The sequence below is a fragment of the Ascaphus truei genome, unplaced genomic scaffold (assembly GCF_040206685.1).
Source record: "Ascaphus truei isolate aAscTru1 unplaced genomic scaffold, aAscTru1.hap1 HAP1_SCAFFOLD_411, whole genome shotgun sequence".
Lineage (NCBI taxonomy): Eukaryota > Metazoa > Chordata > Amphibia > Anura > Ascaphidae > Ascaphus > Ascaphus truei.
In genome coordinates, this window is record NW_027456742.1 from 113,221 (window position 1) to 217,789 (window position 104,569).

At 47.6% G+C, this 104,569-nt stretch overlaps 5 protein-coding genes, 1 long non-coding RNA gene and 3 other non-coding genes across 22 annotated transcripts; 1 reads left to right on the forward strand and 8 right to left on the reverse strand.

Moving 5' to 3' along the window:
* Positions 1-3,708: 3,708 nt before the first annotated feature.
* On the reverse strand, positions 3,709-5,025 carry LOC142483979 (carbohydrate sulfotransferase 5-like). The gene has a single exon (XM_075583909.1). The coding sequence runs from the start codon at positions 4,965-4,967 to the stop codon at positions 3,876-3,878; it is 1,092 nt and encodes a 363-aa protein (XP_075440024.1). The 5' UTR covers positions 4,968-5,025; the 3' UTR covers positions 3,709-3,875.
* Positions 5,026-20,197: 15,172 nt separating this feature from the next.
* On the reverse strand, positions 20,198-37,400 carry TAT (tyrosine aminotransferase). Its single transcript, XM_075583914.1, has 12 exons — positions 37,244-37,400; positions 34,853-35,092; positions 33,109-33,213; positions 32,854-32,921; positions 31,175-31,333; positions 29,578-29,716; positions 28,904-28,956; positions 24,759-24,911; positions 23,977-24,105; positions 23,079-23,162; positions 21,588-21,686; positions 20,198-21,165 (listed from the first exon to the last, which is right to left on the reverse strand). The coding sequence occupies exons 1-12, from the start codon at positions 37,353-37,355 to the stop codon at positions 21,022-21,024; spliced, it is 1,485 nt and encodes a 494-aa protein (XP_075440029.1). The 5' UTR covers positions 37,356-37,400; the 3' UTR covers positions 20,198-21,021.
* Positions 37,401-40,276: 2,876 nt separating this feature from the next.
* On the reverse strand, positions 40,277-41,615 carry LOC142483986 (uncharacterized). 2 transcript variants are annotated; one of them, XR_012797522.1, is made up of 2 exons: positions 41,445-41,615; positions 40,277-40,500 (listed from the first exon to the last, which is right to left on the reverse strand). It is a non-coding gene; the product is annotated as an uncharacterized LOC142483986 (long non-coding RNA). The 2 variants fall into 2 exon arrangements; XR_012797523.1 differs by having other exon boundaries at positions 41,345-41,615.
* A 14,158-nt stretch (positions 41,616-55,773) lies between these two features.
* TINF2 (TERF1 interacting nuclear factor 2) lies at positions 55,774-62,194 on the reverse strand. Of its 2 annotated transcripts, none has more exons than XM_075583932.1 (6): positions 62,053-62,194; positions 61,309-61,502; positions 61,133-61,231; positions 59,752-59,853; positions 58,952-59,059; positions 55,774-56,165 (listed from the first exon to the last, which is right to left on the reverse strand). In XM_075583932.1, the coding sequence occupies exons 1-6, from the start codon at positions 62,057-62,059 to the stop codon at positions 56,121-56,123; spliced, it is 555 nt and encodes a 184-aa protein (XP_075440047.1). In that variant the 5' UTR covers positions 62,060-62,194; the 3' UTR covers positions 55,774-56,120. The 2 variants fall into 2 exon arrangements, with proteins under 2 accessions (XP_075440047.1, XP_075440048.1); XM_075583933.1 differs by having other exon boundaries at positions 58,900-59,059.
* A 45-nt stretch (positions 62,195-62,239) lies between these two features.
* Positions 62,240-71,587, forward strand: MARVELD3 (MARVEL domain containing 3). 5 transcript variants are annotated; one of them, XM_075583929.1, is made up of 4 exons: positions 62,240-62,364; positions 63,231-63,885; positions 64,258-64,367; positions 69,033-71,587. In XM_075583929.1, exons 2-4 carry the CDS (start codon positions 63,239-63,241, stop codon positions 69,668-69,670), a joined length of 1,395 nt encoding a protein of 464 aa, XP_075440044.1. In that variant the 5' UTR covers positions 62,240-62,364; positions 63,231-63,238; the 3' UTR covers positions 69,671-71,587. The 5 variants fall into 5 exon arrangements, with proteins under 5 accessions (XP_075440044.1, XP_075440045.1, XP_075440043.1 ...); XM_075583930.1 differs by having other exon boundaries at positions 62,247-62,333; XM_075583928.1 differs by having other exon boundaries at positions 62,307-62,395.
* Positions 71,588-76,372: 4,785 nt separating this feature from the next.
* AP1G1 (adaptor related protein complex 1 subunit gamma 1) lies at positions 76,373-93,806 on the reverse strand. Of its 8 annotated transcripts, none has more exons than XM_075583900.1 (22): positions 93,574-93,806; positions 92,268-92,392; positions 91,957-92,098; positions 88,505-88,601; positions 87,908-87,984; positions 86,842-86,937; positions 86,601-86,681; positions 86,235-86,333; positions 85,954-86,009; positions 85,636-85,749; positions 83,856-83,996; positions 82,959-83,013; positions 81,897-82,019; positions 80,733-80,822; positions 80,527-80,654; positions 80,279-80,383; positions 80,048-80,189; positions 79,740-79,866; positions 79,441-79,527; positions 79,157-79,317; positions 78,498-78,596; positions 76,373-78,086 (listed from the first exon to the last, which is right to left on the reverse strand). In XM_075583900.1, the coding sequence occupies exons 1-22, from the start codon at positions 93,772-93,774 to the stop codon at positions 77,985-77,987; spliced, it is 2,448 nt and encodes an 815-aa protein (XP_075440015.1). In that variant the 5' UTR covers positions 93,775-93,806; the 3' UTR covers positions 76,373-77,984. The 8 variants fall into 8 exon arrangements, with proteins under 8 accessions (XP_075440015.1, XP_075440014.1, XP_075440013.1 ...); XM_075583899.1 differs by having other exon boundaries at positions 81,897-82,040; XM_075583898.1 differs by having other exon boundaries at positions 91,957-92,161.
* On the reverse strand, positions 84,114-84,198 carry LOC142483996 (small nucleolar RNA SNORD71). The gene has a single exon (XR_012797524.1). It is a non-coding gene; the product is annotated as a small nucleolar RNA SNORD71 (small nucleolar RNA).
* On the reverse strand, positions 88,046-88,130 carry LOC142483998 (small nucleolar RNA SNORD71). Its single transcript, XR_012797526.1, has one exon. It is a non-coding gene; the product is annotated as a small nucleolar RNA SNORD71 (small nucleolar RNA).
* LOC142483997 (small nucleolar RNA SNORD71) lies at positions 90,702-90,786 on the reverse strand. The gene has a single exon (XR_012797525.1). It is a non-coding gene; the product is annotated as a small nucleolar RNA SNORD71 (small nucleolar RNA).
* Positions 93,807-104,569: the final 10,763 nt, after the last annotated feature.

Sequence of the window (104,569 nt, forward strand, 5' to 3'; positions counted from 1 at the left end):
TCTGGACCTGAGAGTATGTCTTCAGTGAGAAGTTTAGCTACCTCCTCTGCATGAAACTTTCTGCTTGCGATATATCCCTACAAATAGGAATATGTTTTGCTTTACTTTCTGTTCGGAATTACAGTGCACGTATGCATTCTTTATTTTTAAAGGAAAATGGTGTGCTACAAATACTATAAAATGTTTCTGAACTACAACTTCTCATATTTTTTTTTGTACAATTTCAATATAAGTCTAAATATAAGTGAAGTAAAAAGAATCCAGTGTGCTCCGCATGGCAGCCTGCATTCACAGTGGTATAAGAATGAAATCACCATTCAAATGCTGTAGAAAAAATCTGTACTATTTTTCCCGTCCTGTTTCAGTTATTTCCAAACCTAACAAGTTATTCCATACAAGAAGCACATCAGAAAAAACTAACCTGTATCAAATAGCATGCAATTTCAGAAGGAAACTTAAAAGCATGTGTTGGATTAAGCTTCCTGTTTGCCTTTTTATCTGACAGCACTTGATTTGGTCGGTTTCTGTTTGTGCCACCAGAGGGCACTTCCAAGGAATGTAAAATAAAATGGTTTGACTCGTACCCCACAATGATTTAAAGCAGAGTGCAAGATCTTTGCAACACTTTTCTGTTTGTGATCATTTGTTGCCAATATTCCCAGCAGTTTGCAAATTGTAACAATAGATAATTTTACCTTAGTAATATAAGGTTACATTTTAGCTGTTGAGTTACTCTGACTGAAGGATTGATTGAAACTGAAAGGCAGCCATTTAGTGAACCCTGGGAAGCAGGATCTTTGCTGATCGATCACGGGAGAACTAATCAGTCGCCAGCTTAGGTAATTAGTCTTCAATAAAGGTAATCAAAGGCTGTATATATTAAAACAAAAACATATAAAGTGCTGCTTGCATTCTCTTTCCGAAACCACTTTACTTGAAAGGGTTAAAGGGTAGAGCCAGGCAATGACTGAGCCACCTGAAGCAGGGATATCCTTAAAACTTGACCTGTTGGTGGCCCTAGAGCAGGAGGGCGCAAACTTTTTTCCCTGCGCCCCCTGCAGGCGGTCCCCTCGCTCCGCGCCCTCACCCCCGCTTACCTAGGCTATGATGGCACTTTGCCATAGCAACAGCACGTTTCCATGGCGACGCATGTAAGAAGCCGCCGGAGCCAAGGTAAGTAAAGGTTTACAGAGGCCCTGCAGCTCCCCGCGGCACAATTTAAGTGCCTTCGGGAAGCGCGCGGGGCCTCTGCAAACCGCGCCCCCCCCCCCCGCAGTCAGTCTCGCGCCCCAGTTTGCGCCCCGCTGCCCTATTGGACTGGAATGGGTCACTCCTACACTAGACTGACTATTGTCATTAATGGCGTATGTAATGTTCTGCTCCATGTGAAGTCTCTGTAAGACGATCTTGCGATGCTCAGCAAGAAAATATTACACAGTTACTACATTGAGAACGCTTAACAATGTATCTCCCCTGGTTGGGTAGAAAACAATATATAGTCTTTTACTTAACTAATTTGGTTAAAAAAATGTTACTGTGATTTACAACTGTAAAATGGATCAAGAATCACTGTGTTTCTCAGTTTACTATGATGTCATTCCTCATATGGACACAGGCAAAAATAGGTTGATGCATCATGCGCTTTACTTAGAACTGCCTTCATCGTATGGGAAAGCATTCATCTAGCTGGCCTGGGGGGGCAGCTCTGCACGGATAACACTCCTGCAGCTTGTATGCTTCAAACGTGCCTGAGGAAGGAACGAGAAAGTGAAGGGGATGAAGTCATTGACATATTTTTGGACATATCTGATGTCAAAAATAAATGTTTGTGATTTATAACACAGTACTGTGAGCTGCTATATGAATGTTGCGTGATATTCCATGCTCGGGAGGACTGTGCCTTACTTCTGAATATGTGTTTTTGTTGTGTATAATATGTATTTATGGTGTCCGTCACATTGCTTAGCAACAAACTCCCCCCACCTGGCCTGTTTGGCACCAACAGAGTATATGTAATGGTACCCCTGAAGAAGGTCTCTCTGGGGAGTGAAACATTGGGTTACCTTACAGTATGTGTCATGGGACAACAAACACTTAGTATCACTATTTTTGTGTCCTGTGCCAATACTATGATTACATTTCTAATCATTTATTGTTTTTCTAACAATTTTTTTCTGCCGAGCACGGAACCTACAGTATAGGCCTCTAACTAACTACTGGACGTTGCAACCATGTTGACTGTCTGCTATGTGTATATATATATATATATATAGCAAATTGTGACATCTTCGGTGTGCGAGTATTCACCTATGGACGCTAACATGTGTCTGTGAGAGCCTCTGGGCATTGACCATGAAACGCACAGGGCCAATTAAAGGAGAGCCAAGTAACATCTCTACCGCCAGCGAGGTGCCCCCACTGCAACAGAGACACCCCGAGAGCCATTTCCAGTGAGACTAGCGGAACAATCCTGGGAACTGTCTGATCATTGTTTGTGAGCCTTTATTTACTAAATGTTAGAGTGTTTCTAACACTTTTTCATTGATTTGATAGCAAGTACTGTTTAACACTATGTATGTCCACCCTTCATTTCCACGTGGAGGGAGAACAAGAAGAACATCTCTGGGAATGCCGAGCGTTGTTGAAGAACTTGCGTGTTCTACCTTCCATCGGGAGCGCACTAGCAACTGAACACCATTTTACTCATTACGAAAACACTGCACTAGATGCTTTTTATTTCTGTATTTTCACATTCTTCCAAGGAGTTGAGCTCCTGGTCATTTGGCATTTGGTTATTTATGTATAACTTGTGGTGGAGTAGTCACTTTTTTTTCCTGGACTGGTGAATGTTTGTGGTATTGTCCCAGCCCTGCCTATTGGTGCAATAAACTTTCTGGCGTACCTTTTTGTTGTGCAAAGGAGAAAATGTGCCTGGCCTGTTTAAAGCTTGTGCCCTCTGCTGCTGCATACAGAGCTGATCTGCTGCTTTTTGTACAGATTTTTGTTTCTGTTGGGCTTCTATTTCCCACCCTGTAAAGGAGACTACTTTGGTATATTCCCATTCTTTTCCAAAGGATGGTTGTAGAGAGAAAATTGAAATCATTCTTACAGGTTAACTATAATTACATTTCTTCTACTCCTTCCATGCCAGTACAACATTGCCTCTGGAGCAATTTGTTGTTTGTCCTACCCCCAACTGGTTGAGGCATTATTCCCATTCATTTCTACTGGCAAACTGGGTGAGGCATTATTCCCATTCATTTCTACTGGCAAACTGGTTGAGGCATTATTCCCATTCATTGCTACTGGCAAACTGGGTGAGGCATTATTCCCATTCATTTCTACTGGCAAACTGGGTGAGGCATTATTCCCATTAATTTCCACTGGCAAACTGGGTGAGGCATTATTCCCATTAATTTCTACTGGCAAACTGGGTGAGGCATTATTCCCATTCATTTCTACTGGCAAACTGGTTGAGGCATTATTCCCATTCATTTCTACTGTCATAGGACTAGAAGAATTTGAATTCTAATGAATTGGTGAGAATAATGTCACTTTTTAATTAGTTACGCAATGTTTTTGATCAACTACTGCCATTTATAATTTAGCATATGTTCAGCGATGTTTTACAATAGTTCGAGATCGTCTAGGTAGCTGAAAACATAATTTCAAAGGAAATGTTTTATTTGTAAGTTTTTAGCTGTCCACAAACATAAATGACCATCCTGCCACTTGTGGCAAGAATTCACTAATTGCTCATTTCAGGAGAACATTTATGGCTTAACTGGTCCACTGATTGTCAGTATATTCCACTGTGGATTCAGAATCCCCTTCACAAAATCAATGAAGTGATGACAGAAGTGCTGATTGGTTCCTCATTGCAAGCTGAATGGCTCCATGTTACCATTAGTCTCCTGAGGATTCGGTAGCAATAAATCTAAAGATATGTTTTTCTGTTCTTCCTCCGTCAGCACAAACCTGTAACCAAGCATATTCATGGCTGCACTGCAGATGTTTTGTACTCTTTGAGTTGTTTTGAATGGAAGATCATCCCTCCAGGCTTGGGAAACCTTCAGGGCATCTCTGGAGGTGATGACGAACGACCTTCCGCGTCCTTTCCCATGTGTCATATTGTATATCCAAGTCTTAAGCTGGGGGGTAAATCGCAGCTTTGCAAACTGGTACATCTGCCTTGCCTTTTCTACGGGCTGGTTGACAATGTCCTCATAGCGGACCATGATGTAACGGCTTTGCAAAATGCTGACGTTGGCATTTTGGGCTGTTTGGTAAATCTGGATGTGGCTCTTACAAATTTCTTCCATCACTTTGTACATCCCTTCCCTCCCCTTGTTATTGCTGGCCCCCACTATAATGTTGCTGTCTCTTATGAGCATGCTGTTACTCCTTTCCCGAGAATGAAACACGCCCCGGGGATCACGAACCAAGTGAAGGATTTTTAGGTTTAGGGAGGGATCACGGAGAAGAGGATAAAGCACGTTTAAGTCAAAAAATCTCACTTCTTTGAGCACAATGTGACTGTAGGTCTTGCACGCTTTTTCAATGGTCTCAAATGGATATTTGGCACATACAGATTTGCAGTCTTTTTGTGAAATGATATCACCTCGTTTAAAGAAGTTACACGCGGGAGGGGAGCACAGAGCTCGGCTGGTTTCCCATTGAAACAAGTTGGATATGAGCTCTGTTGATGGCATGTAGGCATCAAACACGGACATGTCACAGAGGAAAGTGGAGCGGACCAGGTCCCTCACTGCCATGTGCAAGACTTTAGCTCTGTCCTGATACATGGTAGACCACACATGCCAAGCTGGCTCCATCAGGTAGAAGACATCAGGGTGCTGGCTGAAGATTTGTCCAGCGAGGGAGGATCCTGACCGCCAGGACGATAGGATGAGGATATGCATCCGGTCTTGTTTCCTCATATGAGGGGGAGGATTGTGGTGCAACATGAAAATGATGCAGATAAAAGCTACAGTTTGGGTCGTTATCAGAACCAAGACGGAGACCTTGCCAATGCTGATCGTCAACATGTTCGACGTAAAACCTTGGGGGTAAAGAGAAAAGGGATTTGGTGTAAGTGAATAAATCGGCTATCACACAAAACATCTATAAAATTGTGATTCGGGCGCCTTTTAAAATATATGCTTTAATGCGTAGATACATTACACATTTTAATTCTTAGAATTTTACTTTAGAACAGGGGTGGGCAACTCCAGTCCTCAAGGGTCACCAACAGGTCAGGTTATCCTTTAGTATAAAGGATGTCTATTGCATTTCTTTTCTCAGTGGTTTCCATTCAGTGTAATATGTCGTGTTGTTGTTCATCTGAGGTTGCATTTACCTAATTTTTAGACCTGTTAAGGAACAGATGACTGTTATTATGTCCTGATATGTAAAACCATAGCATTCAAAGAGGGTGTACTTTCTTTTTCACATGACTGTATGTTGTTGTGATTTAGGATGTTTCAAAACTATGAGTTAGGAAAGAGTTACATGAGACCTACATTAAAATTAAATGTATTCAATATTGAGTCTCTCTGTCACTTTCCCCCTGTTTTCTTGGGTAAATAAACTCTGCTAAATCTGAGGTGGCATAACCCCTCTGGCACAGGATCTACATCAAATGTAACTTAAACGGGCAATTCAAGCCATTTAAAAAAAAATGTTATACATCGGATTGAAGCCGGGGGCCTATGGAGCAGAACCCCGTTAATGTCGGCTTCGGGAACCCCCCTTCTTCCCGAGATATTTACCTCTATATGGGTGCCAGTAGCCGCTCCGTTACCAGGGTTGAAGTTATGGCGGAATTTCAAAGCTCCCACATCCTGCGGGCCAATAGGAAGCCGTGATGTCACCCGGTTCGGTATCCTATTGGCCCATGTGATGCGGGAGCTTTAAACACCAGCTAGCTCAGACGGAGCGGCTACGGGCGCCCCCTATGGAGGTAAGTATCTCCGGACGCAGGGGGTCCCAGAGCTTAAATGAATGGGGTTTAACTCTGGAGGGTCCCCTGCTTCCAACCTGTGTTAAAAAAATTAAAAACCAAACAAATTGCTCCTTTAATTAACAAGTATGACGCAACTGCAATGCATCACTTGTGAGTTACAGGTTACTGGTCGTCCTTCCAACATTAATACCCAACTGCAGTGATCAAGGACCTCATTCCCAAGAGGAGAAAGTGTGAAGATAAATATGGCCAAGTAAAGTACTTACCTGCTCATCAACTGCTTTATCTTTTTGGAGCTATTTGCAGATTTTTATGAGCTCGTGTACACGCTGGAAGATGAATGTGCTCAATCTTTGCAATACAGCTTTTACTTAATGCTTAGTACGGCTGCTTTTCATCTTGCAGTTGTAACTCTTTTCAAGCAGCTGCAGTACAATGTTTTCTTTGTTAAAGGTAGCCAATAATTACCCTCGTTTACAATTAGCCTTATAAATAACGCGCAATGTTGCTCTCCGAATCTAAAGAGCTTTCTAATGGTTTAAATTAATATATTAGTTTACTTGCCTTTAAGCAATCAAATACTTTCTGGTGATGTCTGCTGTGCAAACATAGACACAATGGTGATCAGTGACCCAAACTTCATCCAGAAAGTAATCAGTGCAAAGAACAATCGATTGCAACTTTTATGAAAGTAAGGCAGTGTGTTCACAATGTCAAGCCATTTACATCATTCACTGAAGGGTTTGAATGTTACAGTTCATCACCTTTTAAAGTTTTTTCCTGTCACTTTGTCAGCCTATGTCGGCAATACGGGACAAAGATTACAATATGATGTGTTACAGTTACTTTCTCTGCCATCAATCGTCCTGGTTAATGACCTGTATTGAATGGGTGGCAGGTGGCTGTTGTGCTTCCTGCATTTAATTCGGGCACAAGCAGAACATAAAATAAATGGCTGACTGTTGCAAGTGTTCGCGGCCTGGACTCTATAAGAAGGACTCGAGAAAGCAACTCATCCACTGACCCAGGACTTCAGCTCGTGCAGAACCTCTTCGGTAGCAGAGCTGTCGATCGCTGCTCAGCGCGGCATAGTCAAACCGCACATAGGGCTGCCAGGTGTCCAGTATTGAATCGCACTGTCCTGTATTTGGACACTGTCCAGTAAATAATTAGAGGTAATACCAGACATGTATGTGTCACACTTTAGGCACTTCAAACTGAGATATTGGTGGAATATTTTTGTCTTACCAGGAGAAAATGTATATGTTTTCAGTGATCGCTAACAAATGATACAAGAGATGTCAATGTTAGAGTAATGTGTGCAAACTATCAGCAAACACAAGAGCAACTGCGCAGCCCAAACACCTTGTGTTACCCATCATGCAATGGTTCATATCGGCATGCCGAGAGCGGTTTCGCCACGTATCTGTGGAGGCTGCCTCCTTGCTGACACCCTCCTCCTCCTGAACCGCAGCGTGAAATGACGCCGCGGACGGCACCAACGTGACGTTGCACGGCGTCGTGTTGCCATGGTAACGCGGCGTCGCGACATCATTTGACGCTGCAGTTCAGAAGGACAAGGATGGCGGCAGCAAGGAGTGACAAATAACGATACGGCCGAGAGACAAAAACATATGCAACATAGTCAGGACCGCCGGGCCCCGGTAATTTGTACCGGCTTCTCACCCCTCGTCGGCCCTGGTTAATATTAACATTCTAGGGATGTGTCCAGGATTGAGGCTTCTTTGGAGAATATTATTGACTCAGATGCAGTTTCATGCATCCTATCTGTATGTGACTTGGGCAATGGCTATATTTTAACTCTGCCTTCCTGTGCCTCATTTAAAGGTGCCGAGGACATGAGTTAATAGCCTGTGATATAGCACTGCTGGGACCTGCTCTTTTATTTCCTACCTTTGCAGTAGAAGAGATACCTACATTTATAGAGGCCACAACTTGCACAAGCAATTTAGGTTTCTTCCTCTGAACGGAAGAATCTTAAAATATTGCAGCGATTCCCTATCATGCGATTTTTATTCAATGTTATCTTAATTGTTTCATCGACATGTTCTTTATGGGTTTGTCAATGCTCACAAGTTTGTCAGGGGAACAAGAAGTAACCCTTCCTCCATTAAAAAAAAATCTGATAGACCTGACCCAGACCATCAGATCCCCCGAGAGACACTGTTATAAAAATGCAAGACTTTACGGATAATGAGGTTATTATGCAAAAGGCCAGAGGCATTAATAATATAGAGTATGAGGGGGCCAAGATCCAGCTGTATAATGATCTCTCCATGCTAACCCTGCAGCACCGTAGAGAAATTAGGGAAATTACCAACGGGAGATACAAATGGGGATTTCCTACCACGCTGATTGTTATACAACAAGGGAAAGTTTCCGTCCTCAGATATGGAGAAAACGCCACTTATTTTTTTTAAGGACTTAATATTCCAGGGCCTAATACAAGTAAAGAACCGCAGGACTCCGTGACACCAGGAACCCCCCAGTTCCACCCGGAGCGGAGAGGACAACAATGGGTGGACATGGGCAGTAAGAAGAGCTGAAATACCAACGATAGCAGCGACCAACAGAACAGAGACGGGAGGATGCCACAGGATGAAACGGAGACCACCGAGTGAAGAAGTGTAATTATTATAAATATACACGAAATGATTGCAATAACTGAGGCTATTCACTATGCACTTTTATGTTCGACTGTCAGATTGGAGGTCTGAACTACGCAACGTAGTGGATATATGTCGACATGACTATAATCCACAAACTAGATACCTTCGGAAGAGGACAAGACAAACTGTAGTAATAATATTTGACAGTTCCAAGGTTTTGAAAGGATTTTTCTTGTTGATAGTCAGTTCTGGTTAAACTTAGAGATAATAAAGGGATAGTTATGTTTTCTAGATTGGTTTATAAAGATGTTTGTAGTAATGCTGTGACTTTATAACAGACGTATTATAGATAACAAATTAAGGGTAAAATGATGCCTCAACATTAAGTTTGAGTGATAAGGTAGGAAATGATGTATGTGTACGAGAAAGGGCTAAGAAAAATAATGTAATATAATCGCAATGGGGGGGAAAGAGATTTGGTAGAAGACTGATTTTGCTGGAGGTTAATTAGGATGGATTACTCCTTTAACCTGCTTATTTTAATATCTGATGTTTTTCGGTGACTCCAGGTATTCTGGCAATTTTGCCATTTTAGACGTTCACCTTGAATCAGTGTTTCTGCTTTTCACTTATATCAGGGGTAGCCAATTCCAGTCCTGCTTCAGCACAGGTGGCTTAACAAGTGGCCCAGTCTTCGAGTGAGGCACTGATTGAGCCACCTGTGCTGAAGCAGGGTTGTCCTGAAATCCTGACCGACCCTTGAGGACTGGAGTTACCCACCCCTGATCTAAAATGTATACAGGAGAGCAGACCTAAAGTATTGTTTTTGGCCATGTGCTAAAATGTCCACATTTTGTAATAAGGTTGTCCAATTCTTGAATACTATTTTTAAATATACATTTCAAAAATGATTTCTCCCTTTACGATTGGGTAATTTTGAAAATCCCAGAGGAACAATTGAACAGCCTGTTCCACAGTTGGCAATACTGACTATCGCAAAGAAGTTACAGTAATATGCAAATACTGGTTAAAAGCATTACGCTCCGCAAATCTCTGAACTTAGATCAGAATGAGTGACAATAATGGTTTATGACAGGAAAGGGGCAATAAAGGCCATAGAAAGAGGTGTCAAGACTTTTGATGACATGGGAAAAATATTTGGAAACACTTTCAAGGACACAGAGAAAATATAATAAAGGTTCATAGTGTTTGTTAATTAAACCGTGGGTAAGGTAATACAAATGTCTATACAATTAGTAGGAGATTGAATTTACCTATAGGTAAATGTAATACAGTTTGCAGGTATTAGTAATTAGGTGATAGTCATGAATTATGTATAGACCACCTCTTATGGTTTATGCGTAATGATGCAGGTAACACAGGTATTTGGGAAACCACAAGTTATTTGATTGTACTCGGTAAGGTTTTTATTTTTGGGTTTTTTGCTTCTTTACCTTCCTTTTTCTTCTTGTTTCTCACCTTTTTAATTCACTCTTTTGAATTGACTTTTTTTTATATATATATATATATATATATATATATATATATTTGTCCTGTTCTCTTGACTGAAAGGTTTACGCCGCACAATTCAGATTGAGATGTTGTTATCTACAATTATAAACATGACTAGAAGAATGATTTAAAAAAAAAAATATTCTGTTTTATTTGAACAAATCAAAAAGAAAATAGTACATTTTTTTCCCTTAAAGATTGGTTTATGTCGATTTGAATATCCCCCTCAGTCCACTAATTCAAACGAAGGTTGGTAAACCTTTGCAAATCCACGAGCTAGTTAAATAGTTTCCTTTGCCTCTTGCATTAGGAGTTTGCACTAGAAGTGAGAACATAATCTGCTCAATCACTACAATTGTTTAAAAAAAATCATTCTCTTACCTGTTGCACCTGTTCCGACTTCACTTCTGTTCAGGATACAATGGAGGCACGCCTTAAATATTCCCACTCCCCTTTCCCTCTTTCCATGCTGTCTCTCTGATTGATTGGGAAGAATTTCCCCTTTTTTATCCTTTCGTTCTTTCCCTTATTACTTTGAGAACTCCTTTCCCCTTTCCCTTGCCCCCCTGTTCTATAGCCTTTCTATTGATTCATGTCTCTCCCTTCTTTCTCAGTTCTCACATCTATTAGTGTCTGCACCCCTCTGCCCGTCTCCCACCCCTCTGCCCGTCTCCCACCCCTCTGCCCGTCTCCCAGGTCCTGCCTTCTTTTCTCCCTTTGCTTTTCCTAGCTCAGGTGGTATTGGCCTCGTGATCCTCCCTCTTTGGTCTGCAAGGGGTTAGTGTGGTGAATAACACAAGTCCAGTGGATGGTACTTGGAGCAGGAGAAGCCCATTGAGAAAACACATAAAAATTCTGCATAAGCCTACAGTTTTCTGGATTTAGACTGATCCCTTTGTGTCATTCGTGGTTAGGGATTGCACTTCATCAGTAAGGGCTAAATCTTGGGGTTTAGGCCATACTTGCTGAGTGGTGAATGGGTTGTAAGGTGTCTTCCCGCTTTGAAAGTGTCTGACTGAGTTGCACGGCACTGTAAACATGTCCCATAATCCCTCTTGTTTGTGAGCGTGCGACTGGCACAGTAATTTGTAATTTATTGCCTTATCTGTTACATTTACTGTCGCTGATAGTCAAATCCTCCATACAATGCAAAGCAGCGGTGTTAGAGAGCTGAGTGGTTCTTGTATCTCAGATATCAGATGCTGTATAGGAGAGTTATTTGTGTGTATTGTTCTTACCTGTACAAAGAAAAAGAAACAAGCGCAAAATAGCTGTGAGTGAGAAGGATACGTTATAGTTCCAAATATAGGTTTCCTTGATGGGTGCCGCACCGGGTAGCAAATGGGTTAGTTCTGGGCCACTTGAGTAGTTGAGGAAAAAGGGGTCCAAATGCGCACAATCTCATCAGAATATAAGGAGAAAAGGGGGGAAAAAACCCACACACAATAGTGTAATACTGTAAATACAGTCGAAGCAGGAAAGGTATTGCACTCACATTTGACGAAGTCAAGCGAGCATTTCGGTTACTAACCACACTGCCGTTGTAGATTCTCTGTTGCCAGGGCACCTCTAATGATGTATATCGTCTCCAGTCGCAGGACTCGCAGTATCAAGCAGGATCACCGGTGACAGGATATTCTCAATAGAACAAAAACCACAAATAGTGTCATACTGTATATGTGGATAATTATAGAATAGTAGAGCAAAATGTGCACTCACATTTCATGTGAAGATATTAAAACTTGTGGTTGTTAAAGTAACCAACTTATAAGGGTGGTTCTGGAATCGCTGGATAATACCAAACAAGGAGGGAAAAGGACGCAGGAAAAAAGGAATATAATCTTTATGGTATAAAAACAAAAAACAGTATTGCAACCAGATAACCAAAATGGGGTACACTAAAGCAACTGGATCCCAACTCCCAATAAACCCTGGCAATGGCCATACACCAGGGGATATAGCTAGGAGGAGGTAACAGTGTTCTAGATAGACCCCAAAGGATCTATTACAATCTGCATAATGAGTAGATAATGTCCCAACGTGTTTAGTCTAATCAGACCTCCCGTAGAAGAAGTCTGATTAGACGAAATGCGTTGGGGAACCCCCTGGAATAAGTCTGATTAGACAAAACGCGTTGGGACATTATCTACTCATTATACAGTTTGTAATAGATCCTTTGGGGTCTATCTAGAACACTGTTACCTCCTCCTAGCTATATCCCTTGGTGTATGGCCATTGCCAGGGTTTATTGGGAGTTGGGATCCAGTTGCTTTAGTGTACCCCATTTTGGTTATCTGGTTGCAATACTGTTTTTTGTTTTTATACCATAAAGATTATATTCCTTTTTTCCTGCGTCCTTTTCCCTCCTTGTTTGGTATTATCCAGCGATTCCAGAACCACCCTTATAAGTTGGTTACTTTAACAACCACAAGTTTTAATATCTTCACATGAAATGTGAGTGCACATTTTGCTCTACTATTCTATAATTATCCACATATACAGTATCACACTATTTGTGGTTTTTGTTCTATTGAGAATATCCTGTCACCGGTGATCCTGCTTGATACTGCGAGTCCTGCGACTGGAGACGATATACATCATTAGAGGTGCCCTGGCAACAGAGAATCTACAACGGCAGTGTGGTTAAACTTAGGAACCGAAATGCTCGCTTGACTTCGTCAAATGTGAGTGCAATACCTTTCCTGCTTCGACTGTATTTACAATATTACACTATTGTGTGTGTTTTTTCCCCTTTTCTCCTTATATTCTGATGAGATTGTGCTCATTTGGACCCCTTTTGTTCTTACCTGTTATATGTACATATGCTCCCTTCAAAATAAAAGAACAAGGGGGGCTCACGCTATGTTCTTCGCACAAAATGCCGCCTTGCTTGACCATGTGGTGCAGTTGAACATGATGGGAGTCCTTGACCCTCCCAGGACCAGTGCCTCACTACCTGCTGTATCTGTTGGCTCTTGTCTGTCCTTGCATTCATGTCATTCTGGTTGTGTAATTGATGTCACTCTGCACCCGCATTGTACCACGCTGCGGTATATGTTGGCGCTTTACAAATAAACGATAACTGGTTGCCGCCAGCAGTGACGGTGTATGAAGTAGACACGGACCACCCTATCCTGAACTCTACAAACCTTGGGTTGTCTGTAATGGTGCAATCTGTTGAAGTTGCTAAGTATGGCAATCAGGGGTGAATTGCTCTATGGGGTGATTAAGGTTGCCCTGGTGAGCCAGGGCTGCGGTTCCCCAACTCCCTGACCTGCAATACTCTCCCTCTTCCTGTCGGCGCCGGGACCCAACTTCTGCCTGACTGGCAGAGGGAGTTGTGTGTGTTGTGTGTTGTGTGTTGTGTGTTGGAGTGAGAGGGGGGTGTCCCACCTTCTCCAGAGCAGCATTTCCTCCTGCAGCATCGCGCTGGAATGGCGATCCAATGATGCAGCAACTTTACATGGCGACGCATTGCCATGATAACGGCGCGTTGCCATGACAACGCGACATCATGACGCCGCGACACTGCAGGGCGAGGGGTTCTCTTCAAGGAATCTCCCGGGCTGGTATGTACCTACAATCTGCACCTGACCGCTAGAGATGAAGAAAATCGTGATATTTTACACTAAAAAAACATTAAGAGGGACGTGTTCAGGGGGCAAGATACAATCATTATATGAGTAAAATTCATATAGGTGCCGGGAGGGGATGACTGCTTTAACAAGAGGTTTGTGTTTACTGAGAAGGGCTACTCCACAACACACCCTCCATGCTGGAACACACACTTCCGGGCCTGTTTTGTTCACTTTCTTTAGCAATTGCTACAAGAAATCTTTGGAAAGAACCAAGAAATGAGTCTCTCAGAGGGGGTGGCACAGTATGCAGGAGCCCGAGGCATTGATCAATGACTGAACTCCTTGGGAGGTGTGAGAAAAAGCTGCAGGCATGAAGAGTTTACCGTTTGCCAATAACCCAACAGGACAAAATGTGCAGTTGTCAAAACTGTTTGTGCTATAGAGGGAAATCAGCGTAAAAAAAAAAAACAAAGGTCAGAGGAAGAAAATATATAGCTGTTTTATTGGTGATAACGTGTATTGAAGAGTGTGTATTCTGACGTATTATACATGCTTAGTTTGTGGGAGACCGGATTTTGAACGGCTTTTTGGAGGACTCTGACTATTGGCCTCTCGCAGGGCGCATGAGGAGACTGAAATACCAATTGACCAAAACAGTGCACCTCTCCTGCCCTGCTGTTTTAAAGTGGCCAGTAGCTCACAAGAGGTGCAAGCCAGGGGAATGTCCGGCAAAGGTTCATCATAGCAGACATAGGGACTCTTCCACAAGGTATGTATGTCTAAAGTGTACTCAGCGCTTCACAAAGACAACACTGTACAGGGAATTATAATAATACAATAAGCGCAGCAAAGTCAGACAATAGGTGCAAGACTGGTTGTTGCTCCAGTGTAGAGAGAATTGTTTTTTGCGGATTTGGATCGGCTGGTTCCTTTGGTCCGCGGATCCGTCTCAAAGGGCGATTCGTCTTCCTGCGGATTTTAATCCACATGGCGGATCCCGCAATCCGAGCGCACATTTTTACAAATCCGCCGACCAATAGTGGAATCCGCGGATTGTAATCTTAAAACTCCGACGTTGGATTGTATCCAATGGCGGTTTGGGATTAATCCGCCCGGTTTGAAACTGGAACAATCCGTCGATGGATTTTACACCGCGGAACGGATTTTGAATGTAAAGCTCCGGGAAATTCCGGGTTACGAATTCTGACAGCTTCACCCGTCTCTGCGCCAGTGTGTGTGACGTTTTCATATCTATCTCCTTTGGGCATGTCTTCGCAGACCTCTTATAATCTTTGTTACTTTGTACGAGACACACTCGGATTATTCACCTCTGTCTTGCAGTTTGGTACCATGAGCTGGACATGAGGCTGCAAGGGGGGATTCTAAATGTATATATTTCCTACAGTTTGCCGCACGCATCTCTGCTTTAATGTGTACCAGTACGGCAGGAGTGGCCAACTCCAGTGCTCCAGTCATTGATGGAGCCATTGATTGAGCCACCTGTGCTGAAGCAGGGATATCCTTAAAACCTGAACTGTTGGTGGCCCTTGGGGCCTGGAGTTGGCCGCCCCTACAGTATGGCTTTGATTTATCATGGCAAAAGCAGTCCACCATCCTATCCCTAGCGTTGCGCTCATCTTTACCATGCTCATTTCCATCTGTCCGTCTGTTGATCACTTTATCCCCGTTTGCTTTTGGATGTCTTCAGTTTGGACCCTTTAAACCCTCTTGGGCTGGCATTTACTGCATGGGGGCAGGGTGTAAAAAAAAGAGAGGGAATGTGAGTCTGTGGAGAAATAATATAGCATAAGAGAAACAGTTGAGATCCTACGGTTAAATAAAACTGCAGGGAGAACGGTACAAGGGGTAATAAGAAACACAATAGATTTGTAGAACTAGTTGTAGATCTAGATTGTAAACTCTCAGGGGCAGGGCCCCTCATTTGCTCTGCTGTTTTAAAGTGGCCAGTAGTTCATGTAACCCCCCCTCCTAAAAAGTTACTAACTAGCAGGTTAGCATATGCTGGGTCCCAACCTGTATTGCCATGGGATCATGACGTCCTGGAGACTTTACTAAAGGAGGGGAAGGTTCGAGAATTTAGGTTCCAGGAGGACAAGCGGAGAGGAGCCTCGGGGAGTGTAGACACAGAAAGTAATGTTTATAAAGTAATGGCACAGGCCAGGCACTACTGTTTATTGTCTTGTAGATAGGGACACTTTATATTGTCAGAAGCTTGGCGTTCAGGGACACATCCTACTTGGTCCAGGTGAATATTGGAATTCAGACATTGGTTCCATCTGTTGGCCAGTATCGTAGCACAATTCTTGACATCAACATTTAGATGAACTTACAATCTATATTTCTGGTGTCTGAGGCACAGGGAGATAAAGTGATGCTCAAGGTCACAAGGAGCCGACACCAACATTTGAACCAGGTTCCACTGATTCACACACAGTTGTCAGAGCCGTTACCCACTGTGCCCCTCACTCCTCATAACACAATGAGTGCAATAGATGAAAGCATACAACAGGAATAAGAACAGCTACCCCGCAGAGCGTACGCTTTAAATAATGTCTCAGTAATATTACCCAGGATAAAAAGATACTTTATCTCAATGTATCGTTTCAGGTAAACTATTTGACAATTCACGGATGTGATGCGTGGGGCATTGCTGGTTATTCATTGAACCGTGATAGTGCCGATCTGGGCACACTGACCTTCTGGGAGTTTCTGTGCGATTGTTTGCTGATTCGTGCACTATTTAATATATAAACCCTCATAGTGGGCCATACTAAGTGGTAGCAATGAAAAGAGCAGGCGAGCACAGCAGGACCCCGTGTGTAGCACATTCATTGCAGGGTCATTGTGAGCGACCTCCAGTCTCTCTCAGGCACAGGGTGTTCTTCTAGCTCTGACTTCACACAAACGCCCAGAATTAGCTCCTGACAATTTTACCCACCAGCACTTATTTCATGTGTGTTTGAACCCTATCCCAGCTTCATATTGCAAAGCCAGTATAACTCGTCTCAGACTGGTGAGACCCGAAGGGTCAAAATTGCTGCCTGTGAGTAGGGTTACTAACCCAGGCTGTGGCTGAAAAGCTGTGTAATACGACAGACATAAGTTTATGGAGATCCATGTTAAAATGGATTAGAAGCTAAAGATGACACGTTGTACTAATTTGCATGTCATTTCCCAGAATCCCTAGCTGCAGTGTAAGCACTGTATTCTAAGTGATAATGGGGAGAGGCAGAGTTGCAGACCTGTCTGAGACATCTGATAGTGCTCACAGGTGATATTTGTATTTGCTGTGCAGCTGACACTTCAAATTCAGATGTGAAATAGGGGGCTAGAACTAGATGTTAAATTAAACAGTAAAAACTCTGCCCTGTGCAGGAAAATAATTGTCTCTGCACCATGTATATTTTAGAGAAGTCAGAGGGAGAACTGCCCTCCTACATCAGTTTCACACTGTGTGGGGGGCAGGTTCAGAAATGGTCTTTAGTTATCAAAATGTAACTACTCCCCTTGGTTACAGTGAGATAAGGAAGAGTGAGAGCGCCCACTCACACTCACCGATACCCTTTGTGCCAACAGCAGGAACCTCCTGGTGATGTGGGGTGAGGGGGGCTTTTCCTGTGGGGTTGTGGCGTGAGCCCTTATTGAATGTGCATTGATTCCACTCAGATGGAAGTAGATTAACCCTTCACAGTATATGCATGTTACACTGCAGCTGCCAGTTAGGGCATCAGCACTGCAAGAGCTAGGCACAAATAGTCTGAAGGAGTAGTTTATTATTATTATTATTATTATTATTATTACTGCTTTTACAATGGGTTGGAACCCCAGTCTGATCTCTCCCTTTGATCTTTTAGGGTCTCTAGGTGCAGCATTATATATAGCAAACTGTCTAAGCTCTGCGGGGCAAGGACTCATTGGGCACTCAAAAGAGACATGAGCAAAAATAGTTGGTTTTATTATCACCAAAGGGTGGGTGTGATGGGCAGGCCTGGGAGGCAGGAGGGTAGTTCCCCCAGGGCGGGTCTGGCTAATGATTTGGGAAGCATGCAGTTTCAGATTTGGCCACAGGGGGGGGGGGCATGTTGCTCCTCCGGTCCTACCTGCAGCCCCCCCTACCCCCCCCCCCTTTTAGAGCTGGTTCCTGTAGGACAGTGTGTTCAGGTCAGTGTGTGTATGTTACCTGTAAATAAGGTGTGTGTGTGTTGTGAAGGTGAGTGAGTGATGCAGGGCAGTCTCTGTGTTTGAATAGTGTGTGTAAATAAGTTGTGCAGGTGTGTGTGTGTGTGTTGTGCAGGTATACATGTGTGAATGTGTGGTGCGTCAGTGTGTGTGTGTGTGTGTGTGTGTGTGTGTGTGTGTGTGTGTGTGTGTGTGTGTGTGTGTGTGTGTGTGTGTGTGTGTGTGACTGTTGTGCAGGTCAGAGTGTGTGTGTGTGTGTATGTGCTGGTCAGGTCAGTCTGTTTGTTCAAGTGTTGTGTAGGTACAGGTAAGTGTGTAGGTCAGTCTGTGTGTTTGAGCGTTGAGTAGGTACAGGTAAGTGAGTGTGTGTAGGTGAAGGTAAGTGAGTGTGTTCGAGCATTGTGTAGGTACAGGTAAGTGTGTGACTGCTGTGCGTGTGTTTCTGGGAAATGCATTGTGTATGTGGAAAGTGTGCTGTTGTTTATTTGTATGTGGTGAATATATCAGGTGTGTGTGCTTGTGTTTATGGTGCCTACATACAGATATAGCCAAAGTTATTGCATCCCTTACTGTGTGATAAGGCACCAACTCCAAATTGTGCCACTTTTCAACTCGCGCTTCCATTGTTTTGAATTACAAATCGCACAATAACGCCATAAAACTGGCACCAGCAGAAACGCAGTACTGTGTGATAACGGGTGCAATAACATTGGCGACATCTGTTATAGTGGATATGTGTGGGGACCTGTGGCCCCCATTATCTGGGCTGGTAGGATGCACCCCCCCCCTTCACCCCCAAGTAAAAATCCGCCAGCCAGACCATGTGAATGGGTTATCTTAGAACACCTACTCTTCCTAATTGTGAGCAGCCCCCCAGGACTCCTACCAGCTACACCGATGCCCTGGAGACACTCTTCATGGCGCCCTGGAGACACTCTTCATGGCGCCCTGGAGACACTCTTCGTGGCGCCCTGGAGACACTCTTCGTGGCGCCCTGGAGACACTCTTCTTGCCGCCCTGGAGACACTCTTCATGGCGCCCTGGAGACACTCTTCATGGCGCCCTGGAGACACTCTTCATGGCGCCCTGGAGACACTCTTCATGGTGCCCTGGAGACACTCTTCATGGCGCCCTGGAGACACTCTTCATGGCGCCCTGGATACACTATTCATTGCCCGCTTTACAAAAGATAGGAGAAGATTGATACTGGCTGTCTTTGCCTTGGGATATCTTCAAACAGGTAACCCATCTCCCTATTTCCTGTTCTCCTGAGGGGATCATGTAGCCTGTTAAAGTTCTTTGTATACTTGAAACCCAAGTATTGAATGCTTATAACAGCAGGGTGCTCAGCTGGGGGTGTTCTAGGAGCAGTTTAATCCTTTCCGCCTCTTGCCAACTCTTTTTCTTTTCACACAGTTGTAGTGGCTTGTATCGCCCCTGAGTTATTAGGGCTGCAAATTGTGGGGATACAGATAACTGAATGATGTACAAACTGGTTTGTTTATTATAGGGTTAACTTAGTTATACTGCTGGGAGGATTGTGGTAGAGTTTGTTGTAATTCTGTGCAAAGTGGTTTAATTTTGTTGGACAATTCTCCTGGCTACCAATTAAAGTCTGTGCCACATAAAAAATTCTCCTCACTTTTAAGGCTTTACACTCCCCTGCCCCTCCTTACATCCCAGCCCTAATTTCTCGCTATACACCTGCCGGACTCGCGTTCTGCTCAAGGATGTCTTCTCTCTACCCGTTTTGTATCTGAAGCCCTCTCCCACGTAAAACCTTTCTCACTGACTGCCCCACACACCTGGAATGTTATATTATTAAGTGTATTACTGCTGTGACGCGCTGTGTACCTGGATGGCGCTATATAAAAATATCCATAATAAGGGATTTGTATTGTCTGTAAATATGTTTTGTATTGTGGTTTGGTGCCATTGGGTATAATATAGTTATAATATTGTATTCAGTTCTATGGTTTGCGAAACACATCATAAAGAGAGGCGGTGAAGCCAGCTCAAACCCATGTCAGGCTACGCTTATAGTGCCGCCGATGGTCGCTGGAAAATCAAATAGAGATGACTTCCAGCGTTCGCGACCAATCCGTCGCGCCATCGCGAAGCACTTACTATAAGCGCACACGACGGCGGCAATGCATTTGTTTTGACGCAACGTCGCTGTCGCCGGCACTATAAGCGCAGCCTTCGACTTAAGAGTGAGGAACGTGTTATCCTCACCTAGCGCAAAAGGGAACACGAAAAAAGAGAGGGCGTCCGATGCTGATGAATGAGGATCCAAAGGATATTGCAAGGTATCAACTTTACCAAACAAGAGTTGTTTAATATTTATTCATAAAAAAAACCACAATAACTTATTTAATTTACAGTGGATATCTAGACAATTTTGCATGCAATTAAAAAAAAAAAAGTACTATTAAATACAGATATAGGGGTGTATTCTATATATGCCGACCCAGCCGATGGCAAAAATAGAATAAACTCCTTAAAGTATTGCATCATATATAATATCACATGTAAATAACACATTTAGAGAGAGGTCCCGGGTTCTGGAATGTCTTGTCAAGATCGCGAGCAAGAAAAACTATTTCAGGAATTCTGTAGTGAACAGACTCTGAGAGAGGAATATGATTCCCACGGGCCTGGAGTATTAACAGTCTGCACTAGCCACGTCAGTATAATACCCTGACTATGGCAATAAACCAATGAAACATACACTACCATCGCATCACTACTGGTACTGCTATACAAGGATATCGGATGACAAGGAGGCATTGGCTGTCTAGTATTGTTGTAAAGTATATATATATATATAAACATGGATTATGCACATATAGCACATCCCCACTGGTACTGCAATCCCAAGGTATTATAACAGAAGAATGCATTAAATGACTGATACTGATGCTACATGACATTGCGTACATGGAGTAATAGCTGAGTTTAAGAAGAACGTTGGGTCCTCATGTCGTGGGACATGTTGGAACTGGAACTCGTATTTCAGCTGGGTGGAAATTAAATGGATTTAAACGAGAGCCTGGGATCTGGTTGTGGAGTCACTAAGGATAATGCTAGCACGCCTGCACTGAGTATGAGGACCCGAGAGACCCCTCCCGCACTGTCACTTGTCACATTCTAGATCCTGCGCGGCCTCGGCGCCCTGGTAGTGTTGCTCGCAGAATTCACGGATGCGACTGCAGGCCTCGTGCATCATGTTCTCTGGCACCGTAAGGACAATCCGAAAGTAGTTGGGATACTCAAAACACTGAGAGAGAGAGAGAGAAGAAGGAAAGATGAAAAGATGGAGACACACGGCTCAGAAGTAACAAGCTCGTTGCCCTCTTTCCTCGCCTTCTAGAGCAGGGCTGGTCAACGCCAGTCCTCAAGGGCCACCAATGGGTCAGATTTTAAGGATATCCCTGCTTCAGCACAGATGGCTCAGACATTGACTGAGCCACTGATTGAGCCACCTGTGCTGACGCAGGGATATCCTTCAAAACTGACCGGTTGGTGGCCCTTGAGGACTGGAGTTGGCCACCACTGGTTTAGAGTCTTCAAGAATACCCAGATGACACACAAGTCAGACCATGTAGGAAGGTGTGGAATAGCACAGACAGAAGGCATGGCATAAATAGAAGACCTTCGTGTTGGTGCTAACATGGAGACCTCTTCACACGGGGCACTTACCGTCGCTGGGAGGCAGAAGACTGATTGCTCAGAGATCATTCTTTCCGTGAAGTCAACATCATTCTCAAACTCTGGAAAATGTTCCATGTCAATGCCGACCTGCCGGGTAATAATAAGAGGTAGGAAGCCATTAGGGTCATTAGCAAATCTCTGCACTGAAGACAAAGCTTGTGTAAGTGTCGGTCATCCCTTTTTATTTATTTATTTTATTTATAAAAATGTGTTACCAGGAAGTAATACATTGAGAGTTACCTCTCGTTTTCACGTATGTCCTGGGCACAGAGTTATAAAACAATACAGGGTTACATTAAAAGAACAGGGTTATACAGTGAATTCACAGACATTTCATGCACAGATATCATTCTGATCCTCTACTTAATTGCAAATTCATACAATTTTCTAATTTGAAAGACAGCAGTAATATAATAGAGAAGAGGATAAACCTGCAGCAATGCAGTACCTGTATACTTCGGGATTATTAAAGCTTTGCGATCATTGTGATTTTCTAAAACCTGCTTTAAAGACGCAATCCAAGCGGCACTTAAAGAAAATGTAAAAATCTTTTTTTTTGTTTGAGTATACACATTTGATTACTTTTATTGAAAACGAATTGCCTACGCTGCCGATCGATTTGGTTCTACCATGATCAATCAGCAAACCCTGTATACCCTGTTCATTTATGTAACTGTACTTGTAACCATGTATTATTTGTTTTACTCTGTGCCCAGGACATACTTGAAAACGAGAGGTAACTCTCAATGTACTACTTCCTGGTAAAATATTTTATAAATAAAATAAATAAATAAATAAAGATCCTGCTTCCCAGGGTTCCCTAAATGGCCGCCTTTCCGTTTCAATCAATCCTTCAGTCAGTGTAACTCAGCAGCTACAAAGTATTCTTATATTACTACGGTAACATTATCTACTGTTACAGTTTGCAGCTCAAACTGCTGGGAATATTGGCAACAGATGATCACAAACAGGAAAGTGTTACAAAAATCTTGCACTGCCGGGGATGTGGGCTAAAACCTTCTGTAGAAATCAATGGAGGCTCAGTATATATCAAAACTCCATAAAAAATGGCATCAGAGTTAAATAATACAAACTAATATGCAGCCATTATTATCTAATACCACAGCGCAGATTTATAATTGATAGCATACTGCATGGATTGCCTCTTTAAATGTGTCCTTATCGCAGGAATCGTGGCAATGTTCAGAATTACAAGAGTGCCCCCAGTGGCAGGCGTGTAGGTGGCAGCTGCTCTGCCGCTTTTGCCCTTGGCATTAAGCAAATCCGAACAATTAAAACGGCAAATCTGTCCTAAATGCTTTCCCTTATTTATAAACCCCCAAAAGTTAGGGAGGTTTGGAAAATTACTAAGCAGAGACGTGTGTGTGTGTGCGTGCGTGCGTGCGTGCGTGTGTGTGTGTGTGTGTGTGTGTGTGTGGCAGATTACTGCAGCTCTTGCACGCCAATAAATTCTCTTACCATTAGATACATGGCTCCGGCTGGCCGCACCGGACAAAGTCCAGGGATGGCGCAGAGGGTATTGTAACACAGGTCAGCGTTACACTGCAATAGATACACAAAGGACAGGTTTGAAGGGACATTCCAGGAAACAGTTGACTCACATAAAATACAGCCAAATCAAAGAGAATAAGGAGGTCAGGGGGAGGGTATTAAATGGTATCTGTTCTCTGCACTAGTCTGCAAAGGATGCCTGTCTTACACACACTTCCCTGGGCTAACAGAAGAGACGGCGTCTTGATGCGGTCACTTAGCAATCTTTTACATTTAGATCTGTTTGAACATTTTTCCATTTGTTACAGAAAATACCTGTTAAAATAACGCGAGCAATTCACTAAAAGAAATGGGATTATGGAACCACATTCCTAAAAAAAAAAACAACCTCTTATCTAGACTCTTCTCTTTGTACCAAAGAGAAAGCTGTATGGCAGTCATACGCTTATAGGGGTCCATGTTAAAATGGACAAGACGCAAAAAGTAATGCACCGTGCGTGCTCACGTGCTCATTTGCATGTCACTACCCAGAATCCCTGGCTGCAGTGGATGCATTGTATGATAAGAGATTATGGGGGAAAGCAGGTATGCAGGCCTGTCTGAAACTTGCAAATGTGCTCACAAGGGGTATTTTTATTTGCTGAACCAAAGAGAAGAACGCAACATTAGTTTTTGGACGTCCAGGCGGACATGCAGCCCTTTGTCCTAGATCACTAAATGTCTAGTTTTGGGGATACTTAAGTGCAGGGGAGGATGGTAACATTGCGGGACTCGGGAACTGGTCCGGGCATATTGCTCCTGTGATTGGCCTAAGGACAGATTCCTGTCTCTGGTGTTGGTAAGATTAAGGGTTTTTTGGAAGTACCTTTATGAAGCTGATGGTATTGTCATAGAATTCCTGTGGGGTTCTGTTAATGATGTTGTCCAGTGCCCCCTGGACGACTGTGCAAGGTCCAAGGATCCTTTGACTTAGCCGCACGAGACCTTCTCTGATCTGCAAAGCAGCCAATTCCTCATTTGTAACAGAACTTCAGCAATGAGAAGACACAGAACACTGAAGGATCTATTCGTGTGTTTAACTCCATCACTGCAATGGAGCATCTCCCTCATATATTTGTCACGTTTTATACATGTGACAGCATTCTTTCCTTTTCAACTTCCACACAGAAGATGTATTGGTCCAATAACTTGGAGAGATAATAATTACCTTATGCCTGTTCTGCTTCCTCCCCTAATTATTATGTTTGTTCTGTGTGACTTCTCACACTTTTTTTCCAAATCAACAGAGCAAAAAACAACAACATATTGTTCTTGTTTAGGGGGTCAATGTCCCCTAATACACTAACCCCAGCGTCACACCCACATTATGAGATAGTGAGGTTTAGATTTACACTTTTTTTTTTTTTTTAAATCTTTCCAAATCAAACTTAATTGTCACTTTATTATCATGTTTAAGTTGCATCAGTGCAGAACCCACAGATATGATGGATAGATGTGACCCTTGCCCAGATTCACTAAATCAAGCTAAGCTTTAGCATGCCTTATTTGAATGGGTGTTAGTTAGTGTGTTAAGGCTTAGCACCCTTTAGTGAACCTGGGCCTACTGTATGTGCTCTCATCCAGTTCAGAAAAAAGTGTTTTATTCACCTCTTTTCCAAATATATCTTTCCGATCATGGATTAGGATCCACCCCATTCTCCACCCTGGAACCAGCCAACGCTTCGCGAGCCCACCGCACGACAGGATAGGGACGCTGCTGCTCAGAGGAGCGAGAGCTTGGAACTTCCGTTCCCCAAAAACCTAATAACAGGAAGAAATGGCTGTGAGTACCGAATCTAACAGACAACCTGGATTGTTCACAGTGGGTGTGATGATGTGAATTGATTTATGTGCATTTAATACATCAAAAATATTTAAGAAAATATAGAAACGGCGGCACGTGGTGAATCAATGGAAAGCTGTATGTTAAGCAAGAAGCGGAATGCAAAGGACTGGCAAGAAGCGGAATGCAAAGGACTGGCAAGAAGCGGAATGCAAAGGACTGGCAAGAAGCGGAGTGCAAAGGACTGGCAGGAAGCAGAATGCAAAGGACTGGCAGGAAGCGGAATGCAAAGGACTGGCAAGAAGCGGAATGCATAGTAATGGCAAGAAGCGGAATGCATAATACTGGCAAGAAGCGGAATGCAAAGGGCTGGCAAGAAGCGGGATGCAAAGGGCTGGCAAGAAGCGGGATGCAAAGGGCTGGCAAGAAGCGGAATGCAAAGGACTGGCAAGAAGCGGAATGCAAAGGACTGGCAAGAAGCGGAATGCATAGGACTGGCAAGAAGCGGAATGCATAGTAATGGCAAGAAGCGGAATGCATAATACTGGCAAGAAGCGGAATGCAAAGGGCTGGCAAGAAGCGGGATGCAAAGGGCTGGCAAGAAGCGGGATGCAAAGGGCTGGCAAGAAGCGGAATGCAAAGGACTGGCAAGAAGTGGGATGCAAAGGGCTGGCAAGAACCGGAATGCAAAGAACTGGCAAGAAGCGGAATGCATAGTACTGGCAAGAAGCGGGATGCAAAGGGCTGGCAAGAAGCGGGATGCAAAGGGCTGGCAAGAAGCGGAATGCAAAGGACTGGCAAGAAGCGGAATGCATAGTACTGGCAAGAAGCGGGATGCAAAGGGCTGGCAAGAAGTGGGATGCAAAGGGCTGGCAAGAAGCAGAATGCAAAGGACTGGCAAGAAGCGGAATGCATAGTACTGGCAAGAAGCGGGATGCAAAGGGCTGGCAAGAAGCGGGATGCAAAGGGCTGGCAAGAAGCGGAATGTAAAGGGCTGGCAAGAAGCGGAATGCAAACGACTGGCAGGAAGCAGAATGCAAAGGACTGGCAGGGAGCGGAGTGCAAAGGAGTGGGAGGAAGCAGAATGCAAAGGACTGGCAGGAAGCGGAGTGCAAAGGACTGGCAGGAAGCAGAATGCAAAGGACTGGCAAGAAGCGGAATGCAGAGGACTGGCAGGAAGCAGAGTGCAAAGGACTGGCAGGAAGCAGAATGCAAAGGACTGGCAAGAAGCGGAATGCAAAGGACTGGCAAGAAGCGGAATGCAAAGGACTGGCAAGAAGCGGAATGCATAGGACTGGCAGGAAGCAGAATGCAAAGGACTGGCAGGAAGCAGAATGCAAAGGACTGGCAAGAAGCGGAATGCAAAGGACTGGCAAGAAGCGGAATGCAAAGGACTGGCAAGAAGCGGAATGCATAGGACTGGCAGGAAGCAGAATGCAAAGGACTGGCAAGAAGTGGAATGCAAAGGACTGGCAAGAAGCGGAAACCAAAGGACTGGCAAGAAGCGGAATGCATAGGACTGGCAGGAAGCAGAATGCAAAGGACTGGCAGGAAGCGGAGTGCAAAGGACTGGCAGGAAGCAGAATGCAAAGGACTGGCAAGAAGCTGAGTGCAAAGGACTGGCAAGAAGCGGAATGCAAAGGACTGGCAAGAAGCGGAATGCATAGGACTGGCAGGAAGCGGAATGCAAAGGACTGGCAAGAAGCGGAATGCATAGGACTGGCAGGAAGCAGAATACAAAGGACTGGCAGGAAGTGGAGTGCAAAGGACCGGCAGGAAGTAGAGTGCAAAGGACTGGCAGGAAGCGGAATGCAAAGGACTGGCAAGAAGCGGAGTGCAAAGGACTGGCAGGAAGTAGAGTGCAAAGGACTGGCAAGAAGCGGAATGCATAGGACTGGCAAGAAGCGGGATGCATAGGACTGGCAAGAAGCAGAATGCATAGGACTGGCAGGAAGCGGAATGCAAAGGACTGGCAGGAAGCGGAGTGCAAAGGACTGGCAGGAAGCAGAATGCAATGGACTGGCAGGAAGTTTTCAGTTTAAGAAAATAGCTAAAAGGAAAAACCTCTCTCACTCTAAAACAGGGGTCTCCAAACTACAGCCCAGGGGCCACATCAGGCCCCCCACAAGATTTTATCCGGCCCGCAGCAATTTGAAATATATATATTTTTGCTCATTATATATAATTTCCCAGTGTAAGCACGGCATCCTTTCTTTGTAATTGTAACATTTCTCTTTTTGTTCTGAGTCATATCACCCTGATTTACCCCAAAAAGATCCAAATAAAACATATTCGTTCATATATAAAAATTCTAAAAATATTTTTTTTTATTTTGGCCCGCGAAAATGTGTAGAATATACGATGTGTCCCTCGTACTGAAAAGTTTGGAGACCACTGCTCTGAAAGAAAGCCTGCAATATGCTTGGGAACGGTTCTAATTGGTGCTGATCTAATGTCACAATGAACAAGAAGCAAAAAGTGCCTCACTGTGATGCTCATTTGCATGTCATTGCCCAGAATCCCTTACTGCAGTGGAAGCCTTGTAAGCCAAGAGATCATGGGGAAGGGCAGGGATGCAGACTTGTCCGAGACATGGTATTTTTTATCTGCTGCAGATCTAAAGAATGCCTCTTCTATCTTACCCACCGGAGCATTCAGTGACAATTCTTGTGAGGTTAGTGCATGGAAGATAAATACCAGATTATACTTGGGACAAAGTTGTGTTACTTTATTAAAGAAGCGTTATTGTAATTTATTGCCCTGCTGTAACATTAGGAAACCTTTCCAAAAAGGAGCGGTGTAAAAACATCTGAAAACAGTTGGGAGCAGAGATCGGAATTCTGAGCCAAGAAGGAACATAACTTCAAAGCGAGGCACAAACTGCAGAGTCATTGTGACATCTGGAAGGACTGAGTGACAGTGGGAGATGTACTTCAGATGGGCCCTTTGAGGGTTGTTTAGGAGGCACGTAAATGAGAAAAGTGAGGGTCTCGGGTCTGGAGACTTCTGCAGTTAGAAGCAGCAATTACTACTATGTCCCGTACTAAATTACAAACCACAGATAAGGTTTATTCTTAAAGCCGCAAAACATGAAAAATCCTATGTTTTTTTTTTTTTAAACCCGTTCTGTATTATTGGATAATACTGTCTGCATTTATTTAACTCCTTATACCATTTTTCTTAATGTACTGATCATCCTTTGATTGCTGCAGCAACCATTTAGAAAGTCATATCCACTTCCTCTTTTGAAACAGGCTCTGACACACCTTTTTTAGCTTTGCCCTCTGGCAACAAAGTATCACAAACAGATCTGTTGTTGTGTTCCAAACAGCGGACAGTCTATTACTTTGAAAGCTGTAGCAATGTGTTACACTTAGTGATATAATGTTACATATCAGCGGGAGCATTTCACAGACTGCAGCACAAAGTTAAGAAGGCGGTTATTTTGTTAGGCACACAATCAGGAGTTTTACACATTTATAACAGGAACAGCAAATGATTGCCACCTTGGGTAAGAATTTTGAATGATACATTGTCACATGCTTTACATGTTAAAATAATAAGAAGGAAAAAGCAGTGGGGGATGTAGTTTTGCTGTTTTAAAGTTTCTTGATCCTGATCTCATGGCTAGAATTCACAAACTAAAGGAAAGAAAGTAACTGGAAAAGATGTATTTCTGTGATGAACATTGATACACGTGTGCAGTAAATCTTAAGGATACCTCCTCTCTTACTTGGGATAACTGTTGTGTGGTGTGTGGCATAAATGCCAAGATTCGGGTCTTCTGGTAAAGGTACGATTCTCCTAAATGTGCTGCTTATGAGTTCAATAGGAAATGGCTTTAAAACTTCCCCAGGGTTATTTATTTACCATTATTTAGCTTAGTGGTGCAGTTATTAGAAAGTATACTTGAAAAGCTTTTAATGCAATGTAAGACATACTGGTGCAGCTAAACCAGAGCGCTACTCACCATGTCGCCGTAAATTTCATCAGCCAGTATGGGCACACACTGCCTCATCGCCACTGTGAGGAGAGGAAATGGCTGAGTTACAAAAAGTATCTATAGATGCATCTTCATTTTCAGTAGTAGTCATTGTGCATGTAAGTCTGGGGTGGGCAACTCCAGTCTTCAAGGGCTACCAACGGGTCATGTTTGAAGGATATCTCTGCTTCAGCGCAGGTGGCTCAATCAGTCGGACAGAGTCACTGATTGAGCCACCTGTGCTGAAGCAGAGATGTCCTTCAAACCTGACCTGTTGGTGGCCCTTGAGGACCAGAGTCAACCACCCCTGTTGTAAACAATGTAGCCGCTGATTGAGCCACCTGTGCTGAAGCAGGATATCCTGCAAACCTAACATTGAGGACAGGAGTTGCCAGTCCCTGATATAAGCCGTGCAAATTGATGTACCATGTAACAATGCAGAGATTTGCGCACGACCAGATATTCTTGTCTTGGTAATACTATAAAATGGCAAAGTGGTTGTTACTAATGCATGTTGCACACACAACAGCACATATCCCCCTCCCCCCCCCCCCCCCGCGCTCCGACTCTTCTCTGCATGTGCATTGATCTATGTGGATTGGCTTCTGCGGCGGTTATCTCTCTGTTGTAGAATCACTACCTTCTTTGATCTCTGGACTCACCGGATATAAATTTCTGTAAGTGCTTTTTGCTGAAAACAGAGCCGCAGGGATTTGATGGATTATTGACGATGATACAGGCTGTTTTGTCATCCACCAGGGATTCCAGATGCTTCAGATCAATTTCCCAGGATTTCTCAGGCTGAAAAGGTGAAGTGAGGTATGTGCATCAAATAATGTGAGCTGTGGATCCCTGTTGGTTTGGTATAACATGTGCTATTCTCTGCTGGAAGCTGTACAGACTGCAGGCATACTGGCGCCCCATGTAATATTCGCAAAATAAAATGTTACTTGATTCTCGATGCCAGTGTTTGCTTAACAAACCCTATCATTATATTGTGAAATTCGGCGGAACCCCAACCCTCTCTAATAGCGCGTCTGAGATCAGATGCATTGTAAGGAACCCCAACCCTCTATAATAGCGCGTCTGAGATCAGATGCATTGTAAGGAACCCCAACCCTCTCTAATAGCGTGTCTGAGATCAGATGCATTGTAAGGAACCTCGACCCTCTCTAATAGCGCATCAGAGAACAAAGCCTTCCCCTACAGCAACCCAGCTAACAGATAAGACTTTTCTTTTAAGATTATTATCTATGTCTATCTAAGTATATGAATGTCTCTATTTATTTATTTATTTATAAAATATTTTACCAGGAAGTAATACATTGAGAGTTACCTCTCGTTTTCAAGTATGTCCTGGGCACAGAGTAAAACAAATAATACATGGTTACAAATACAGTTACATAAATGAACAAGGTATACATTTATATACAAGACATTGCATGCACAGTTAAAGAAAATATATATTATGAGCTTATGAAACAGTTACAGACCAGATTAAAGTGTGAGACAGCCTTAGATTTGAAAGAACTTAAGCTGGTGGTGGATATGAGAGTCTCTGGTAGGTTGTTCCAGTTTTGGGGTGCACGGAAGGAGAAGGAGGAACGTCCGGATACTTTGTTGAGTCTTGGGACCATGAATAGTCTTTTGGAGTCTGATCTCAGGTGATAGGTACTGCATGTGGTAGGGGTGAGGAGCTTGTTCAGGTAGCTGGGTAGCTTGCCCAGAAAGTATGATTTGGGCTGGTGAATCGCTGGGCTAACCATGCAGTTAGGGAGCTGGATCAAAAGTGTATATATACTCCAGAGTGGAGCGGATTTTGTTTGCTGATTTACATGTTTGCTGTGTTTAAAGCGACAGGCGTAATAAAGCCTTATTTTAATTTCACCTTAAAACAGTCTCCATTGCATACATCTCAACACGTCTCTTACAGTCTCCATAAGTCAAGGATTTCGGTCTTGAAATCAATCGTTGGATTTTGCATGAGAGATGTTTTGTATATGCTGCCCGGTCACAGCCACGCCTTATTCTTGGCTTTTTGTTTCACTATTTCATTACCAACTATTTAGGAATTCTCAAGGAGGACTTAGTAACAACATTACTTGGCTATTCTCTGAGTGCATTTCTCGCTAAATATGACGCAAGAAAAACTGACGGAGAAGAACCCACCATGAGAAGGTGGCACCGGGACCTGCCCATGGACACAGGACCGGTGTGGGGTTTACAAATGTAAATCTGTCACCAATTTCACCAACTCACCAGCAAGTTGTAGAACTTGACCTCAATCCCCATGGAAAGAGCCAGTGTTTTGTACAGAGAGAAGCCTGGTCGTGGCACCAGAATGTTCTGCCCGGGATTGGCCAGCACTCCCAGTGCAAGTTCAATGGCTTGGCTGCAGCCGCTGGTTAGAATGACGTCCTGAAGAGAGCGAGAGAGTCGTTAAACGTGTCACAGATCTCCTAAGGACATCCGTGAAGGAGTCATCTTCTGCAATTCTGTCTTACTACAGCAGGGGTGACCAATTCCATTCCTCATTGGCCACCAACAGGTCAGGTTGATTGAGCCACCTGATTGAGAACCTGACCTGTTGGTGGCCCTTGAGGACTGGTGTTTTGGCCTCCCCTGATATACAGTCTTAAATTGTTATGGGTTCGGAAAACAAGACTAATACCTCGATGAAGAAAGACAGATATAATGTTACTGGTGGTTATGGTCTGAGAGGAAACCCAAATCCTTTAATAACTGCAACAATATGACAGGACTAGAGAGTGGACATGCTTAGATGTTCCCTCCTTAGTAGAAACATACATCGTAGCTGCAGCAAACTGAAAGTACTCAGCCAGGTAGCATATTTGCTGCTATCCTTAATATTTCTCTCACGTGATTAGTTTATTTGCTTTTCCACTGGACATGTAACACTGAATCACACACGAAGAAATCTCATGGGATCTACCTACTATAACTATAGGGTGTGAGGCACACGGCTAAGTGAGGAAAGAAGCAATGATCACAGCTGAATTATAGTGTGATCACAGCTAATAATAATCCCACGTGTGAGCACATTCACATGTCTCAGCCAGGTCTGCCACGCTGCCCTTCCCCATTATCTCTCAGCATACAGTGCTTCCACTGCAGTCAGGGTAATGACATGCAAATGAGCACGCAGTGTCACCTGGGTGAAAAGCAAAAAGAGTTCATTTGCATGTCATTTCCCAGAATCCCTGGCTGCAGTGGAAGCACTGCATGCTGGGAGATAATGGGCGGGGCAGGGTGGCAGACCTGGCTGAGACGTGTGAATATGCTCACACGTGGGATTATTATTAGCTGTACACTGTACGGTGGAGGTTTTTTTTGTCACTCTGTTACCCACCTTAACTTAAATAATGTGTGGTCAAAACAATTATAATTGCTACTGCCAAATCTCATAAATTCATATCTTAAAAAGTCCCACCTGCTCTGGACATGTTTTTAGTTTTGACGGCTTTATTTTTAATTTTTAAAACCGACACTCAATTAGTTTTTCTCAGGAACTGGGGGTCCCTGAGATCCGGGGGGGGGGGGGAGGGGGACATGGAATAACTCCTTGCTATACATGTAGTGACAGAACATGATCAGGTGCATGAGTCTAAATGGAACTCTAGCATTAAGTTAAACTTTGTTTCTGTGTGCTACAGCAGAGGGGCTCAAATCCAGTCCCCAATCCCACCCAACAGGTCTGGTTTTCAGGATATCCCTGCTTCAGCAAAGGTGGCTCAATCAGTCCCTGCTTCAGCACAGGTGGCTCAATCAGAGTCGGTCTTCAACTGAGCCTCTGATTGAGCCACCTGTGCTGAAGCTGGGATATCCTGAAAGCCTGACCAGTGAGGGAGGGGGCCTGAGGACTGGGGTTGAGCCTCCCTGTGCTACATCATACACTGATCAGCCAGTGTCTCGCATACCTTGGCTTCCAGCGGAGTTTCTGGACACTTGTAATACTTGGCAATGACCTCCCGGCTTGACTGGTATCCTATCAACAAAGGAGCAGAAGAGGGTTTCATGAGGAGGGGATCGTGCGTCCATGGACAACCTTACCTTGGCTCTCCAGGAAACCTTGTGTAAGGGAGGGAGGGAGAGAGGGGCTTTCACCGGAGATGGGGAATTTGGGAGAAGCAGATGTGTGAACGAGAGACGGGGGAAGGTATAAATGGCGTTACCTATGCTCGGAGCGTAGCCGTTGTACTTCTGCGAGTCGATGGCTTCTTTCAGTGCTCTGGTGACTTGGTCATCGGTCGGAAGGTTTCCAAATACGGTGGGATCTCCTGGAAGAATAAGCGCACTCTCTTAGCTCCGGGGATAGCTGCTTTCATAGACAGCCACTCGTGCCAATCTGGTGTGACGGCACTGGGTATGCCAAGAGATGGGCCGGATAGGGATCCGCAGAGGATCAGCCGGTTCCTTTTGGTCCGTGGATCTCAGCGGATCAATCTCATAAAGGGCGATTCGCCTATTGCAAATTTTTTATTATGATCACCAATGCATGCCACGGATTCCGCAACCCGTGGACGGATTTGTAGAATTCAATCCACGGATTCTGCAGATTCTTAAGAATCCACCAGTGGATTGCTGAATCCATGGATCGGATTCTACAAATCCGTCCACGGGTTGTATCCAATGGCTTTCAGGACCACAGAGGTCCCTTCAGACACGTGTTTCTGCCTAAAGAATGGACCTTTTGTGGTCCTGGAAAGCTTGCCGTCTTTTTAACCAACACACACACCACCCCACCCCCCATGCAACCTCAGACCCAAACCCACCACACCATATATATTTGTGTGCAAAAGAAGTGGTATTAGAGCGTTTGCTGCTAGTGTTAGGACAGGGTGGGCCAACCAGTCCTCAAGGGCCACCAGCAGGTCCGGTGTTAAGGATATCACTGCTTCAGCACAGGTGGCTCAGTCTTTGACTGCACCACATGTGCTGAAGCAGGGATATCTTGAGAACCTGACCTGTTGGTTGCCCCTGAGGACTGGCGTTGGCCCCCCCTGGTATGGAGCTGTGGACACCTCCTGGGGTTTCTTCTTCATGCTGTATGTACTATGGCAGCACAGTAAGGAGGATCCTTTATCTAGTAATGAGAGGAAGTGGAGATATACTGTGTAGGGAGTGGGCTGTAAAGATGATTAGCATAAATGAGTAAGAACGAAGTGTGCTAGGTGTCAGGTGCGTAGATATCACAGGTGTGACGATGGGATGGCCAGTAACGCTCACTTTCTCTGAAATGTGGAGGGTTTGCGTTGTGAAACCCTTGGGAAGTCAGCACTTAAAAAAAAAAAAAACATTGTTTGAATTGTTGACATACAGTGACATGTATCTTGATTTGAGCCATTGTTTTTAGAGTCCAGAAGTTGAATATATTTTAATGTTCTCTCCTGTGCATTTAAAACATTTCATTTGAGAACGAATGCTGATAAGTCAGACAATGCTTTACCAAAGTGCTGTCCAGCTCTGATACTGTAATATATATACATAGAGAGAGAGAGAGAGAATAAAAATAAATATAAATGAGTTCTTCAGTATTCGGTGATACCTTTTTTATTTGGACTAACAATTTATGTCATAGGACAAGCTTTCGAGAGTTTTCCTCTCTTCCTCAGGTCAAGCAATACTGATATACAAAGGTTTCTGTGACTTAGACAGGGATTGGAAAAAAAAGGAAGAATAAAGAACAGAGAGGCACTGGAGGGGTGTTAAAACAGAGATAAGGAAGGTGAGAATTAGGGATGGGGGGGGGGAGGGGCTGTACATCCACAGCAGCACAGAGAGGGAAGAGGATGCTGGGGGGGAAGGTATAGGATGGCACAATAGCAGGGAGGACCCTTACAACAAATTATGATACATACATGCATACGTATATTATGTATTTATTAAGAGTGGTCCGAGATCTGAGTTTTTACTGACCTATAGACAGTGCAATCATGGGCTTGGTCGGATTTGGGGTAGCTGTCATAGTATCCACGATGGCTCTGATGGGATTGAAGGTTCTTTTTGACGTCTCCGATGCCCGCACTGCCCATCTCGGCTTTCGGAATTTCATTTTCTCAATGACATTGGGTCCCTGGATGTTGACTTGAACATCCATGACCTTTGTGTGGCCGACAGAGCCATTTACCTGGATTAGGTAGGAGTCTGTCTGCATTTCTATCAGAAAGACAAAACATGTGTCACCGTGTTATTAGGACCACAATGGCATCGCCATTCCCGTGCTACAAGATAGCTGCAAGCATTCAGCGTCCCACAGCGAGTGAGAGCGACACGTCATCTGATTGGGAGTTCAGGTCATTAAATGTGGTCTGCAGACAGCAGAACATTAAAAAAAAAAACATTCAGAACTGCCAGCACACATCAGGACACGGAACATTTCTGTGTGCGTGTTGCATGTATAAAGAGACTCTAACTGAGAACAGGAATCTCCCACTGGGTTGTTGGCAAAATGTGTCCCTTCCTTGGTCAAATTTCTTAACCAGCTCTCCGAGCATGTTATATTGCACCCGTTATGAACAACCCTTTGTGGGGTAGGAAAGAACCTGGACACCGGAGTAACCCCAATGGGTCGAAAGGTGACAAAAAGTTAAATTAGCAATAACAGACATTTCTGGGCAATCGTAAATCTGTTCCCATAATAATTATCACACACACATTCCCAGGTAGCTCAAACTCCTCCACCCACCACATCGTGAATATATATTTATGCCAAATGAGTGCTACTGAGCGTGGCTTTTGTTGTACCCATAATAATTATAGCGAGAAAATTACTGTAATAACAATAGTTATTCTGATAAATATTTGCGCCATAGGAAAAAATATTACCCGTTTTTAATTTCATTATTATTTCTGAACGTTTAACATAAAACTGAATATATTCTCAATTATTTTACAGTTGTGACAAATGAAATGTTTTTATTAATTAATTACATTTGAAAATAAACAAAACACCCCTAGTGCCCCTTTATTCATGAACAGAGGTAGGGTTGGAATTAGGTGGAAGGTACAGTGTTCGCTTTGGGGTGCAGCAGTGAAAGAGGGGGGCAGAGATCCTGTCAACATTGGTCATTCGTATTTTAAACCGCATTTCACAAGCTGATATTAAGATCCCAATAATCAAAATGTTCAATATTCGCGGTCGTTCTTTCTTAAAATCACAATGTTACTATTATTTTGGTCTATCTCCCAACTCAAGCCTGTAATATTAAGCACTGAAATGAATAAATAATGCAAATCTGAGCTAGAGCAGCGAAGACATAATATGAGTAAAATGTAGCGAAAACATGGAAATAATACAAGAATCAGCAATGAGTAGGATAGAGAGAGAGAGAGAGGAATACTGTACTATGAGATTACACAAATATTATTCATTGTAGATTAGCGATTAGATTTTTTTTGTATAGTATTTTCATTGAAAGCCGTGCATTACATATGTTTGCCAACATTTGTTAAATGGTCAACATTTCTCTCGTCATAACAGGTTATTTTCCATTTACAGGTTTGTGTGACTTTCGTCTTTTTATTATATATAAAGCTAAACTATGAAACTTTGGTGACAGCATTGTTTCAAAGTAACACTTCTTTATCTGCAATACAATTCCCTTCCTAGAACTCGTACAACAAATAAAAGGTAAGTTCAATGACTAATTAGTAATTAACTGCAACTCCTGAGACATCGTTACCACCGCCACACCATCGTCGACGTTCTCTGATCTCCTCCGTCCGCCCCAGTATCTGGTCTTTGTGTGTTTGTATTGTTTGTTATTTTCCCCTTTTCTTACTGTATATGGTTCTCCCCTCTCTGGGGCATGTTTACTAGTCTGGATCTCTTTGCCTCTAGTTTGTGTTCGTTGCCTTTGCATAAACTCTATTACTGCTCTTGCCTTTCGGGTGCTAGAAATTGGGTTTAAATTTAAAATAGATGGTGATGATGGTAATTGCATTGATTTTGTATTTATTTTTTAATTGTAGATCGGTGGTGCTCAACTCTAGTTCTCAATATACCCCCAACAAGTCCGCTTTTAAGGATATCCCAGCTTCAGCACAGGTGGGTCAATCTGAGCCACTGATTGACCCACCTGTGCTGAAGCTGGGATATTCTTAAAACTGACCTGTTGGGGATTCTTGACGACTGGAGCTGAGCACCCCTGTTGTAGGTAATATCCCACATGGCACGTTCCACTGGGGCAGCATGATAAGGTCTTGAGGAAAGAGAGTGAGGCTTTGCTTTTATATAAATGTGGCAGAACAATCCTATTTTATTACAATAGAAATGAAAGAAAGAAAGCTCTCATCAATGTACTTTACCTTTGCCTGTTAAAGGGTAATTCAGCCTGTCCCGAGAAGTTTCAGAGATGACCCTCTGGATACTTCCACACAGCTGACCAGATGAATCACAAATTAGGCAACCACTGTCCATAAAATAGTCCCCCAAAAATGGGAGTTGGACCTGAATTCCCCTAGCTATTGGTTGAAAAAGAAGGCAGTGTTCCATTTGTAGGACGTCGCTCCTATCAGTTTATGTACCATATTGAACTGATTTTGAGTGCATTCCAATTAACCCTTTTTAGGCATCTGTGTTTCAATGAAAACATGATATTTGTAACTTCTTCAGTGTGTGCAATATATGTACACAATGTAGATTATCTACCTACAATAATCACCTACCTTTAGGTATGCAGCACCATACATGGCTGTATATATCTGTGTATGAATCTAGTTAAGTGTATATATCTATGTATATGAATTAAGTACTGAAGTATTTGTGTTGATGAGTCTAACACTGTGTGTACCAGGGCGGATTAGGTTGGGACAGAAAGTGTGTGTGTCTGTGTGTGTGTGTGTGTGTCTATATGTATGTTGCAGAATGGTCTTTGCATAGTATTGTCTATATGTATATGGAACCATGTGTGTATATATCTGTGCTGAATAATGTTTGTGTGTGTTTGCGCAGCAATGTCTTTCTGTGTGTGCAGAACAGTTCCTACTGCAGCAGTGCGCAAACGGGGGGCGCTAGATTTTTTTTAGGGGGGGCGCGGGCGGTTGCAGAAGTGCCGCGCTCTTCCCAAGGCATTTAAATTAAATGTCGGGGGACCGCGCGAGGCCTCTGCAACCTATTACTTACCGTGGTTCAGAAGCTTGGTGTCAGTTATCGGCATGGCAACGCGGCGTCAAATGACGCCACGGGGTCATGTGACGTCATGGTTGCCACGGTCATATGACACCGCGTGAGGTAAGGTGGGGGGGCGCTCTAACTGAGGAGAGCAGGCAGGGGGGGCGCCACAAATAAAGTTTGCGTGCCCCTGACCTGCTGTATATGTTTATTTATAAAAATGTTTTTACCAGGAAGTAATACACTGAGAGTTACCTCTCGTTTTCACGTATGTCCCGGGCACAGAGGTATGATAACAAATAATACATGGTTACATTAAGTAAACAGGGTTATACAATACAAACAAGACGTGTGTATGGCAATGCCTGCATAGCATTTTGTGTGTGTGTATGTGTGTGTATGTGTATATATATATATATGACAAGAAGAGAAGAAAGCGCCCGATCCTAGTGTATTATATTAAGATACAACATTTAATGTTCCAATAAAACTGCAACAAATGCGCACTCACAAACATAAAAAGTATTAAAGCATGTAATGAGTAAGGCCACGTCCATAGAAGGACAGGCCGCGCTGAGCCGTGCGGACGCTCCGCGCTGAGCCCCGGCATCCTCAATGAGGATGTCTTTAGAGGGGGCTCACGCGAGCGTCCGCAGGCGTGCTGAAGAGTTGGATTTTTCAGCAGACAGCCAAGCTGTTTTTCAGCGCGCTGTTGGCTGAAAACATCCAATCAGCGCGAAGCAGCGTCAACGTCACGGCGCTGTGACGTTGACGTCGGTGCGTCGCGGGCGATTGGCCCAGCGACGTCCCTGCCCCGCCTCCCTCAGCCTCCCGATCGCACCCGCTGGCTCGCCTGCTGAAGCCTGTGCGATTTCATGACAATTTTTTAGGGTCAGGAGAAATTGTTCTCTTGACTTTGATTATTTGGCCCATGGGGATATTCTAGTCAAGAAATTTGTTGCCAAAGGCTATAATAAGGATATTATTCTGGATACATTCAAACAGGTAGGTTCAATGGATAGATGTGACATTTTGGAGAAATCAAAACAAAAGATCAAGAACTGTGATAGAGAGTTGAGCAATAATTTTAGTTCACCTTTTTTTGTTACACAATATAATAATCCATTTTACAAGATCAAATCGATACTGAACTCCCATTGGAACATCCTGTTGAACGACCCGATTATTGGTAAAAAAAAAACTACCGACTAGAGCACCAGTTGTATTTCAAAAGGCAAAGAACATCAAATCTGTCTTGGCACCAAGTAGATTAAAATATTCACAGGTCATGCACATGAAGGATATAAATGATGTTTATGGTAATTTTCTTTTGTAAGCGCCCAAGATGTATAACATGTAAACATCTAAAGACATCAAATAGTATCTCATCTCATTCCAACGGAACTACACATTTAGTTAAAGGACATATACATTGTTTATCCAGCTTTGTAGTCTATGCTATTATGTGCCCTTGTGGTATACAATATATTGGGAGGACGGCACGTCCTTTAAGTATACGATTTTTAGAACATCGTAGGAACGTAATACATGGACTACAAACACACAGTTTATCTCGCCACTATCAGTTGAAACATAACAAAGACCCAGCCACATTAGTAGTGATGGGCATAGAAAGTATTAAATCCACTCTATTAAGTGGGGATAGACATAAACGGTTAAATCTAAGAGAAACCTACTGGATCTATGTTCTTAACACACTCAGCCCATTTGGTTTAAACGACTGCATTGATATCAGTACTGTAGTTTGATAGGACAATTCTCCCTTGGTGACATGATATAGAGGTCAGGGTTGAACATGCTTGACTTGTTCCCTCTGTGTCTGTCTCATGGAGTCTCTTCCTCACATATCTGTTTATTAGATAGGTCACGAATTAGAACATATAATAATACTAATCACTTTATCACATAAATCAAGATTAAATTTAGTTTCACACACTTCAATATCACTTTATATAGAAATATAATATCATTGGGTAGTATACATTCGTATACTCTCTCATTTCATTGTATTCTTTTATTGTAGTATATATTAGAGATTTAAGTTATATAAGAATATAAATCATTCACTATAGAAAATAAATAAAAATTTAAATAAAAATAAAAAAATAAAAATGATAAAAATTTAAAAATAAAATAAAAATGTAACATATATATTTATATTAGTTTTACACATATTAGTATCACTTTATATAGAAATACACAATACACAGTATCTCATATACTCTGCATTTATAAATCGGAGTACATTTATTTATGTCATTAGAGATATATACACATATATATTTTCACAGTTTAGAACACATAAAATGATTTCCTCCGTAACTGACAGCGATATATTATTTCTTGCTGTATAGTGCATTCTTTTCAGTTTGCGATATTTGTGATCTCGGATACAAAGTCTCTGTTTGTTTGATGTTTCTTTTCTCCTTATCTGAAAGATATATCACTATTAGTATTTCAGATACATATTAAAACACAATATATGGTTCAACAACTATGGGTTAAATATGTACCCTGGGGTATTTATTATTTATTATAAATAGCAATATCACCATTTTGAATACACATGTAATACCATCTATCACTCCTATATTCTATTTCATGGTCATGGACATTCCTATAAATATCAATAGAATATTTAGAGCTATCTCTGAGTGGGTCCTTTCTGATTTGTTATCCTTTCAAATACACCTCATATATATCTCAATCATTTATCCTCCTCTAGTAGCCCATTTGGGAGGCTGCTGGTCACTGTGAAGTGGCTAGCGTCCATCTCAAATTTATGGGAGGATTGAATGATTGGATTAATCATTATAATACATTTTCATTGTTTTTCCTCTTCCATTTTCCTTATAAATTTTAGATTTATTATTATGTTTACATTGGTACGGTACTTGTGTATTTTAAAATACAATTAATACACATGTATATACAATCATGTTGTAGTGAGTTATAATGTAAATTGATTCATTTAATACAGGCTCATTTTCACAATTATTAAGAATGGTTATTTACTGCTCTAATAACATATAGCCTGTATAATACATATGTACTTACTATATGTGCAAACAAAATATACACACTTATACATGAATTTATATATATGTTTTATTTTGTGGTCATAAAATATGTATATTTCCAATGATTTAATTCTATTGTGTTATTGTTGTATGGGTCTATTGGGACATACAGCCATTAATTAATTGATTGCTTGTATTTATCTATGCAAATACTAGCCATGACCTCTGCTGATTGGTGGATTTAAATATAAATACCTATGACTTATATCCGTCATTTATCCCTTGATGAAATCACCCAAGTGTGAAGAAACGCGTAGGGATACTAGTTTTACTAGTGATGGTCACTGTACCAGACCTTTTCTGTATCTGGGACTTTCATTCAGACTCTGGGACTCTGTGACGCTGCCCCGCGCTGACGCGCTGTTTGCTGGGACTTTGGGACGCCACCTTATGGTGACACGATAGCGATTTGGTCCCCTTGGTCCTACCATCTCCCTTCCTCCTATGCGGAACCACTGTTCACCACAGCTCGTTTCCGGCTGAGAACAGGAGTAGCTGCACATCCCCTGAGTTCCTGCTGGACGGTAGCCCAGAGGGGCCATACAACTTGTGGGAGCAGGACGTGTGAGCGGAGCAGCAGATTCCAGCGTCTGGCGAATGAGTATTACTCATTACATGCTTTAATACTTTCTATGTTTGTGAGTGCGCATTTGTTGGAGTTTTATTGGAACATTAAATGTTGTATCTTAATATAATACACTAGGATCGGGCGCTTTCTTCTCTTCTTGTCTTCTAGATCCAGGGGGATGTCTTTGTTCCTTTCAGAAAGCTGCCTACATCCTATATAGAGGGCCACCACCCTTCCATCTCAATAGGATATTTTCATCACGTGGTTTTTGTTTATTTTTTTGGATATATTTTTGAAAATACAGTCTAGTTTGTATATTATTACAGATAGATACTAAAAGCGCAGTCTTTTTTTGTATATATATATATATATATATATATATATATATATATAGCAACTGTAAATATTACTGTATGTTCATTTGCATGTCTTAGACAGGTCTGCAACCCTGTCTAAGACATGCAAATGAACATACAGTAATATTTACAGTTGCTTTATGCTTTACTGTGGAGGGTTTTTGTCACTTTTTTTACCCACCATAACCTTAATGACAGTGGTGATTATATATATATACATATACACATATATACACACATATATACATACAGTATACACATATATACACACATATATACATATACACACACATATATATATATATATATATATATATATATATATATGTGTGTGTGTGTGTGTATATATATATAATGTGTGTAGAGCAATGTATATATGTGTGTGTACAGACGTGAGCACTGAGTGATATGTAGTTGCATATATGTGTATATGTGTGTATGTATATATATGTGTGTGTGTGTGTGTATATACATATGTGTATGTATGTATGTGCAGAGTATTTACACAAAATGTGAGTTAAGAAGTGGACAGATAAAGGACACTCCTGTGTGTAGTTGTGTAGTTTATTGTCTCTGAGAATGTGTCATATTTCTTAGAAATGAAGGGTCTCGCAAACCACGAATAACAGGCGGTCCTCATATCTGGAACACACTTTGTTGCAGAATAATCAGACACATCATTCACGTGACAGTCCTTCGTATGTCATTTTCTAGGCTATAGATCTTTTATTCTTGCCTCAGTAGTAGGAATATAGAATGTGGAAGGAGCAGAAAGGTCTGATTGGAGCGTTTCGTTCTTTATTTTGCCTGAGTCATTGACCCTGTGGACAGTGATTATCCTATTGAACACATGCTGTAATATCAGGAAGAGTTGGGCAATTTACCGGTACGATAGTAATATTGGGATAATACATTCGGGAAAGTCGATATTGAAATGTTCTTTATTATTGCAATACTACAGTTCATGGACTATTCAGGGACAGGTGGGGACAGGTGGGGACATGCAGATTACGACGCGTCAGGTCTCAAAGGCGGCAGATCTGGAAATGTAAGAGGGATCGCCCGTCTGACTTAGGCTGGCATTCGTCACACCGAGATTGGCGTGACTGCGAGGTCGTGGTTTCATCAGTCTGTCCCTTTGCCATGTAGAGATTTTTTGGGGGGGAGGGAGGGAGGGGGGTAAAAGACCAAAGATAAAATAAACAAATTGTGAACATTGTACTTGGATGTAACTCTGTTTATTTAATGATCTCTGTGCCCCCATCGTACCGCGCTGGAGAATATGGTGGCACTTTACAAATAAACGATAACAATAATTGTGAAAAACAGTCAATAAATTGCAAAATGTGTATCAGTTGTGCAGCTCTAAATAGCATGTTATTATGACTGAGCCACCTGTACTGAAGCAGGGATCTCCTGAAACCCTGACCTGCCGGTGGCCCTTGAGGGCTGGAGTTGCCCACCCCTGCGTTACACCATACTTTAAATGTGTATTTTAATGTAACTATTGCTTTTGCTTATTGTAATACTCGCCTCTATCGAAACCCAGAAAAAATTACAATTAGATGTAATGTTTCTGTTTATTTTTGTCTGATAAAATGTGTTTGAATTATTATTGGGCACTATGTGCGCAAAAAACTCCTTCGTATCAAACTTCATTATATCTTCACCTGCCGCTGATTTTATAAACAATAAAAGATTGTTTGCCACCTCAGAACTGGCGGATTTTTTGATGCACAGAAGCGGGACGTCATTATTTTAATCCGCATTTATGCTGGCGCTCCCCAAAATCGCAAGCGGGTGCGGCAAAGTCGGAGCAAAACCCTCCATCTCCTGCGAGGCAAGATGAAACTGACGTCAGTCTGACTACGTTGCTCCAAACTTGGGTAAGTACACAAACAACATCCACTGCGCGCAGCTAATGTAAAGAACAGGAAGCCTTTGGAATCTCGCACTCAGCGAATATCCAGCTCCCCCTCCTGTCCTGCCTCCGTTTTTCTATTTGTTGTTGTGATCACATAACATCGCAGGTTACTCTCCTGATACTGGAGAGACAGTTATCACCCTGCAATCCGGCCACAATGAGTCGGGTATGGCCGCAGCCTTAAAGCGGCGATCCAAGTGGGCTCCGGGGACCCCCTGCTTGCCTCCGTAGGGGATGCCGGTAGCCGCTCTGTCTCGGCTAGTTGGCATTGCGGGGATCAAGTAATGGCCACTTTCCAAAGCTCTCGCGCCCTGCTGGCCAATAGGAAGCCGTGATGTCATTGGGTTCAGCTTTCTATTGGCCCGCGGAACGCGGGAGCTTTAAACCTCAGCTAGTTCAGCTGGAGTGGCTACCCTACCCTACCTACTACCGAGGTAAGTATCTCCGGAAGCAGGGGGTCCCCAGAGCTGAAATAAATGGGGTGCAGCTCCGGAGACACCCTACTTACACTAAAAAAAATTAAAAAGCTCTTGGATTGCTCGTTTAAAGTTCACAGAGCTTTCATACAGCCAAGCCTCAAGGCCACCATGTGTGTGTGATGCAAAGCAGCCAGCAGTGTGAGTTGATGACACTAATGCAGGGTTCATAACAGGTCAGAGAGATAACTGCATGAAACAGACAGTTTCTTCTTCCAGCGTTCCGGGAGTGCGTGTGTGACACGTGTGTGTGTCCGTCAGAGGATACACACCCCAGCAAACAACCCATATGCAGCAATCTTGCATATGTTGTGCCACGGGCAGTACTACTTGTCCCTAATGTTCTACCTGTATCACACACACTCAGCTAATTACAGGTGTCGCACACATACTGTACAAAAGAACAGAGAATGCTCGCTCAACCTGTAGGGTGCTCACCCAGGATAACAAGCTTCCTAGAGAGCTTGATAAATGCACAACAACGGGAAGGGAAATAAAGAAATAGCCTTTTAGAAGGTGCACTCCCAAATATACACCGGTAGAGAGATAGATACTATACAAATGATCGTGCCTTTAGACCAAGGGTGGCCACTACAGTCCTAAAGGGCCACCAACAGGTCAGGTTTTCAGGATATCCCTGCTTCAGCACAGGTGGCTCAGTGGCTCAGAGCCACATCCTGAAAACCTGACCTGTTGGTGACCCTTGAGGACTTGTTGGCTGCCCCTGCTTTAGAAATTTCTAGAGGCCCTAAACATACCCAGTGCTAAGGTTACGGGGGAATTGTATTTTGTACTTTATTTCTTATCATCACCAGGGGGGTTTCAATTGACCACCTTCAGTGTGATACGGGCCAATGAGGGCGAACCTGCCGCGCGACGTCATGGCCGCGCCACCGCCCCCCCCCCCGCTCCCCACCGCGATCTCCTGCTTTTCTCTGGACGCGCATCCCAGACCACAGATGGCGACTGAAACTGGTGCACGTGCCGCCAGGCGCTCCGACGCATGCGTGCACACGCAGTGACTGGGGCTGTGGCGTAATTGCTATGACTGGCATTTTTCACACTCTTGCATTACAACATAAGTATTCCTGTCCTTACGCTCTTTATTACTACCAGCTGTCGCTATTTCCGTGCTGCATACCGCTGTTCCTGAATAACAAGTTGAATTCGTCACGTTGTGCGTTGGCTTTTTTTTCTCTTGCATGTTCTGGTTTAACTGTTGATAGCAACCAGACCGGCGCTAGGCACTCAGCATGCAAGGCGAGGAAAAGGGGTAGTTAAAATGCAGAGTGATAAAGGAGCAAATATTCCCCTCCCCCCCGGTCTTTGGAGCTGAACCCCATTAATTTCAGCTCTGCTTCCTGAGACACGTCTATAGGGGGTGCAAGGGATGAAGTCACTGCTTCCTATTGGGCTGCGTGACACGGGAGCTTTAAAGCCGCCATTTCAATAACCCATCTGGAGCTGCTACCACCACTCCCAATGGAGGTCTGTATCTCGGGAAGCAGGGGGTTGCTCTGGAGACCCCCTGCTTCAATCCTATAACCCCTCCCCCCCCCCATAAAAGGCACAGCCTTATTGTTTTTGCCTAAGGGCGGCACATAACCTAGGGATAGTAACAATAAGAGTAGATCCCTACATTCAAAGAAGTAATAGTCTAGAGATAAGCCACATACGGAAATACTGCAATTTAATGTGAACAATATATTCAAAAAATTACATAGAAAAACTGAGGCACAGTAATTGCAACAAGTGAAAGCAATTACTGAAGGTGTAAAAAGACACCCAAGGGTAAGTAACAAATGAACCGGAGGATAAGGCGTAGGGGAATAGCAGTGCTATTACTTGACTGTATACTCTTAGTCTGGACTGCGTGTTTGGTTGTCCATGGGGAGTCCTGTCCGTGTATTTACCCAGACCACAGCAATTGAGCCAGTGTATTTACATGTAATTTGTACCCATTGGGGTGTGTATTTGCTTGTGTCTGTACCCGTTCGGTTGTGCCAGGGCTTATTCCCATATCAACTTGTTGGTTCCATTAGTACACTATCTTTGAGTTTGGTTTGTTAGCTTTGATTTGTAGAGGTTATTATTTAGGGTGAGGGAAGTACCTTTGGTCCAACAGATCATAGGGAATGGGCCTGAAGAAGGCGTTCACCCCGAAACATTGCCCCCCTCATTTACCTAAATCCCCTCCCTCCCCATCTGTTTTCCCCTTCCTTCCCCTACCCTTTATCCTCCTGTTCATTTGTTACTTACCCTTGGGTGTCTTTTTACACCTTCAGTAATTGCTTTCACTTGTTGCAATTACCGTGCCTCAGTTTTTGTATGTAATTTTTAAATATATTTTTCACATTAAATTGCAGTATTTCAGTATTTGACTTATCTCTAGACTATTATTTCTTTGAGTTGTGGGAACTACTCTTATTGTTACTATTCATTTGAGGGGTTAGGGTCCCCTCTTGTTCTCGCTGCACCATATCTTATCTTATTACTCAATTTTGGTACATTGAGTGCTGTCTACTCCTCATTTTTATTTGATAACCTAGGGATGGGCCTGATCGCAATAATCCCGTATGTAGTCAGTTATGGCCACATTGAATTAAGCGTAAACCTGTAATAGTAACAGGAGTAACACGTTTTTCTTAGGATGTGTAATTTTTTACAGTACAAACGTAGTCATGTAAGTCAGAGCGTGTCTTCTGATGACCGGAATAATGGGCACGTGGTTTGTAACAGGGACTTAACCCCTGTTTAAATACGGCTTCAATATAAGCCTGTAGTGGTCTGAGGAATCCAGCAGGGAGCTGGTTACTTGCAGCAAGACAATTAACCAGTCTTCAACTGGCTAATCAGACCTGTCAAAAAGCCTCCTTCTTTAAAGTGCTTATAGAGACCCCTGAGAACAGTCACAATAGGCCCCAAAAGAGTTGAGGAAAAGGTGAAATTGCATATCAAAGTGATAGCCAAGGAGTGGGAACACTGGAGGATGTGAAAATCCACCGGCCCTGGGTACTTAACTGTGGTGGCCGCCTCCTTCTTACGAACTGCGGCGTCAGGAGGAGGAGGGCGGCAGCAAGGATGGCGGCCACCACCACTAAGTGCCTTCCCATCGGGTCCGAGAGCGCGGCGAATGTATAAGGGGGCGGACATTTTTTCCACCACCAAATTTTGAGGCCCGTGCCTAACGGGAAATCTGCCACTGAGTGGGGAAGTCTTGCTACGTCACTGTGAGCAAAAGGCCTCAACACCAAAGCCAATGGAGAGGCCAAGACAGCCAGTATTTACTGCTCGTTTATATCGAGAAACCTTTACTGGCTTTTAGGCAGCCCTTGTTATTTGTCGCGTCTTCTGCCGTTATTGACACAATAAACCAGCGCCAATGTTAAGGCTGAGTCCACGCTGCCGCTGAGCTCGCTCATGCTTGGAGAGCGCTAACCATCCCTCAAGCCACGCTAACCCACCCCTCTATCGTGAGAATCAGGCAGGGGGGCTCAACTCAAGTCCTCAAGCCCCCCTCCCCCCCTCACCCTCTCAACAGATCAGGTGCTCAGGATATCCCAGCTTCAGCACAGGTGACTCAGGGGCTCAGTCTTCCGCGCACTCCTGCAGCCCCAGCACTTGGCTGCAGGAGATTGGGGAGGCGATCGGGGGGGGGGGGGGGGGGCGTTCGCCCTCATTGGCTGAACAAGCTCACGTGACTGCTGCCCCAAATCACAAATGTTATTGTCTGGCCAAAATGTAGCAAAACAAAGAGTTTAGGTAATGCCACCGGTGACATCAACTATACTCTTTGTTTTGCTGTCTATTTACCATGACCCTAGGGCACCCAATTCTCCATAGGTCAGGAAGAGCGGGTGGGTTCTCTCTCTAGTAAATGGGCCAAAATGTAGCAGCGTCGACGCGCTGCAGCGCCGCTAGGGACAGCGGGCACTTGAGGAACTACAATAGGAACTCAGGTAAGAGTCCGGATGCGCACGCGCGCGCACGTAGCGACACGGCCTGAGTTATACATAGTAAGAAATGCATTGTCCAAACAGAAACACAGATTATAGCTCCAGAAGAAAACGCAGATACAAATGTAGAGATTTTGAACAAAAACAACAAAAATGGAAAACTTATCTTTAAAAAAAAAGCACAATATACCTGTATATATAAAAAAAAAAATTAAATAAACTTACGTTAATAAAAGCAATTACATATATAACGTTGGATAAACATTAACCTGTTGAGGGTCAGTGGGGCTACGTAAGCCCTCTCACTGGCACTCGATGGAAGCCTGTAATAACGAAATAAAAAGATGAAGGCCATCCTCATCTTCAGTGTCGGAAACCACCCCGGAACCGATGCCAAAAAACAGCCCAATGACCATTAAAGCAAATAGCAAAATATCAAACCAAAGGCCTAAAAAAAACAAAAAATAAAACATATTAACCCCTTTGGTGCCTGTGGGACCAGCAATCCACTGTTAAGGCGTTAAAAATAGTGGTACTTTGTACAAAGTCAAACAACAATCACAGCAGAGTCCCAAGCTTTGCCTCAGGGATCTGTGTACTTTGGTGTGTGTGGTCACATTGGGTTTTGACCCACGATATAATGAATATAATTCTTCCCTTATACACAGTGTTTTCATGCCAATATGGGAAATGTTTTGTGTTCTTTGTATGAGCCCAGTGCCTTTCCTGCAGCTGTCCGCTTCCTGTGGGGCTCTGGAGATGAATCGTGAGGTCAGTGTACACACAGAACAAGGACAAAGTGTACCTGCTGTACGAAAATAATTCATGTCCCAATAATCACATTCAGGTTGCAACATCATCCTGACAGTACTGTTTGTTACTAAAAGCAACTACAGTCTCCCGGGGAAGGGGGAGGAATTCCCTGGCAGGGCCTGCAGATGAAAGCAGTGTTCGTATGTAACCACAGGTGATGGGGGGAGTAGCAGACAGGGCAGTATTTTTACAGGATCCCTTTGCAGTTCCAGATGTTGAAAAGGAAGCCCCCCCGCAGAGCTGATGTCCAAATACTGTGCAACAACCTCTGTGGTGACGGGTAGAAAAGCAACATTGTGCTAAATAAATATCTAACTACGGTACACAAAGCCAAATACAGTAAAGGTTCTTCATTCTAAAACACCTCCTAAGAAACATAAACCTTCCTCGGTTTGGGAAACATTTATATCTTAGACCAGTGTTTTTTTTAAAGCTTTTATTGGTTAAGGAACCCTATAATTATATTGTGAAATTCTGAGGAACCCCAATCCTCTAATAGCGCGTCTGAGATCAGATGCATTGTAAGGAACCCCAACCCTCTCTAATAGCGCGTCTGTGATCATATGCATTGTAAGGAACCGCAACCCTCCCTAATAGCGCGTCTGAGATCAGATGCATTGTAAGGAATCCCAACTCTCTCTAATAGCGCGTCTGTGATCAGATGCATTGTAAGGAACCCCAACCCTCTATAATAGCGCGTCTGAGATCAGATGCATTGTAAGGAACCCCAACCTTTTCTAATAGCGTGCCTGAGATCAGAGGCATTGTAAGGAACCCCAACTCTCTCTAATAGCGCGTCTTTGATCAGATGCATTGTAAGGAACCCCAACCCTCTATAATAGCGCATCTGAGATCAGATGCATTGTAAGGAACCCCAACCCTCTCTAATAGCGCATCTGAGATCAGATGCATTGTAAGGAACCCCAACCCTCTCGAATAGCGCATCTGAGATCAGATGCATTGTAAGGAACCCCAACGTTCTCTAATAGCGCGTCTGAGATCAGATGCATTGTAAGGAACCCCAACCTTCTCTAATAGCGCATCTGAGATCAGATGCATTGTAAGGAACCCCAACGTTCTCTAATAGCGCAACTAAAATCTGATGCATTGTCAATTCTTCAATTATCAAATGACCTGAAAATTGCAGGGAACCCTTTAGGGATGCCGGGGAACCTAAGGGCTCCTCGGAAGCCCTGTTGAAACACTGTATTAGACATATGCCAGATTAATTTACAGATTGTAAAACATTTTTTTAGGACTCAATCTTTTATTGAAGTTTTTAGTAGAGGTGGGTTACAGAAAGATAAGGAAAAGGGGAGAGAGTTAGATAACAAAGGGAAAGATTAATAATGATCATAGATAATGTCAGCATAATACACGGAGCATTGTGATTACAATGTTCATACAGAAGAAATTATATGGTCATTGTAATAAAAAAGCGAAAAGACAACTGGAATTCAAGAGCGACACAGAACATCAGTAACGCCTAATATCACTAATGTAACGTCTGTCTTTTCTACAATTCTTTGCATTGTAGATCTGGCACACATGCGCAATAATTCAATGGAACGCATAGTGTGCATGCACAATAATTCAATGGAACGCATAGTGTGCATGCACAATAATTCAATGGAACGCATAGTGTGCATGCGCAATAATTCAATGGAATGCATAGTGTGCATGCGCAATAATTCAATGGAATGCATAGTGTGCATGCGCAATAATTCAATGGAACGCATAGAGTGTGCATGTGTAATAATGCAATGGAATGCATAGTGTGCATGTGTAATAATTCAATGGAACGCATAGTGGGCATGTGTAATAATGCAATGGAACGCATAGAGTGTGCATGTGTAATAATGCAATGGAATGCATAGTGTGCATGCGCAATAATTCAATGGAATGCATAGTGTGCATGCGCAATAATTCAATGGAACGCATAGTGGGCATGTGTAATAATGCAATGGAACGCATAGAGTGTGCATGTGTAATAATTCAATGGAACGCATAGTGTGCATGCGCAATAATTCAATGGAATGCATAGTGTGCATGCGCAATAATTCAATGGAACGCATAGAGTGTGCATGTGTAATAATGCAATGGAATGCATAGTGTGCATGTGTAATAATGCAATGGAACGCATAGTGGGCATGTGTAATAATGCAATGGAACGCGTAGAGTGTGCATGTGTAATAATTCAATGGAACGCATAGTGTGCATGCGCAATAATTCAATGGAACGCATAGAGTGTGCATGTGTAATAATGCAATGGAATGCATAGTGTGCATGTGTAATAATTCAATGGAACGCATAGTGGGCATGTGTAAGAATTCAGTGGAACGCATAGAGCGCGCATGCGCAATAATTCAATGGAACGCATAGAGTGTGCATGTGTAAGAATTCAGTGGAACGCATAGAGTGCGCATGCGCAATAATTCAATGGAACGCATAGAGTGCGCATGCGCAATAATTCAATGGAACGCATAGTGTGCATGTGTAAGAATTCAGTGGAACGCATAGAGTGCGCATGCGCAATAATTCAATGGAACGCATAGAGTGTGCATGCGCAATAATTCAATGGAACGCATAGAGTGTGCATGCGCAATAATTCAATGGAACGCATAGAGTGTGCATGCGCAATAATTCAATGGAACGCATAGAGTGTGCATATGTAAGAATTCAGTGGAACGCATAGAGTGTGCATGCGCAACATTGTAACTACAGAACAACACTGTCTTTAATTAACACATCTATTTGTTCATTATCTTACAGGTGGAACTTCAGGAGAGACGGCCAGGGCAAGTTGCTGCAAGATTGGATTTTTGAGGAAATCTTTGTTATTTATGTATGTGATCCAAAATAAAGAAACATTATTTATCAATCACACCACAGATCAAATGACACCATTAAATATGTATACTGATAAACAATACACATAAAATACTCCCATCAGTAGAGATTATAACAAAAATGACCCACCTATAATCAATGAAATAAAGCTGTAACTAGTGTTTCCACCTGTAAAATGAATCCAAAGTAAATATCCTGCCTGTGTATACAGTACCTATGAATATCATGACATGCATATCTAACCAAGATATGAATAGTATGCTTATTCCCACTAATGCAGTGCATATGATATATATAGAACACATGTTGTGCCTTCACATAGAAACCCGGGTTCCGATAGACATATACGTATACCATTATATTACAAATGCAAAAATAGTTTAACTTATTTTCATATTGTCACCCCTCCTTTATCTCTCCCCCTCCCTCCCTATCCCTCCCTCTCTCCCCCCCTATCACTCCCTCGCTCCCTATCCCTCCCTCTCTCTCTCCCTCCATAGATAGAGGTGGGAAGGGGAAGAGTTCTTTACTTAACCAAGTGCTTTAATGTGTCTTGTTTATCACTAGGGCTAAGCTTATGAGCACTTTGCTCATCAACCCTGCCCTCTGCAAAATAATGAGTTTTACCTTTTTCTTACCCCACCTAATTCCCCTCCCCCACTTTCTATCTTCCCCCACCTTCTCTCTCTCCTCCCTCCTTCTCTACCCCACTTTCTCTCTATCTTCCCCCACCTTCTCTCTCTCTCCTCCCTCCTTCTCTACCCCACTTTCTCTCTATCTTCCCCCACCTTCTCTCTCTCTCCTCCCTCCTTCTCTACCCCACTTTCTCTCTATCTTCCCAAAACTTCTCTCTCTCCATCGCATCTCTTTCATTTAATACCATCTGATGTGATCAGTTCTTTACGTCATTCTCTCCTCCAGCATTCTTGTTTTCTCCTCAGCTGACTCTCTCTTTCTTCCAACTAAACTTTAGCGCTATTTGACACTCCATATATGCCACCAGGCTATGTGCATTATGATGTCACCGATGAGCTATATCTGATGGAGGGGCAGACAAAATAATTGTATAATATAGAGATATTGTATTGCCGCTTTCAGAAAATGGGGACCAGAACACAAAAGGGGAAGGGGGAATAACAAAAATATAATATGGGCATGAAGCAAACGGTGACACTATGTGCTCATTTACATGATATTTCCCAGAATCCCTGGCTGCAGTGGAAGCTAAGAGATAATGGGGAAAGGCAGGGATGCCGACCTGTTTGAGATGTGAATGTGCTCACAAGTTATATTTTAATTTACTGAAAATGTAATACAAATTAAGGATATTTGTCCTCCTCGTATTGTCGGACGTTTGGAGAGCCTGGAACAAAACCAACCTGATCTGGATCAATTGGGGGAGGAATTTATTTAGCCTAGCCGCCAGGACTTTGGAAACATATTTTAGGTCAACATTGACAAAGAGAGATAGGCCTGTAGCTTTTACAGTTCATGGGGTCCTTACCCTCTTACCATATTAATATTATCTTTGTTTCTAGCATAGCTGGATGTGTCCCCTCCATACTCTTGTTGAATAGATTGGAGACATGTGGGACCAGAATATGAGATCATATTTTACGATAGGGTAGAGGCCACCTGAGCCAGGGGTGTAATAACACGGACAGCAGAGCACACAGGAGCAGATGGTTAGCTCCGGTGGTTAACCAGGAGCAACCGCCCCACCTCTTCCGATAACACACAAAGGGGTAACAAGCTGCACCAAGGGACCACGATGGCATTTTCAGAACGAGCTGTACTAGGAAATAGGGGTCCAGAAGAGCAGAGGGGTCCAGCAGTGAAGAGGCCCTGAGGCAGGAAAATGGGAGATGCAGGCACGGGTCAAACACTGGCGTTCCAGCAGTGATGGAAAGGGTCCAAACAGCAAGGAGGCAAGTCCAGATGAGAACAGCTGGCTAAGCAAGCAGGCAACAGGAAATATCCGGTGGCAACAGCAGGGAACATATAATTTCCTCAGCATGTATAGCCCCAAGCAAGGACATTATTCTGCAGAGGAACGGCAGCAAAACCAGGAAACCGGAACAGGTCCAAGGAATGACTCCTGAGGAACATGGGCACACAGGGAAACGCGGCGAGGACCGGGACGGAAGTGCCGTGGGGACATGACATGGGGCTTTGGGGTTTTTCTGTTCTTTTATAGTTCCTGATATATCCCCCTGGGAGAAGGGTTGAGATAACAGTTTTAATCTGGGATGGAGCTAGCTTTGGTTAATCTGAGTTTAGCAGAGACATCTTTGCCGCGAGACACTTTATACCCGTCAGAGTTCTTTTTAAAATAAAAATGTGAGGATTTGTTGGTTATTGACTATCGATCCCAAATTCCCTTTTCGGATATATTGTATTGTAGGGTTTGCCCGTCTCTTTTGTAGTCTAGCTGCCAACATTTAGTCTGTTTTATCCGTTTTTGCAAAAAGTTGTGTTTTTTCCAGGCCATAGACTTCTCTGCTGCATCAGACAGGTACCAAATTCACATGTAACTTCCATTAGTTACAGTTGTATGTAGTAATCGGTCCCAGCTTCAGCACAGGTGGCTCGGTCAGTCCCAGCTTCAGCACTCAGAGGTGGGCTTTGACTGAGCTACCTGTGCTGAAGCTGGGGATATATTTAAAACCTAACCTATTTGGGGTGGGGAGGGTCTTGAGGACGAGTTGAGTACCACTGGTCTACACAAAACTCATCAGGAAAGACTGACGGATCAGTACCGCTTGGAGGATAGAAGGGAGAGGCAACTCAGGAAAGTCTGATGGATCAGTACAGCTTGGAGGATAGAAGGGAGAGGCAACTCAGGAAAGTCTGATGGATCAGTACAGCTTGGAGGATAGAAGGGAGAGGCAACTCAGGAAAGAAACCGACGGATCAATACAGCTTGGAGGATAGAAGGGAGAGGCAACTCAGGAAAGTCTGACGGATCAGTACCGCTTGGAGGATAGAAGGGAGAGGCAACTCAGGAAAGAGACTGACGGATCAGTACAGCTTGGAGGATAGAAGGGAGAGGCAACTCAGGAAAGACTGACGGATCAATACAGCTTGGAGGATAGAAGGGAGAGGCAACTCAGGAAAGAGACTGACGGATCAGTACCGCTTGGAGGATAGAAGGGAGACGCAACTCAGGAAAGACTGACGGATCAGTACCGCTTGGAGGATAGAAGGGAGAGGCAACTTCAAGTTCCTTCTTAGAAAACACAGAATTCAAATGAGTCCCAGTTCCTCCCGCACTGATTGTGTGCACCACACCGGCACCGATTGTGTGCACCACACCAGCACGTGCACCCAGTCATTAGTGCCATTGCTTAAGAAAGTTTTTATCATTGTTCCCAGGAAAGTTAAAGAGCAGTCGTGTCGACTATTCAACGGTCATAATTTGTGCAGAGCTCCAGTAATGAAGAATCATCCCCATCCCCATCCCCGCTTTATCCTGGTGTTCACTTCTCAGGGAAACTCACAACTGTAACATCATTAAATGGACTTCATGTGGCGTCACTTCCAGAAGACGTGACAGGTGACCTCTTGTGGCAACTGCAGAAAGTGCATCTACTAAATAACACTTCGAATAACCACAGAATCTTACGTTTATGCGGCACAAATTTCAGTATAGTAATTAGGAACGGAAATAATAACACATAATAATAGCCCAGTTAATAATTTAATTATCCAAAAGTCAAAAAGCATGCATTTTATTTACATTGTTCCAAACAAGACCGATTTCATTAGTATCCTCCATTTATTTTTTTATATAAACCTGGAGAACGCAGACTTCTGTCTCTGGTGGATGCGTTTCACTGTAACATCTGTATCTGGAAACCGTTTACTGCTGTGGGAATTTCCATTTAGCTTTATTCCATAACAAGGGCTGGCGTTCGTTCGGTCGCTTCCATTGGGCGTTTTGCAGACTGCCGTCACTCACTTGAGCCTGATTCCTCCCGGGGATGAGGAGAGGAGCATTTCCAAGGCGAGTAATGCACAGAGATCTGTCACCAGCTGGAGAGATTCTGTCTGTCAGCGTCAGGGAGCTGCATCTATGTTAAGAGAATTTGATCCACATTCACTGAGAGCGAAAAGGCAAAATGATATTCTAAACTAAAGAGAAATCACCCTACAGTCAAAGAACCCGTACTAAAAACAATGCGAGGGCTTGCGTGTTTACAGGACACTCAGAGTTTACCCAGGAAAAGATTAGAGAGAGACTATAAACAAACTGACATCTCCCCACTCAGGCTACACCAGCGCTAATGACGCACAGGAGATAACAAAAACCAACAAACGTCATCATTTCGACTGGTTTTTGTTCCAGGGTTTCAAACAAGCAGGAGTGTTGGATCAGTTTGTGTATTTTGGGGGTTTGCGGTGGAGTTAACGTTTTTCTATCTTGTGAGATTGCCGAGGGGGTGGTAAGGTTAAGCATATCTGCGTGCCCTATGCAAGCGGATATTTCAGGCCCGCTTTGCCTGTAAGAAACGGTTCTTCCCAATTGCACCTTTTAAACAAGTAGGCGTTTGAACATGGGAGAAGTGTGCACAGCACGGTCAGTAGCATTTCCATCTGCTGCAATGCCTGGTGTTGTGCAATGGATGGAAGGCGGTTGTTTTCCAAGAGACTCTCTGGAGGTTCAGGTGCTGTCCCAGTATCTGGGCAGGAGATAGCTATTTCAGCATAGCAATGATACAGTATCTGTATCCTCTTTCCCCACACAGACCCCCACCGCTGTCTCAGGGGTTTCCCAGGAGGAAGGCAGTCTGGGCCACTGAGAGCTCTGGCAGGGGGAAGGTTGTAGATAGCAGGCACACCCCACACTGTGCTGCTGCTCAACTCCTATGCTGCATTAGACTTCACTCTCCAGTCCTCAAGCCACCCCCGCCCCTCCCCCAAGAGGTCAAGTTTTCAGGATATCCCTGCTTCAGCACAGGTGGCTCAATCAGTCCCTGCTTCACTTCAGCACAAGTGGCTTAGAGGCTATGTAACCGAGCCATCTCTACTGAAGCAGGGGTATCCAGAAAACCTGACCTCCTGAGAGGGGCTTGAGGAATGGAGTTGAGTGCCCCTGCACTAAAGGGACAGGTAACTACAGGCCGGTGAGCCGGACATCAGCAGCGGGGAAATTAATGGAAACCATTGCAGAAAGAAAGAATGGTTGAATATCTAAAGTCCAACAACTTACAAGATTCCAGGCAGCACGGGTTTAGTGAGGGGAGATCATGTCAAACCAACCTAATTGATCTTTGGACTGTGTGCCTAAGGAGGAGTCCATGCTCCCTGCTTGCTCGCTGAGGCGCGCTGAGGCTCAGGGAAAGCGGGTGCTTTCCCTGGCCTTGCGGTTGCTTACCGCACGCGCTCTCAGCAGGCCGTCCGGGGGCGGGCGCGTCACTGGCCGGGGGCGAGCCAATGACGTCACGGAGCTGGTTCGCCCTCATTGGGCGAACCGCTCACGTGACCGGCCTGTCTCGCCGGCAAGCGGGGAAATTTTACATTCCCCTAAGACCTGCGCTTCCGCAAGCGCGCGGAAGTGCAGGTGAGCCCCTACTAAAGCCGCTCTAATTGCGGCTGTAGGGGCTCAGTGCTGAGCGGGAGCGCGCGTCAGCACGCTTCCGCCAGCAAGCAGCAAACATGGCCGAGGCCTTAGAGAGTAGATCAGGTTGGAGCAGTATATGTAGCAAGCAGTATAGTGTCCTAAGCTCATGTGGGGAAAACACACGCTTAATAAGGTCTCAAACTTCAACTCCGTGTTGGGGGTTATAGCGGTCAATTACTGCGAGAGCTTCCACAGTCACGCCCTACAATGCCATGCCGCTGTGAATGCAAAGCATTGTGGGAAGCGACTGGAAGCTCCTGCTGTTATTGACAGCGATACAAACCCCCCCCCCCCCCACACGCTCAAGTGCCGTTCAGGGCTTTACGAAGTGCGCAGTCTCCACACTGGCGCAGGAACCCACTTTACTACCTGGGATCCACCAGTACAGGGTTTTTTTTTTTCTTCGGGTGAGCCCCTTGGAGGCCCCTCGCTAACCCCTAGGGGTTCCTAAATGCCCCGTTGGGAATCACTGGCTTCGAGGAGAGAAGGGGATATGATAGCAACTTTCAAATCTATAAAAGGGTTTCAACAAAGTACAGGAGGGAAGCGTATTGCAAAGAGAGGCGCGCTAGAACAGGAGGTCATTCTCTGACGCTGGAGGGTGGGGAGCTGCGGGGAAATGTGAGGAACAGCCCCCTAACAGAGCTGGAAGGAGCCAACACAGGAAGGGAGATCAAAAATGCTTGTGAAACGCAACACGAGAGAAAGAAAGTCAACAACTAAAGAGGGTTTTACAGCAGGTAGTAAAAGTGCAGCTTTGGTGGTTCCTAGCTGCCGGCAAATTCGACGTTTCTATGAAACTTAAAATACATTCAGTTGTCCCTGTATACCAAAGAATGGATATGAAATAATGTAACATATCCTTTATACATACACGTGTCTCCAATTGGTTGTATAGTTTAAAGGAGAACTGTGTGCTGCAACACAAAATGAATTCTCAGCACATGGAGGGAAACAAAACACTCTGATGTAATATTAACAGCTGCAGGCCAAACCCAACTACTTTAATTACAGCCAAACTCACAAAGAATACAGTCTAGAGAAAGCTCTGATGTGGTGTGGACGGCAGAATGATACAATCAGATTATGGCCCGCAAGTAAAAAATAGAGAAATACAGACATTATATATGACAGGGGGGTTCTAGGGCAGGGGGGGGGGCAACTCCAGTGCTCAAGGGCCACACCTGGTCAGGGTATCCCTGCTTTAGGAAAGGTGGCTCAGTCCAAGACTGTTACCTGGTCACTCAGCGGAGTGAGAACGGTCTGCAGCCGACACAAAAACTCCCAGAGAAGCTTCTCCAGAACAGCCATGAAGGTTTCTCCATATTCATTGGGCAGTTTCTTCTGCAATCAAACAATTAATTCAGTTTGGGTAATGCCAGACCTGTCTGGGCCAGCTCTCTGCTACATGCCACCAACAAGACTAAATCCAGAGACCTGACCCTAACGCCTGCCCGCCAACCAAGCAAGCTCCCAATGCACCCAACCCATAGCCTGGCCATAAATGTTCCCACCCCTACCCACCACAACGACATCTTAACAATTACTCTATAATCTAATTTATATGTAACCACACCATTCTTTTGCTAACTAATGTATAGGGCGCTATATAAATGTTATAAATTAACGCTTCAGGGTAAAGGTCAAAGACCATTATAAGACATGGAAAGAAAACGGGACAGAACCAAGCAAGCAGGGGTTAAATACAGATCACAATATACTCAGAACCAGAGGACACTAGATTTAGGGAGAATATTCTTCTCTCCGACAAGTAGCCGATGGAAAAACGTAAAAAGATTTGGAAACGGAATGTAATGTGGCTTCAAATGTTGGAGTAATTTGCGAGAAAAGGTCGCCTTGGGGGGCCTTTTTTCTGCAACGTATCTACGTAGGAAGTAACACAGAAAGCCCACCTTATATAAAACAGCAAAGCCTCCCCCAAGCACAAGGGGGGGGAACCTCTCGCTGTAATGTAAGAAGATGATAACAGCCTTAATTAGCTCAAATAAGAGAGCAGAGCCCTCCCCACAGCTCACCTCCACATAGCTTCTGCGGAATTTTTCATCGCGGATCATGCGAAGAACAAACTTCCGGAAGTGCAAGTGACACTGACGCACTCGGAAGAGATCCGGATTCACCTGGAGGGGTGGGGGAAGAAACATTGTGCGGACTACAGGAAGTGCCGTGAGAAAGCGAGAGAACGAGAGGAAAAAGGGAATAAAAACAGGCGCGACATTTTGCCTGAAAAGACACAAAGATCAATGCTCGGACTACAGGACACGTGATAAGCGTGTGCTCTTAAAGTGATCGGATGTGTTAATAAAACATGCTGTGGGGGAGTGTTCTTTTAATGACACCGCATGGACTGGAATAAAGGAACAAAGAACTTTGTAATTGTTAAATAGACTCAAACAAATCTATTTAGCTATCAAAATGTTAAACCAAAATAATAATGTTAAACCTGCTGTCCGGCCTTAATGCCTCTCACCTGTCTCCCCTACAATCTATCCTAAACGCTGCTGCCAGAATCACTCTACTCTTTCCTAAATCTGTCTTCCCGGCTGAAATCCCTCTCCTGGCTTCCTATCAAATCTCGCATCTCGCACTCAATTCTCCTCCTCACTTTTAAAGCTTTACACTCTTCTGCCCCTCCTTACATCTCAGCCCTAATTTCTCGCTATGCACCATCCCGACTCTTGCGTTCTGCTCAAGGATGTCTTCTCTCTACCCCTTTGTGTGTCTAAGGTCCTCTCCCGCCTTAAACCTTTCTCACTGACTGCCCCACACCTCTGGAATGCCCTTCCCCTCAATATCCGACTAGCACCCTCTATATCCACCTTTAAGACCCATCTTAAAACACACCTCTTTAACGAAGCATATGGGCGGCTCCATGGCTGATACTATACACCTCCTACATCGACCTTGGCCCCTTGCAGACACACTTACCATTACACGTTCCTACTGTCTCTGTACTTTCTGCCTACTTACCACTTAGATTGTAAGCTCTTTGGGGCAGGGACTCCTTTTCCTAATGTTACTTTTATGTCTGAAGCTCTTATTCCCATTATGTGTTATATAATGATTATGTCGCGTGTTGCACTGCTGTGAAGCGCTAAGTACATTAATGGCACTATATAAATAAAGATTATATATAAAAAAAAAAAATCTAATTTGTTATAATTACAGGTTAAAAAAAAAAAAAGGCTGTAGCATTTTGGAATTGACCCCAACAAACACTCGTGACCTTCAGGCCATATTAACACACATTATAGAAAACATGTTCTGTAGCATATCCTTCCCACCCGTACGGGCGGCAGCCCCCTAACCCCGTCCCTTTAGGGCACAGACGAAATTATAGCCAGTTTTCTTTCTATTAGAAGAGGCAAACAGATTTGATGCGAGAGAGATGTTCCTTACGGTATTCGGATCATCAGGACATGCCGGGGGAAAGTGACAGTTCAATGCTTTTAAAATATCCATCAGGGGACAGCGCTGCTCGACCATGTTCAACACCATCTGTGGGTAGCAGAAAATGACGGTGAGCGGAGCTGGACACCCCTCCAGCGCGAGACTTCCCCTAGAACTAGACTTACCTTTCCTCTCAGGCCTGCACTCAGCTTGGCATAATGTCTGTAGCACAGCAGCTCCGGCACCTGCTCATGGATACATTCCAGGAAGTCCAGCACTCTTCCAAACTGCGGGGTGTCCCTTCGCTGCATCACGTGCCAGACGGCTTTGGCCACAACCGGGACAGACGGTGTGCCGTCCAAGCGCAGACCAGCTGGGCCTGCGTAAATCGCAAGACAAACGAAAGGTCAACAAAGGCCGTTACGACAGAATCTTTCCCACTGAAGGTCGGTGGGATACACCTAATGCAGCAGTGCAGCCTTCCTAACACAGCACGTTTATATACAGTACCTACTCACCACCATCTATGTACACATATAGCCCAGCACCATATGAACACCATACAGCACTGCAGCCTTCCTAACACAGCACGTTTATATACAGTACCTACCCACCACCACCTATGTACACATATAGCCCAGCACCATATGAACACCTACCCACCACCTATATACACACACGTAACAGAGAGAGAAGAGAGAGCGCTCAGGTGGGGGAAGCCTGCACTATGTGTATATAGGTAGTGGTGGGTAGGTATACATGGGGCTATATATACCGGCATTAACTCTTTGACTGACAGAGGGGTCAGCACCATAATGCAGACCCATAGCCTCTCTTTCTATAGGCCCCTATCCTCTCTTTCTATAGGCCCCTATAGCCTCTCTTTCTATAGGCTCCTATACCCAACTATCCATCATTTGATCACTGACCGCGCATTTCCCAACTCGAGACAAGTCCAGACACTGCTCCAGGGACCGGCCAATCAGCGCCGCGGAGGTTCTGCTCCGGCCAATCAGCGCCGCGGAGGTTCTGCTCCGGCCAATCAGCGCCGCGGAGGTTCTGCTCCGGCCAATCACCTTACAGCGTTAGCCTAGTGTTAAATCATTTGGAACTATTGTGTAAATAAACGCGGGAGCGCGCCGTGAAGTGACTTCCTGGTACGCGGGAGCGCGCGCGGAAGTGAGTTCCGGTGGCGCGGGAGCGCGCACAGGTGAGTTCCTGGCACGCGGGAGCGCGCACAGGTGAGTTCCTGGTACGCGGGAGCGCGCACAGGTGATTATTTTGTGCGCGGGAGGAAAAGGGCGAGCGGAGAAACCTGCAGAAATATACCGGGTAATATGCAGCGCTATATACCCAGCTGTAACGTGTATACACCCTGCTGTGACGTGTATAGTGTTCTGTGTATATAGCGCTCTGCTTCATGTATACTTCCTGTGCTGTGATGTATATAGTGCTCTATATGATGTGTATATAGCATTTAATTAATAACAGCGTTGCGATATATATATATATTATATATATGCTATATATATATATATATATATATATATATACACACACGTCTAAATCACAACGCTGTTATTTTATATCCTGGTGGGAGAAGGAGCTTGCACTCTCGGCTCTAATAATTTCACTCTGAAACGAACTATAAAGCTGGTGGGATCACAATATATGGGACATTATACGCTGTAACTATTTTCTATTTGTTCTTAATCGTTTTTCTATTCTGGCTTTTTTTTTTTTCATTAGTTGAAGAAACGTATTACTATTTTATGTTGTGTTATTACATTGTCACTCTATAATGTGTTATATGGAGCTATAGGGAGAGGTTATAAGTAAGGGCTAATAGATGCAGTTATAGGGAGCAGCTATATGAAACAGTAGGCGTTATAGGGAGCTATTTGAAGCAATAGCAATTATAGGGAGGGGAGAAATAGGAGTTACAGAGTGAGTATATGGAGCAATAGGAGGAGTTATCAGGAGCGGTTATCTGTGGTAATAGGAGGAGTTATAGGGAGGGGTAATAATAGTTATAAGGTGTTTTCTCTAATGGCTTCAGACTGCTCTTGATTTTACACCATTGTGCATCTATATACTCTCTTTGTAGGTCTGACAATGGGAGATTCTGGTCCCCACCAAAGCAATGGGGAGAGTCGAGTACCCAGAAAGCATAGATCCCAGCATCAAAGTGATCAGAAGAGTCCACGTGACGACTCTAAAACCCAGAATGGAAGTTTGCAACCGAGAGATGAATACGAAAGCAGGCAGACTGACAGGGACAGAAAGTACGAGAAGGATCCGGGTCGTAACCAGTGCCACAAAGAGAGGACTCAAAGAAGAAACCAACAAGAGAGGAGTCAGAACCGGCACCAGGAAAGAGAACAGTACCACGAAGACAGGGCTCAAAGTAGGAACCAACAAGACAGGAGTCAGAACCGGCACCAGGAAAGAGAACAGTACCACGAAGACAGGGCTCAAAGTAGGAACCAACAAGACAGGAGTCAGAACCGGCACCAGGAAAGAGAACAGTACCACGAAGACAGGGCTCAAAGTAGGAACCAACAAGAGAGGAGTCAGAACCGGCACCAGGAAAGAGAACAGTACCACGAAGACAGGGCTCAAAGTAGGAACCAACAAGAGAGGAGTCAGAACCGGCACCAGGAAAGAGAACCATACCATGAAAAAGATTTGTACAGCATGGATCAACGCCAATATCACCCAGGGGACAGCCGGGAACAGGAGCATTATTACAAAGCGGAGAGGTGAGGAGCAGACTGACATGGCATTTTTATTTCCAGATCCAGACACCTGGTCAGTTCCCCGTAAACCAAATGAATCTGGTGTATTCTAACAATCACACGATCGGAATAAATATATCAACCGTTTTACCAGAGAAACAAACACCCTCCTGTGATCCAAGGCCAAAGTCCCATTTAATTCATTGTACTTGTGTTTTGGGACATGGTGTCTGCTGCATGATAAATGCACTGTGTTGTCTTTTCATGTGTCAGGACCATAGTCTCTGTGTGCCCTGGGCATCAAGCACTGGCTGTATGGGTGGAGGTTCTCTTCCATTCATACAGTGAGCTGAAGCTGTCCCTGTACCGTATCTCACTGCTTTGTGTTCCTTGCAGCACATTCTCTCCGCACGGCCCCCCGTTGAACGACGTGGAATATTACGAGCCGGAGTCAGATGGTGGGATCCTGGATTGTCATAGGTGCAGATATCTGTGCACTGGACGTGGTAAGGGGCCCGAGTGACCGCTGCCAGTATGATTTAGGTCAGATTAGGTAGCAGTGAGTTGAAAGGAACAGTCTCTGTAGTGCAGATGTCGAGATAAAGCGGGGAGTCGCCAGTGCCCATGCTCTGCTATTCCAGCCCAGACATCGCCTCACCTGCAGCTTCCTGCCAGGGTGCTATTCGTATTTACAACAGGGGCGGCCAACACCAGTCCTCAAGTGCTGCCAACAGGTGAGGTTTTCACGATATCCCTGCTTCAGCAAAGGTGGCTCAGTCTTTGAGCCACTGATTGAGCTACCTGTGCTGAAGCAGGGATATCCTTAAAACCTGACCTGTTGGTGGCCCTTGAGGACTGGAGTTGGCCGCTCCTGATTTAGAACAAACGGTGCTATTGTTCAGATACAAACATCGAAACTGGGAATGCAGTCAGTGCTTCCAGACCCTGCCCCATTGCTCCACAAGCAGAGTTTCTGGTTTTTCAAGGTAGGTCTTTGAATTGCCTGTGTTACCGTTCGGAGAGATTGCAAACACGCTTCCTGGGTTTTGTTTGTCACAGAACCCAGCGGTTTGATATATGTAAATGAAACATTTGATAGGTAAATTATTATTTAAATTGAGTTAGGCTAGGGGTGCTCAACTCCAGTTCTCAAGCCCCCCCCACACACCCCAACAGGTCAGGTCTTCAGGATATCCCTGCTTCAGCACAGGTGGCTCAATCAGAGGCTCAGTCGACTCAGCCTCTGAGCCACCTGCACTGAAGCTGGGATATCCTGAAGGCCTGTTGGGGGAGGGTGGGGGGGGGTGGCTTGAGGCCAGGAGTTGAGCACCCTTGGGTTAGGTGACACTGCTCATTTGCATGCCATTCCCCGGCTGCACTGGAAGCACTGTATGCTAAGAGATAAAGGGGAAAGGCAGGGCTGCAGGCCGTCCACTGTACGGTGGAGGTTTTTTGTCACATTATGCAAGTTATGGTGGGTAAAAAAAAGTGTCATTTAAATGGCAAGCTTCCAGGGCCACTGGGGTTAACTGCGTAACCGCTGCCGCATCAACGGCTTCAAGAACAAACGTGAAGGATATTTTGGATAGGTCAGAGGTGGTCCGATCCCTTCCAGGTTTAGACGGATGTCCCATGAATCAGTTGATTGACGTGTTTTCCTCCTACTTTCTAATTGTGCCCTGGGACAGAACAAACCTTTAGAAGAGGGAGAAAGCTGATCGTCTCACTCTGGGCCTTTTAAACACATCCTAATAAGATCGTTTGTTTTAATCATGCACGTTCAGAAAAAAAGACTCCCCCTCTCCCCCTACCCTCCTGATTTTAGTGACGGGTCTTGGGTTTCTGAAACTGGGATCTAGTTCTATATTTAACACCTATTTGAGGGAGATGTATCCACACATAGAATATTGTTTTGACACATCCCTCCGTTTTCTGCTTGTGTCTGCGTCCAATGTTACAGTGTTTCTTACATCTGACGCAAATATGTTGGCTAGAAAAGTTTACGCCGCCTTAGACATGGCAAATTCTGGCGCAAATACAAAATAGTGACACAGAGTTTGATGCATCTCATTATAATATGTGCGTCATGTAACTCCTCCCAAACTACTACTGAGACACCCTAAATTGCAAGCGGTCGCACAGTGTGCAAAACTCAGAGCAACAACCTTAATACATTGTGACACAAGATGAAAATGAAACAATTTGTATCCATTTTCCTCCAGATTTGCCTTGATATCACACCCACGCGTTTCGTGGCTTTAATCTTCACTGTTCCTGAACATAAAGTCATACATCATGTCACCATGAGCTTATATTGGTCGTATACTGGTGCCCATCTGGCACTCCGTCGCGCCTCTGCTATACCACATACACCTTACTAACAGAACTTTACATTCTTAACCAGCTTCCTCATTCTTAACACTCTCCTTCTCCTCCTGTGCAGTTTCTGTGCTCGGGCCCCTTTTTATGATGTTATTGCTGCATATTTGAACATTGACAGCTCTAGGACTTTGTTCCCTTAACCGGAAAACTAGGCAACATTGAAGGGACCCTGGCCTTTTAATTTGCATCATAAACGTGGCTACTTATTTCTCTGCTGCTTCGGTTCCTGCAATAACCTGACTTACGCCCTTTCACATTGGTTTGTCCGGCTCAATCTTTAGCCTCTTCCATTCATGGTTATGTTGTATACATGTAAACACACAAAGAAGACATACAACGTTGACGTCAGGTGACATTCTAAAGCTGGTACAAACTACATGTAGAAATGACCTCCGTAGCTTATTAGGAAACACAATCGTTGCTTTGTTTTGCTGCTACTTTTGACTCCTCCAAGGCAGGAGTGGCCAACTCGGTCCACAAGAACCACCAACATGCCAGGTTAGGGATATCCTTGCTTCAGCACAAGTGGCTCAGTCGAAAAACTGTTGGTGGCTCTTGAGGACTGCTAATCTTTAGTCAATATGTGTTGAAAATAGGTTCAATGTTTGATATATAATGATATATCCACTTGGTGGCCCTTGAAGAGTGGAGTTGGCTACCTCTGCTCCAAAGCCATAAAACGGTGGCACTGAACAGTGGTGACAGTTGAGGGGTCTTTAAACCTGCAGCATTAAGGAAGATGCATCGGATTAGTACAGGGCTCCGAGCCGAAGATTGCTACATAGTTTGGTAGTTCAGTCCATCAGTTTTTGGGTTCGATCTCTCGCACACACTTGCCCTAACTGTGCTGTCCACTTTTAATCTTTGCAGCTCTCTGCCAGGTCGTAGAAGTTCTGCTCAACATGTTGATCCTGATATGCTGCTCCGTCTCCTACAACTCCACTGGGGGGTTCACTGGCATTACTAACCTGGGAGGGATTTACTACTATCAGTTTGGGGGGGCTTATAATGGTTTTGACGGTGCAGATGGAGAGAAGGCCCAGAAATTGGACGTCCAGTTCTACCAGCTCAAGCTCCCAACAGTTACAACCTCCATGGCCTTTGGAGGGGCACTCATGGCCTTCTCTTGCCTTCTGATTCTCCTTGGGGTGCTTCGGGTTCCGTGGCGGTTTCCAATCTGGCTGCTTGTGGAATTCGTGTTGGATATTCTGATTGCAGTGGGTTATGTGCCGGCTCTGTATTTCTACTTCCGATACCTGCAGGAAGCCTATGATTCCCAGGTGTGCAAAGACAGGGAGAGTCTGTACAGCAGCAAAGGTTATAAAGGCTTCAGCTGTGCTTTGCACGGCGGTGACATTGCAGCCAGTCTGTTTGCGTGCATGGCCATTGTAGCGTTCTCCATGAGTGCCGTCCTCACCATCAAGGCCTTTCTTAGAGTCCGCAAATTGAAAAAGACGCCAGTTACCGTGCTTGAGTTTTAGCCTGAACAGAACATGTCCACTGATTCTTAGTGCCAGTAGATGTGAAGCTGGGACTCTGTCCTCACTGCGCTGGCACTGCACTGGGACTCTCTCTCTCTCTGTCCTCACTGCACTGGGACTCTCTCTGTCCTCACTGCACTGGGACTCTCTCTCTCTGTCCTCACTGCACTGGGACTCCTGGGACTCTCTCTGTCCTCACTGCACTGGGACTCTCTCTCCCTGTCCTCACTGCACAGGCACTGCACTGGGACTCTCTGTCCTCACTGCACGGGGACTCCTGGGACTATGTCCTCACTACGCTGGGACTCTCTCTGTCCTCACTACGCTGGGACTCTCTCTGTCCTCACTACGCAGGGACTCTCTCTTTGTCCTGCGACTCTCTCTCTGTCCTCACTACGCTGGGACTCTCTCTTTGTCCTGCGACTCTCTCTCTGTCCTCACTGCACGGGGAGTCGTGGGTCTATGTCCTCACTGCACTGGGACTCTCGTGCTATTTAAGCTGCTTTATAATTCTAAGGATGTAAATACTTTTGTACATTAATATGCAGGGGGTGTATTCGAATTGTCAAAATGTGTTTTAATAAAAGAAAAAATAAAGTATTTGGTTATGTAAGAGTTTCATTAACGTGTTCGGAAAATACATGGATGTGCAATTGGAGCGGTAACTGCAGTGTGTGACTATCACAACAGTGCGGTGCAAAGTGATCTGTGCGAACCACAACGCTCAGCAGCAGGAACAGAGTATTCTGGTATAATGACGAGGAAATAATGTAAAGACAAGGGAGGTTATTAACTGAACTGCGATAGTGGCCCCGATCGGGGCACTATCTCATGCAAACTCCCATTGACTTCAATCTGCTGCGCTATCGGCACTATTAGAGATTAGTAAAAAAAAACCTGGTCCCCCTTATTTTAAAATGAGGATATATAGTGATGGTTGCCGCATACAGGTAACCGAGTTGCCCCAAACTACCAATGACATTAGTTTCTAATTACACAAATAGGAACCTGGCTGTGCTCCCCCAAGTTTTGACCTTGATTCCCTCTGACTGTTACTGTCAAGCAGGGAAATATTGTAACGTGCTCCCTCGGACTTCTGCTAACTGGTGGACCGACACTGAATCATTTTCACCATCACTCTCTCTTCTCACTTTATTTTCACTGTTGCTTTGGGAAAAGTGAATGCTTTGCTTTGGGCTGGAAAGCCCTGTAATTAATTGATCCCAAACATATATTCTGGGAGTGGGTGTTTTGCTGAAACACATGCGGCAGTGGGTGCTTAAGCTCTCTCTCTCTCTCTCGTCCCAGGTGTGCTGCAGATTCTGGAGGTGCTTCTCAATGCTCTGGTTCTCATCTGTATAGTCACCTCCTATTTCGTTCTTTCTGGGTTGAGTGCTGGACTGGGAAGTGGTGGCTTTGGAGGCGGCTATTACCCCTTCGAGGGGCAGGAGCTGCAGGAGGTGCGGAAGCTGGACCAGCAATTTACAGTGCTGCGTGCTCCCCTGCTGTATGGGGGCCTGATTGTTTCAGTGCTGATGGGGGCCCTTACCCTGGGAGTCCTGGCTGCAGGATCCAAGCATCTTCTTAGATTGTCTAACGGGTGGCTTCTGGCAGAGGCCACCTTCAGCATATTGGCATCCTTGGGCTATGGAGCTGCAATAGGGGTTCTTCTGCACTTCGCCCTTCAGATTAATTCTACAGACGTGTGCAAGAAGCGGGAGAGGCTATATGCGAGGAACGGCTTGACCTGGATGAACTGCGACCTCTCGGGCACAGACGGAGCCGCCGCCACCTTTGGCATTTTGCTGGTTATATTGTATGGGGTCAGTGTGGTTCTAGTTGCTCGTGCATACAGACAGAGGAAATCTCTGCAGAGATCTCTGCCTCTAGACCTGACACACACTGGGATAGAAAACACATCTTTAGATAAATCCCTACAGCTGTAACCCTATTGTTATGCTCTTAATGTCATCGTGGCTTATTAGTCATATCTAAATTAATCGCGTTCTATGCAACTGACAATTAAATGACAATTTGTTTAAACTGCAGCAGATCCTACAGGAGACATGTTAAGACTATATGTGAAATGGATGTTTTCATCTGAAGGGTTTTGGTAAACTAGACAATGTGGCTTTGGGGTGGGGGGACACTTTCTCTGCTCAAGGATATATCACTGGGGCCTTCTTGAAATCATTGGACCTCCAGGGCTCTCCATCAGCTCCCATAACAACATCTACAGAGAAGAGATCTACTGAACCATCCTGGCCCAAGGTCTCCAATTCCAAGAAAAGCTCACGCACCTGGTTGGGAACTTCCAGATAGACCGCTACCCCTGGACCTTCTCCGGCAGATCCCTCAGCATCTGCATTGACGATACCTTTTGAGTCCGTGATGGTTTTTCCTCTGCTAGTTTCTAGATCAGAGTGGCTACATATTCTTTAATTTAGGGTTGGGACTCAGGAAAGTACATTACAAGTCTGTCATTTGGCGTGGGGCTCCATTCCAGGGGTCTCAAACGCAGTCCTCAAGGGCCACCAATAGACCAGCATTAATAGATATTCCTGCCGTGTGTTTAAGCAGGGATATACATAAAAGCTGGCCTGTTCATGGCCTTTGAGGACTGAGTTTGACACCCCTGGCTTAGACTATAACTTACACGTTATAATTACTCTTTTACAACCAGTTCCACCTCAGATTTATTTCACATACTCAAGGATAGGTTCTTGTTACTCTCTTATTCTGATGTATGCAGTATGAGAAGACCAGTGCTGCTGGTCACTGGTTGTTTTTTCTCACCTCCCTAACACTTCTTGTTATTCCCTGTCTCCCCTTTTTCTTGGTTTGCCTGTTTTGGCAACCAGGCACTCCCATCTTACAGCACGGGGTTTCAACCTTCTACCTTGTGCACCCCCTGCTAGAAAATCTGTTCAGCAAACCCCTAATTATGCCTCGGCCATGCTCCCTGCTTGCTCGCTGAGGCTCAGGGAAAGCGGGTGCTTTCCCTGGCCTTGCGGTTGCTTACCGCACGTGCTGTCAGGGGGCGGGCACGTCACTAGCCGGGGGCGGGCCAGTGACGTCACGGAGCTGGTTCGCCCTCATTGGGCGAACCGCTCAGGTGACCGGCCTGTCGCGCCGGCAAGCAGGGGAATTTTAAATTCCCCTAAGACCTGCGCTTCCGCAAGCGCGCGGAAGCGCAGGTGAGCCCCTACTAAAGCTGCTCTAATTGCGGCTGTAGGGGCTCAGTGCTGAGCGGGAGCGCGCGTTAGCGCGCTTTCGCCAGCAAGCAGGGAACATGGCCGAGGCCTAACTCAATCGTATGTCTTACTCATCAGACTATCGCTAACAAAACTGTTTGACCGATCCCGTGCACTTGAGTGTCCTGAGCTTGGAGATACACACACACACACCAAACTAAACCTCAGTGTATGCAGACAGCTTGGTGGTATAGCAGTCAATTACTGCGGCATCTTCCAAAGACATCCTACAATGGCTTGCCACTGTGTATGCAAAGCAGTGTAGGAAGCGACTCTGAAAGCCCCTGCTCTTCTTGACACCTACAGTACGCCACCCACACGACGGTCCCGTTTGGGGCCTTACAAAGTACGCAGTTCCCACACGGGCTCAGGAACCCAATAGACTGGTTGGGATCGGCTGTTACATTTTTGTTTTGCAAACACTTCAGACACCTCCAGGACCTCCTGTTGGGAATCACCGACTTGCAGCTTTACGACACACCATCAATTTTAAGTTAATTTCACTCAATGTTAAAGGATAAAACTCCCCCCCCCCAGAAAGAGATGCTTGCCCTAAATTAATGTGTATTTTTTACAACACCTATTTTAGTAAAAAATGTTTTTTTTCCACTCCTGGTAAGCATTTCCATTCTAATAGAAATGTCCCTGCTTTCCCCTGAAGAGATTTAAACGGACGGCATATTTAATTTTATTTAGGGGTCAAATCTCCAGAATTTATTACACACGGATAGTTAATACTAAGAACATAAATATTGAACACTTCCCCCCCCCCCCCCCCCAGGATCTCCTTTGATAGAGTATCTGAATTCAGCAAGTGGTATTTAGGAGGTGACTGACTATAAATTCTTCCATAGACAGATTTGGCCTTCTGATATCACTAGGTGTAGTCACTTGGTTCTTAAAGCTCTCAAGGTAGGAGTAAAAAATCGTTCCTTAATTGACACATGGAGATATTTATTTACATATTACACATTTTGCTCTACATCTCATTCTTCGTACTCGAGAATTCATTACTTTTATTGTGTACTAATCGATTAATATCTTCCTTTAAAGAAGCAAAAATAAGCCTTAATTCATGGTCAGACCACACCCAGATTTAAAATGTCAGCCAATCTTCCTGCTTCTCATAATCCATGCTGGAGACTTAAAGTATTTTGCAATCTCGTCCTTCTTTCTCAGAGATACGAGCAACACAGTTGATTATTTCATGAGGACATCTCAAGCATTTTATTAAGAGAGGGGCACAAAGCGGTTGAGAGGCAAAATAACTACCCTAACAAAAATACTCCAATAAACTGAGAATCTTAGAAAATCAAGATAAACCTAACCCCACGTTAAACATTGTAACAACAGTTATCACAAGTGAAAGGTACACTGAATCTCTGCTACTTATAATCCTTGAAATGGACTAAGAAGTTATATTATGGGGGGAAAAACAAAGCTGATAGCATGCTTGCTAACTGGCTGTCTTCAGTCCAGAAATAATATTACCTTGACCAAACACAAATCTGGAAGTCTTACCCATGCTGAAGCAGGGATATCCTTAAAATCTGCCCTATTGGTGGCCCTTGAGGACTAGAGTTGGCCACTCCTGCTCTAGATAAACCTATTTCTCGAAGAGATCATGGATGCAATGAAATCTCTGGGGGCCAGGTGGCTTTACCAATCAATATTATAAAAAGTGTAGTGCCATCGTCACTCCGCATTTACTTACATTTTCAATAATATCAACTGGGCCTCCTCCCCCTCCATGCGAATATTTTTAGTAGTTCAGGAGGCGGCAAAAGGCCCTAACTGATGTGAAATGTATCGCACATTCTCTTCTAAACACCAATGTTAAACTATTTAGCCAATCGTCTAAATAATTACCTCCCTGTAGTAATATACCCTGATCAGGTTGGGTGTATCCAAAACCACCAGTATTCTGACAATGGTAGAAAGTCTATACATTTTATACATCACAATGTTTCTGAGATGCTTCCATCACTTCACACGGAGAAGGCCTTTGATCATATCAATTGGTCCTTCATGTTTAAAGTACTAAACGATTTCTTTTTCACCCTGTCTAAAAGGAGCTGAATCTCTGTATAGTTCTCCTGCAGTCATAAAAACTAGTAACACTATCTCAAGACCAATTAATATATGTAACAGAACACGCCAGGGTTGCCCTCTATCTCCCCTTATATTTGCCCTCTCCATTGAACCGCTTGCAGCAACTATAAGGAGGCACCCAGATATCAAAGGTTTAACTGTTAATGATTCAGAATATAAACTTTTTCTGTACACAGATGACATTCTGTTATATATTCCCTGCCTAGTAATTTCTCTAGAAAACAAAAATAGAGCGCAAAAAAGGAGTAAATTTAAAACCAATAAAATGCATATAAAAAAATAAACAAATCATACACTTACATATAAAATAAGATCATATGGATCCTCGCATCCCTCACACCCGAGTAGGCACAACCATACCCGGCTCGGGTCCCGGAAACCCAGGTCCCGCAATCCCCAGTCCTTGATGGAAAACACAATGTGGATCCAACTGCTAAGCTGTTAATGCAGTTGGAGTCGGCGTCCTTGTGGAAGGAGAGGGATGTCCGCGTCAAGACGTCCATCGTCATGGAGTCCGACGTCGCTGCGTGATGACCGAGCCTCTATTTTTGTTTTCTATCTCTTGGTCTACCCCGCCGATCACAGGAGGAAATCGAGCAGCAGAAGGACCACTACCTACTATTGGGACATTACTAGACATTGTTGGGGCGGCGCACACTGTATCTTTTTGTTCTGGTAATTTCCCTGTCTAATCCATCAGTAGAACTGGCTCAATTTTAGCCAATTTACAAATGATAAAACAAATTCCTCCAAAACAGAGATTGAGTTTCAATGTACTATCCCACACAATTCATCTTCTCAAAATAAATGTCTAATTGCAGGAGTCCTTAATTAAATGCTTATGTATCAAACTCAATAAAACGTAGAATAAATACTCTATGAGGCTAATTATTCCCAACCGCTCAGAAAAGAAAAAAGTTTATGAATGGATTGGTAGGATTAGAAGTATTAAAATGAATGTCCAACACAGACTTTTATACTTTTTACACCCACGATTTCAATACCGCACAACATGATGGAGGCATTTTAGATTTCAGTTTCATTTTAATTAGGCCGGAAAGAAACCCAGAATTAGTAAATTCCTACTAAAGTATCCAACCCTAGAGGGAGGACTAACTCTGTTTATGGGATAGAGAGCTGTATATTTGGCCTACCCACTGATCGGCCTTCTTTGACCCCTTTTCTATAATGGTATGTCTAATTCTGCCTTTAGTCTTTGGATCCCGGGATCTCATCCAAGTATGCAATTCTTTTCATCTAAAATTAGTACTACCTTTTCAGCATTCCCAAGAGCCACCATGGATTCAGAGAGCACTTTTTGAGTATCTGTAAATAGGGCATTTCATCTCTCCCCAAAGTGGAGTCGGGCTCTCTCTAGAAATCACTCAGCTAACGAAAACATCTGCCTGGCTGGACCTAACTCAAAGGTATTGATTTTGTCGATACATTGACTCCTATTAATTGATAACGAACGTTAAGCCTAGATTCATATTGGGAGAATTAGGGGAGACTATAGAGGATTAGGATGGAGTGCGAGTACATATATACACAGTATACATATTAAGCATTTAAACTGACTTATTTTTAAAGAGAATATATTTAAGAACATCATTTAAAACATTTTTTTATATAGGATTTTTTTGTAATATTTATAAGAAAATAAATTACTCTATTTGGAAAATCCTACATTGGTGGGTTTTTGATATATGTCAAATATATATTGCAAATATCAATGGATGGGAACTTTTCAAATGAAATCACTAGGAGAAGGAAGATGGGATGGAGCGCATTTGGAAGAAATAAAACAATCTTACACGGGGACCTTCCTCTGTGCCTCAAACATTTTGGACCAGTATATTCTGCTATTACGTACGGATGTGAAACTTGGACCCTAAATGTGCAGACAATTCAGAAGCTTCATGGAAAACAAAAAACAACTCCTGCGCTCCTACCAATTGGGCTAAAATATACTAGTGACTTTTTTTACATTTAGAACCTAAGTCTGTGTGATAAAAAGGAGCTATTTGGTTGCATCTTTTGTTCAAAACCCACAACCAACCTCCCAGCACCTTGTCTCACCCTAACCCACAACCAACCAAACTTCCAGCACCCAGTCTCACCCTAACCCACAACCAACCAAACTTCCAGCACCCAGTCTCACCCTAACCCACAACCAGCCTCACCCTGACCCACAAACATCCTCCCAGCGCCTTGTCTCACCCTGTCCATGGTGACTTCAGTCGTGCGGAGGCGCGCTGAGGGAAAGCGGGTGCTTTCCCTGGCCTTAGTTCGCGCGCCGACCGGGGGCGGGCCAGTGACGTTACGGAGCTGGTTCGTCCTCATTGGGCGAACCGCTCACGTGACCGGCCCTGCGCTCCCGTGAGCGCTCAAACGAAAAAATTAATGTCGGCTACACTTCCAGAAGCGCGCGCGAGCCCCTGCTAAAGCCGCTCTCATTGCGGCTGCAGGGGCTCACTGACAAGCGTCAGCGCGGGTCAGCGGATAAGCGCTGACCATGGACCCAGCATCTTCCCTCACAATGATGCTAGCCTTTAATCTCACGCAGGCAGTGTGTTTGCCATTGCAGCATTTGAATTTTTACATTTGATAATTGACATTAATAAAAATCTGTAGTCCTGTTTTGGATAATTCAGGCTGTGATCACTCTGCCAGCAATAGAACGTGCTCCGTTTATCCCTCACTTCACGATCATGTTGTAAATGATAAGATAACTGACGTTAGACCAGTGGTTTTCAATTTTTGGGAGGTTTAGGAACCCTATAATTATATTGTGAAACCCCAACCCTCTCTAATAGCGCGTCTGAGATCAGATGCATTGTAAGGAACAAAAACTCTAATAGCGTGTCTTAGATCAGATGCATTGTAAGGAACCCCAACCCTCTCTAATAGCGCGTCTGAGATCAGATGCATTGTAAGGAACCCCAACCTTCTCTAATAGCGCGTCTTAGATCAGATACATTGTAAGGAACCCCAACCCTCTCTAATAGCGCGTCTGAGATCAGATACATTGTAAGGAACCCCAACCCTCTCTAATAGCGAGCCTGAGATCAGATGCATTGTAAGGAACCCCAACTCTCTTTAATAGCGCGTCTGAGATCAGATACATTGTAAATTCTTCTGTATTTGGTACAATTTTCAAATGACCTGAAAATTGCAGGTCACCCTTTAGGGACGCCTGGGGAACCAAAGGGTTCCTAGGAACCCCTGTTGAATAGCACAGCGTTAGACAATAGGAGATAACTATACTCAAGAGCCAAGAAATTAGATTTTTTTTCTTTTCTTTATTAGTCACTGTTCATAATTTGTTTCAACCAAAAGACGATAATACACAGCAGTCTAAGTATCCCATGAAAATGTTTACATCCTGAATGCTCCCAAGAGACTTATTTTTACATATCTGCCTTTACATTTCAAAAATAAGTCTGCAATAATTAGCAGTTCATTTTCTGCGCCACTCGGATGGAATTTTAATAATTCTTTCCAATGAGGCTACCGGGGAGGGGGAACGGGAGGGAGGGGTGTTAAGAAGATTGTAACTTACAGTAACAGGGGTGGGAAAGACTTTACAGAAACAGAGTGAGGCATGGCAGAAGAAAGCCCCAAGCAGGAAATAAAAACATTGTACCAACAGGTACTAAAGAAAAAGTCTGCCCAATGCCCACAGGCAGGGAGCGAGCCAGGGCCCTCACCCGAGGAGCAGATCTTCTGCAACCTGCTGCTGCTTCCCTGCACCCGGGGGCTCTGCCTCCTTTTGTTCTGAGTTTAGGATCTGGCTTCTCATCTCACCTCCCCAATAAAGAGAAATCACGACAATGTCCATCTGTACGCCGCCAGAAAGCCGCTTCAAATCCTTTCTGGGCACACAGCAGAGGGAGTGGGCAGCTCATTCTCCACCAGAACCTCTCCCAATCATCTAGGCTTGGAAGCTGCAGCCTCATGTCTCTCCTGCAGAGGAATCTCACGTGGGACATGACACTTTAACCCCATACTGTCGGGCATTGTGAAACTATAGTAGGGGGTCAAGGAATCATTAGAAGGTGCAATTCATTCAAAGGTGTAGATTTGGACAGTAGTTACTGAACCCGCCTCAGATCGTTGTGCAGTTCAGCGCTTTAATCTTATGGTGTTTATTTGGGTAGCATTAATGTCACATTACCACACAGTCCAGCAAGATAAGGAAATCCAGTAATGCGGAGGCCCAGTCTAGTCTCCAGGAATCACGCCTCCTCCTCAGTATTGCATGTGATCTCGCTCTATCAATCCTTTAGCATCTGATGGCTCGGTGTCAGGCAGAGTAACTGGCGCACAGCTCCTCACTGATGGCAGTAACTGATAGAAACACACACGCACCTGTGTAGTATTAGGTGGGAGACGCACTTCACCTGCACATTAGCACAGGATTAGCCGGCTGCAGAGCCGGAGAAGTGTGAGGCCAGAAGAGGCTTTGTACATGCAAACTGGGTGGGGAGGGGGATCGAGGGAGAAACAGCTGCCCAAGGCTGAGGAGTTAACCATCAAACCTCATTGTAACAAATAAGGTTCTTCTCCACATCCAGAGACAGCAGGAGAGGAGCCTGACGGGCAGGTGCCTGCGAGTGAAAACGTAGCTGCAGGAATGTACAGAGGGAAATGAGACGGTAAGAACACACAGTCCCACGGGATCCACACATGGAAAACCACCTCTGCTTTCCGACATGGGGGAGGAGCAGTAGTAATGTCCTCGTCACAATGTTCCTCAGTTTTGTCTGCTCCCCCCCCACCCCCCAAGGCCCAAAGTGCAATCATTGGCAATCCAGGGGCAGAGGCTCCAGCCCCGGGTTCCTTCAGATGGGGTGGGTGGGGGCAGGGGGGTGAGTATGGAAACGGCTCCATCCTATTGCCAGGACTGAGGGGGGAAGTTGCTGACTTCTGCAAGGTCCTGCATGACGGAGCCCTTGTGATTATACGTCAGCTTGATCCGCATGCGCAGCTGTTGCTGCAGGGAATAAAAACAAAAACACGCTGCTCTGATAAAAGCGCTTCACAATTCCAGTATCGCATGTGGTACAAAAGGGCTGTGATTACATTGTAAGCTTATTGGCGCAGGGACTGTGGCCTGCAAAATCCTGTGTTTGGTGCCTGTGGCACAAGTCCTTGCCTGTACTCTAGGAGCCTCGTCTGCTACAGTGAATTGTAAAGTACTTTGTGCCATTGGGAGAAAAGTATTATATGAAATAGTCCTCTCTCAGCACACGGTGAGAGAGCGAGCATATGCGCAAAAGGGGGGAGCTGGGCAACCGGCTAGAGAGCGCGCGCATGCACAGGAGTAGGGAGCTCAGCACACAGCGAGAGAGAGTGCATGCACAATAGAGAAGTGACGGCAGGAAACAGTGAGGGCCACACTTACTTTCTGGGGGTTCAGCACTTTAATGACCTGTGTGATGGTCCCAGAGTTGAAGGCTGGAAGGACGTTGCTACTGGGGGAGAGGAGCTGCAGCTGGAACGTCTGAGACAAGATGAAGGATCAGAGCCTGTTAATCTTGATTAGATTTTCCCATGATCTATATACACACACACACACACACACACACACACACACACACACACACACACACACACACACACAGCATCCTGCCGCCAGCTACACACACGCTGTGCGTCCTGCCGCCAGCTACACACACACGCTGTGCGACCTGCCGCCAGCTACACACCCTGTGCGTACTGCCGCCAGCTAAACACACATAGTTCGTCCTGCCGCTAGACACAGACACATAGACAGACACACACACACTACCGCCAGCTACACACACGCTGTGCGGCCTGCCGCCAGTTACACACACGCTGTGCGTACTGCCGCCAGCTACACACACGCTGTGCGTACTGCCGCCAGCTACACACACGCTGTGCGTACTGCCGCTAGACACAGACACATAGACAGACACACACACTACCGCCAGCTACACATGACGCTGTGCATCCTGTCAGCTATATACATCATCCCCTTCCGAGACACTTCCCCATTCCTCCCTCTCCAGCTTTGTGCTGCGCCTGAATTTGTTGGGTTACCTTTGGTACTGCAGCCTGGAACACGAAGTCTGTCATGTCACTGTCCGTGCTGTTGGATGCCTGAGTCGTAATCACAGTCACGCTGGCGTTTGTGCCGGACCTCTCAAAGGTAAAGTCTATTTTCAGGCCATTCTTATTGTATGCAATGATGGGCGGAATCCCTGCAGACACACACAAAGTCAACGCAGATTCCTGATTGGCTGATCAGGAGCCCCTCCCCTCAGCTAAAATTATCTTCCCGTCAGTATTCATCTAACCTCTGTGTAGGAGGGACCGGAACTGACCTGAAAGATCGTTGAAGAGAGGCTGTGTAGAGAGTCCGTCCAACAGGAGCTGAGGTGCTGGTATCTGAGACACAGGTGCTGGAGCCCCTGATGCACAACACGTCATAAGAGGGGATACATTAATCAGGACTAACTTCAACCTATCAAAAGCCTACAGCTCTGCTCCTGCTGTAATACCAACCTCCCGTACTGCAACAGCAGAGCTCCCCCCCACCCTAGAGAGCCCCCCCCGCCTCCAGACAGCAGAGAGACCCCACCCAGTAGAGACCCATACACCTTCCCTCCAGCACCAGACATACCACTGAGGTTCAGGTCTCCCAGCAGGTCCAGGAGCTCCCCTCCCACAGAGGACAGCTTCGGAGGCGGCGCAGTGGGTATAACCAGCTGGATATCATTTCCTCCCAACAGATCCAACAAATCATTGGCCTGTGAGTGAGGGGACAAAGAGTCATGTAAGAAGCACAAAGGATTGGCTGACTGTGCCCTGTGTAGAAAGGCTCTATGACCGTTTCCCAGCTGTAGAGTTCTCCACTTCGATTCGCCCAGTGCTGCCTTCTCCACGACCCAGGCGAGAGCCGCCTCCTGGAATGAGGCTCGGGGGTGTTACCTGGCTGGCAGGCTGCTGGCTGGACAGAACTGGTTTGGTTTCCATCACTGCAGGTTCTGTCTCTCCGTTGATCTGTGCCAAGTCTGTTGGTCCATTTGTCATAGACTTCTCCATGATGGGCATTCTCTCCAGTAGTGCAGACCTATAACAAAAAGGCAAAAGCATGTTAGTTCCAAGGAGCAAGGCGAGCCTGAGAAGCCAAGCTGTAGATGAGCTGAGATCCCATCTTACCTCATGTGGTCGTACTTCTTAAAGAGCGCGTTATATTCCACAGCCCTCTGCTGCAGCTCCACATCAATGCTGCTGCCATAGATAGAAACCACTTTCTTGATGCGGCTGCAGAGAAGGAACACAACAGCACAGCTCAGGTGTAAGCTGCACAGATTGCAAGGAATCTATACACACCCCCTTTCCCACAGCCGGGCTACGGCACGGGAAGGAACGACCCCTCTCTTCCCCACCGTGGCTCTGGTACCTACTTAACAGTGTTGTTGAACCTGGTGGAGTTCTTCATGATGGCGGTAAGGGCGAAGCCGCGCGTGACGGACGTGGACATGTTGGAGACCAGAATACTCTCTAAAAGATCCAGGACCTCGTCCTCCGTGACCTGAGCTCAGACACAAGAGGTCACTGTGAGTCCCAGCCAGCTCACCCACATGCTGCCCTCCCCAGGAACGAACGTTACCTGGATAGGCTCCTCCTCCTCACACTGGCCTGACACCAGCAGGTCTCCGTATTCTCCTATACACCAGGAGCATACCTGCACCAGGGGTTGCTGCAGGAGACAGGAAAGGCGCGCCTCACAAAACAGAACCTCGAGTCGCGCAATGAGCCACGAATACCACACATGCCATACCCCCATGTAACAGGCAGTTTGTGAGCAGCGCCACCAGGTGGCCATGGTGAGCACTGCAAGGTTTCACACAGTAGATCAGGGCTGCTCAAAAGCAGGTGTGCACAACACGTGGGTCGTAGGCAAATTTGTGGGGGTCGCCGTGTCTCCCTCCCTGTCATCCCGGATAACGTCGTAGATGCCCAAATATTGTCATATCTATATTTTGGCATCTACCACATCATCCAGGCTGATTAGGGGGGAGGAGGGGAACAACGAGTGGCGGGGGCCCACGCAGAGCAGGGGGGGTGGGGGGGAGGAGTCACGGAGCAGGCAGGGGTGGAGGGGAGTCATGGAGCAGGGGTGAGGGGGAGTCACGGAGCAGGCAGGGGTGGAGGGGAGTCACGGAGCAGGCAGGGGTGGAGGGGAGTCACGGAGCAGGGGTGAGGGGGAGTCACGGAGACACAGACGCTTTAGTGGGGTCCCATTCAGAACCAGATACCCACGCAGTGTTAATCCTTATGTTTTGGGGGCCGTGCATGGGGGGGCTGCAGGGGAGGGAGGTGGCCGGGTGGCTTAAAAAAAAAAAAAGTTGCGCACCACTGCTCTAAAGGGGCCAATTTGGAAAACATTTGGGAGTAGAAGGGCCACAAGACACAGGTGAAAACGAGAGGTAACTCTCAACGCATCACTTCCTGGTAACACATTTTATAAATAACAAGATTGTAATGTCATTTTATATTTCAACCAATTGCAAGTATTTGTAACACCTGCACCATACACATTTATATGGACAGTAACTCACAGGCGAGCGTCACTGGGAAACGCTGCGCTGAGCTGCCAAAGCGACCGCTATGAAATGAGCCGGCGCAGAGCGTCCAAGGGCCACATCAGGGCCCGTCACGGGCTGCACTTGGCCCACAGCTGGTGATCCCTGCAGTAGATTGTAACCCTCACAGGTAGAAAGAGCTGGGAAGGGAAACTCCTATCGCTTCACCTGCTCTACGTGCAGGTTACCTGCGAGATATCATCCGCAATGGCCTTGTACAGCTTCTGCACGGTGTATTCGTGCATCTCGGAGCTGTTGGTGATCAGCTGGATGAGGTTAGGAACGGCATCGTCTCGTACATAACTGCCAGCCTGGAAGAGGAGCATAGAAGACTGAACCATAGAGAGAGAAAGTGAGAGAGGGGAGCACGAGGACAGGAGCCAGGGATAGAGAGGGGAGAGGGGGGCATGAGTGAACCAGGGAGAGGGGGGACAGGAGACAGCCATGGAAAGACAGAGGGGAGGGGGGGGGGACTGGACACCGCTATGGAGAGACAGAGGGGACACGGGAGACAGATGGAGAGACAGCGAGAGAGAGCTCGGGGGAGGGGGGGCGGAGGAGCACAGGAGACAGCCATGGAGAGACAGAGAAAGCGCAAGAAAGGGGGGGGAGAGGCGCACAGGACAGGAGAGAGAGAGTGCTGTAAGAAACTGTGGCAGACTTTTGTAAAGTAGGCATTGTCCATTTCCAACAGCATGTATCAGATTCCTGCTACGTACTACATGCCTTTTGGTATAGCAAGTTCAAAGAAGGAAATAACCTACAGTATATGTATGATGTCATGACGGGAAGGGAGCTTACTACGCTGACATCTGACAACCAAATGAGGAATACGTGGGTTGGGTAGCCTGCCAAACTGGGGTATAAAAGTCCTAATCAAACACAAGAAAACAGTCTGCAGGTAATATATTATTCTGTAAGCTGTTGCTATGGTAATAATATTATTATGGATTACCATTCAGTGTTTATAGCAATACATGAACAGCGGATTATATCTAGAGGAGGTGTATTTTAATTCAGTTTGCTTTTGTTTAACCCACTTTGGAGCCTCCTGTAACCTGCGCATTTTACTTGGGGCTCTGGGCGTATTTCTAACAGCGCAAGAAGATGGGGGGGGAGGGCGGGGGGAAGAGACTGACCAGTAGAGCCAGTGCACAAAACAGGGAACGTGCCATAGAGAGAGATGGGGGGGGGGGGGGAAGAGAGGGGGAAGGGTTAGCTGCGGTGTGGGATCGTGTCCAGGCACTTACCGTGGTGAGGACTCTCATAATAGTGTCTATGTGCCATCGCTTTGAGGGGGCGTACCTAGCAGAAACCACACAGGTGAGAGGTCAGCCAGCGCAGAGTGCACCACATGTGAGCATGGGGGGAAGGGGAGAGACAGGCAGGTACCTGTGTGAGACGTCAGCCCTCGCAGAGCATACCACATGTGAGCATGGGGGGAGGGGGAGAGACAGGCAGGTACCTGTGTGAGATGTCAGCCCTCGCAGAGCATACCACATGTGAGCATGGGGGGAGGGGGAGAGACAGGCAGGTACCTGTGTGAGATGTCAGCCCTCGCAGAGCATACCACATGTGAGAATGGGGGGAGGGGGAGAGACAGGCAGGTACCTGTGTGAGATGTCAGCCCTCGCAGAGCATACCACATGTGAGCATGGGGGGAGGGGGAGAGACAGGCAGGTACCTGTGTGAGACGTCAGCCCTCGCAGAGCATACCACATGTGAGCATGGGGGGAGGGGGAGAGACAGGCAGGTACCTGTGCGAGATGTCAGCCCTCGCAGAGCATACCACATGTGAGCATGGGGGGAGGGGGAGAGACAGGCAGGTACCTGTGCGAGATGTCAGCCCTCGCAGAGCATACCACATGTGAGCATGGGGGGAGGGGGAGAGACAGGCAGGTACCTGTGCGAGATGTCAGCCCTCGCAGAGCATACCACATGTGAGCATGGGGAGGGGGGGGGGGGGGGAGGGGAGTAGGGGCTGGCCGGCAGGCACATGTGCGAGAGGTGAGGATGGATGCATTTTCCTCAAAAGGTTAATCTGTGGGTGCGTGGGAGTACAAGGGGGGTGCGCGGACAGTGGAATGGTGGGTGCACGGGTAGCACGAGCAAAGGGGAGCGCTATGCCGCAGTAAGCCATGTCTTACTTCTCTGCCGCTAGGAAGATGCCCGAGGCACAGTCCGATTTGAATTCCGGCTCGCAGGAGTCCAGGAAGTAGAGTAGCTCCTTCATCATGCCACGGATGTTGTTGCCATTCACCAAAGCAAAGCTCAGCTCCATAGCACGCCTAACAGAGCACCGGGTCAGACACTGCATGCACAGAGAGGCTACAGCATCTACATGTATGTGGCCCACCCTGGAACGTGCAGGCTCGCTGACAGGAGCTGCTCTCAGTACGACCGGTTGGGACGTTGTCAGTTGTCTGAGAATCAGCATCGTCTAAAGACTCTGCCGATGGATCACTCAATCATCATCATCCAACAGACCCAACATCTCCGTACCACCCCACAGCCTGCAGCCCTGACCTCCTGCATCCCATCTCTGTACCGCCCAAAACATTGCAGCCCTGACCTCCTGCATCCCATCTCTGTACCGCCCCAAACATTGCAGCCCTGACCTCCTGCATCCCATCTCTGTACCGCCCCACACCCGACCACCTGCATCCCATCTCCGTACCGCCCCAAACATTGCAGCCCTGACCTCCTGCATCCCATCTCCGTACCGCCCCACACCCTGCAGCCCTGACCTCCTGCATCCCATCTCCGTACCGCCCCACACGCTGCAGCCCTGACCTCCTGCATCCCATCTCCGTACCGCCCCACACCCTGCAGCCCTGACCTCCTGCATCCCATCTCCGTACCGCCCCACACCCTGCAGCCCTGACCTCCTGCATCCCATCTCCGAACCGCCCCACACCCTGCAGCCCTGACCTCCTGCATCCCATCTCCGTACCGCCCCACACGCTGCAGCCCTGACCTCCTGCATCCCATCTCCGAACCGCCCCACACCCTGCAGCCCTGACCTCCTGCATCTCTGTACCGCCCCACACTCTGCAGCCCTGACCTCCTGCATCCCATCTCTGTACCGCCCCACACCCTGCAGCCCTGACCTCCTGCATCCCATCTCTGTACCGCCCCACACCCTGCAGCCCTGACCTCCTGCATCCCATCTCCATACCGCCCCACACGCTGCAGCCCTGACCTCCTGCATCCCATCTCTGTACCGCCCCACACCCTGCAGCCGACCTCCTGCATCACATCTCCTTACCACCCCACACGCTGCAGCCCTGACCTCCTGCATCCCATCTCCGAACCGCCCCACACCCTGCAGCCCTGACCTCCTGCATCCCATCTCCGTACCGCCCCACACCCTGCAGCCCTGACCTCCTGCATCCCATCTCCGTACCGCCCCACACCCTGCAGCCCTGACCTCCTGCATCCCATCTCCGTACCGCCCCACACCCTGCAGCCCTGACCTCCTGCATCCCATCTCTGTACCGCCCCACATGCTGCAGCCCTGACCTCCTGCATCCCATCTCCGTACCGCCCCAAACACTGCAGCCCTGACCTCCTGCATCCCATCTCCGTACCGCCCCACACCCTGCAGCCCTGACCTCCTGCATCCCATCTCTGTACCGCCCCACACCCTGCAGCCCTGACCTCCTGCATCCCATCTCCGTACCGCCCCACACCCTGCAGCCCTGACCTCCTGCATCCCATCTCTGTACCGCCCCACACCCTGCAGCCCTGACCTCCTGCATCACATCTCCTAACTGCCCCACACCCTGCAGCCCTGACCTCCTGCATCACATCTCCTTACCACCCCACATGCTGCAGCCCTGTCCTCCTGCATTACATTCAATGGAGCCCACAGACAGGAAAGATAACTGTACTATGTGGCCTCCTGCGGGTGAGCCCTTCTCTTACCGTTTAATAGAGACGTCCAGGTCCTTCAGACAATCCACGATGGTGCTGCGGTGTCTCTGCACTGCGTTGTGGTCCGTCTGTACTGTCTTTAACAGGGAAGTCAGAGCCACATATCTGAGACAGAAGGTATCCCAATTGCATTATGGGGGCTATCACCTTTCCCACAGACACAGCTGCCCATTACAAAACACACCCACCCACACCTGCCCATTATAACACTACTGTACATCCCCAGCAGAAAGAACCATTTCAATTCACCCTATCCCCTCCATTCACCCACAAACACAACACAGGAGAAGATCCAGAGTGAGAACTCACCGGATATTCTTGTCATTATTCAATAAGAATCGTCCCAGGATATTAATGGCCAAAACCTAAAGAGAGAAAAAGAGAGGAGAGGGTGTGAATGAACAGTGGGGGAGGGAACGATGCAGCTTGAAGTTGGGGGACGGTGGGATAGGGATGGTGGGCGGGTAGGGAGGGACGCCACACCGGGTTGGGGGAAGATTGCACAGAGTGGGGGTAAGCAGGGACAGATGGGTGATGCTCTGGCAGGCATGTTGAGTGCACAGATTTAGGGCTCCTCCTGTGACACACACCCGCAGGCCGCTCTCCGACTTTATGTCCATGATCGTTAGAACGGTCTCGTACAGTATTGCGTTGCCCACATTTTTACTGGTCTCTGTGTTGGTTGCAACCTAAAAGTGACAGTAACAAAAAGGAGCATCATGTGACCATGCGGACTCACTCAGGACACCGCACGGGCCTCCCAACACCTACTATTCATCCACTGCAGATCCTGCCTTAAAGTGACCATACTCTTACAAACTAAAAGTCATGCAGACATCCACACACGTACAACACCAACACACCTACCGAACGCCACACGCACCCCCTCCTCTCTATGCCTCACACATACACCCTCGCTTGCTGTATCCATTGCTAACAAACTGCTGCTCACTCACCTGTGCCAAGATGTCATTCATGGCTTCACTTGAGTCGTCGTCATTTCTGCCAAGAATCCGGAGAAGCCGCAGTATCCGAACCTGCAGAAAGAGAACGGTGAGAAAGCAGCCGTCTGTGTGGGGGGTTTAAGCCAGGCCCCCCACAAACCCTGTCTCCCATCGCACTGCACCCAGAACCGCTCAAACCACAGCCAGCTCAAGCCTCACACCCCACATGGTCCCCAATGTCTCATTGCTTTACCTGCAGGAAGGGATCACTGATCCCAGACACGTCATGCTCCGGAGAATACCCAGACATGATGAGATTCTTAAGGATGCGAACTAACTGAGGGACAAGCTGTGAAAAGAGCAGAGAATGAAGAGCCGGCAGCGCGAGCCCAGGGAGAGATCAGTGCACAGATATACATACAGGGCACCAAGTACGGACATGTGGCTCACTCTTAAGCGCATACACCAAATACTGCCACCACAACACAAACCAGACCAACACACATGGCAGACAGAGGAGGGTTCGGAGACGGGATTGTAGTGTGTGCAGGCCAAGGCAGGGCCTCGAGCCAGCCCTCGCCAATCTTCACGGCTGAAAGAGGAAAGTGCTGAAACATACTGCACAATGCATATCTTTACACAGCACTGAGCTGCAAACCAGCAAGGAAGGGGTTAAATGAGAACAGAAGTGGTGTGTGTTAGGCTGAAAGTCGCACGGCTGTGACGAGGGTCAGAGGACAGCAGGGAGGAGGAAGTAACGCAGGAGAAGTAAGGAGGGTTCTTACCTTTTCATTCTAACATTCAGCAGGATCCCAAGCAGACAGAGGATGAAAAGACAGGAAGCAGGCGTTAGGGAGAGCGATCTGCAGAGCACACGCAGAGCTACTCTGACATGAACTGCTCTGCGGGCCTCATCGTATTACGGACCTCAGAGGCAGTTCTGCTACTTGCACACCCAGAGCTGCTGTAACATCCCCCACACATCAGCAGAGGGAGTATGATTACACATCAGTCACAACTATCACAATATGCTTTCTAAATCAATGACCATAAACTATCTGATCTCCCTCTCACCAGGTGCAAGCAGCCGCCCCCAGCGCCATGCTTAACTCTTCCTGTGCTGGAGAGGTCTACAAGACACGTGTCGAGTCCACTACAGTATTGAAGGAGTTTTGCAGTTATAGCACTACACACTACCCCAAAATCTCCTGGTACTCTGACTAAGACAAAGGTAGACAGTGAGGTTGGCTTAGGTAGAGGAGAGTGAGCACACAATTCCAGTCGCACACCAAGATCAGACGTAGAAATGGGTTTCCTACCTTCCTGAAGTGCAGCAGCATGTCCGGGCTCCTCTCACACATCTCTGTGAGGAGCACAACCGAGGTGTGAAGAACACCTGCGCAGCAAAGCAAACAAGAACACGTCACTGACAGGAGCTGCTCTCAGTGTGACCGGATCGGGACGTTGTCAGTTGTCTGAGAATCAGCATCGTCTAAAGACTCTGCCGATGGATCACTCAATCATCATCATCCAACAGACCCAACATCTCCGTACCACCCAACACCCTGCAGCCCTGACCTCCTGCATCCCATCTCTGTACCGCCCCACACCCTGCAGCCCTGACCTCCTGCATCCCATCTCTGTACCGCCCCACACCCTGCAGCCCTCACCTCCTGCATCCCATCTCTGTACCACCCCACACACTGCAGCCCTGACCTCCTGCATCCCATCTCCGTACCGCCCCACACCCTGCAGCCCTGACCTCCTGCATCCCATCTCTGTACCGCCCCACACCCTGCAGCCCTGACCTCCTGCATCCCAGCTCCGTACCGCCCCACACCCTGCAGCCCTGACCTCCTGCATCCCATCTCCGTACCGCCCCACACGCTGCAGCGCAACACGTCTTAATCACTTACCATGGTTTTTCTCATTCAGCAGGTTTTTTGTGGCCGGTAAGAACATTTCCATGAGCTCTGGGACCTTTCTGATAACGTGAACAGCGCACAGCGCAGCCTAAGTCACACACAGAGGGAGAATCGCCTAACATTAATGTAAAGGCAAACCCCATATCTACTACACCACCTACAGAGCCATCCCCATATAGAGGTATACATTTCTTAGCGTTATTTATCGTTCCCAGAGTCCCTTCATGGCAGTACACACGATGAGGTTTATCCCCCTCTTTCCTGCGCTGTAATATCGTCTTTGCCAAAGAGTTTAAAGGGCTCTTCTCCCACCAGAGATCCCAGTCATATGTTCAGCAAAGCTGCAAAGACTCTCCTCAAACTATCACATCATTAAGTACAACTAGCGTCCTCAAACAAAAAATAAACAAACTTAACTCTTCGGGCGGAAAAGACTGTGTACAGCCATGGAAGGACTCGGAGAAAGATAAACAACGGCAAGAAATGTATACCTTTCTCCATCGTCCCCCATGACCATACACACGATGGGGGTGTACCAAAGTAATCCCCATCAAGGGTGGGAAGAGTCTGGAATGATGCTGTGCAAAAACTTTCTTCCAAATCTAGCCTCAGGATGCCGAGACATCCAACTTATAATGCCTAATAAAAGTATTCTGTGAGGACCCTGTAGCAGCTTTACATAGGTCTTCTGATGAGGCGAGGGACTTATTGGCCCTGGTAGAATGGGCCTTAATCACTAATGGACAATCCAGGTGACTAAGCTTATAAATAATCCTCTTCGATACATAGCTTGATCCATGTAGCAATGGAAGAGATACAGAGGCAGGGCGGTCTTGTCTATTACCGGAAAGAAGTACAAACAGCCGGTCTGAACGCCTAGAAGGTGGTGATTTAACAACATAATGAGACACGGCTCTGACCGACACACCACACACACCACACACACACACCCCACACACACACCCCACACACACACCACACACACACACCACACACACCACACACACACCACACACACACCACACACACACCACACACACACCACACACACACACACACACACACACCTTCGGGTTTTGGACAAAAACAAAGGGACAATGTCTTGGTTCATGAGAAAGGCTGAGGCTACTTTAGGGCGGAACGGAGGTACAGGTCGCATCACAATTTTATTCACCAAAGCAAAGCTCGGCACCATAGCACGCCGAAGGATAGCTCCTCGGTGGTGACGGACACGCTCGCCGCACACCACTCACTCACCTTAATAGTGTAGAAAAAATGGCACAAGGCCAAAAAGCACCGCACCACAAAAACCAGAAGAGGGTAAATATAAAGAAGACTATTTAATCCATAACAACGGAAGGTCACACTGACATGTTTCACTCGGGGGAACTTTATCAAAGTGTGGACACTTTATGCTTCCTTACCCTGCATGGCGCACGCCTGCACCGGATGGATATTCATTGGAAACTACCTGTGAGTACAATCTCATTTATATTGGATGTTCCTGAAAATCTGGAGGTCTTTATATGTACTGGGACACATATAGTATGACTCATCCTTCCTCTAGATAGAGTGAGAGTCTAGTTCAGTACTATCCTCCTACAAGACGCACATATGCTATGCCTCGTGAACTTGCACAGGGTCAGGTCTTTTAAAAACATTATTAATGTCTCATTATTGAAGGACTTATCATTTTGCTTTAAAAAGCGAAGGACTCTTCATTAAAGCTCCGCTTCCTATGAGCCCCAGTCACCCCTCACAGGATAACTGCACCTTAATAGTGGCACGCCCCAGTGTCTTCTTGCGTGTTGGCTCACGCAGTGCGGTGGCGCGTCAGCCAGCAGAGGTTACAACACGATTGTGTTCCTGTGTGGCAATGCGGTCACGTGGTGCGCTGGGAGCCAATATGAGGGTAGATAGCTCGGACCAATAGGAGCACAGCTACTGTTGACCAATGGTCGCGCGCCCCTGCCCCCCCCCACCTCATTGCTCCCTAGAAACCGCAGTTTTAAGTTTTGCACGCGCCGCCATGATGCCAGGCGTGCATGCAGAAGCCTCCACAGGGGACTTAGCCAAACAGAGCACCGGGTCAGACACTGCATGCACAGAGAGGCTACCGCATCTACATGTATGTGGCCCACCCAACATGCAGGCTCGCTGAGAGGAGCTGCTCACAGTGTGACCGGATCGGGACGTTGTCAGTAGTCTGAGAATCAGCATCGTCTAAAGACTCTGCCGATGGATCACTCAACAATCATCATCCAACAGACCCAACATCTCCATACCGCCTCACACCCTGCAGCCCTGACCTCCTGCATCCCATCTCCGTACCGCCCCACACACTGCAGCCCTGACCTCCTGCATCCCATCTCAGTACCGCCCCACACCCTGCATCCCATCTCTGAACCGCCCCACACCCTGCAGCCCTGACCTCCTGCATCCCATCTCCGTACCGCCCCACACCCTGCAGCCCTGACCTCCTGCATTGCATCTCCTAACTGCCCCACACGCTGCAGCCCTGACCTCCTGCATCCCATCTCCGTACCGCCCCACACCCTGCAGCCCTGACCTCCTGCATCCCATCTCCGTACCGCCCCACACGCTGCAGCCCTGACCTCCTGCATCCCTTCTCTGTACCGCCCCACACGCTGCAGCCCTGACCTCCTGCATCCCATCTCCGAACCGCCCCACACGCTGCAGCCCTGACCTCCTGCATCCCATCTCCGTACCGCCCCACACGCTGCAGCCCTGACCTCCTGCATCCCATCTCCGTACCGCCCCACACGCTGCAGCCCTGACCTCCTGCATCCCATCTCCGTACCGCCCCACACGCTGCAGCCCTGACCTCCTGCATCCCATCTCCGTGGTTGATGGTATACGCGTGCTTTGCAGATGAACCAGATTGCTGGGTAAGTTTTCAACATCTTGTTTTTCCCAGCCGAGAGAAACGTCTACACACTCAGGTAGGAAAACCCTGACTGGGGATGTCTTTAAAACTCTCTGGCAAAGGCGGTCCTATTACGCAGAAAGGAGGGGGATAAACCCCATCATGTGAACTGCTATGGCGGACCACATGCACATATACATAACATCCCCCCACATATAACATCACCTTCACCTCCCCCTCACTTTATTAACATACCGATCTAGCAGATCTTAGCGGTTATTAATGAAAGATTACGCTTCGTTTCCACTCCTCTCCTGTAATGCCTTGCTGTCGTTTGTCCCTTCTTCCCCACCTTACTCTCTCCCCTCTCTTTGCACCTCTCTGTGCACAGTACACTTATTCCTCTCCTATTCATCTCATCTGTCTCCTCCTCTACTTGCTGTCTCTCCGTTTCCTCTTCCTACTCACATTGCTGTCTCTCCTCCTTTCTCTTTGCACACCTTCCTCGACGAGGCATTCCAGTTATTGTAGATAGATAGACACACATACACTTTACCTTTTTCCGCAGGTAGGAATTTGACGTCTTCAGCAGTTTCTCCACCTCCCCTGCCAGATCCCTGCACATCTCGGAAGATCCCATGCAGCCCAGAGTGCAGAGAGCCAGGCCCTGCACATACTGTGTGCTGTGATTCAGGTCACTACGAGAGAGGTCAGAGGTCAGAGCCAGGCCCTGCACATACTGTGTGCTGTGATTCAGGTCACTACGAGAGGTCAGAGGTCAGAGCCCGGCCCATATTGGGTGCTGTGATTCAGGTCACTAAGAGAGCTCAGCGGTAGGCCATGTACATACTGGGTGCACACACTTACTTCTTGATGCAATTGGTCATCAGCAGATGTACATCTTGTCTCTCGTCCAGCAAAAGCATCGCACCCAGGTACCCTATCCGCTTATCTGTGAACTTCTGCGAGGCGATGAGCTTCAGGCACTCCAACTGCACGGCGGACATGAAACAGGGAGCGACAAATTGAACCGTCATGGACACGCCTGACGTGAGCGCGAGGGGCTTTAACATGTCATTCCCCCAGCTGCAATCCCCCCAAAATCTATAACAAAATCATAAACTGTTCGTTTATAGCAGGGGTGGGCAACTTCAATCCTCAAGGGCCACCAAAAGGTCAGGTTTTAAGGGTATCCCTGCTTCAGCACAGGTGGCTCGGTTGTTGAAGTTGTTGACTGATCCACTGGTGCTGAAGCAGGGATATCCTGAACACCTGACCTGTTGTTGGCCCTTGAGGACTGGAGTTGCCCAGCCCTGCTTTACATTGTACAAATATCGTCTTCCCATCTGTTTATTAGGTTACGTGCACCAGCTGTTACCATGGCGACGATTGTTGCTTTAACGTGCCCCTGATAGCGGCCATTTTTCATTTCCATGGGAAGCAAATTTGCAGCAAAGCAACCACAGAAATGGAAAGTAGCAGCAGAGAAATGTGCAGAAGATAAAGGGCTTCACAATGGTAACAATGCGGGAGGGCTTGGGGACATCTCAGACGGGAACCAGCTTGGGGGCCGGGGCAGAGCAGGCGAGCGGTACCCACCTGGCCGAAGTGAGCAGGGTAGCCTAGCATGTGCATGTACAGCAGCTTGGGGGCCGGGGCAGAGCAGGCGAGCGGTACCCACCTGGCCGAAGTGAGCAGGGTAGCCTAGCATGTGCATGTACAGCAGCTTGGGGGCCGGGGCAGAGCAGGAGAGCGGTACCCACCTGGCCGAAGTGAGCAGGGTAGCCTAGCATGTGTATGTACAGCAGCTTGGGGGTCGGGGCAGAGCAGGCGAGCGGTACCCACCTGGCCGAAGTGAGCAGGGTAGCCTAGCATGTGCATGTACAGCAGCTTGGGGGTCGGGGCAGAGCAGGCGAGCGGTACCCACCTGGCCGAAGTGAGCGGGGTAGCCTAGCATGTGCATGTACAGCAGCTTGGGGGCCGGGGCAGAGCAGGCGAGCGGTACCCACCTGGCCGAAGTGAGCAGGGTAGCCTAGCATGTGCATGTACAGCAGCTTGGGGGTCGGGGCAGAGCAGGCGAGCGGTACCCACCTGGCCGAAGTGAGCAGGGTAGCCTAGCATGTGCATGTACAGCAGCTTGGGGGCCGGGGCAGAGCAGGCGAGCGGTACCCACCTGGCCGAAGTGAGCAGGGTAGCCTAGCATGTGCATGTACAGCAGCTTGGCCACGTTGCGGCAGCGGTACGTGTTATCCTCCTCGCGGAACGACGAGCGGATGGCTGCACATTCCTTCTGGATCATCTCGCGCTCCTCCGCCTGGGTGCGAGCCGTCCGGATCGTGCGGATCAACTCCCGCAGTCTGATGGGAGCCGGCATTCTCTGCACAGGACAGAGCCGTGAGCACAGACACAGCCTATCCATACATCCTGACCAACAGCATGGGGATATGGGGGGGGGGGGAGAGAAGATGGGAACGGGGAGAGGGAGGAAAAGGAGGGAGGGTGGGAGGAAAAGGAGGGAGGGTGGGGAGGGAAGGGGGGAGGGAGGAGAGAAGGAAACGGGGAGAGGGAGGAAAAGAGAGGAGGGGACGGAGGGAGGGGGGGAGGGAACGGTGGGAGGGGGGAGGGAGGGAACGGGGGAGGGTGGGAACGGGGGAGGGTGGGAACGGGGGAGGGTGGGAACGGGGGGAGCGGGGAAGGGTGGGAACGGGGGGGAGGGTGGGAACGGGGGGAGGGAGGGAGGGTGGGAGGGGGGGGGGGGAGGGTGGGAGGGAGGGGGGGGCGGAGGGCGGGTGGGAGGGTCTTGTTGAACACACTGTGACATCAGACCAAAGGAAGCAGACAGATGGAACCAGCCCGTAACATTTGACCCCTTAACCATGCCCCTAATACGTTTGTCCTGTGATTGACTTTAAATCATCTGCGCTCAGCAACTTCTTACTGTGCAGAAGTCAATCTAAGAGCCAGCGTCCCATACAGGGAAGGGGGGTGGGGGGGGGGGGAAGGGGGCACAGCGGAGAGCTAATGCATTCCTCAGGTGCTCAGACATCACATGCCAGACAGTCCATTCAATCTCGCAGAGCACTGCTCCCCTCACTCGCAGTGCACCGCCCATACACACAATCCCGCAGAGCACCGCCCATACACACAATCCCGCAGAGCACCGCCCATACACACAATCCCGCAGAGCACCGCCCATACACACAATCCCGCAGAGCACCGCCCATACACACAATCCCGCAGAGCACCGCCCATACACACAATCCCGCAGTGCACCGCCCATACACACAATCCCGCAGAGCACCGCCCATACACACAATCCCGCAGAGCACCGCCCATACACACAATCCCGCAGAGCACCGCCCATACACACAATCTCGCAGAGCACCGCCCATACACACAATCCCGCAGTGCACCGCCCATACACACAATCCCGCAGAGCACCGCCCATACACACAATCCCGCAGAGCACCGCCCATACACACAATCCCGCAGTGCACCGCCCATACACACAATCCCGCAGAGCACCGCCCATACACACAATCCCGCAGAGCACCGCCCATACACACAATCCCGCAGAGCACCGCCCATACACACAATCTCGCAGAGCACCGCCCATACACACAATCCCGCAGTGCACCGCCCATACACACAATCCCGCAGAGCACCGCCCATACACACAATCCCGCAGAGCACCGCCCATACACACAATCCCGCAGAGCACCGCCCATACACACAATCCCGCAGAGCACAGCCCATACACACAATCCCGCAGAGCACCGCCCATACACACAATCCCGCAGTGCACCGCCCATACACACAATCCCGCAGTGCACCGCCCATACACACAATCCCGCAGTGCACCGCCCATACACACAATCCCGCAGTGCACCGCCCATACACACAATCCCGCAGAGCACCGCCCATACACACAATCCCGCAGTGCACCGCCCATACACACAATCCCGCAGAGCACAGCCCATACACAGAATCCCGCAGAGCACCGCCCATACACACAATCCCGCAGTGCACCGCCCATACACACAATCCCGCAGAGCACCGCCCATACACACAATCCCGCAGAGCACCGCCCATACACACAATCCCGCAGAGCACCGCCCATACACACAATCCCGCAGAGCACAGCCCATACACACAATCCCGCAGAGCACCGCCCATACACACAATCCCGCAGAGCACCGCCCATACACACAATCCCGCAGAGCACCGCCCATACACACAATCCCGCAGTGCACCGCCCATACACACAATCCCGCAGAGCACCGCCCATACACACAATCCCGCAGAGCACCGCCCATACACACAATCCCGCAGAGCACCGCCCATACACAGAATCCCGCAGAGCACCGCCCATACACACAATCCCGCAGAGCACCGCCCATACACACAATCCCGCAGTGCACCGCCCATACACACAATCCCGCAGAGCACCGCCCATACACACAATCCCGCAGAGCACCGCCCATACACACAATCCCGCAGAGCACCGCCCATACACACTATCCCGCAGAGCACCGCCCATACACACTATCCCGCAGAGCACCGCCCATACACACAATCCCGCAGAGCACCGCCCATACACACAATCCCGCAGAGCACCGCCCATACACACAATCCCGCAGAGCATCGCCAATACACACAATCCCGCAGTGCACCGCCCATACACACAATCCCGCAGAGCACCGCCCATACACACAATCCCGCAGAGCACCGCCCATACACACAATCCCGCAGAGCACCGCCCATACACACAATCCCGCAGAGCACCGCCCATACACACAATCCCGCAGAGCACCGCCCATACACACAATCCCGCAGAGCACCGCCCATACACACAATCCCGCAGAGCACCGCCCATACACACAATCCCGCAGTGCACCGCCCATACACACAATCCCGCAGTGCACCGCCCATACACACAATCCCGCAGTGCACCGCCCATACACACAATCCCGCAGTGCACCGCCCATACACACAATCCCGCAGTGCACCGCCCATACACACAATCCCGCAGAGCACCGCCCATACACACAATCCCGCAGAGCACCGCCCATACACACAATCCCGCAGTGCACCGCCCATACACAGAATCCCGCAGAGCACAGCCCATACACACAATCCCGCAGAGCACCGCCCATACACACAATCCCGCAGAGCACCGCCCATACACACAATCCCGCAGAGCACCGCCCATACACACAATCCCGCAGTGCACCGCCCATACACACAATCCCGCAGAGCACCGCCCATACACACAATCCCGCAGAGCACCGCCCATACACACAATCCCGCAGAGCACCGCCCATACACACAATCCCGCAGTGCACCGCCCATACACACAATCCCGCAGAGCACCGCCCATACACACAATCCCGCAGAGCACCGCCCATACACACAATCCCACAGAGCACCGCCCATACACACAATCCCGCAGTGCACCGCCCATACACACAATCCCGCAGTGCACCGCCCATACACACAATCCCGCAGAGCACCGCCCATACACACAATCCCGCAGAGCACCGCCCATACACACAATCCCGCAGAGCACCGCCCATACACACAATCCCGCAGAGCACCGCCCATACACACAATCCCGCAGAGCACCGCCCATACACACAATCCCACAGTGCACCGCCCATACACACAATCCCGCAGAGCACCGCCCATACACACAATCCCACAGAGCACCGCCCATACACACAATCCCGCAGAGCACCGCCCATACACACAATCCCGCAGAGCACCGCCCATACACACAATCCCGCAGAGCACAGCCCATACACACAATCCCGCAGAGCACCGCCCATACACACAATCCCGCAGAGCACCGCCCATACACACAATCCCGCAGAGCACCGCCCATACACACAATCCCGCAGTGCACCGCCCATACACACAATCCCGCAGAGCACCGCCCATACACACAATCCCGCAGAGCACCGCCCATACACACAATCCCGCAGAGCACCGCCCATACACAGAATCCCGCAGAGCACCGCCCATACACACAATCCCGCAGAGCACCGCCCATACACACAATCCCGCAGTGCACCGCCCATACACACAATCCCGCAGAGCACCGCCCATACACACAATCCCGCAGAGCACCGCCCATACACACAATCCCGCAGAGCACCGCCCATACACACTATCCCGCAGAGCACCGCCCATACACACTATCCCGCAGAGCACCGCCCATACACACAATCCCGCAGAGCACCGCCCATACACACAATCCCGCAGAGCACCGCCCATACACACAATCCCGCAGAGCATCGCCAATACACACAATCCCGCAGTGCACCGCCCATACACACAATCCCGCAGAGCACCGCCCATACACACAATCCCGCAGAGCACCGCCCATACACACAATCCCGCAGAGCACCGCCCATACACACAATCCCGCAGAGCACCGCCCATACACACAATCCCGCAGAGCACCGCCCATACACACAATCCCGCAGAGCACCGCCCATACACACAATCCCGCAGAGCACCGCCCATACACACAATCCCGCAGTGCACCGCCCATACACACAATCCCGCAGTGCACCGCCCATACACACAATCCCGCAGTGCACCGCCCATACACACAATCCCGCAGTGCACCGCCCATACACACAATCCCGCAGTGCACCGCCCATACACACAATCCCGCAGAGCACCGCCCATACACACAATCCCGCAGAGCACCGCCCATACACACAATCCCGCAGTGCACCGCCCATACACAGAATCCCGCAGAGCACAGCCCATACACACAATCCCGCAGAGCACCGCCCATACACACAATCCCGCAGAGCACCGCCCATACACACAATCCCGCAGAGCACCGCCCATACACACAATCCCGCAGTGCACCGCCCATACACACAATCCCGCAGAGCACCGCCCATACACACAATCCCGCAGAGCACCGCCCATACACACAATCCCGCAGAGCACCGCCCATACACACAATCCCGCAGTGCACCGCCCATACACACAATCCCGCAGAGCACCGCCCATACACACAATCCCGCAGAGCACCGCCCATACACACAATCCCACAGAGCACCGCCCATACACACAATCCCGCAGTGCACCGCCCATACACACAATCCCGCAGAGCACCGCCCATACACACATCCCGCAGAGCACAGCCCATACACAGAATCCCGCAGAGCACCGCCCATACACACAATCCCGCAGAGCACCGCCCATACACACAATCCCACAGTGCACCGCCCATACACACAATCCGCAGAGCACCGCCCATACACACAATCCCACAGAGCACCGCCCATACACACAATCCCACAGAGCACCGCCCATACACACAATCCCAGCAGAGCACCGCCCATACACACAATCCCGCAGAGCACCGCCCATACACACACAATCTCGCACAGCTGCCCCCCTCACCCGCAGTGCACACACACACACACAATCTCCCAGAGCGCTGCCCCCTTTCCCCCGCAGAGCGCTGCCCATTAAACACAATCCCGCAGAGCGCTGCCCCCTTTCCCCCGCAGAGCGTTGCCCCCCTTTCCCCCGCAGAGCGCTGCCCATTAAACACAATCCCGCAGAGCGCTGCCCCCTTTCCCCGCAGAGCGCTGCCCCCTTTCCCCCGCAGAGCGCTGCCCATTAAACACAATCCCGCAGAGCGCTGCCCCCTTTCCCCCGCAGAGCGCTGCCCCTTTTCCCCCGCAGAGCGCTGCCCATTAAACACAATCCCGCAGAGGGGTGCCCCCCTGCCCCTGATCAAGGCTTCACCCAGTGAATGCCAGAGACAGGGGGTGTTTGTAACACAGTGACTACTCAGGAAAAAGAGGGGCAAACATTTCCAGCACTAACAGGAACCTGTACTTTTCCTGCCCTCGGATCTGTGCTGGAATGTGACTTTCTAACCTTGCGCAGAAAGCCCCAGGTACCAGATCCCAGGTACAGCCCCAGGATGGGGGAAGTGCGGCCTGATCACATTCCTACAGCGTGTTACAATGCGACACAGCACACAATGTGTCACACTCTCCCGGGGTCTCACATGATGTGCTCACAGGGAGGCCTCTTATACATTTCCTACACTCGCACCCCTAAACAACAACAATTATCACAAGGGGGTCCCGGGGATGAGGAGAGGGCGACGCAAGGGGGTGCCTGTGGGGAACAGCGAGAGGGCGACGCAAGGGGGTGCCCGTGGGGAGCAGCGAGAGGACGACGCAAGGGGGTGCCCGTGGGGAGCAGCGAGAGGGCGACACAAAGGGGGGGGAGGGCGACACAAAGGGTGGGGGGAGGGAGAGGGCGACACAAAGGGGGGGGGAGGGAGAGGGCGACACAAAGGGGGGGAGGGAGAGGGCGACACAAAGGGGGGGGGGGAGGGAGAGGGCGACACAAAGGGGGGGGGGAGGGAGAGGGCGACACAAAGGGGGGGGGGGAGGGAGAGGGCGACACAAAGGGGGGGAGGGAGAGGGCGACACAAAGGGGGGGAGGGAGAGGGCGACACAAAGGGGGGGGAGGGAGGGAGAGGGCGACACAAAGGGGGGATGAGAGGGAGAGGGCGACACAAAGGGGGGGAGGGAGGGAGAGGGCGACACAAAGGGGGGGAGGGAGAGGGTGACACAAAGGGGGGGAGGGAGGGAGAGGGCGACACAAAGGGGGGGGAGGGAGGGAGAGGGCGACACAAAGGGGGGGGGGAGGGAGGGTAGAGGGCGACACAAAGGGGGGGGGAGGGAGGGAGAGGGCGACACAAAGGGGGGGGAAGGAGGGAGAGGGCAACACAAAGGGGGGGGGAGGGAGAGGGTGACACAAAGGGGGGGAGGAGGGAGAGGGCGACACAAAGGGGAGGAGGAGGGAGAAGGCGACACAAGGGGAGGGAGAGGGCGACACAAAGAGGGGGGAGGGAGAGGGCAACACAAAGGGGGAGGAGGGAGAGGGCGACACAAAGGGGGGGAGGGAGAGGGCGACACAAAGGGGGGGAGGGAGAGGGCGACACAAAGGGGTGCCGGGGGGGGAGGGCGACACAAAGGGGTGCCGGGGGGGGAGGGCGACACAAAGGGGTGCCGGGGGGGGGGGGGGGGGGGGGAGAGAGAGGGCGACACAAATGGGTGCCGGTGGGGGGGGGGAGGGAGAGGGCGACACAAAGGGGTGCCGGTGGGGGGGGGGGAGGGAGAGGGCGACACAAAGGGGTGCCGGTTGGGGGGAGAGGGAGAGGGCGACACAAAGGGGTGCCGGTGGGGGGGAGGGAAGAGGGCGACACAAAGGGGTGCCGGTGGGGGTGAGGGAGAGGGCGACAAAGGGGTGCCGGTGGGAGGGGGAGGGCAACACAAAGGGGTGCCGGTGGGGGGGGGGGAGGGAGAGGGCGACACAAAGGGGTGCCGGTGGGGGGGGGGGGGAGGGAGAGGGCAACACAAAGGGGTGCCGGTGGGGGGGAGGGAGAGGGCAACACAAAGGGGTGCCGGTGGGGGGAGGGAGAGGGCGACACAAAGGGGTGCCGGTGGGGGGGAGGGAGAGGGCGACAAAAAGGGGGTGCCGGTGGGGGGGAGGGAGAGGGCGACACAAAGGGGTGCCGGTGGGGGGGAGGGAGAGGGCGACACAAAGGGGTGCCGGTGGGGGGGTGGGGGGGAGAGGGCGACACAAAGGGGTGCCGGTGGGGGGGTGGGGGGGAGAGGGCGACACAAAGGGGTGCCGTGGGGGGGGTGGGGGCGACACAAAGGGGTGCCGAGGGGGGAGGGAGAGGGCGACACAAAGGGGTGCCGGTGGGGGGGAGGGGAGAGGGCGACACCAAAGGGGTGCCGGTGGGGGGAGGGAGAGGGCGACACAAAGGGGTGCCGGTGGGGGGGAGGGAGAGGGCGACACAAAGGGGTGCCGGTGGGGGGGAGGGAGAGGGTGACACAAGGGCGTGCCGGTGGGTGGGAGGGAGAGGGGTGACACAAGGGAGTGCCGGTGGGTGGGAGGGAGAGGGTGACACAAGGGGTGCCGGTGGGGGGAGGGAGAGGGTGACACAAGGGGTGCCGGTGGGTGGGAGGGAGAAAGCGACACAAGGGGTGCCGGTGGGTGGGAGGGAGAAAGCGACACAAGGGGTGCCGGTGGGGGGAGGGAGAGGGCGTCACAAGGGGTGCCGGTGGAGGAGGAAAGGAGACGAACAGAGATTACAGCACAGGGACAAGAGGAGGGGTCCTAAACTCAGATCAACCCTTATCCATAAACATTTTTCCCCCCCCTCCCCCACGTGTCACTGCCCCCTTTGGTATAACTCACCCCACCCGTGTCACTGACCCCTCTAGTATCTCTCCCTCCCCACCTGTCACTGTTCCGAAGCATCACTTTCCCCAGGTATCTCTTTCCTCCCCCCTCTGGTATCTCTTCCCCCCCTCCAGTGTCACCACCTCAGAATCCCCCGTCCCCAGTGTCAATGTCCCCCTTGGGACTGTGACATTGGGGGGGGAGGGGGAGGAGGAGTGTATACCATCTGGTAACTCCCCCCCCCCCCTGGTATTTCTCTTTCCCCCCCCACCATATCAAAGTCCCCTCTGATATCTCTCTTTCCCCCATGTCAACATCCCTTCTGGTATCTCTCTCTCTCTTTCCACTCCCCCATGTCAATGTCCCCCTCATATCGCTCTCTCCCCTTACCCCCATGTCAATGTCCCCTCTGAAGCGGTTTCTTCCCCCCAAAGTAACTGTGCCCCCCACTTATCACTGTGCCTTCGTATCTCCCTCCCCCTCCAGTGTCAACGTCCCCTCATATCTCCCTTTCCCCCCTCCAGTGTCAACGTCCCCTCGTGTATCTCTCTCTCGCTCTCCCCCCTCCAGTGTCAACGTCCCATCGTATCTCTCCCCCTCCAGTGTCAACGTCCCCTCGTGTATCTCTCTCCCTTTCCCCCTCCAGCGTCAGCGTCCCCTCGTATCTCCCTTTCCCCCTCCAGCGTCCCCTCGTATCTCCCTTTCCCCCTCCAGCGTCAACGTCCCCTCGTGTATCTCTCCCCCTCCAGCGTCAGCGTCCCCTCGTATCTCCCTTTCCCCCTCCAGCGTCCCCTCGTATCTCCCTCTCCCCCTCCAGCGTCAACGTCCCCCTCGTGTATCTCTCCCCCTCCAGCGTCAGCGTCCCCTCGTATCTCCCTTTCCCCTCCAGCGTCAGCGTCCCCTCGTATCTCCCTCTCCCCCTCCAGCGTCAGCGTCCCCTCGTATCTCCCTCTCCCCCTCCAGCGTCCCCTCGTATCTCCCTCTCCCCCTCCAGCGTCCCCTCGTATCTCCCTCTCCCCCTCCAGCGTCAGCGTCCCCTCGTATCTCCCTCTCCCCCTCCAGCGTCAGCGTCCCCTCGTATCTCCCTCTCCCCTCCAGCGTCCCCTCGTATCTCCCTCTCCCCCTCCAGCGTCAGCGTCCCCTCGTATCTCCCTCTCCCCCTCCAGCGTCAACGTCCCCTCGTATCTCCCTCTCCCCCTCCAGTGTCAACGTCCCCTCGTATCTCCCTCCCCCTCCAGTGTCAACGTCCCCTCGTGTATCTCTCCCCCTCCAGTGTCAACGTCCCCTCGTGTATCTCTCCCCCTCCAGTGTCAACGTCCCCTCGTGTATCTCTCCCCCTCCAGTGTCAACGTCCCCTCGTGTATCTCTCCCCCTCCAGTGTCAACGTCCCCTCTTGTATCTCTCCCCCTCCAGTGTCAACATCCCCTCGTATCTCCCTTTCCCCCTCCAGTGTCAACGTCCCCTCGTGTATCTCTCCCCCTCCAGTGTCAACGTCCCCTCGTATCTCTCTCACCCCTCCAGTGTCAACGTCCCCTCTTATCTCTCTCCCCCTCCAGTGTCAACGTCCCCTCGTGTCTCTCCCCCCTTCCAGTGTCAACGTCCCCTCGTGTATCTCCCCCCTTCCAGTGTCAACGTCCCCTCGTATCTTCCCCCCCCTCCAGTGTCAACGTCCCCTCGTATCTTCCCCCCCCCTCCAGTGTCAACGTCCCCTCGTATCTCTCCCCCTCCAGTGTCAACGTCCCCTCGTATTTCTCCCCCTCCAGTGTCAACGTCTCCTCGTATCTCTCCCCCTCCAGTGTCAACGTCCCCTCGTGTATCTCTCTCTCTCCCCCTCCAGTGTCAACGTCCCCTCGTGTATCTCTCTCTCTCCCCCTCCAGTGTCAACGTCCCCTCGTGTATCTCTCCCCCTCCAGTGTCAACGTCCCCTCGTGTATCTCTCCTTCTCCAGTGTCAACGTCCCCTCGTGTATCTCTCCCCCCCTCCAGTGTCAACGTCCCCTCGTGTATCTCTCCCCCTCCAGTGTCAACGTCCCCTCGTATCTCTCCCCCTCCAGTGTCAACGTCCCCTCGTATCTCTCCCCCTCCAGTGTCAACGTCCCCTCGTATCTCTCCCCCTCCAGTGTCAACGTCCCCTCGTATCTCTCCCCCTCCAGTGTCAACGTCCCCTCGTGTATCTCTCCCCCTCCAGTGTCAACGTCCCCTCGTGTATCTCTCTCTCTCTCCCCCTCCAGTGTCAACGTCCCCTCGTATCTCTCCCCCCTCCAGTGTCAACGTCCCCTCGTATCTCTCCCCCTCCAGTGTCAACGTCCCTTCGTGTATCTCTCTCTCTCTCCCCCCCTCCAGTGTCAACGTCCCCTCGTATCTCCCCTCCCCAGTCACTGTCTCCTCGTGTCTCTCTCCTCCCCCCAGTGTCAACGTCCCCTCATCTCTCCCCCCCCCCCTCTCCAACTGCTTACTGCCCCCCCCTCTCCAACTGCTTACTGCCCCCCCCTCTCCAACTGCTTACTGCCCCCCCCTCTCCAACTGCTTACTGCCCCCCCCTCTCCAACTGCTTACTGCCCCCCCCCTCTCCAACTGCTTACTGCCCCCCCCCCTCTCCAACTGCTTACTACCCCCCCCCTCTCCAACTGCTTACTGCCCCCACCCTCTCCAACTGCTTACTGCCCCCCCCCTCTCCAACTGCTTACTGCCCCCCCCCTCTCCAACTGCTTACTGCCCCCCCCTCTCCAACTGCTTACTGCCCCCCCCCTCTCCAACTGCTTACTGCCCCCCCCCTCTCCAACTGCTTACTGCCCCCCCCCCTCTCCAACTGCTTACTGCCCCCCCCCCCTCTCCAACTGCTTACTGCCCCCCCCCCCTCTCCAACTGCTTACTGCCCCCCCCCCCCCTCTCCCAACTGCTTACTGCCCCCCCCCCCCCTCTCCA

Excerpts from the sequence above, each read along its gene's own strand:
- AP1G1 (XM_075583897.1), bottom strand. The coding sequence starts at position 93,774 with ATGCCGGCTCCCATCAGACTGCGGGAGTTGATCCGCACGATCCGGACG. Across the intron at positions 92,393-93,573 it reads ACCCTGCTCACTTCGGCCAG|TTGGAGTGCCTGAAGCTCAT; the intron begins GTGGGTACCGCT and ends TCCGCCGTGCAG. Across the intron at positions 79,867-80,047 it reads GCCAGCAGCCTGCCAGCCAG|GCCAATGATTTGTTGGATCT; the intron begins GTAACACCCCCG and ends CCTCACTCACAG.
- MARVELD3 (XM_075583929.1), top strand. The coding sequence starts at position 63,239 with ATGGGAGATTCTGGTCCCCACCAAAGCAATGGGGAGAGTCGAGTACCC. Across the intron at positions 63,886-64,257 it reads CATTATTACAAAGCGGAGAG|CACATTCTCTCCGCACGGCC; the intron begins GTGAGGAGCAGA and ends TGTTCCTTGCAG. Across the intron at positions 64,368-69,032 it reads ATATCTGTGCACTGGACGTG|GTGTGCTGCAGATTCTGGAG; the intron begins GTAAGGGGCCCG and ends CTCTCGTCCCAG.
- TAT (XM_075583914.1), bottom strand. The coding sequence starts at position 37,355 with ATGGACAGTGGTTGCCTAATTTGTGATTCATCTGGTCAGCTGTGTGGA. Across the intron at positions 31,334-32,853 it reads AAACTCCGCTGGAAGCCAAG|GACGTCATTCTAACCAGCGG; the intron begins GTATGCGAGACA and ends CGCTCTCTTCAG. Across the intron at positions 24,106-24,758 it reads AAGATATATTTGGAAAAGAG|ATCAGAGAAGGTCTCGTGCG; the intron begins GTGAATAAAACA and ends GCTGCTTTGCAG.
- LOC142483979 (XM_075583909.1), bottom strand. The coding sequence starts at position 4,967 with ATGTTGCACCACAATCCTCCCCCTCATATGAGGAAACAAGACCGGATG.
- TINF2 (XM_075583932.1), bottom strand. Across the intron at positions 59,854-61,132 it reads GTCCTGATGATCCGAATACC|GTGAATCCGGATCTCTTCCG; the intron begins GTAAGGAACATC and ends CCACCCCTCCAG. Across the intron at positions 59,060-59,751 it reads TCCGCAGAAGCTATGTGGAG|AAGAAACTGCCCAATGAATA; the intron begins GTGAGCTGTGGG and ends GTTTGATTGCAG.